The following is a 118,519-nucleotide window of genomic DNA, read 5'->3' on the forward strand; positions in this document are numbered from 1 at the left end:
GTTATAAAAAGCTAAACAATATTCATTATCTATTTGAGAAGACTAATCTGGTTAAGTTGTCAATCACCATTTATCATCATACATATTAATGTTCAACAATAAGATGTTTATTCTGTCTTATTGTTGAAATTAAGCTTACAGTAATGAGAGACTATAAACTTTTCCGAAGTTATTTATTCATTTGAAAGAATTGTAGTACAGGAGTAATGAAAAAACAATTTTAAAATTAAGACAACAGCATTTATTTGTGAAAGTTCAAAGATGATGTTACAAAGGCAATTTGCCAACCACATTTTAAAGTGTAGGAAGATATTTGGTTTCCTTGAATTTATGACATAATTTATGAACTTAACAGCTATGTAGTGGCTAAAGTAATTGGGCTGCAATTTGAAAAAACATAACCAATGATTGATCTTAAATAATCAAACTATAACTCCCCTAATTTAATACTAACACTAAGTAATTTGCTACTATTGTATTACTTAGTATTATTCATTAAATTAGCAGAGTTATAGTCCAATTATTTAAGACGATCATTTGGTTATGTTTCTATATACATATTGGGCTTTGTGATGTTTGATATACTTAATTTGAAAAAAATCATAGACCTATAAATTCCTACTGTTGTCCATCCAGCTGTCTTTCCTTAATCTTAGGAACAGAATTAGATAGATTAAATCTGACAAAATATGGAAACCTTAGGGAAAGGAGGCCCCGACTGACTATATATGAACTTCCATTTGCACCGGATATCACGTTATTTCAATTCAAGTTTTCTCCTGAAAGCAGTTAACAGATGATTGGCACAACTAACAATACAGTTGTGCCAATCAAGGAAAAGTATAATGAATAGGGGCAAGACACTACTAATTTGAGATGGAGAGCATATATTTTACATGAAATAAATTTAAAATATGATTAAAAATTTCAGCCCAGCATTGTGACTATTTCATAATAAATAATCGCTCATTTTTAATAAATCATTTATTGAAATAAGCAAAAATATTTGAAAAATTACACCTACTCAATAACCACAAAGCAGACCAATCACTATATCAATTTTATTAGTTGCTTAGATCATAAATGACATTATAAATGCAAGAATACAGAATACAATTCTTACCCCTGAAGTGACTAGCAAATCACCTTCATAATTTGACATTTGAACTCTCGTCACCCTTCTGTTCATAACAACAGTTTCATTTTTCTTTTTTGTTACTTCTGCTCAACACGTTTTTGATGGCTTAATAATTAATCAACCTTAATGTTTCCTCATAATTTTTATGTTCCATTTAATTAAAATATCCTATACAATCTGTTTGCTATTTAGAATTCATTTAAATTGTGATTTTTACAGCTGAAAAGATAAATAATATACTGTATATATATTTTAATTATCTATTTTACATATATTTTTTGGTATTTTCAAATTCCTAATGCAAATTTGATGTTTTCAAAGTCCATCATATTCTTCACTTTATAATAACCAGGTTAAAATACAATATTTTAACTTGGTTATTATAAAATACAGTACATCTGAATAGCAGACAGACTTCTTGGTCTCAACGATGACTGCTATTCAGAGGTTATACTGTATGTACAAAAACGGACAATATGGCTATCAACAGAATGTAAAACAGATAAAATTCCAGTCTGCCTTCATTGTTAGGACTGGGATTAAAATTTTCATTGAATAAAATGGTAGCACAAACATCAGTAGCAGTGATGACTGAAAGTGTCATTATTTTATGATGAGAAACCATAATTTGTACAGTACTATTTGAGTTATTTTTGACAATAAATAATTTTTTATTATAAAATTGCTGTTATAACCAATATAACAACTGTCAAAATAATGAGTGGAAAACAAATAATATCCAAGCATGTTTAATTATTATTAATTATTACATTAATAAATACAGTATTTTACCTTGATTTTTCAGCTGTAATACTTTATGACTAAGCCTACAACTACTTAATACTAATCTTAGCAATAAAACATTGTTTAACCAGTAAACAGTTTGTTTTTAATTAAATATAGCAACAATAAAATGTTATTCTTTTTCCACTCATCCATTCAATCTGTTATATGGAAAATATTATAAAATGTGCATTAATCTTCGTCAAATTAATAATATATGAAACAATATACAGTAAATCGTTATGAACTTAAATGAGAAATCTCAAATATACTTCATTAAATTATATGTTACTTTTATAATGTAACAGATATTTCTAATATAGTTAAACAGAAAAAATTCAACAAGAATGCTTAATTTCTGTTCCATGAAGAGTTCAACAATTGCAGATATTAGAAAAAGTAGACATATGATTTATAAAATTGAAGAAATAAAATACAGTATTCACATTTACAATAATAATAATAATAAAATATTTTGATTAATAAAGAGGTAAAAGTTGAAAAAATTTTCATTACAAGCAGACAACCTTCAGGAGGACAAAAATGTTCATCTAATTAAATTTTTTTTTGCTGGAAGTTATGAAGGTCATCTGCATGTCTACTAGAGGTAAAAGTTATGCTATTAAAAAATTTAGAATTTGTAAAAAGTAAAAAAAGAAATATCCATTTTATTTAAAACAATTAATAGCTTTTCAAAGCATTCAAATAACAGATGTAAGAATAAAACCGTCCACTTTTGTATCCTAATAATATGTCTGATATATATTTTATTTAAAAAGCTATTAGAAGCAAACCTATCAATTGACAATGTCTGAAAGAACTGCCTATAAGATGTAGGCTAATTTCTTTAAACATAAGAATAACTCATATTTAAAAAGAAACTTCTAGAATCTTAATTTCAGCTTTCTTTCCAAGAATCACATGCATGATGCATGAATTCAAGTTTAAAATCATTAATGCACCACAGATTGTATCTTAATAACAGTGCAGATATGTGGTTTAATATAAGACAACAGTTTTATAGCTTGGATGAAATATCTGATGAATTTCAGATTCTGATTTTATAAATCAATTATTCTCATCAGGCTTTACTCTAAGGTTTTTTTTTTTTTCCTACTGCACAAATATTAGTTTTGTTTTAACCGAACCAATAAATCCTAGCATTAATAAGCTGTTCTAAATGACAAATGAAAAATAAGGACAACAACACAAATCTTAGGTAAATGTCTATCCTTACTACATGGGGTGTTTTTTTCTAATTTTGCTCTTTTAAGACACCTCTCTAGTAGTCGTGTCCTAAACACAGAAATTTTTTTGGGGGCAAAGCGTGTATTAAGAGCTATAAGCAAAAACTCATCGGATTACTTACCGACTGTGCACGGTGGGAGCCGCCATTGCTTAACGTTGTTCGCATCACGGAGTAGCACGTTGGATGGCGGACACTTACAATTCGTGTCACATGACCTCGATTCACGTTATCCAGTCACATGACTAGCTCGCTCGACATCATCGGTCACATGACTACAGCTTCAGTCTGTCATTCGTTCCCAATGTTTACAAATGATCGCTATTAACGAACGCACTCTACAACATCTTTGCTCTATCACGTGATATAGCTGACCGGAAACGCATCGAAGCTGTAGTCATGTGACCGATGATGTCGAGCAAGCTAGTCACGTGACTGGATGACGTGAATTGAGGTCACGTGACACAAATTGTAAGCGTCCGCCATCCAACGTGCTACTCCGCGATGTGAACAACGTTAAGCAATGGCAGCTCCCACCGTGCACAGCCGGAAAGTAATCCGATGAGTTTTCACTTATAGCTCTTAATATACGCTTCGCCCCCAAAAATTTCTGTGTTTAGGACACGTCTGCTAGAGAGGTGTCTTAAAAGAGCAAAATTAGAAAAAAAAACGCCCCATAAGTAAGGATAGACATTTACCAAATCTTATATCTGTATAATTATTAATTTCCATCACCATTCAATCTTAATCATTAGACATGTGCAGTGTGCCTGCATGCAATATAATTTACTTTACGGTAACTGTGCCACAGTCATGGATTATAGTTAAAATGATAATGTTGTTGCAGCTGTATAAAAAGATATCTATTGTATATACTCAATACAAACAGTAAATCTTACCAATATTCCTTTCGTAGCTGTTTTTGGGCAAGATTCTAGGACCGAATGACGCAGTGGAGAGGGGGGGCAAATTGTCGACCCCCTGGGGGAGCAAAACAGTCAAAGGAACCATACCTGTATATGTGCGCGTTCGCGAGATATAGCCCTCGAAAGTTGCGCCTACGTTATGCGGGTTCGCGAGCAAAAAAGCCGGGTCACGTGACCCAATATTTTTTTACGATTTTACGGGAGTCCCGTCGCTTGCCGTTAAAATTGCCTTTAGTAGACGTTTTCCCCATTTTTTTTACTTTGTTCAAGAACTACCGTGAATCGATCACTAGTTTAGCACATGGCGGCGTGTGGTGGTGCCCATACGAAAGGTCAGTCGGGAGTCCCGGGAGTCCCGTCGCTTGCCGTTAAAATTGCCTTTAGTAGACGTTTCCCCCATTTTTTTTACTTCGTTCAAGAACTACCGTGAATTGATCACTAGTTTAGCACATGGCGGCGTGTGGTGGCGCCCGTACGAGAGGTCAGTCAGGCAGCCATGTTCGCTGCCATATAGTCATTTTGGGGGGCCTATATCTCGCGAAGGCGCGCTCGTACACCCATGGTTCATTAGACTTTTTTTGTTCCTACAGTATGTTCTACAGTTCTGTTAAAGTCCCAACCACGTCATTCGGACCTAGAATTGTGCCGTTTTCTGTGGCCGAATAAAATATACAGTAAACCCGCACACACTGGAATCACATGGTACCAAATATTTTTTCAGGTTTGGCAGATTTCCATTTTCCGAAAGACACTCCGTTCCGAATAACCGAATTTTTTCCATTTAGGCCAGTTTCCTTTCTATTCGGGTTCTGTTTTGCACAGTTTCACCATACAATGTGCAATTTAGATAAATATTCTGACTTTAACATAACCATGAGAAATAAAAACCAGAATTGGACAATTAATTACTGCACAAATACGGGCAGTAATTAGTTTAATATTTATTTTTGTAAAGGTCTGTAAGAATAGGGTGCAAGGTATGTAATTATATGGATCTTCCCATGATTATATACAAAGACCTATATATATAATTAAACCGCATAAATAATAATTACATTACATTCAAATCGATAGAACAAACAAAAAAAACTTTTAAATTGATAAAATAATAACAAAAAATTAATAAAATACTTACTTGATCAAACTCTTCGTTGTTAGCCATATTTCCAGTATTCAGCGCCCTCTGACGTATGGAGATACTTTTCTTTGATGAGGTACCAAGCTCTAAATCATAATTATATATTATTTCTACAGTTTAAAATATTTTTAATATAAAATTTAATATTTATCACGCGAAATAAATAGTAATTTCTGAATATAAAAACTGAAAATGCATAAACGGATTCAGAGAAATCCTATAAATTACAATTTTTCTTAATTAAATATTGTTTAATGTTTTATTAATATCGTGTACATTTTTTAAATGTTTATTATAGATATAATTTTATTATTTTCTTTTTCATAAATAATTTATTTCATTAAAATATTTGCTTTTTTTTTTACCCTTTCCTTCCTGTGGGACTTTTTCTAAGCCCGTTATGGGTTTTTATGGGTCCAAAATGGGGTATCCGGGCGGTGAGGGACGGATAGACTGTACACAAAACACTCCCGGAGGTTATTGACCACCCGGATTCGATTTCGGGTCATCCTTCATCGCCTGGGTCATCCGGCCGGCTATGTCATTTTCTTAAAGGTTTATTCGTAACTATTAAAAAATACTACATATTATTATTATTTTTATGATATACATATAATTATTCTGACTTATATAATTGATTTCTAATTTTTATTTACTATTTCTACCCGCAAAGAGCAATCGTGGTCGAAAGAAAACACGCAATGACTGAGGCGCCAATATTTAAATTGCACTGAAAACAAAAACATATAATTAATTCAGAAATACATCGTAAATTTATAGGAACAGCCGCGTTTCTTTTGACTGACAAAGACTAAGCAGATGAAAATATCGTCCAGAATATTTTATTACCAATCTTAATGTAAATGCATTTCGGGTTTCAGCACCTCTTCAGTACATACTTTACAACAAAAATAGTAAAATTTTTCATAAATAACATTTTTGTAACCAATACGAAGACTGCAAACGATAACCACTGAATTTGTTTTAAATACAGGGTTAGCAAGAAATAAGTTCCTCACTTCAGAGAGCTCTGGAGTGCGTTCTACTCCTCGAAATGAGACAAAATTTGGACTACAGGTAATTCAAATGGCGCGCTTAGCATTTCTTAAATAAAAAATAGTACAAAAATTCGTCGATAGGTGGCGCTGGAACACAGCTATAGGTACGTTCGTAAAGTCAAACGAGTTAAACGCGTTAGTAACGAATCGTTCGAAAAGTAGTAGTCTCGCTCAGTGCGCATGCTCTGCGGTGATGACGTTCCGAACGAAACTCTAACGAAGCTCACGAAGGAAAGAGTTAGTTTACTTCGTTAAGAAAATGGCGTTCGACGATATCGATGTTTCTTAATCTACTCGAGTGTTTAAATTGTGAATTAAAAGGTGAAATAACTGTCCACCCGAAGTAATCTAAGAAAAATATTTCGGATAAGGCTGCACTAGCAACGTTCATATCTTCGATTTTAGAAACAGCCATTTAGTTATAAACGAATCGTTCGAAAAGTCTAACGAAATAAAAATAACGATGACGTTATTTTCGTTTAACTCGTTCGACTTTACGAACGTACTCTATATTGAATATGCGTGCACATATAAGTGTTGAATATGTAGCACTAAAAGTGCTCAATATGTCTTCCTTCATTTTGAACAATGTGCTCTAATCGCAAAACCATATTTTCCACAGCTGAACGCAGTGAGTCTGCCGAAATATCCAGAACATGGCGCCGAATGCTGTCCTTCAGATCGGGAACAGATGCAAGTCTTCTACGTTAGACGTTGTCTTTCAGGAAATCCCATAAACAGAAGTCTTCAATACTGTATTTCTGTGTGCTCCAGCGCTACCTATCGACGGATTTTTGTACTATCTTTTTATTTAATCAAATACAATAGTACCTTAATACCGGACAGAACAATTACGGCCAAATTTTCGATTAATAAAAAGTATTTTTTTAATTTTATCATCACTAAAAAGTTTTCTGTGATAAAAATGAGTAACTAATCTTCGACATCTATAAATAAAAATATTTGTTTGTTTGTTTGTTCGCTACACACTCCTAGGCCGTTTGACAAATTGCTACGAAAGTCGAAGTTCCGTTAACATACTACTAACTTAAATAACGTCGTACGTAACATCCCAAAATATTTATTAGATTTCTATATATTAATTAATTTTTGTCTACATCGGATTTGCTGGATTTACGTGCCATTATTTGGCAAAGATTTTTAAAAATATTATACTAAATATAATTCATCAAAAATGAATATAATTTTTTAAAAAAACAAAACAAATATTATTTTCACTTAATTAGTGCGACAATGATATAGTACGAAGTAGACTCGCTATGTTATTACTTTTATGAGTAGCAGACAGCACTAATCTGCATGAAGTAGAAACTGTTATATTGGTAGTCTGTCGCGGGTTCGCGCATGGCCAACCGGTTAGCTACGTGGAGTTTTCCGGGTTTTCTTCAAGTTAATAACACTAAATAGGGGCCAGTTTTCTGTTAATGGAAAAACCCTCGGCAAATCGCGTAACTGTAACCAAATAAATCAAACTAATTTTAATAATTTTTCTATAAATTCGCTATCTAAGAGAAAAACTTCCTGCATAGTTATAGGTATTCTGATAATGTTCTTAAAATTGGTTTTACTACATATATTTTTGAAATTTATGATTAATTAATAACTCCGGGTGTAACAATTACTGCGAGCAGTACTTTATGAACTCGATCGAAGCCGGGCGTAATCAAGCTAGGTTAAAAATAAAATGAAACCTTAGAGCTCCTTTGGGGATTAAGAAAAGGGCAACCTGATGACAATGGGGTAGACGTGCCCCAATGTACCGGGTGTCCCTGATTCGTAACATCCCTATTATGCGACGTGTATGATCCAAACTGGAGAATGAATCTATTCTGATAACATAACATTTTGTTAATCTTGAAATTTGTTTTTCAAGGTAACTTTTACACAACTGCTTTTCCTCAGAATGAATTTAAAGCTCATTTTCAAAAAGTAATAATACATTATTAAAATGCAGAATAGTTTAAACTAATTAATCTATGCACTTTAACTTTGTTATTGGAACTTTTAAGTAACCTTCGCTTATTAAAAATTTTCGAGGTCGCACGACGGTTCTATTATATTCTCCATACATTCCTTCCTGTGTTAACAAAATTAATGTATCTTTAATATTTTTGGAATGAAAAGAGTGCAACGTAGTACTTTTGACTTACCCTATATATTAGCTATAACTTACGATATCGCATGAACATCGAAGGAAATCATGTACAGTAATTCAAAAGCGCTTATCTTTTCGATAAGCGCTAAAGATGGCATCGATGAGTAGAGTCTAGCGTCAAATCGTCATCACGAATAACAAAATACGAGAACATTTCACACTAAGAATTCGAATTCGTGGATATTTATGTAACACATAATTTCTTTTCTTCTTGTTCTTCTTTATATTGTGTCGCACATGTTTTTTTTTCTTTTTTTTTTTTTTTTTGTATTTAAAACGAATGTAGTATTGATAGAATGTGTGTGTGTAAATTACAGTGACCATATTGTTTATGACACAAATCGGGACAGTTTTTAAAGGAGCGTTAAAATTTGGTCTAAAAATGGCTAAACTTAAATTATTATTATTTCTTAATCTATTGACCTATCAAATGGTTCTATTTAAAATTTTATTTTAATTTTATTAAAAGCAGAAGAAATACCGGATTGTCCTGCACAAATTGGGATGTATGCATTTGCTATTAGGCTCTCTATGCCAGGACCTAAGGAAGCAAGAGTTTGGGAACACAAAGTTCAAAATAACAATATAAAATAAAGAAAAATTTTATGTAGAAACATACATAAGCTTTAAATTTTCATTAATTCTCGAACAGAGTGGTAATACTAATGACATGTTTTCAATAGCAGCACCTTTTGCCCTTTCGATGTTTAAAGATGCAATTATTGCAGAATTAAAATTATAAAATAAAATCATTCAATGCAAAATTGGCACTATTAGTTTGGAGGTGCGCCTGCATATTGTAGCCCAGGGGCGTCACTGGACATATGATCACCCTAGCCTAGCGTAGCGTTGATATAAAGAATTTTGAAAACAATAAAATAACTGAAATATGACGAAAATTTGTACAAAAAAGTTATAACCATCAAGGAATAAATATCTATAAGTTTAACAAATGGAAAGTTTTACATATGCTATTTGAATGGCGTTAAAGAGCATTCTGTATGATAAAAATGTATAAGTACAACTGTCTTATAAGTATATATATATATATATATATCTGTGTGTTAAGCTGTGCGGTATCTTGATATTAGACATTTTCGATATGTTCCATTGCGTAATCTCACTGTAGGTCTGACTGCCCATTAATGAGTATAATTAAGGGAAATTTGGCATTGGAAATGACACCAAAATGAGCATGAGAAATGGAAATGACACTAAAATGGATAAATATGATCTTTATTGGACTGCAATTTGAAAAAAAGCGTAGACTTATAGATTTCCACTGTCTTCCGTTCGTCTGTCTGTCTGTCTTTTCTAAATCTCGAGAACAGAGTTCGATAGATGGAAGACAAGACCATAGGAGCAGGAGGCTCCGATTAACTATTTAAGAACTTCCGATGTAAACCGGATGTTATATTGTTTCAATTCAAAAATTTTCTCTTGAAAAGTGTTAGATGACCGACACGACTCTATTGTTGAAGGAAAAGTATGATGTACAGGGACAAGCCACTACTAATTTGAAGTGGACAGAATATATTTTAAATTAATTAAAAATATGATTAATACTTGCAGCCCGGCATTGTGAGGATGTCACAATGCTCGTAATCATTATAAACTCTTATCTCGTACCTAGAATTAACAAAAAGTAAATATATTTACGGACAAATTATGCATATAAGCTATATTATACTTCATTTCATTTTTCTCTTTCCTTCGTGTGAATAGTAAGAGGGCCTTTTCGTGAATTCGGCCAGGTCTACAATGGCAGCTGGGTGATGAGATGATGAACCCGACGTATCCGAATTGACCACCCCAAAAATTTCTTGGGAGTGTTAGATTAGATTAGATCCGAATTAGATCCCAAGTACCAAAGAGCGGTAGGCCGCTACCTCAACCGTTCGTTCATTCGGTCGTTGTGTTAATAAAAGATACTTATTAATTATTGAAATATTTTTAATATTTGAGTTAGCCCCTTTTGAATACTTCTGACTAAAACTGTAACTGAACTGTACGTATGATGCGATATTGGAGACATTCGTAATATTCGAATTTATTTTTTATCAACGTAATATTCGAGATCTCGAATACTTTCTAGTAAAGCTTATTCGGGGAGAGTGTTCGCCCACCTCTAATTTCAACAGATATTTTAATTCTAATATTCGTGGTATTCGCATTAAAGTTTGTTAAATATTTCATTTCTTTTCATACTTTTGCAAAAAAAAAAAAAAAATCAATATAATTCGTTTAGAGAGAGGAAATTAAGATACTTCATAAGATGACAGTACATAAAATAAGACAGTATGAACTGTCATTTTACGTTATAGGCCCTAATGTCGTTAGATTCTCATTGGTATTTTTTATATATTAAATATTAGGCCTTATAATTGTATTTTTGTTTTGTTCGTAATTGCAAATGAAGTTTCTTTCATTTAAATTATTATTTATATTAAAAATTAGATCTTTAGCCTTGTTATATGACGTGTCTATTTTTTACGGATGATTTGCCGTTAGTATAAATCAAATTAATGTTACACAGAAAATAAGCTGAATAGCATTTTAAAATGAAATTAGTTTTAAGTTATTCAGAATTTGATTAAATTTTACGTCTGTAACCAATAATAGTATCAGTAAATTTTTTTAAATGTCTGTCTTAATTTAGTTCATTGTTAAACATCGTATAGAAACGGCGTCAGCCTACTGTTCTGGAGAATCCAGGATCGAATCTGGGCGAACAACTCTCCAGGAATTTTGGGGGGAGCGTGGTTTGTCCCGGATATGTCGCGCCCCGTTTTTTACCATCCGGCCTCTTTTTTCTGGGTCTGCGGTACACGTCGCGGACCCGAGAAAAAAGACCATCTTGTGTCTACAGTCTACAGAGCCGAAAGAGTAAAAAACATTTCCCCCTGACAAAATTTAAGAGAATATCATACTTTACATTTACTATTACTTATTAACATTATTTAGAATCACAGTAAATGTTAGTTAATATGGACAATTATATTATCAAGATGAAATATCAGGTGGGCCTTTTTAGACAGACGAATTGCTGAATCTCATAATGATTTACAAATAGATAAGTAAAATGTTCTAAACAACTTTTAATATTAAAAAACATTAGCATCGGTATTTGCCTGCTTGTAAAAACACGTATATTCAGCAGCGCCGCTAGCTGTTTGAGCGCCCGTGTGCAATACCGATTATGCCGCCCCTGTTTAACTACGACTACCTACGCCGAGCTTGCCAGCAATATCAATTTGCCGCCCCCTGGACGTGCCGCCCGCGTGCGGTGCACGCCTTGCACGCCCGCTTACGGCGGGCCTGCGTATATTATTGGATTGAATAAAAATACAGAAGTCTCAAAACTCAGTTAATTAACAGAAATACATTTCAAAACGGTTAAAACCAGTTTGTTGCTCTTCGTAATCCGATTGCAGCATTGGAAGAGATTGAAACATCAATTTTAATAGTCTTTAGAAGTGTTGAACACGAGATCGTGTTATTAACCAACCACATGGCTTCTTTTCCACCTTTATTTACAAAGGTGGAAAAGAAGCCATGTGGTTGGTCAATAACACGATCTCGTGTTCAACACTTCTAAAGAAAATACAGTAGAGAGTCGTTAATCGGAACACTGGTAATCGGAATCGCCAGTAATCGACACGATTTTCAGTCGGACTGTGTCGTGCTGAATCGAACGTTTTTGATACTAAATTTACTTCTAAAGTATAATTTTCATGTTTTTATATTCTTCAATATATTTATTTTGTTTGTACAAAATGAAGAAATAATTTTTAACGATACGATAGCCTCGATTATTATTATAAAAATTTTCGTTAGGCTTAAAATCGACGAAAATTCAACACGAAGCGACATGCAACGGAGAAAAATTTGAACATCGGACAGGTTAATGTATTTTTTCGTACATAATGGGTAATCGGAACAAATGACTAATCGGAACAACCCCAGTCCCCAATTGATTCCGATTTTCGACTCTCTACTGTATAGTATAACACGGTTTCACAACAAATGAACAATTATAATAGTCTTTAGAAAAATCTATGTCGGCTAACAGACTTTTGGGCATTATATTTGTGAAAATTTTAAATTTATTAGAATCCTGCTAAATTAATATTTTATCATTGACATTTTTATAAATGCCTATTAATATAAAATTTTATCCAAACATATATATATAGTGTCCCATAAATCTGGAATCATAAGAGACATGCTAATCTTTATTTATGCTAATCTTTTACAGGTAAAGCTTGGCGCGTAGAAAGGAGAACCAATTCAAGTTATTTTGATGATAGGGACCCGCAGTCAGCGCGAAGTCTCCAAAAAGTTTAACAGGCTGCATCCAGACTTCCCACTACCTACATACAGTCGTCTTACGTAGCCCATTTAAAACGGTACATTTAAAAATGGTAAAAATTATTTTAAATGTAGGAATGTCATTTGTTTAATATCATTTATTTAAGCCTAATAGTACAATCGAACTTCCAATAACAGCTATCTTCAACAACGACCTTCTTTAAATGTCATTGTTTCAGGGACTTTTCCTTTCTGAAATGCATGCAAAATAATTGGGCTGCAATTTGAAAAAATTCCCACTGTCGTCCGTCTGTCCGTCTTTCCTTAATGTCGAGAATGGTGTTAGATAAATGAAACTAAAGATAGATATGGAAAGCTTAGAGATAGGAAGCCCCGATTAATGGTATATGAACGTCTGAGACAATCCGAAAATCATGCTATTTCAATTCAAAATTTTTCCTCGAAAGGAGTTAGATAGATAACCGGCACAATTCTATTGCTAACGGAAAAGTATGATATACAGGAGCAAGCCAGTACTAATTTCAGGTGGAGAGCATATATTTTAAATTAAATAAATTAAAAATATGATTAAAAATTGTAACCCGGCATCGTGACCATGTCATAATAAATAATTGCTCGTCATTTTGTATGTTCCCGTCAATGGCCATTGTTTACAGATTTGACTGTAATTTAATACAATCGTACATCTGTAGTTGAAATATTCTTGAAATTTACTCATTTTATATTATTAAGTAATATTAAATAGGGAATTTAATATAGTTAATATTCAATTCGAATCGATGTATGATTCTTAACATTTATAGTGACGTCGCCAGGAACGAACTGATAGAAAATTACCAGTACATACATTACAGCTAGACATAGACGTGAAAAAAACGAAAAATTATTCCGAAGTTTTTCGTTCACAAGAACAATCTTCAGACTTTAGCTAGAAGAGTCGCGGAAACTCATAAGTTATCGTTCTTCACTCGATGATAACATAAATTTCACGTGTTTACGAAAAATATAACCCTTTTTTCCAAGATGTTACTACAAAACGACGTGAATGTCAAACTCGAAAGTAGTCACTAAATAGCCGATATTTTTAAAATTAAAATTTAACTACAAATAGAAATAGTCACTGTTGATGCGAAGTTAGTACGTATATGAATTTGCTTATATAATACTTTTACGAAAATTTGCTACTTAGGCCGCGACTCCACTAGCCGTAAAAGGGCCGTAAAACCCCTCACCGTAAAAGCTTTTAATCACGTGACTATGATATTTTACGCCTGAGCAGGTCGTAAAACCAACGTAAAAGCGAGTTGAGCAGTGTTCAACTCGCTTTTACGTTGGTTTTTACGACCTGCTCAGGGCCCGTAAAAGCTTTTACGGTGAGGGGTTTTACGGCCCTTTTACGGCTAGTGGAGTCGCGGCCTTAGACTAGCATCATCTCTATACCCGTAAAACTCGTCATTTTCTGTAACTCGTCACCTTTTCTGTCCACATTAAGTCGAGTTTGCGGGACTCTGTTGGATTCTGAATATCGACAGGAATATATGTGTACCTGTCTGAGATACAAAAAGAAAGACCGTATTTAGTATTTAGTGGATAAAACCACTTAATACTAGTAGATTGATCGTGGGTTCGTGCTTTGACAATGGCAGGCCACGTGGAGTTTTCCGTGTAGGGGTCAGTTTCCCTTAGAAAATCCTTCCGGGAGGCATTCCCTCTGTCAGATCTCCCACCGTCACGTTGCCGTATACAAATAAACCGTTTTAAACACTTCTGAGATCCCAGCCCAATCTCTTCAGTGACATTACATAGATACAAAAATAGAACAAAAATATTAAAATGAGCAGTAAGGTGAGGTCCCAAGAAGGCGAAGCTTCAGGCCATATCCGTATATGCCCATGAGTTAAAACGGTTCTGTCTGAAAGTTTGAGACCCTAGGCGAAAGCTTAGATTGGCTTTGCTTAAATCCGTCATTGCTTTCCCTTATCAATACAATGTACTGTTCTTACACCTACCGCCAGAGCAGGATTTACTATAAGTTAAACAAGCTACAATTTAGAGCCTCGTTCTATTCTCAAAGACAATTTATACTGTACATATTTCCAGTTTATCGACGAAGAAAGAAGGGTGTCGCGTATGTTGTAGTAGAGGGCCAATCTGTTGTTTTCATTTCTATAAAATCTTATGACCTTTTACGAAAATATTTTATTCTATTCATCTAATCAATAAAATAGAATGAATGGAGAAATAATTCCAAGATCGATGCCAATTCAAACAATAAATGATCATTAGTGTGAATTAATGAAAATCGAAAAATAAATTTACATAAATAAACATTAAAATTTTGTTTTTATAATTATAAAACCCACAATTATTATAAATACGGTAAATAATATTTTCTTCAATGTCTCTGTACATCCCTTAAATCCATTGAATTGTATAATTTCAATTGAAGCGAGAGTTAGGGAAAAAAATAAATAAATCAAACAAAAGAATACAATTGGCATCATTAGAAGCGTGTGAATCACTAAAAGGAATCAGTAAAAGAATGATGTATCTCTCTCTCTTTCTTTGTCTTTCTTTGTTATTTGCATTTCCGCCCTTTCTTGCCTTTAGCATAAACTGACAAATTTTTCTATGACTGTCAATTCATTCGCCTTTGAAAATTGTTAGCCTTCTCTACCGTTTATTTATCATTAGTGTTATAACAAATAAAATTGACATCGGTACGAGTTAAACTTTAAAAAATTCTAACAATTTTTAAATGTATTTTAAAAATATTGCTGTAAATTAATTATATAAGTATTTAAATTCTTGTTTGAATTAATTAATAGACAGGTTTTAGCGTTATTCTCTGTCATAAACGGTGATTCAGCAAAGATGCTGTTTATCACAATAGTTTTTCTTTGAAACTCGTTTGTTTTTTTAATATATTGTACTTGTTTTTCTCCAGAACTGGACAATTTAGTGTTGGTTAATATATGATTATATTTGATAAATAGGAAGGCTTCTGCGCTTGTCAAGTGCTTCATTATAAGTACGTTTGACTTCGTTTTCATGAAAATATAATTTTCTATGCGTTTTTCGACAAAGGTGTGTATCAAAATTTAATTTATAAATATATAAATTATTTCTGAGTGCGGTATGCTAAATATAGGCCTACACTCCCGCAGTATACCTACGTGATCTTATGAGATTTCCAAAATTGTAGGCTCAAGACAACGAAGTTTAATTATATATTTAAGCTAATTACATTTAAATTTAAGATGACAATTAACAGTTAACATAAAAAATCTTTATTATCAGCCATTAGTTAAAAGTTTGGATTATTCGTATAACATATTTTATCTCAATTATCAAGTGCATATTTTAGTTGGTAATGATTTTTTAATTTTTTAATTATTAAAAAAATAAAAGAGTGCTAATAAATTTTGTCTGCTAAATCCAATATCTAGAAGCATTATTTTGAAAATATCTTAACGTTTATTATTATTATTATTTTTTTAGCCATTTTTTTAATTCAAAGATGTATCACAGTTTTGCCCCGGAGCATTCTCCAGGGCTATTCCCTGACAGTTAGACAACCGGAAATTATAAGTAACAATTTTTAAACATGTAGAATTATAAAAAAATCTGGCTGGTCCACAATTAAAATAACAAACAAGTTGTTTATAAACGATTTTAAAGGCCAGAAGATGAACTGAGCGAATGAGAAATTCACGGATTTAACCTTTTTTTTATGTATGTAATTTAATTACATAGTTTATTTTTTGAACACATCTAATAAAATACAAATGCTTTACTAATCTAAAGAAAAGAAGTTATATGTTTTTAATGTAGAAAATAAATTTTATTTGAAAAATTATTGATATTTCAGATGTTGATCTTATTTGTAGGCCTAATGAAAATATCAGTGATTTCTGCTTAAGTAAACACATTCTAAATAATTTAATTTCAATAAATAAATAAATAAAAATAATTTTAAAATGGTTCTAAATCTTTTAAAATAATTTTTGAATTAAAAAACAAAACCTTTTTTTAGTAACACATTTTTTACACACAAAAATGCATACAAAATTACCTCCAAACAACACCCATTTTTTGTTTCCGTCAGAGGTTGGCTATAATTTTAATAGTCCTGAGTTTAGCCTTAATGTTTAGTCATTTTATTTTTATTTTGTAAAAGTAGGCCTATATATTTTTTCCCTCGCATAATTTAAAGATATTTTTGAGACGTTACGCTTATTTATCATTTGAAGTACTGAAGATTTACTGTGATATGTGGTGACAAAAACGAGGTAAATATATAACGGTTACACATTTACAATTAATTTTATTGTATCACATAGGGAGAAACCATTCTAATAATCTGTTTAATATGAAAACAGAAGCATTATCACGTAGAATCTCTTCGTAACGCGTAAGAAATCTAAAGTATGTAATTTATTACTTATGCAAACTGTTTAGCTAGTGTAGATTTCTTATAGCTAACAAAATGAAGTATGTATCGATCTGTATGGCAATTTACCTAGTAATCTGCATGTTAGAGAGTCCGAATTAGCACATCTGCAGTTAATGTGGACGTAGCCACAAGCGCTGTAATGTTTGTATATGTATGCGTATGGAAGCATTTGTCATATTAAAATCTTTTCATCTACTTATTTGATTTTTTTTCTTAATTTATTTATTTATGATACTATGGAGCTTAGGCTCCTGGGCTCCGTACTTTTATAAACAGGCCTATATATTCACAACTGTTAAGAAATAATTTTAATCGTTCGAGCTTTTATTTTATTTGTATAATTCCTAAAAAAGGAGGTTTTTGTGTTAGACGATAGCACATTATATTAACTTCCTTTAGTATAAAGCCCTATTTTTCTGTTCCTGTAGGCTTCAGCCTACAGAAACAGAAACTTACGATATTTTTCATGCATAAAAAACTGTAAATTAAGACGAAATGCACTTTAAAATGTTTAGGACAATAAACTTATTTATCGGAACTCATTTACAGAATATCGTTTTACTTCCAGATCGTTTCTACTAATTTGATCATTTCAAATATTTGTTTCGAAAGTATTAATTGCGATATTACCGGTAATTGATCTTACCAAACACGTGGCATTTATATATGTTTACTTATTTATTTATTCGGAGCCTTTTATACGACGAGAGAAGCCTAAGCCCACTTAACTTTTCTAAGGGCCCATCCAACAAACAAAAATCAATTAAAAATTATATAATAGTAATAAATGCCTTCCAGATCCTTTAAATGTGTGGCCCAGACCGAATGGTTCCTAGCGAGAGCGCCTTTATATTTAGAAAATTGACATGAAATTTAATACGAAGGCTTTCTAACAAATAATAACGTATTTTTCAGAACCATTTGTAGTGACAGAAGAACTTTTTACTATCTAAAATTACTGTTAGAAATAGAATTTACTATCTCTTAATGTAAATAAACAGAAAGTTTACGGCATACATTAGATTCCCACTTTTACGATTCGATCGATTTTTGGAAAGCGTATTAAACGAGTCGTGGTAAAACGAACACCGATTTTTCTTAAGTTTAGTGCTCGATTTACGACGACTAAACAGACCCTCCCGCTTTTAAAACTAGAAAATTTATCAGTCGTAAAAGCGAGATCTATTCTACTGTACTTATTGTAATTTCTAAGAATTTAATAGTTTAATTAACTAGACAATAGAGTAGTGTTTTATGGTGTATATCTTATAAGATAAAAGATAAAACTATAAAGGACAAGAGAAAGACACTTGATATTTGTTAATTTTTTTACGTCAAACAAGACTCAGAGATATATTAACGGGGAAGCAAAGATAAAGAATATAATATATTAATTGAAATTGTTTATCTGCATGTATTTTTGTTTTTAGCATTGTAAGCCCGAAGCTCCTTCTGACAACTAACGGGAGTAACATCGAACGACACTGTAATGAATAGCGTCGTGTTTGCAGAGCTTCTCCTGACAGAGAGACTTATAGGCAATTAATGGTCGTAAATTTCGCTTCTTTTGTCTCGGAATTTGGTTGTCAAGAGAAACGGTGGAGTGAATTTACTAAAGTTATTTTCACCAGTTTCCCTAAGGTGGAGTTTACCGATTATTTTCGGGAAGATCTTAATTGTTTACATCGCCATTTCTGAAGGAATCTTAATAATAATAATTGATAATTTGATTCGATTATAATCCGCTGTGAGAAACTATATTTATTCCACATAAAAGTAAAAGTAGCATTAGTGTTGTGAAAATGTAATTACGTGTTTAACGTTATTTTCGCCTTTAATTCGACTGGATTTGATTTTTTTCTCGTTTATCTTTCCTCCCGGTGTAAATGGAAGATACAAAATATCAGTACTTTCAACTTAGTATCTAAAAAAGAAGGAAAAACGAGTATCCCTGTTCAAAACACGAATCAATTTCGATTAAATTTGTGTCCTTTTTCGGTTCACTGAGGCTAATCTTTTATGGAAGAGCGGACAAGATAACGTATTAAAGGTCACATTTGAAAGACAAAAGGTTTTTTTTGTACAAAATGTAAGTTGAAATTAAAATATGAAGAGCGAGAATGATGAATTTTCGCTGTTTAAACTGAATATTCTAGGTTTGGTTTTTTCGTTTCTCTTTTATATTTTTTAAACATATATTCGACTAGTGAATGATTATTGTTAAAACATTTAAAAGAAATTAAATAATCGAGTTGGGTACCACCTGGCTCGGTGGTTCCTTAACACTTAACTATTTTCACCCCGTATCAAATTACCTAACATAGTTATTACAAAGAAATCTTGTCGTCACACCATTCGATTGTTTATTCAAACGTTATTTAGTAGTTTCCAAGTTGATGAATGCAGAGATTATTTAAGTGATGCCTCGATCGTGTTTTGTTGATGGACCGGCTAAGATGCGACCCGGGTCCTATTAATGATGGAGAATTGACAAGATTCGAGGCCATCGAGGGGATGATGCCGAGGCACGTGGCTGCAGGAGGCACTTCTAATTGGGAGATTGGGTGAACGCTTATATTTAGCTCTAGTTCGTCTCGACCAAAACAAAGAACACATCAAAGGCACCGACTTGACCTCCGACCGCAATTCCGGTCTATTTGACCTTGGTTTAAGCCAAAAGAATTTCCGCAAAACTTAAATAACGGTTAGAATTATACAATCGACGAGTTTTTAAAACATTTGGTATTATAATCGAAACGTGCTTCACAGTTGGTGCCAATGAAAAACCAAGAATATAAACCGCATAGCATATAAATTTCACTTAAAATGGATACTTTTGATTGGCCAGAAATATCATTTAAGCAGTAATTTAATAATCGAAAGTAACAAAGAAAAGAACTTTCATTATGATATTTTCCATACAATATCTTTTCATCCGACCATAACCAGACTATATCTCCACACGGCACTATATTTAGTGGTACTACAGTAGCCCAAGTTGAGTGTGGCGAGGGTTCGCCTCTACCATTATGTCAACAAGAGAGAGCTTTGATCTTTACCGGCCTTAGCTCATTCCTTTTCTCCAATGAGAGACGCCACATACTGACAAACCATTGCACGGAGAATGGTGCGGTCAACAGGACTTACTCCTTAGGTGAGCGTAATATTCTTATATAATGATTATTATCATTAATTTTAGATCATCGCGGCGTTGATTAATATTGTATATTGCTTATTATGTATAGTCGTAATTTCTTTTTTTGCAATTGTGCCTTACACTGTTTAAGCGGGAAGGATTTTTTGTTACTTTATCTACTTGATAATCTTTCTTTTATGCAAATAGATATAAGCTTTATTATAATTTATTTATATTGTTTACTCGCTATTATACCGTAAGTTACGAGAAACTTAATGTGGAAGTATGATAAAATATTAGTCTTCAGAGTAATAATTATACAGGAAATTTATGTAAAAATATATCTAATGAATTAAAATGTAGATATATATCAGTAAATAGAAAAAACATGCTTCGTAATTTATTAAAATTATGTTGGATATTATCAGAAAAAACAATGATTAAAAATAAAGTTGTAACATGGCATGGTTTCATAATAAATTAGCATAAGTAAACTATAGAACGAGTATTAAATTAGAAACTTTTCCTGGTTTGTCGGAACGGGAAAGATATTGAGAAGGATTTCGATAAAGGACACCGCCGCGCTTAAAAAAAATAAAAAAAAAGAAACTTTCGCATTCCAAGTATGTCTTTCTACTCTATAACTCGTAAAGCACAGCCCCCCTCTTTCCTTTTGTGGACATTTATTTCCGCCACTCCATCCTTTGAAAGCAAAGGCGCCGTCACGTCCACTGATATTGTACCACGACGGTCTTTGCACGTGTAGAGCTCAACCCTCACACCATTAATGCAGTAGTATAATAACCTTTAATGATATCATACCTTGAAAAACAATCTGACGGTTTCTCTTCTCTTGTAGTCGCCGATTTTCGGAATTTCATTAAGAAAAATTTTTTCCAATTTTTACTTTATTAGCTTTTTTTTCCTCATCTGCTCTCTTTTATATCGTCCACTCGAGATATATCTCGGTTATTTCCCCTCGCTCTCGAGAACACTTAAGAAAAATTCTTGCGATTCTTGTAAACACCGATCTCAGTGATCTCCTCAGAATAGAAATGTCAACGTTCATCTCCAGCTTTCGAAACAATCCTTTTCCGTAAGAAGTACCGATTTGAATTCCTGTAGTCATCTAGGCTATTCCTGCTTTGTTTAGTAAAGTGTCACAACTTAAAAGTAAAGAAAAAAATCGTTCAATTGTCTTTTAACCTCAAACAGCTGGTAGAAATAATGGCGTTTCATCCATCACCGAAACCATCTTTTGTCGGGTGAAAGTAATCCACAAGCTATTCTCTCTTTCTCTCTTATCGCTGCCGCAAAAATTTTTAAAAATAACATCTCTGAATTTCCCATACTTAAAATTTCCTTATAACTTTTTACAAGAAAATGTTAAAAAAAGAATAATAATGTTTCTACTTAATTTGCATAAGTCTTAGATAAGAAAAATGTCTTCCACTCCTTTAAATTTGTCACGTGAACGAAGCTGTGATCTTTCACAATGTGAAATGCCACGTTTAAATACCGTGCGTATTTAGTGCCAGAGATCGTTGCACAAATTAATACACAACGAGCTCTGGCAAGGGAAACAAACGGAAACAACGTTTATTTGTTTTCGTGCCAAATTAAAAATGGACCGAGATTCTTTCGGTTTCTTTTATCCGAAAGAACAATTCACATTATTTTTTTTTCTTTAAGAAAGTTGTAAACTATAATTTGCTATAAATTAGGAAACAGAGAATGGAAATTATCGTTTCGAATTGCGCTATAAACACTGTCAAACATTTCCCCCGTTTTCTTCCTACCGCCGAAGAAGTTTTTTTTTCTTTTTTTTATTTATAAAGAAACGTTAACGAAAAGAATATTCGTTCTTTTTCGTGTCTACGATGACAAGTTTAATTTCCGACGAATGTCATATCCCTGCTTTAGCAGTGAGGCTAACGCTCTTCGCCCTCACTTCAAAGAGTGCCGACAGCGATGATGTCATTACCACGCCTCGGGAGTTCACGGCCCTCGTCGGCCAAATAGTTTGTATATTTTTTTCCAACTTTCCTGTTATTTTTTTCCGGAAAAAAGCGGAATGTATACAATAATGTCTGCTTTGTGGATTAAATCGTAATCCCGACGAAATTCCTAGTGAAATCGAAATCGTGACTTCGTCAACTCTTCGAATCGGTCGTAAACACTATAAAAAACACCGAAACTCATTTGGTACTTAAGGAGATTTTTACTGGGAAACTCTCGAGTACTGGCACGTTAAACGATATAAAGTGTACGATGCCAAGGTACCCTAGTTACGTAGCCACGTGCCCGTCAAAGGAGCCGCCTTCTTTTTCTTTTCTCTCTTACCATTAAGGATTAACGCGATCTGCCTTTTCATACGTCTGTAGACGGCAGAGCACGTCGGTGCACTGGTTCGGTGCTCGGACGTGACGTCACGCACGTATACTCTGCCGACCTCGGGCTACGAAAGGTTGAGTGAACCGGCATGGGTGAGTCGCTCGTCGTTTGATGTTAGCGAAAATACGATGAAAAGACGTTTAAAAATATATCTAGCAGTTATATTAAGTTGATGATAATTGTCGAATCTATAACTACACCAACTTAATATAGGCCTAACGTTTTAGAAAGGGTGCAGCTTTTATAAGTTCGATAATTAATGTTCTTTGCTAAAGGGTTAGTTACATTTCTTGTTGTTGGATATATTTGACACAAGTTTTATTGTTACAATTGCTAAATGTAGCAAGAAATCTCTTCATAAAGTATTTTAGCAACAGAAGTTTCTTGATAAATTGTTAAATTATGAAATAACTTTATATTTTACACTACGAAGTTTAAGCGGACAAATACATCAAACTTAATTTACCGTCTTCTAAAGTTTAAGAATTTTTAACGTAACTTCCCTCCTATTTAATCGAATTTTTAGATTAAAAATGAAAAATCTTAGGAAAAAATCCTTGCTCTATTTTAATCTATATGCGAAATCGTAGCTCCAATACATTAATCTTTTAAATGGATCCTTCTTTTTCTATCCAATTAATTCCTGTTTTTCTGGGTTATACAAGTACTTCAAAGCATTTATCTTCTCTAATTAACTTTTTATGCTTAATAACAGTTATAAAGCGACTCTACTAGGAATATTATATTGTTAGGCAGCGAGGTAATCCTTGAAGAAGAGAAATGAGCAGAGAAAAAATAATATGGAGATACTCGTATCCATTTATATTAAATTAATCTTTCAACTGTAAAAACTATAAGAACCGAATATTTCATTGGAAAAAAAAGGAAGAAAATGAATAAAAAATAATTTATTTTTGAATATATACTTAAAAAAATAACAGCAAAAATTGTTCATTTTTTAGTATTTGTACTTTTTAAAGACGAAAAATAATGTTAGTTTAGGTTCGTGTTTTTCTGATAAGAGGTTTCAAACATTGTGTTCAGGAACAAATCTGCATTTCAGTCGCCTATTTATTTGTATTTCGTTACACCGGTGATACTTTCTAATAATTAAGATTGTATTTTCAATTAAGGATAAAAACAACTGAAAACAACAACAGAAAACGGAAAGTAAGAAAAAGAATCGAACGCAAGTTATTTTATAACAATATATAATGCTTTATAAAATAAATTTAACCATAGGAGTGTGTCCTATTACCTTTATGAAAATAGGCCTATACCGGATTAAGAGAGACAGTGTCTCTGTGCATGGAATTTAAAGTAGGCCCCGCCCATCCCCTTACAATTTTAAATTTTAAAAATAAAATATATCCCTCTTTCTTTGTTTATTTATTCGCTTCTCTCTTTTCCCTTTTTAGGGCTCGCCATTTTGTCCCCGATTACGCGCATTTTGATCCGTCCCCGGCCTAAATAATGTTTTTATAAAGACTTACAGTGACGCTTATTATAAACGTTGTAAAACGTACATACAACGAAACATTGTTTAATTCTCCGTATTAGAATGAAAATACAGTAACTTCGTATCATTAATTAATGGAATAAAATGAGCTATTTTGTTTCGCTTTATGTGTTAATTATAAAGTTAAAAGTATTGTAGGATTTTAAAATACATTCCTCACATTAAGTTGCAGTGGAAAGAAAGCGCTGATGGTGTATTGTTTGGCGAGTTGTTTTTACCGTTTTAGTTATAAATCAAAAGGATATCATTGTCTTTTGATATTTTTACTGCCAGTGATTTAGGAAATCTTCCGTTGTCGAGTGTCATCATGACTATTAGGCTAATAGCCCGGTCAGTACTACACACCGCCGCGTGAAAGACAGCTCGTTAGCAGTTACACGTGTGCCGACGGCTAATTTACTTCGAACCGAGAAAGACTTTCCCGGTAACATTAAGTTGTCCGACAACCCTATCGTTCGAACTACAACGAGTTTCTAACCTATTCCGACAGATAGTACTGTTTTGTTCTGGTCGTATCGATCTAGATTCGTATCGTAACTTCTAAACGTTCCGCTTATCGAACGTGCTGTGGATTTCAATCGAGTCACTTTGCATCCCGCCGAATAAACCGCGACACGAGTTTTAAATCTCTAATCGAATTTTTATAATGGTAAATTATCGGGTAAATATAGGTGGAGGCTCGAGCTTTCTAATTAGGTTGTCTCTCGTCAGAAATGGCTTGTGACGAGAGGCAGACTTTAAAAATGCCTTTAATTAAAGGACCGGTGTACCGCTTATCATTGACTGGTCGCGATCTCATTTGACCGGCCGCCAGTCCGACGTTTGGCGCTACGATCGCCACCAGACTGACTTTTCGCACGTGATTTACTACTACTACTGCGGTGAGGGAAAGCAAATGCAGGTGAGTAGCTAAACGGGTTCCATCGATTTTTATGAAAAATTGTTATCGTCGTCGTCGAAATTATTTTAAAAATTTTCTTAGATCATAAAAACATGGAAATTAATCTAATATATATATATTTTTTTATAGTTTAAAGAATGCCGTTGATCCCGTTCGTCTTTGCGGTGTTGTTCGGAGTGAGTCGAACATCCGTCATCCCTTCTCAATCCGGATCTAATTTGACTCCAGAAAATTTTAAAAGAATTTTGGGACCAGAAGTTCTGTCCAATCTTCAAAACTTAGCTAAATTGGGGAATCCGGAAAACACGTTGGAAGTGATCCATGTCTTGACACAAGCTCTACAAGAATGCGTTTCGCGCGAAACGCCGAGCATGCGTAGAATGTATTTTTCTAACCGGACTGTCGTCTGCAACGATGGATCACCTGCCGGGTGACACATTATTTTATTTTATTTTTTTATAATTAATTTTTAATAATAACTTTCTTTATTATAATTTTATTACTTTTTAATATAAAATATTAATTTTTAATCTATTCGTTTCGTTATATATAAAATATTTAGTTAAAACATCAAATTATAATATTTAGATGGAGCGGGGGTTTTTTTAAACGCAATATTACTCTTATTCTTTCTTCTAAAAAATAAATAACTAATGGTAATTTTTAGACCCACGAAATCTTCCTTTGTTAATGATACTTCCGCTAATAATTTAAGTTTTTCGTGATTTGTTTTAAACTCGTTAGTTTTGATTTTAAGACGCTAATTAGGTGGAAAAGAGTTGGTTTCCGGCGATAATCAGCCACTAATTGTCTATTTGAAGTTTTATCTAACAATGGTGAATGGGGAAAACGATTGTCTTCCAGTTTCCGTTAGAAGATATTTTCATTTGAATCTATCTCTCTCTTTCTCTCAGCAAATCTGTTTAACGCTACCATGTTTTTCAGCTTAGTTCGGTTTGCGCATGGGATGAGGGTCGGGCTGATGGATGCATTGTTCGGTGTCTTTTGTAACTGTCCTGCTTTACCTGTCTTCAATGAGGCAGCCAGGTGGGAAGAACACACAAAGCACCCCCTGGTCGCCATTAATCCATCAAAGAAACCGCTGAGTTTCCCCACAGAGATTTTGAACGCGTGCTTTGCCGCTTTTTCGAATTCGAAAACATAAATTTATACCTATATATTAAAATGCGTCTTTATTATAGATATTATATTCGAAAATCTCACGGAAGTAAAAGGTGGATAGTGTTTTTAGAAGGTAAAATTTCGGTTATTATTTATATAATTTATATATGCTTTTAAACTCGTTTTACATCTTTGGCAGGTGGTTGGTATTGTTTCGATTGGAAAAGTTGCGAGAATCGATGGCAACGAATGAGAAATTTAATGTCATCAAATACCTGGCCAGAAAATAGGAATGGTATATAATATACATAGATATATATGAGAAATATTTCTGCAATTTTTAATATTTAATCTTATTTAAAATTCTCAACTTATCTTTTATCACTTATGTTTATTTTTATAAATTAAAATTATTACTAATTTACATATTACCACAATTTCTAATCTGATTTTAAAAAATTATATAGTACAAATTAAACGTTAGAAAAATGAATTACCGTATTTACTCGATTAAACCCCGGGATTCAAATAAATCTCAGTGAATAAAAGTGCTGTTAAAAATAAACCTCGGGTTGGAAAGCATGGGCAACATGTTGAAGTGCTGCACTTTATATGGTAATGTAATTTAGTAACAGGTAAGGAGTTTAACTAAAGTCGACCTCTTCAAATTGTCTAGAGTCGGACAGCACTTTCTATTCTAAAGTAAACCTTCATTTCTACGAACCTTGCTTTAATTTATATATATTTTTTCATATTATATACTGTTTTCATGTTAATTTAAATGTATAGACCTATACAGCGGCCGTCAGTTAACAAAAATGACGAAAAATTAGCCATATCAATTAACTGAGTTTCGGGCCGATTTATAATTTTATTTTATTTATAATTTATTTAAATAAATAAATATACGTATATAAAATTATAAATATTGTCGAATGTTGAGCATAGGAAAGTCGCAATCGAGTTCATAGGTCGGGAGCTTATCAGCCGAAGAATAATTAAGAAAATTCTGGTTCAATCTTACCATCTCTTTCCAAAAGAGATGGTAAGATTGAACCAGAAAATGATAGTCAAGATCTTGATTCCTACAGCGACATCGAAACCGACACGAACAACAACGTAATAACCGACCCTGAATCGGGTTAACCGTGGAAACAGTAATTATCTCAAATATTATATTTGTAACCTCTAAATTAAGATAATTAAGGTATTTCTGTCAATTTTTATTCACTCGGCTCTTGTTGCAAGGTAATAAACTCGAGGGATACGTTATTTTAAAAATAAACATTTGGAGTTTAATCTTAGAAATACGGTAGTTGTGTGGTTGGTGACATCTTTGTGGAGCAAGGACCATTTTGACCAAGATGAACCATGTAACGAAATAAATTAGATGTTAGCATTATAAATCGAAAAAAGTTTTTTGCGTAATATTGAAGTAATAAGCAAATTAAAATTATATATAAGTTAAATTATAATATATATTAAAAATAACAATAATTTTAATATATATTTAGCTTTATTATATGTATTTATATTAATTACCTTTATTTTTTAGTTGGTGGTATTTTATCTGCCGATCCTGAAGAAAATCCTCATTGGTGGAATGCTAATCACGTGTAATTTTTAAAATTAAAATTATGTTCAAACTTTACGATATGTTTACGAATTTATTAGTTATTAGACTCTTTTTTTTTGTTTAGTTTCGTTCCATATTGCTCCAGTGATTCTTGGAGTGGAGCATCATCAGCCAAAGAAAAAGGTAAAAAAGACGTGATGTATTTTACTAATTAAAGTTAAGTGATAAGCATTAAGCATATATTTACTAATTCATTTTCATTTCATTAAATAGGCGAATTCTCCTTTCTTGGTTCTATAATTGTGGTCGAAGTCATAAAAGAGCTTGTTAAAATGGGATTGTATAATGCCGAACGTTTACTTCTAGCGGGAAGCAGGTGATTTACAAAAAAGTAAACTGTTTAGGTAATTACATAATTAAAACATGTTTAAAATGTGATAATTTTAGTGCTGGTGGTACGGGAGTTTTGGTTAATTTGGACCGCATAGCTGATTTCTTGAACGAACAGGGATCCAGAGTCAAAGTATATGGACTAGCAGATTCAGGATGGTTCCTTGATAATGATCCTTATGAATCTGTCGAGTGCGTTGAAGCTCATACCTGTGCTCCAGTCGAAGCTATTAAACAAGGCATTCGACTTTGGAATGGACAAGTACCGACAAGATGCAAAGCTTTGTATAATCCTACTGACGTCTGGCGTTGTTATTTCGGATATAGGATATATCCGACTCTTAAAGGTTTGTGTAATTAATATAGTTTTTTTTTAACTTTTTCTCCCCGTGGGCACTAAGAGGCCCTTTTTTCCCACCCATTGCCAGTTCGGCCGGACTCATATTGGGGCGACCGGATGGGGAGGGACGGGACCCGACATATCCGGAATGGACCGCCCATGAAAAATTCCTAGGGTTTTCAACTGCCCGTATTCGATCCCGGGTCCCACAAAATGGTAGGGTCACGTCTTAATTGTCTTGGTCATCCGGTCGTACCAATCAATATAGTTTTACAGTAATTTTATACTGTATACAGTAATTTTCGGTTCTTTAAAATTTCAGCTCCTTTATTTGTATTTCAATGGCTTTTTGATGAGGCTCAAATGACTGCCGATAACGTAGGTGCTCCCGTATCCAAAGCGCAATGGGACTACATTCATCATATGGGAAATGAGCTAAGGTCTTCTCTACAGAATGTCACGTAATTTCATATTTTATATTAATCAAAAACGTTTATTAATTCATGCATCAATAATATACATATTTCAATTTTTAGGGCTGTTTTCGCTCCTTCTTGTATATCACATATTGTATTAACAAAAAGGTAATGTTTCCTTAAAGTGTAGATTTATGTGCCCTAGAATTATTTTATAATGATTAACTCTTATAATTTTTATACATTTTAATGCAGAGATTGGCGTTATGTTAAAATAAATAAGAATACGTTACCAGAAGCTATACAATGTTGGGAAATTTTGGAAGAAGAACGAAGTAATAGAGAAAAGAATGAAGATGAAAAAGAAAATGGGTAAATACGTGAATGATGTAAATATTTATTACATTATTTTATGATAATTAAACGAATTTATTTGTTATAAAAATAATGTATCAACAAACATATACATCAATTAAACACACACATATATATATACACGTTTAATTGATTACAAAATGATATTTTAGATGGATATCAATAATAATGTGTGACATTTTCAGTACTTCACAGTTTACTGCGGCAATGCTAGCCGATATGCCTTATACTCAGACTTTACATGTAGAAACCACGTCTTCGACTGAAATAACATCAACTAATAATATAATCAGTCGAGAAGAAAGAAGGAAACTTCGAAGAAAAGAAAGAAAAAGACGAAGACAAAATAAAAACAAAAAAAGGAAAAATAAAAATAGACATTCAGGTATAAGAATATCCATTTTCAATTTATTTTCTTTTTATATAACTGTATTTATTTATATATTATTTTATGTAATTTAATTTTCTTTATATATATTTGAATATATAATACAACTAGTAAATTTATTTTAAAATCAGATTCTAAGAAACGTCAGAAAAGGACGGTTTCCTTCGAAAACAATCATTCAACATTGGCTCTTCATGGCAATCATGAAGCGTGCACTCAGTGGTTTATGGATGAATGTTCGTGGCCGCAATGCAACAGAGACTGTCCCCGTCTTCATAATCCTTTTACAGGAGAAGAAATGGATTTTATAGAATTATTAAAATCGTTTGGGTTAGATATGGGAAGCGTAGCGAATGCTCTTGGCATAGATCTCACCACGCTAAACGAGATGGATCACGATACTCTATTGCAATTATTAACGCAACAAACAAATTAATGACAGCACTTTTCCTATAATACGACAATCAGTTAACAGTTTTGAAAATTGAACTAAATGATATCATAGTTCGAGTTATTTAATTTCTATTTTCGTACCTGACTTGGTATATATGTTAAGCATGTTTATTTCAGGGAGAACTTGTAAATATAATTTGTATACATTAAAAAATCAAGCTAATATTTAAAACTAAAGTTCTTACTATGAGATTTTCAATCAAATTGCGCAACATCTAATCTGTTTTAAATAGTGTAAGACGTTCGACTTTTACTCAGTGAAAATCTAATAGTTTGCAACTATTTTAAGTAATTGTCCCCAACTTTAATGTATGTCTATCATTTATGGCTATCAGATCTAACTAAAAAATATCATGAATGGCTGAACGTAAGTTATAGGCTAAACGTTGCGGGATAATTTCTTCTGACGGACTAAATTTGTAGTTTATATGTATTTATAGGCATAATTTGAATGTATTCGAATTATTTGTAACATATTGCCTTTAATATGTTATTAAAAGTTATATTATTTGAACTATTTTTTTAAACAAAACAGACACTGCTAATCCATTATAACAAAACACTTTTTCTTTTGAAAACAATGGTTTTGTATTGTATTTTAACTGAAAAATTCAGGCTGGACAGCTGAGGCCGTTAAGACGTCGGTCTACCGCTCTGCAGTATCTTGGTACAAGTCCGGATGAAAGAAACATGAAAAAAAAGTTTCGGGGTTGGTATGTCCTAGATATATCTGGCCTCGTCTCTCAACGTGTATCTCAGTGCAACTTTTTATTTTGCCCATGCAAAGCTCTAAGTAAACATTGCAGTATGGCGTAAACTTAGTGCTTTTTATTTCTTTAAATATATGCAGTATTACATTAATCAATTTCATTTAAATTATTTATTAAGGAATTGAAAGATGTGATCGGATTCACGAAAGCGCCGTATCGCAACTTACGACAAAATTTAGTTTTCACAAAACTTGTCGTAACCGAAAATGTCGTAAATAGACGTCGTTATATACGACATAGAGTAAGTTGTCGTAAGTCAAGACAATTCAAGATGGATGATGATTATTTTGCTTTCTTGATCGTCGAATTATGTAGTTCATCGAAAATTTATAGTTTATCTCTTCTGTCGATCGAAGGCATTTTGTTAACGGAATTAAATTGATACAATCGAATGTCGAGAAAAACTATTTTTAATTTAGGAATTGAAACCTTCTTTGGAAAGGCGTACAGGTCATGTATAGCATACTATTCTCTTAATAATGTTAAAATTATAAGAAGCATTGTTACAGTATAATGAATTATATAGAAATTTCACTAGCGATTTTCTTTGAAACGCTTTTGTAATCTCTCCATTTATATCAGATTACATCTATGCTTCTATGCACGTTACTAACACTATCCACTTCTTCGCAAATTAATTTCCAACAATTACCTTTTCCGCAAGAAGTGATAATTAGATCTACCCTCCTTTCTATTATTATTTTTTTCGACTCCATCTATCAACACCCGTATTTCGGAAAAAGTAAAATGGCACCTTATTTTACTCTATTCCATTTTATACCTGCAACTTACGTCGGAGACAACTTGCGCCTCTGAAAGTTCCAAAATTACATTCCTATTAACAGTATACTCTCGGAATCAACTCACTGATATTTTGTGGTAAATAGCAAATAAAGTTACGATGAGCTTTGTGAACTGTAGATACGATACGTCGTAAATTTGTCGTATTTGACGTCGTAACAATACAACATTGTAATTAACGACATTTTCATGAATCCGGACCTAAGATTATTTCTCGAGTAAACAATACCACAGGGATGGGCAACCTTTTGGGGGTGTTGTGTCAAATGATTTTTACAAAAACCTGTACCGCGTGCCTACATGATTCTACGCAGGGGCGAATTCTCTGGGCTTGCTTAGCCTGCGCTGCAGGCTTAAGAAAAGTTTTGACTGTCAATATACTTTTTATATGCCAATAATAATTTATTCTAACGTGTAAACTCTTTTACCATTTGCGTTAGCTTTTACATTGGCAACTAGCGGCTAGCCGTTTTAAGTCAATGCGATGCTTGCAGGAACTTCAAAACCTTCACTCGATCACTTGCTCGTGCGGAGGTTTGCTGCGGCAAATAAGTGCGCGAACATGACGTCATTCGAAGCATTTAACACGGCCAGATTGTTTCGAAAGCTTTCGGTACCCAGTCAGTATACATGTATTGTGTACAGGGCGGATCTACATAGGGACTAATAGAGCTTATTCCCTGATCCCCTAGTGTCAAAGACCAACAAAAATTGAATTATTATCATAAATTTTTAAAAAACATAGGATTGTAATTATAAATTACATTTTGAATGTAATGAAACATTGTACATAGTTTGAATACAAACAAATTATCAAATATTCTATTATTAATCATTTTCTTTATTAATTAATGCTGTTAATCGATTAATGTGAGCCTTGTCCCTGTAGTTCTTTGCTCAGTGTCTCAATATCAGGTGTGTAATTTGTCACTTTTAGTTTCACGCAGGCTTCTGAATGTCCAAGTGTTAGACAACTTCTTTGTAAATTCAAAATACTTTTCATATATGAGAAAATTTATTCACAGAGGTAAGTTGAACCAAATGCTGAAAGTAGAGCACATGCGATTTTTTTCAAACAATTAAATTTTTCAGGCAAAAATATCCAACAATTGAAAATGACAGTGGGCTGCCCGGAAAATTGAACAATTGAAGAAGCCCGGAAAATGACTTTTCCGGGCAGCCACTTTCAAGAGTTTTCCGCAATTCAACAAATTTTGTTTTCCACAATTTTGATGATATTAATTCTATAAGTTCCATTTCAAAATTATCAGTGTCCATCCACTCAAAAAGAGATAAATCAAATGAAACCGTTTTAAATCAATTATGTCAGGTTTAATAAGGAAAGAAAATATAGGTGCATGAATTTCAGCCTCCACAACGTTTGGAAAATTCTTCTTTAAGGCCTTCAACATACATTTGTAGTTCATCTTTGTTAAAAGTAAATTTTCTTGCATAGACATTGACATTTGGAAAGTACTTTAAGTGTTAGTGGTAATATCACGCCAAAATATATCTAATTTTGATGAAAATCCTTTCCAGTGTTCAAAAAGTTCTAGTACTGTTTGACCCTGACCTTGTAAACGCAAATCCATTGAGGTGTGTTATATCAGTCAAAAACATCAATTTGCATAACCAGTCTTAATCATTCAATTCCGGAAAATTTTATTCTTTCTTTCATGAAGAAACAGCTTGATTTCTTCCAAACATTATAAAACATTTCTGTGTAGCGAAAGGTCCACATATTCACTCTTCATTTCTTCTAAAAAAGACTTAAATTACCTGTGTATCAATGAAGTACGTAAAACAATAAAATTAACTATTTTAACAACTGTGTCCATTACATAATTTAAACGCTGTAATGAGATTTTTGCAACTAGACTTTCTTGGTGTATAATACAATGGAAACTTAATATTTTATGTCCAATATGATTTTTAAGAAGTTTAACAAACTCTTTTTCTTTTCCGACCCTTGCGCGGGAGACATCAGTAATAACAGAAAATATTTTATTTATATTAATTTTCTGATTTTCAAAATAATTAAAAATTCTGTGGTAATGTCTTGTCTTGTAGTTGTACCAGTAAGAGGAATCAAACAACATAACTGTTCATAAATTTGATCCTTTCCACAATATCGAGCAACTATTGCTAGGCGCGCCACGTCGTTCACGTCAGTGCTTTCATCAAAAGCGACACTGAATACAGAGGCTTCTTGTAATCCAGTTTTCTGTTTAGTTGTTACATTGTTGGCTCATATCTGTTATTTGTCTCTCAATTGATCTCTCAGAAACAGGTATATCTCGAATTCGAGGCAGTATTGTCTGTTTATTCAATAAATCATTGAATAAAATATCAGCACTTTTCAAAAATATTTGTTTGGTGAATTCACAATCTGTGAAAGGTTTGCTTTTGAAAGCTATACATTGAGCAATTTTATAACTACATTCGGTGGATTTATTTTTAGTTCCTATTGTCTGACTGAAAAAAAAGTAGTTTTTTTTTTAAACCAGAAACAGCTCGTTTAATTGCTTCAATTTTCTCATCAACATTTTTAAACGTAGAACGATGTTTGCTTTGATAATATCTTTTGTACACTTGAAGTACGACACACGAGATTTTCGTAACATAAAGCACAAACAGCACGATCTTTTTGTTGTAGAAATCCATATTCTTCAGTCCAAACGTCTTGAAAAGACCGAACGTTAACTTTTTGTTTTTTATGAGCCATTCTAGGAGGCTTATTGCTTATTACTTAATAATTAATATTCTGATAATTTTAGAAATTATTCAATATACAGTACTGTACGTCAGTTTTGTATAAACTCAAACAAATAACTGAAATATTATTGGTACGTATATTCAAATATATAATTTTACAGATATTTTTGTGGTTCCAAAAATAACAGCAATTATCAATTATTTAATATGTTCAATTCATAAGACATTTATATATTGAGCAAAATATATTAGCTTACCTGTGAAATATATAGATTAGCTAAAGATTTTCTAAAGCATGCTGATTAATATAATAATTACATCTTAAATATAACCTATAAATATTGGTTAATCAAGAATAATATTTGATGGTCCAATCTGACCAATATAATTTATCCAATAAATAAAATCGTTGAAAATCTGACATACAAATATAAATTATATGTAGCTCAAATATTTACAAGTAATTTACATAAAATTCTGTGTTAATGAATGTTAAATAAACAAATAAAAAAATAAAACGTTAAAAAGGTACAAATAGAAAAAAAGGAAACAACTGAAGAGGTGAGACAAACTGGCCGCGAATACCGTAAATGTGATGTGAATAATTAACTGTACGACGATCAGATTCAGACGATCGATGTAAGAGAAAAAAGTAACATGCTTAAGTAAAGGCGTGAATCGCATTGGTCGTCCGATACTGCGATGTTTCCTGCTTTTCACGTGAATGTCGGAAATATGGAGACACGCGTTGTGTTTTTATTAACCGAAGGAGAAATCGAGATCAAATCAGTGGCGTATCGGGCTAACGCTTCTGACTTCGAATCAAAAGATTCCAGGTTCGAATCTTGGCTGGAGCGTTATTTTTGTTTCGGAATACTAGGATCTTATTTTCTCTAAGATCCCCGCGACACAAGACAGCTGCTGACTTAGCCGGTAGTCAAAAAATGTTACTGTTGACTGCCACGTAAGAGAAACGCGTTCGTCGAAGAAATTTATTTCTCGAGCCACTTCAACTCTCAAATATCAAAAAACTTCTTTCATCAAAACATCAGCTTCCGTTTCCTAAAACACATATTTTGCGATAGATAAACGTAGATTTAAAAATAAAACAAAAGACAGCAGCTTCCGGTGTTCCGAGGTCGTCTCCGTCCCGCGTACTAACCGGGCCCGACGTCGTTTCACTTCGGCGACTAAACGAAAACCGATGTTTTCGGCTTGATAATGGGTTTTTGATTTCGTTTGCCGACATCGCTACACGTGAAAGGATATGGCGCCATGTTTCCCTTACGCGAATAATACGTAAAAAGAACGTGGCGCCGAAAACATTAGTTTTTCGATCGGCGCAAAGTTAGCGAAAAATCTTGCTGTGTGGCCATGTTAACGACGGGCGTCGACATTTCATAAGACAACGCGAAATAAAAAAATACATATCCCGGATTATTATATTTTTGATGTTACCCACTGACTAATTTACCTGCGCTTTTCGTTGATAATCAGTATTCGGCTTGTCTTATAGTGTGTTTCGTTCGATAACCTGTTGCTATAATTTACGATATAATAGCTATCGGTTGTATGACTGCTGTTAAAATTGAGTTCAATAAGAGATTCGTGTGAGTATGATCCTGCGTTCTTATTTGGATTTTTCATATTTATTTTTATTTGTATTGCTTGCTATTTCGAGATGAAAAGTTATCTGTATTTCGGGATTTCGGGAAATTTCGGGATATAATCTTTAAACATATAAAATCAATCTCGTAATCGAATAATATAATTATTTTTTAAAAGTAATTTTTAGAATAATATTTTTAATAATTCTGTGTAAAATATGCATTAAAAATATCTTTTAATTGAGTTGAAAATTTAAATAAAAAAAATGAAATTCGATCAAACTTTTAACTTAGACGGTAATTTTCGTTATTCAGATAAACATAGTTCAAAATATTATTGTAAATATGTCTGATAAGTTTTCAATAACGATATTACCCATCATTGCTTTTTACTCTGATTACTTAATTTTGTTTTTCTCTTACAAGTTTTTTTTTTTTTTTTTTTTTTAATTCTTTCCGCCCAGTGGGCACTAAGAGGGCCTCTTATAGCAAGCCCATTATGGGTTCGGCCAGGCCCACAATGGGGCGGCCGGGTGGTGAGGGACGGGGACCGACATATCCTGACGGACCACCCCCCGAAAAATTCCTGGGGATTTTTTCGACCCGTCCGGATTCGATCCCGGGTCCCCCAGGGCGGCAGGCTGCTAACCTTGACCGCTCGGCCATCCGGCCGCTTCTCTTACAAGTAGTAATGACAAGTTTTGCTACCGCGAATGATCTTTTCGATTCAATGGATGTGGACGAAATCGTTTTTAATGAATCTAAGAATAAACAAATGTTACGTGTTTTTTCACCAGTAGTCTCAAAGATTTCTAGTTCGTTTTGGAAATGAGTTTCAGTAGTTTTTTTTTTCTTTGGCATTCTCGCTTTGTCTACCTCGGCTGCTTTAGTAGCGGCATTAAGCTGACAAGTAAAGAATTTTCAGCGTTCTGCCAGAAATACATATTGATTATTGACAATCTGACATGCCAAAACAAGCAAAAATTTAAAAACTAATAAGCAGGCTTAAAATTAATAAATACAAGTGTATTCTGAAAGTTTATGAGTTAATTATACTTTATATTTGCTTTTATACTTTCTAATCCTACTTTCTATGGAAAAAGTTTCTCAACCGTAACACAAAATAAGAAAAAAGTGAACTTTGAAGAAATTTGAGGAATTTCCCGGAATGAGAAGAATTTTTTGGGATATTTTCCGGGTTAAAAAACAGCTGGGGTTCCGTTAGAGAAATCCTAGTTTCTATATTAATGAAAAACCGTCAACAAGTAACTACAGTTCGTAGTCGTGGTGTGATTTTGCAGTGGTATGTCTGAATTTTTTAGGTTCTTTATGGGATGTCATTGTTTCCTTTATGGGATGTCCTACTGCTATAGTTTGTATCTCGTGTTAAGAAATCAGTTAATTAGAAAACTAAAATTTTCGTTATACCAGGGGTTCTTAATTTTTTTTTTGTTCCGTTGCCAGTCAGGTGAAGGCCACGGACTTCTCTGAAAAATGTTTTCAAATGCAAAACAAAATTTAAATAAATCTAGTTTCTTCGAAATATATCAACCAAAATTCAAAACACAATGATTCTTTTTTCGTTCATTAATTAAATAATAATAATACAATATACTGGTATTTAAAATATAGGAAAGCTAAAGTTAAATTATATTTTTTAAAGACATGTCAGTGTAAAGATTGTTGTTAATCACATTACCACACACAAAAGTACCATCGAACTGTGGTGTGGTATTTGAGAAAACAACAAGCATGTCATGCAGGCCCGCCGTAAGCGGGCGTGCAAGGCGTGCACCGCACGCGGGCGGGACGTCCAGGGGGCAGCAAATTGGTATTGCTGGCAAGCTCAGCGTAGGTAGTCGTAGTTAAACAGGGGCGGCATAATCGGTATTGCACACGGGCGCTCAAACAGCTAGCGGCGCTGCTGATGTCATGTTAGACATCTAATCGATTTCGACTCTTTTTTCATTGTTACAAGTGTTGAAAATCCCTATTCTCAAAGATATATTGCTGCAAATGGAAGCATAGCTTCCATAGCTCGTTTTACGAGGAATGGCTTTTCTCAATAAATACCAGAATTTTCCAAGGTTTTTTGAGTTAAATTTCAACTGTAGTAAGTTTTTCGTTCTAAGATCAACAAATTCATCTTTGGTTAAGTCAGCATATGCGATACAGTTTATACCAGAAAGAAAAGGATTACGGATTCAATTTTTATGCCAATTTTAAAGAAATACAACAACTGTAATATGATATAAATCTACCTGTTGTTTTATTTGTGACCACATATACAGCTAATACTACCGTCATTTATTTCATATGTTAGGCTCAAAGACAGAAAACGTTCATTGAGCGAAAAAACAACCACGTGTTGTGGCTAATTCAAAATGACCACAAAGCGAAATTCGCGTTGTGGCTTCTCATGATATTTGACCACTACGCGTTCCAGTGATTAAGAAAAGCCATAAAACGTTCTGAACGTTAGCTGGTGCAACCACGATACGATGCACAGTGGTTTGTATCTTTAAAATATGGGTTCTAGCCTCAAAACATTTTTGTTTACAAATTTTAGTGCTGAACAACATTGGTTCTGCAAGTTTTCCTAGAAATTTAATTTTCATACTTAAAGAAATTTCAAAGAAATAAAATGTATGGAGAAAAATACACATTTGTTTTTTTTTTGTTTTGTTATGCTTAAAAGTGCTAAAGGTCAAACTACATGTATTAGTAAGAGCTCGATGTACTCTACACAATGACATAAAAATCAGCTGCTAAAGTTAAAAACCATCGTGCGACGGATTTATTAAAGCCACCACAAGTTCTGGATGTTAACTAATAACGAGGTGATAAGAAAATAAAACTTTCTTTTTCATTATGATTTATGTATTTAAATTATCTTATATAAGTATATAACAAAATTATTCACCACGTACAGAAATGTAACTTAGTTACTTTTCAACAACATGTAATCATTCATGAAAATCTGTTGCGGTGCTCGAGATGTCAACATTTTCAGACAACTAATTTACTAAGAATAATTACTTTGTCAGGAACTTTTATTTATAAATCAGTCATTTTTATGAGAATCGAGAATGTTGCAGAGTGATTTATTTTTACAAAAACTATTACCGTGATATTTAGAGTTGCATTTTATGTTCTTTGAGCGACATTTGCATATTTTATCAATACAGTATCTTTTACAGTGACACATTATAAACCCTTGCTTACTTCCAGATGTTAACATGGATGCTGAGCGAAGTGCTAATGAAGTTGAGGGTACGTCCTGAATGTTAATAAAGTAACTGTCAGAAATTGTAAATTCATTACGAGCGTAAAGACGATCAAAAGAACCCTTGTTTCCTAACTGATAGAGACCTGATGGATTAATGCTCGTAACAACAGCTAAACGTTTCTGGGAGACGGCCGGATGGCCGAGCGGTCAAGGTGGCAGCCTACCGCTCTGGGGGACCTGGGATCGAATCCGAACGGGTTGAATAATCCCCAGGAATTTTTCAGGGGTGGTCCGTTCGGATATGTCGGGCCCCGTCCCTCACCACCCGGTCGCCCCATTGTAGGCCTGGCCGAACCCATAATGGGCCTACTAAATGAGGCCCTCGAGTTTAAGAAAAGTTTAAAAGAGTTAAAAAAAAAAAGTTTCTGGGAGCAGCACGTCCCTGATCAACATCAGGCACAACTAACTAAAACATTCGAACCAATTTAAACCTGTCCGTCGTATCGTGGTTGCATCAGCTAACGTTCGGAACGCGTTATGGCGTTTCTTACTCACCACCAACGCCGTAACTAGCCTTTTATGCGCCCGGTGCGAGCATCCGTAACTACGCTCCAAAACTATGACCCTGTAGCCGCCAGTGCCAGAGATCCCGACCACTGTCTGGCAACACTTGCCAACGAGAGTTGGCTGGCAACGTGAAAAAAAGAGCGAAAGTTCGGGGGATTTGCCCGGGTGTTGGCCGAGGATGTCGGCGACAGTTCTCACCTTTTTAATAAAGTTTTTTTGTTACTGTTTGTGTTTGACTGCTTAGCGTTAGTTCTAAAGATCAGTAGGATCGAATGACAAAACCCAAAACTTGGTCCAGGTCATTTCTGCGCCCCCAGGGTCTACGCAGCTGTGCCTGGGCACCACTGGCACCGCCCTAGTTACGGCACTGCTCACCACAACGCGTAGTGGTCAAGTATCATGAAAACCACGATGAGAATTTCGCTTTATGGTCGTTTTGAATTAGCCACAACGTGTTGCGGTCTTCTTTTTCGCTCAATGAGCGCTTTCGGTCTTTGAGCCTAACACATACACTCATAAGGGAAGGAAATGTTAAATTTCAGTAAGAGGTTAGGAAGAATAAAGATAATGCGTTAATTTTTTCAATCTACGCTCACGAATCCCCTAAAATGTTACCATGGACCCCTGCTTAAGAATCCCTGATTTTATACGATTTTTATTCATAAAATGTGAAAAAATGAACTGAATAATTTTATTCAAGTTCTATATCGTTTTATCATCAAATAACTCATTCCAAGATCTTGTATTTTTATTTTTATCTTTTCAATGTGTATTATTAAATTTAATTTCGAATTATTAATTATTATATTAATTTTAATTTGTAATAATTACCATTTACTAAATTAACATTGAAATATCAAGTTTAATAATATTTATGTTTAATAATTTTAATCGACAGAAGATGGCGTTCGAAAATAAATTTTATTTTAAAATATGTATGAAATTTCTGCATAACGATTGGTTAATTGTTTTTAATATTTGAAATCTAATACAGATTGACCAATCAGATTGTAATTTACAACGAACTATTCTCCAAATGTCTAGAAACGGTAATTACGCACGTGGCTAGTCCACGTGTACTAAGTCTTGGTTGGACGAAAGAAGAAAAAAAAAAAGGCGAAGGGTCTAAGTTTCTCGACTGCGTCGGCGATTAGAATCGAGGGTGGTCTGTTCGATGACGTGTCATTAACCCATTCCATCTAACTGGCCTCTAAATACTTTATAATCTATCAAAGGTAAGTTATATTTTAAATCTGTCAACTTAATCAGTCATAAGCACCTTCAATACCATTATAAATATGAAATTTTGATGTTATCATAGCGAGTAGATAAATACTTTTGATTGCTAACCGCAACATTGTCCAGAAATGTGATAGAATTTAGCCTTGTGTTTTTATATCGAAATGAATTAGCTGATTAAGAACATTTTATGCATTTTAAATATTTTAACTAATTATTTTTAACTGCGTTTTAACATAAATTATATATTTATTAGCATTCAAAAATAGTTTTTCTACTTTTAACTAGTGTTTTTACAAACTAGAATTGTTATTTAAATCAATTGTTTCAGAGTTATTTCTGAATCTACATTTACAGATCTTTTTCTCAGAATACAGAATTAATACTTTTGTTTAATTTCTATTGTATTATTAAGTAAAATATAATTAAATGGACTTAGAACAACAATAATAAATATTTAGTTACTGGAATGCGTGCTTCCAAGCTAATCACTGATCTAATAAATATAATTTAATGAAATTTTAAATTAATTCACCACTTTTTTAATATTAATTAATTATCTTCATTTTAATAAATTAAATATTTAAAAATTTTTGTTTTATAAACCTTATGCTGTAAGTTTTAATTCATTAATAACAAAACAACTATTCAAAAAAATTTTTGTATAATTTTCTTAAATGCTTTTAAAAATTGACATACATCACAGGACGTTTATTATCTAGCTCTTTCTTTAACTGGTTTTATATTCTATCTTGACCTTTAAAGATTATCCTGATTCCCGTCATGGTCGACAGTTTTGAATAGAATTATTTACACAGTCTGTTTTATTTATGCTTAAATTATTTTTTGTTTTTATGAATCTTTAAAATGTTAAAATAAAATTTTTTAATCTTATATATTACCTATCATTCGTCTTCATACAGAAATTGTAAAAGTTTGAAGTTCTAAAATAAAAAATCAAAGTTCACTTTGATAATTAATTGATAAAAATTTACATTTTTTAATTAAATTTAAATTTTTTTCACATTAATAAAAACATTAAAAAACATTTGCAGCATTCTGAAATATTGGCTTTGATACAGTTCCATTTAATTTTTCGTTTCACTTTTGTCTCGGTAATCGAAATAGAGAATTAATTTGAACGGTTTAGTATTTTCAAAACTGAATTTTTTATCTTCATTGAATAATAATAATTATTAAATACCAGAAATTCTTGTTAAACTCTGAGATCAGTAAAGAATCAATATGTAAAGAAAATACTTTAGTCTTTCAAGATATTTAATTTACAAAATTTGGATCTACTTTACATAATTTGTAATTCGTTATCTTCATAAAATTTATTTTTAGACTAGATAGTTATTTGTTCTTAGGAGTTTATTCTTAGCTTTAATAATATATTTTTATATTATTTTCTCCTAATAAGAAAGGTAATAACTTTTAAATCAAATTTTCTATATTTAGTTAATATAATTTTCTTACTATAAATACATCTGATGCTAATTTTAAATAAGACAACGTACTTCAATTTCATAATTGAAAATTTTTAGATTTCTAAACTTGATGATATTAAAGTACTGTAAAATTAAAAAGCATAATAATATTTTTATTCTAAGAGAATTGGTAGTTTAGTTTGAAATAAAACAGAATAATTTTATTTTTTTGTTTCATATTATTTTGAATTTTTCTCATCAACTTACAAACTACTTATGTTGTTTTTTCTCAATTAAAGTATTGTTGACTGTATGGAAGTAATCAATTTTCTTTTTTCTTCTAGTTTCTTGACTTTTCCAAGGCTAATTCATTTGTCTAATAATGTTTAATTTGAAAAGAAAAATTGTTTAATAATGATTAAATTAGCTTTATTTAAAAAAGTACCCAACTAATATAAAATTTTCTCATACTTTTTAAATTTTACTTTGTCTTATTGGGCTACAGTTTGAAAAAATTGTGGATCTATAAATTCCCAGTGTCATCCATCCATCCATCTATCTTTTCTTAATCTTGAGAACAGAATTAGAAAAATGAAATCTGAGACCAGATATAGAAACCTTAGGGGTGGGAGGCCCCAATTAACTACGTATGAACTTCTGGTTTGTACCAGAAGTCATGTTATTTCAATTCAAAACTTCCCCTGAAAGGTATTAGATGACCACCTAGACTCCTCTATTGTTAAAGGAAAAGTATGATGTATAGGGGCAAGTCACTACTTAATTTGAGATGGAGAGCATATATTTTAAATTAAATAAATTAAATGGTTTTAAATTTTGATATGATGATATTCTATTTTAGGTTAAAAGTTTTATATAAAATTTTTTTTATTTTATATATAAAACTTTTTATATCTTACTAAAAATATTTATTATACTGTATTTACAAATACTTTGAAATATTAAATGGATTTCCAGTTAGATATGCAAATACATAATGTAATATTAGATAAAAGTGTGATAAAAACTAGAATTTTAACTCTGGAATAACATTTCAAATAGAAGAGAATTCAAGTTTTTTTATAGGTTTGAATTAGTATCCATAAGATATGTCAACCGGATGCCAGTTGACTCATGCTATACCTCACCCCTGTGCATGATTAGTAAAGTAGTCTAATGCCTTAGGAGAGTGCCTTCTTGAGGTACTAGGTATTTTCTAGCAAAAATGAAACTGGGTTCTGTGGCATGGGTTTTTTTTTTGTTTCAACTTCACACAAAAATACAAATGTGGTGGCATACTTCTAACTTTCTATTTAAAGGAGTTTAAAACACAGGTTCTAAGGAGGACATGCATGTCTAATGTAATTACCAATAAAAAATCAAGGAATGTTTAAAACTCCCATATGTACAGCCAGTGGCCTATCAACTCCAGCAACTGATTAAAACTGACACATATGGCCACAGGTTGTGCATGTTAAACACCCATCATAGAGTTCAATGTAAATTGACAACAATCGAAAACTCAATTGACATGTAGCACATACCAACTTACAACTGGCAATCACCACTTTACGTGTCAAACTTTGATCTCAAACATCTCAGCCCATTCCAAATTCCAAAATTCTGGCTTTCTCACAACATTGGCCTTGCCAAGTTGTACATATTTGCAAAAGACCATGTTTAGTAATCATGCAATTACTTTAAACCTCACAGACAAACTGGATAAAACCACTAAATACTGATAGTTCAGGGTTTGCACCTGACTAAGAGGAGTTTCACACATTTTCTTCATGTTTGTAATATGCAAAACTGGCTCCTGTTTAGATAAGTATTCCCAGAAGGCATCCTCTGTCGACAGATTCCCCAGGTGTTGCATTGCCATAACCAAATAAACCAAACCAAACAACCAATCACAGATAAAGCACTTTCTGATTTATGTAAAGCTCAATAATTCTGTCACTTACCATTTCTGGTAAAAAATTTTAAGATGAGACCATCAGAAACCCTATATAATACAGACCAATCATACACTTTCCTGCACTATACAGAATACTGTACTCATTTCATGCATGACAAACAAAATGTACTATAACATAGAACAATACCTTCTCACAGAACAGTGAAAAAGGCTGTCGTAAAAACCTGCAATTAGACAAATACAAAGCATTTCACATTAAAAAAAGGAATCCTAAAAAAGATAATTTTGCACTTGGAAATGGGGAAATCATTGAATCCATGGATGAAAGCAAGATCTACAAATATTTAGAATTCCAACAAGCCAACATACACAGACTAAAAAAAGAACTCTATACTAATGAGCAATTATTTACTGTGACATTCTCACAATGCTGGCTGCAACTTTTAATCATACTTTTTAATTTATTTAATCTCAAATATATGCTTACCACCTCAAATTAGTAGTGTTTTGCTCCTGTATATCATACTTTTCCTGTTAGAGGATCGGCATGACAATTGCTATCTAACTCCTTTCATGGAAAAATTTTTGAATTGAAATAACATGACTTCCAGTTTGCACCGGAAGTTTGTTGTGTGTGTGTAGTTAATCAGGGCCTCCTGCCCCTATAATCTTTCCATATCTGGTTTTGGCCTACATCTACCTAATTCATTCTCAAGATTAAGATAAGGACAGATACAGATGGATGACAGTGGGAATTTATAGGTTTACAATTTTTTCCAATTTGCAGTCCAACAACACAGTTGAGTACAAAACACACATTAAAGCAGTTACACATAAGCAGCATCCATATGTTATCCCAGTACTTACATATTCATTTGGAGTTATACATGTAGTAGAACTCAAACAACATTAAGTGGTGTGTGTTAAGCTCTGTTAAAGTAATCCATAGAAAGGCTGACTCTTTCTCATAAAACCTCATAGATATATTCATTCCTCATTTTTGTCACCTATTTGGGACTATCAAACTTTGGTGACAAAATCGAATATCTTTGCACCAACACAAACACAAAGTATTTATAGTTTTATTTTTAAAATAAAACATCACAGCTTTACATCACAGTTACATGTGTTGTTCATATATCATAGAAAATGTAAATAATGTTTCTAAATTTTAAAATAAATTTTTAAAAAATCATTTCTGATGCATTACTGTATAAAACAGAAGCAAAATAGATATACAGTATTAAATACAATGGTTCCAAAAACATATTAATGATAAGACTACATCAAACATAAGAAAATCTGTATATATATTAAAAGCAAAATGTTCTGTCCCCATCGAAACTGAAACCAACACTTTACAAAGAAGCAGTATGTTAGTAGGTCACAATGAGTCTCAGGTGGAATTACATTCTATTCCTCAAAAGGATCACCTGTTAACTTCCTGTGTGGACTTGGCATGAATTGTGGAAAGGGTTAACAAAGGGGATGGAAGGTCTTTGTGTAGGGTTAAATTTCATTTTTGAATAATAATCTTTGGTTATGTATAGAATACAAATATACAGATTTAGTTTTTTACATCATTTTTAATAATTTTTATCTGTATATATACTAAAAGCAAAATGTTCTGTCACCACCACACAGAAAAAAGGTAAATTTAAAAATTGATTTACAATTTGAAAATTTCAAAACAACTTTTAAACAACTTTTAAAAACATTTTAATTGTCATTTGATTTGATTTTTATTTTCAATTTTGGTTTTGGTGTAAAGGCCAGAATTTTATTATTTTTGGCTTTAATTTTTAGGTATTATTTATTTATTATTTATTTTAATTTTGCCTGCTTTTTTTGAACCCTTAATTACAATTTTTTTTACTTAATTGCAACTATAGAAGTTGTTTTAGCATTGTTTTGCACAAAAGATAATCAAACTTAAATTTATTTTAATTTTTGTTTTATAAATTTGCCTGTCTTTTAAAAATTTTTTAAATTTTAAGTGAGTTAACATTATTTGAGCTATCAGGCTACCTAGTTAGACTAAAAAGAAAATATGTACAATGGAAAAATCTGTTTTTTTTTCCTGCTCTTGACCTTATGAAATTGTGAGCATTCTTGATTGGAGATTCAAACTAATATCATGTCTGAAAAGTTGGTGCCTCTTGCATGGAAAAAAGTTTCAACATTTTTTTAATTACAGCTTCTGTAGACATTAAAAGCATTATAACTATCTTTACATCTTCATTTATTTCACCATCATCTTCCTTATCTACTTATTGAAAGTCAAAAGTAGTATCAGAAATAGCTTCAATAATTTTATCATCATTTAAGGAGTTAGATATCAGATAGCTTGGTTGTAGGAAACACATATACTTGTAAGTACTGTACATTAGCATTGGTAATTTCTCTATATTTCTCTTACAGTTAAAAGGAACCAAAGCTCAAATGGATACTACTATGCAGGGAATTTTGTTAAATTGTGATCCTTCATTTAATTAACAAGTGCTTAATTTACTAATATAGTAACATATAATATTACTTACTTAATATAAAATAAAACAGGATTTTATTACTCCAATGATTTTTGACTGTTTTATGTTTAAGTGAGACAATTGAGGGCAGTGACAGAACTAAGAAAGTGGAATTTATTAGGGTGACAAAAATGACAGAAGAGTGTATACTAAATCTTCAGTACAAACAAATACAGGCATAAGAGTTTTTCTACAAGAAAAAAAATAACAAGAAAAATACAATTACACAAAGCTGTAACTCTTTCGGACAAAAACAATACATTAATACATTATTAAACATACCTAGATCTATCACAGAAGACACACTTAAATATGACAGATTTAGGAAATGCTGTCACATAGAAACTATACAACATATCACATTGATTCTGAGCATTTAACTCAAATTAATTACTTAAATAAACAAAACCAATAGCAACTATAATACATCAAAAGCTTGCATGTAAACACAAATCCAGCAACCACATTATAACTATAAACAAATGGTGATAGAAAACATATGGAAAATACCCTGTGACCAAACCACAATTGCAGACAAAACAATCTATCATAACAGACCAGACATTGCAATCATTAACAAACAAAACAAAATCACATACACCACAGACAATGTTATTCCAAACTTCTACTATAGAAAATATATGCACTGGAAAAATTTGTGGGTGAGTTTTGAATATCTGTGGAGAATGGATAAATACTTACTGTGCCAATAGTCCTTTCTTGCACAGGCATCTTGCCACATACACTACATAAAAGTATAGAAACATTACAGCTTCACAGCAGAACATATATCACATGCCACTGTCAGGAAATTCTTAAAAACAGATAAATACATGAAATACAGAAGAGCATAACAGTTCTTCATGTAACTTTTTTTTTTACTTTGATTTGGCATCAGTATTAACTGAATAGGATACATTTTATATAATAGCATAATAATAATAATAATCATCATCTAAAGTTATATATACTGCTGTTATGTTTGATTTTAGATGATTTTATTTTTTGTAGATGGCTGGACAAGTAATCAGGATTTGTGTAGCATTTTGTATTTTTAGTTTAATAGTAGCAATTCCTAAACCAGAAGAAGGAAAGAAAACTAGAGATGTGAGTTTGTTTTTAATTGATTTTACGTTTACTATTTTAATATAGTACTTAAATTTTTGATTGCTTTTTTTATTATAAACATTGTAACTTGAAAGGATTTTTATAACTTGTGAATTATTGAAATAAACTTGTGTTTTCATTGTTGTTGTATTTGATAAGATGTCATTTACATTTATTTTTATCTTATTAAGTATTAAATTAAATTACGATAATACAATGATATAAGACAATAACTATATTTTTCTTTTAGCCATTAAGCAATGAGAAACATTATGGAGACAATGATGAACACAATACTGTTTATGATCATGAAGCATTTTTGGGAGAAGACGAAGCTAAATCATTTGATAATTTAAGTCCTGAAGAAAGCAAAGAAAGATTGAGTAAAATTGTTGACCAAATTGATAAAGATAAGGTATGCTTATGTTTTGTTTTTTTTTAATTGCATGATTTTTGTCTTATAAATATAAACATAAATTTTTAGAGAGAGCAAAAGTATTGTTTTGAAATGAAATTTAATGTAACTTCAATAATGTCAGTTTATTTTTTAACCCATATTTATTATGAACATATTATTTAATTATCATATATTTATTTATTTTCAATTACAATAGGAAAATCATGCAACAATAGATTTCCTCTCCCTAATTAACAGTAAAACCCCAATTAAAATACATAAAATGTAACAAAGTACAACAAAACCAAATAAAACAAGTAAAAACTATACAATTGTAAAGACAAGAAAAAAAGTTAAGAATTATATAATATTCATTTGCAAGCCTTTTTGAAACAGCAATTGAAATATATGTTGATATTCAAGATGTAACTAAAAATTTAATTTAATTGTGTGTGCGCCAATGTGGCAACATGGTTTGAACAGTTGTGGGAGAAAGAACTTGAGAGGGTGCCAGGAGCGGGGAGATGAGTTGTTTAGTTTATGTTCAATAAAGAGATACAATCTGAACATCAATAATACATGGTGGCATCATAGAGGATAATGGATCAGATCCCAGTGCCAGAAGTGTTTAATTTTCATCCTGAAAATTGGAGAGCATGGATAGAGTATTTTGATTTTGAATAGCATCTAGTTGCCATAATAAAGAAGTTGACCAGGTAAATTCTTTAATATACTTAATGGGCCAGAAAGCCAAGAAATTTTGGCATCATTTAGTCTCCTTGACAAGGATAGAAATGACTTCTGAAGTTAAAGCAGCATATGAAAAATACTTTGTCCTAACTAAGAACATTATGTACAAAAGACATAAATTCTATTCTCAGTTTCAAGAAAGAGAAATGGAAAATTTTGTTACCTCATTATATAGTTTTGTTACATGCAATTTCCCTGCTTTGTTTCAAGATGAAATGATTAGGGACAGAATAGTTTGCAGCATCAGAGATAAAAATGTATCAGAACATTTGCAACTAGAAACAGAACTAACTGTTAAACAGGTTGAAACAGCGAAAAAGCAGCAGGAAGCCATTAAGAATTCTGGGAATAATATATATGCATTGAGCAATACTGGCTTTGAAAATACATTGCTCCTGAATGTATTTTCAAAGCTGGAAGCTATCAACAGTTCATTTACCAGAAACAAAACTTCAAATTCCTGTTATTGATTTAGAAAACCTATGAAACAAAATTATGTAGGCTAAAGCTAAATTGTCCTGCACATAAGACTGTATACAACAAATGCAAGAAAAGTAGATTCCTATTGGTAGCAAGAGGGGTCAGACATTCGGGTCTCCAATTCAAATGAAACTTGGTGAGCACATAGCCCTAAACACAGTTTGTTCAAATAATACTTCTGAAGTGTTTCCAAAAAATTGGGCCTTGGAAAATTTAGTGTTTAGCTTATAAGTCTTTGGAAGTTTCAAGTGAATAAGATGCTAAGCACTGGAGCTAGATGATGTAGGTTTGAACTTTTGGAGTTTTAGTTTAGTTTAATTAATTTTGTGTAACTTCATTATTTTACTGTATCAGATAGCATTATTATTATTACTGTCGCCCCTCGTTATATCACAGATTTGGATATATCGCGCTTGTTTTGGTCTCCAAATTTTAAAAGCACTCAAATCAATAAATTTTAAAATATCAGTTGCCATTGAATTTATTTTTTGCAACAAAATACTGTATTCATACCATTGTTCTTGAAACTACCACTCCAGGTGAAACAATAAATTCATCAAGATCTAAATAAGCAAAACAGGTGGACAGATCAATTATCAAATATGTTTCTTTTTGATATTAAAAGTTGTTTGTTTATTGTTTTGAGTACTTTCTCCTCATTTACAAGTTTTGGTGAATTTGAAATTTCACCAAAACTTGAATTGATGGTGTATTGGGTCAATTCACATAAATGTGAAATTTCCAATTGGAAGCTTTTCCAATTTCAAATTTATACTGGTCAATAGCCTGACGAAGACCGTGATAATGGTCGAAAATGTTAGTTTTGTCTAAATCTGTTTGTACTGGGATATAAAAATGGTTTTATTTTGTTGATTTCCAATTGGCTGTGTAATGTGTAAGGAAAATTATTATACAGTATTAACTTTATTTTCCTGTTTAGAGAATTTTTACTTTGTAATTTTATAAGTTTGATGTTGTATTATATGTTCAATATTTATTTTTTAAAATTTTTAATTACTATATTTATAATTTTTATTGAAAAATATAAATTATGCATTTTTAATAAGCAATTTATTATGAAATATAGTACTGTATAATAAAATTACAACTGATATTTTTGTTTTTATATCAACAGTATTTGTCTTTAAATGTCATTGTTAAAGAAATAATAATGTTAAATGGTCATTCATGGTATCAATGTTTACGTAAATGTCAATTGATATGATATAACCACAAATAAAATTCAGTATTGAAAAACTAAGCTTATTTTATATCAGAAACACATGCTGATGAAAGAATACAGGATAGAGATTCCATAACACGTATAATCTGTTTAATATAATCCCAGAATTTTTACTACTTGGTTATATTGTGTTTTTTCTTTCTCCCAACAAGTGCTACAGGGGCTACTGTATTATTATTCCTCACATTTAAACTTGTCACAATTTTTAATCTTTTGTTTTCATATCATTTCCTGTTTAGTGAAAACAAGCCTCAATAGATTTAACTCTTTATTTTGTTAAATAAAACTTTTATTTCTTCATTTATTTTCACATATTTTCACAAATTTTACATATTATGTCCTCGCAAGCGAATAAGCTTTAGACGTTACTGCACATGGATGAAAAAGATAAGTGATATGAAAATAGGGTAGGAAATTGCAGCATTTTATTTTTTTAATTGTTAATATTATGGGTATTAATTTCCTCATGCGCTCATGTTTGTTACACATCGAATGTCACAATACCATATCTTAGATTATTACATAGATTTTTAGAGTTAAATCTAGAGGCTCTTTTTCTGTAAACAGGAAATGATGTCATTTTTAATCAGTTTCATAAGCTTAAATGTGAGGAAGAATAATAATGTTACACATAAAATTAACTAAACCAAACTAAATCTCCAAACCTACATCATGTAGCCCCAGTGCTTAGCGTCTTATTCACTCATCCATTGCCTCTCTTGGTATGAACCCCTCGATGTGGGTTCCTGTCCGTGGTGAGGGGACCTCCCAGAGATGGTTTAGTAACTCCACTGCCCCCTTTGTTCCATAAAGTTATACCCAACGCCCCCCGTGTTAGAAAGGATTAGAAATATTCTTAGGAAAACTTTTCTATGAATCTCACACTTTGTGCCCTTACCGTACATCGTTCTCGACATCTGGAAACCATTAAATGCAATGTTTCCTTTTATCCGTTTGACAGAGAAAAGGGAACTTTTACCTTTGATCACCATTCAGTACCCTGCATCCAGCGCCCCTAGATTTACTCACCGCCCACAAGGGGGCGTTATCGCCCACTTTGAGAAACCCTGTTCTAAAGAGTCATAAGATAAATTTGGTAAAAATATATGGCCAGGATGAATTAATCATTACAAAAAATCTTTAAAAAAGATTCTTCTAAGACAATGCATACAATGCAATACAAATTTAAAAATATACATATGTATATTTTTAATTTTATATTTTATATTTTTTTTTAATTTACATTATTATAACTTTATTCAGAAGGAATAACTTCCTGGTTGTACACTATGTAGAGATATTACCCATTTTATTTGTGCAAAATGCTATAGGTAGGTATATTTGTATTTTTAGTTGTGGAATTGTATTTTTGCTTCATATTTTCAAATTTTACCAATATTATTTAATTTTTAATAAAAAACAAATAAATACTGAATATAGAGCAATAAACACTTATGCAGATGCTGGGGAGGCAACATTGCACGCGAACTCAGATTGGTGAGGCTTACTGTAGAAAACATTGGGACCACTGAGCTAAGAAACAAGAGATTCCACATCCAAAAAGGCATATATGTTATCATTAAAGCAGATCATTTCTTGTTGAGTTGTAAAGCAAGTGAACAGTTAAATCTTGTTAAGAGAATACATGAACAAAACTTTCAATCCATTTGAAGAATTTTTCCAATCTATTTCAGGGAATTGGGACAGTACAGAAACCATACCACATTAAACTTAAATAAGAAGCAAAGCTTTATGCCCTGGCAGTAGTTCCTCGAAAGGTACCATTGCCCTTAAGAGATAATTTCAAGTAAACTTCGGATGATATGGCGCATAAAGCAGTAATTGAGACAATAGATGAACCTAGAAAATGGTGGGTTCCAATGAATTTAGTTCTGAAGAAGTCAGGCCAAATAAGGATGCATCAATCTATCTAATTTGAATGAGAACATTGAAAGAGAATAATTTCCAATGGTGTCAGTTGACTACACACTCAGCCAATTTCATAATGCAAAAATTTGTAGCATTATTGATGCTAATGCAGGATTTTGGCAGATTGCATTGGATTCAGAATCATCTTACTTGACAACATTTATAACATCCTTTTGGGAAGTCTAGATTTAAATTGTTGCCATTTGAAATTAAGTCTGTGCCTGAAATATTTCAGAAAAGAATATGTGAAACAATACCAATGGGTCCTGAAATTGTAGGACTAATGGACAAACTCGTGATATTTTTTTTCATGGAAGAAGAACATGACAAATGTCTGCATGGAGTTCTCAGCAAACTCCAGTCTGTGCAATGGAAAGTTAATGCTGAAAAATGTCAGTTCAGAACAAAAGAAGTCAAGTTTCTTGGTCATGTAATCTTGAGTAAAGGTATAAAACCTGATCCATAGAAAACAGAAGCAATAGTGCAGCTCAGAAGACCTAGCTCTAAAAGATTTTTGGCATCAGAAGATTCTTAAATAAATTCAAATCAAGGATGACTCTCTACAAATTGTTAAACTACATAAAATGGGGGCCAGGGCAGAAAACTTCATTCCAAGAAATCAAGAATCAGCTATGTCAAACTCCAGGCTTATCAATGTATGATCTGAAGAAAGAAACATATGTTTCTTGTGACACATCATCTTATGGTCTTGGTGCTGTGTTGTATCAGGTCACATGTCTCGAATTTGCTACAACCTAGACATTGTCAGATACCAAGAAACAGTACATGGAAATTGAGAAGGAAGTCTTGGCAATTGTGTGGGCTTGCAAGAGATTCCATGACTACATAATGGGCAAAATCATGTATATTGAAATAGACCAAAAACCACTGATACCAATTTTCATATTGAAGGCTTTGGACAATCTTATCCTTGACTGTAGCAAATGATGCTACAAATGATGAGATAGATATGAGTATGTCATCGTGTACACTGGGAAAGCAGCATTATCCCATAGCCCCATACCTGAACAGGGAAATGAAGAACTGACCGAGGAGATTGAGGCTTATGTTCAAAACATTATCAACACCTTTCCTCAGCGCCGGATAAAGGGGCGGGCAAGCCGGGCGACTGCCCGGGGCGCCAAATTTTGAGGGGCGCCGATATAAAAATAAAATATTTTTTTACATTCATTATTTTTTTTAGATTTTATAAATTAAAATTGATCATTTTTCATGAGACATCGATTTTTTTAGCAAGCAATAAATTGTTTTTTCTTTAATAATATCAAATAAAGGTCACAACGCTAATTATTTTATTATTGTCAACAGATATAAATAATATTACAATTATTCAAAGAAAACTATTTGTATAGTCAGAATTCATAATAACTCAAAAAAAAGATTAATAGACAAAAACAAAAATTTACTAATTAAAATAATGAAACCTAAGAATTTTTATGGCTTTTATCACACAACATTGATGCAGACAAATGCTTTTTAATCTCTAAAAAGTTTATTTTTATTTATTTTGAAAAGATAATTTGTAATCAGTATCACGTATCACAACAATCTACTCAAAAAATGGACGAGATCAAATTTATAAATTACAAATATCAATAAAATTATGAATAGTCAAAATGATACTGGCGCCTGTCATACGCCTTAATGGTTAAATAACTTTGTCTTTCTGTAAACTTTGCATTAACAACACTTGCCGTGCTTTAAATAAATAAATTTTTTACACAGTTCTTTATTGTGTAATTTTGATTTTTTGCCTTTTTTTACTTTTTTTTTAATTTGCAGTAAATTTGTGTATTCTTGTATGAAAGGGCGCCAAATTTTGTTTTGCCCGGGGCACTCAAAACCCTAGAACCAGCCCTGCCTTTCCTGCATCCAATAAATGGTTAGCAGAAATCATGTATTTACAAGAGAGATCCAATTTGCAAAATGTTCCAAACTGTTCCAAAAATTTTTTTTTCAATTTTCTGTTTTATTCAGGTTCCATTTTTTGACAGGTTTTACTGTATTACATATTAATTTTATAAATTCTCCTTATTTTTAAAAAACAAGTAATTGTAAGTTTTTTTTTTGCTGGAAAACAAACAAAATTGGTTTGGATTAAATGGAGTTTGGAAGTAAGAGTACACTTGTTTATATTAAAAAATTAAACACATGAATTAATATATGTTGCTTGCCAAGATATCTTTTTTATAGACTTTTAATTTTTTTTTTCTCTCCACCTTGTGGACTAAGAAGGCCTTTTCTGTTCCATTTGCAGATTCAACCAGGCCCACAATGGAGCAGCCAGGTGGTGGTGGCCCAGCCTATCAGACTTACTACTCATGAAAAATTCCAGAGTGTAGGCTGATGCCTTTAGCCACCTTGACATCAGGTCATATTTGTTATACAGAGATTGGGCTGCAATTTGAAAAAGTTATAAACCTATAAATTTCCGCTGTCTATTTATCTGTCTTTCCTTAATCTTGAGAATGGAGTTAGATAGATGAAAATTGCAACCAGATATGAAAAGTTTAGCTGCAGGAGGCCCTGGTTAACTATACATGAACTTCTGCACCTGAAGTAATGTAAATCGTGATTATTTCAATTCAAAACTTCCCCTAAAAGGAGTTAGATGACCAGCATGACTATTGCTAACAGGAAAAATATGATGTACAGGGGCAAGACATTACTAATTTAAGGTGGAGACCATATATTTTAAATTAAATAAATTAAAAATGTGATTGTCACAATACAGGGCTGCAATTTTTAATGTCATAATAAAATAATTGCTCATTATTAATAAAATTGTTAACATTAAGTTGCATTAAACTATTTTATTTCTGAATCAGATTTAAATATGTATGCTATTTAAATTTAATTCAGAAACAAAATTATAATAGTTTAATGCATATATTTGAATCCCGATCTTTTATTTTTTGCATATATTGAAATGTCTTGTTTATCATCAAATTATGAAAGCTCATATTGAAATAACAGTATTTTAAATATGTATCCAAGGACTTACATAAGTTAGTTTTACTGTTATTTTTTGTATATTGGTAAATTCTGAATTTAAATGCCCAATTTATTATTTGCCAATTCAGATATATGCCATAATGAAAGCATTGTTTAGTGTGAATAGTTGTGGATATCACAGTGACAAATTACAAAGTAAAATTTTTTAATAGTATCCTATCTAAATTTATTCTCTCATTCTTAAATAATAATTTTTTCTGTCATTCTCAGTTGCATATCATGAAAAGAAAGATTAGAAATACTAATGTAAAAAATGGATACATTTTTATTTAAAATTGATTTTTCAACAGTTTTTAATTGTTTTTGGAAACTTTAGGACCAGTTTGTTACACAGAAAGAGTTGGATGAATGGATTCAGTATACTCAAAAGCGTTATATAAGGAATGATGTCGAGAGACAGTGGAAAGCTCACAACCCTGATGATAAGCAAATGTTGACTTGGGAAGATTATAAAAATATCACTTATGGTAACTTAGATGGTAAGAATTCATTTTAATATATAATTTTTAAGAAATTAACTTTGTTTTAATAACTATGAAGTAATTTCACAGAATTGTACTTTATATTAAACTTTTTCATTTTTACTGACTTAGGGTATTTTTGTAAAACTTTAAGCATGTTTCTAGCCCATGAGTACTTATTTATTAGTATATTAAATTTTGTCTAAATTATATAATTCATTTATTTTGGCTTTTTAAAATCATCATCCTCTCTACCATTCCACTACATAATCATTCTCCTCTTATTCCAACTAAATGAGGTCCAATGCTATTGTTCTAGCCTTCCAATTTGTCCCACTATTAGTTAGTTAATCCTAATAACTGTAAAGGATTCTTGGAAACCATTGAGTCTATGTTTATTATTCTTAAAACCTACAGCAGATGTAAATTCCTAATTCTCTTTATTAATTTTGTATCTTCTTACAATATGACTTATACTGAGAGATAAAAAACACACCTTTAACAATCCAGCAAATAAAATTTATTAAAATAAAAACATTTTTGATCGTTTTTAACTAATCTTCCTCAGTTACCATAAAATAGAATATGAAAATAAAATATAAATTTAAACGATAATGAGAGTTCCAAAATAAATATATAAATAAAATGAATAACTAAAAATGTAGTTGTGGACAATAAAATAAATTACAAATAAATGTTTACTTTTATTATGAGATATTTTTATTAAGAATCTTCATAAAAAGATTGCAATGTTGGTAGCCAAATGTGTCTGCGTCCCTATGGTTGATGCAACCAGTCGTTTTGTGCGCTTTAAAAATCTCATTGTGTGTATGTTTGTTGTTGGTTTGATAATTGATGCTTGCTCCCATCAGACATGAATTTTTAATTTTCTTAACACATTATTTTTTATGTGTTTGTATATCTAATATATGTATAACTAGCTGTACCTGAAGCTTTGCCTGTGCAGATTTTGCAATTTGATAGAAATAACCCTCCCTTGGTACTTCACTAAGATTCTCAATCATTAGTTGTTAGGAATATGGTAAAATTACTGATGTTTGTTTGTTTCAAACTATAGCACGCTTTAGAAATACTATGGTGTTATCTATTGGTTACTTGATGAAACTGTCTTTACATGTTGCATACAATATTATCTGTACATAAATATGTATATTTTTTATATATTAATACACCCAAGTACTCAAAAAATACAAAGTTATAAAAAATAAATGAAGATTAAACTGAAAAATTTTGAACTTCCATATAACATCAATTAAGTAATATAATTTTAAAGATAATGAAATTATAGACAAAAACTTTTAAAAAATAACAAATTTATTCCATCAGCACAACAAAGCTCCAAAATTCGATCAAAAAATAATTTCGTATATATAGATTGGGTGTCAATGGAAAAACATTTTTCTAAAGGAGGTCAAATATGCAAAAAGGGTTGAAGGCCTAGCTATTATTTTATATTTCAAAAATTTTCTGGTGCTGGTCCCCCAAATCCTCTTTCTCTTGGGTACTCTGTAACCTCCAGACTCCTAGTAAGACTTTCCCACAATTTCCCTGAGCCATCCCTACCGTAGCTACAGCTTCAAGTTAAATATTTATAAGGATATTCAGAAATAATAAAAACAAAGAATTATTGTAAATTAATCATGTTGATTGGCTATACTTGTAGTTATTTAGGATTAAAAAAAACTATAAAATGTAAAAATTTTAATTATAAAATTATTTAAGATAATTAGAAGTGTACTGTAACGAAACTGGATACACCTGCTATTGTTATCTTCTGGAATAGGAATCATTTTTGCCTAAAACAACTATAAACATGAAAGTAATTAAAATACAGTATTTAATAAATATGTAACTATTCTCAAAATTGTGCAAATTATAAAGAACTTTCAACTAAAAATCCTTAATTAAATCTTTGAAGCAAGAGTTGCTGGAGTGCAATGTTAGACTTGTTTGATTGATGGAATATAGATTACATGTTATAGATAAAACTAATTCTGATGGCTATGTATGAAGTTTTTGCAACTTATTTACATGTACTGTACCATATGTAGATTTCCATTTATCCTATTTTTAGTTTTCTATTATGGATCTATGTTCACTTTATTTCTTCAACACAATTTATGAATGCTAAAGTTTGTTTCAAACAACTACTTTTAATCTTTTTTACCTGTTTTTTGTAACATCCTGTTCTGTCTTAATATTTATTACTGCATCCCTATACATTATTAAAGTATGATAAAGAGGAGTATTTAGTTTTTCCTGAGACCACCTACATTAATTCCTTAACAATTGTAAAACTTTTTCCAGATCAACAAATACCATAAACAAATTGTTTTATTAGGCAGGTATAAATAGTAGTGCCACTGTTGATCTGGCATCAAACCAAACTGATTAATCTCAGCCAGTCCTGTTCAACATAGCTTCTAAACTGCTTAAACTTAAAATAGTAATAAAGTTGTATTTTTTTTTTTTTCCCCTCTCCTCTAGTTTCATCATTATTTTGATAAATTCTTGCTATTTCAGCATAGTTTGAGTCATATATTCAATTAAACCATTGTACTGTCTTATAGATTCATTTATAACTATATGGCAAAATCTAAATCCAAAATATATTGTTAAAAATCCTGATATTCTATAGATTTTTAAATCTTATTCTTTATTATTGTTACCCTAAATGCCTTAATTGCAAGACTTGTTCAATTAATTTTTCTTTTATTTGGATTGTGTATTGATGAACAAATTTGATATCAAAATATAAATTATCATCTTACTGCAATTTTTGATTGATTAAATAGCTTTTTTTAAATCAAAAACAATTCCAATATCAATTTAATTATTAAACTTTGATGGAAAGACAAATAAGTGTGTGAGATAATTATGTACAATTAATGAAATAATGATGATAAAATTTTGTTCAGAAACGGATGATGATCCACAAGATGAAAATGCAATATCGTACAAAGAAATGATAAAGAGAGACAAAAGGCGATGGAAACTTGCTGACAAAAATGGAGATGAAGCGTTGGATAAAGAAGAATTTGGAGATTTCTTACATCCGGAGGAAGCACCACACATGCATGATGTAGTTTTAACTGAAACATTAGAAGATATTGATAAAGATAAAGATGGAAAAATTTCCTTAGAAGAATATATAGGTAGGTATTGCTTCTTATTAATATAAATAATTACAGTTGAATCTCCAACAGCAGCCATTTTTCAGAAGTTTTTTCTTTTTTGAAATGCATACAAAATTACCTCAACAATGGCCCTTTGTTCATAAAAAGCAAAGGACCATTGACAAGAACAGAGTTCCTAATGTACAAGTCTTATTCAATCCATTTATCACATCAATTTCATGTAAATTCAAATTACTGTTTACAGAACATTGTCTAAAATATTAATAATGTGCTAGTGTAAAATAGTTGAAATTCTAATAACACAAGAACAATCTAGTCAAAGAGAAATGTCAAAATATTATTTTAATGTTACAAAATTAAAAATGCTTATCACAATTTATGGCATGTTTCCTAGTAAAGCTGCTTTAAGACAGTTAAGCTATTTGTAACATTAGTGCAGTGAGGTTCAGAAGAGCTGAAGACAGAAGTTAAGATGGCTGTAACAAAATTAGTAAAATTTGTGAGGCCAGATGTGGATGCTGACATCATCTTAAGTCAAGAAGAATGTAACAGAGTTGAAGGTATGTATCTGTCTAAATTTAATCTATCTAAGTATTATTTTAACATTGTGTTTAATATAGAGTATATACATATAATTACATACATTACTGTTAATTAGTTATTAATTAATTTTTTATGTAAATATGAATTTTAGCGAGAAAGATAAATATCAGTATTTTAATATTTTCAGACAAATCGTTACAATTGTGATGTGTCAAATGAAGTTGACCAAGAAAAGAACCCATTAATTCTACATAAAATTACTATGAAAATAAAATCTGGAATAATTTTTATTCCTTTTTTCATTTAAGGAGAATACAAAGATTTATAAATTTATGAAGATTAAATTTGCAATTCATATAAGTAAAACAAGTATAAAACTTAGTTTTTGATATAAGTTTATTTAATTTTATTGTAAATTAAAAATAAAATGGATAAATGAATATAAATCTTACCAAACTAAAAATACTTAATTTTTTCTGCCAGAGTGTTTGTTCTTACTAGTGTATAAATCATGCTAGATTTTTACATAGTTCATTTATAGTAAATTATTTTAAATTGTTCAATATAATTTAGAAATTCATTATATTTGATTAAAAATAAAATTTGAAATTAAAATTTTTGGAATATTTTCGTATATGTATATAGTTTCTATTAGTTTTACCTGGAATAGAAATTCATGTAATAATAATAATAATAATGAAAAAGACTTTGCTTTATATTTTTCTTATTTTTTTTAATCATAAATAGCATTGGATATCATTTCACACCTGACAATTTTGATAAAGAGAGGAATTTATTACAAAAAGATAAGACAATAACAAGAAATTGGGTAGAAGTACAAAAAAATGGAATATTTTCAAGAAATTTAAGAAAAGATTCCATTATTGAACCACCTTCTATTATTTGTTGGCAGTAGAGAAATTTCTAAAAATATAGAAATTACTTCAAATCAAGGAGAAATAGAAAAAAACAAAATCAATTAGTCATGTTCAAATCAGATAGAAAAGGAGGATATTTTCTTCTATAAAAGCTAGAAAAAGAAAACAAATCAGTTGAAATGAAGAAAATTTATTTTATTTCCTCCAAAAATATTAGATTATCAAAATGAAATCAATGCATGAAAAGCAAATTAAATTGCACGAGAAAGAAATTAGGTGTTGAAAAATTTATATAATATTTTAGTTTGCTCAATTTACTTACAAAAAACACATTAAATTTTTTAAAAATAAAATCAGTTTCTATAACTTCCACTGATTCTTATTTGCTTACAGTCAAAATTCAGTTTGTTATTTAAATTTTGATTAAATAAATTATTTCAAATTGACACTCATAATTCAAATTATTATTGCTGAATGAAATTATTTTAAACTTATTTGTTTGTTTCAATACAAATGCCTCACATATTAATCAAATAATAATATTTGGTGGTTTAAGGTCTTCCCACCCTGTCAATCTTAAACCACCAAAATTTAATGGCATGAATCTTTCTTATACATGAACCTTCCTGCAAAATTCAGAAATTTTCAAAAGCACTGGTTATTAAGCTTCAAACAGGGTAAACAAAATTGTGCCATACACAAACATGCATTAATATCCATACATACAGGAAAAAAACCAAATGTTGTTTTTGTATTTCTTGACATTTCAAGGTTCCTTAAGTCCAAAAATGTAAAAGTTTTGAGGGGATCATTTTTCTGACTGATTGCCATACTTTCCCTATTATCTATAACAGAGTCAGGAAAGTAAAAATGTGTTCATGACTTCGTTTTCAATATTGTCACTGTAATATCTTTATATGTCTTTTTTTTCTCAGGTGCACTCGTTGCACAAAATGTAATTTAAGTCTAGGGGTCAAAAATAAAAACAGTATTATATGCGCCTAATGAAAAATAGGCTCAAAAAATGAACAAAACACAAAAACAAAGCAATCGCTATCAATTGCTTTGTTCTTGGATAATCTCTGTACCTGGCCAGTGCAAGGCTCGTGTCTCCTGTGGCTTGCAGGTACAGTACAAGGTACGAGGATAGACTCTTGTGGTGGCAAGTACAAAGTTCACTTGCCTGCTTCTGTCAAGTACTGTACAAGGATCAGCTCTTCTGTGCCTAATAGGTGTAGGGAGCTCTTCCTTCATTTTTGGCTCTGCCTCAATTCTATTGCAGTATGACAAAGTTGTGTGATTTTATAGTCTTGCCAACAAGTCTAATCATTTCTACTAAACATTTGTATTCACACAAAATACAGTAGAACCTTGCTTAATGAGCATAATTTGTTCCAGAACCTTACTAGTAATGTGAAACAATTTTCCCCATAGAAATTAATGTAAAATACTATAATGCGTTCCATACCGAAAAAAATACTCAAATACCGTATTTACTTGTGTATAAGATGAGGTTTTTATTTTTTTTTCACTGCTTCAAAAACCTAGGTCGTCCTATACGCACGAGCGAAGGATCCTTTGCGTTTTTGCAATTATTTTTGTGAACCGTGTAGTTCATGCTACCATTATAACAGTGCTATTGAGGTCAAGGTGAATGTCACTTTTAAAGAGATGATCCAAAAATAGCTGGTCACTTAGCAATGATTATAAATGTAGTTATTTCATATTTGTACATTCTGAATCATTAAAAATAAACTTTTTCCTGTCAAGTGCATTATAATCTTTTGGTTTTGCTACATGGGTATCAGGTGCATGGAAAAACATTCTTCAAAAGCTGATAGCAGTCATCCAGGAAATATTGCATTTTAAATTTACTTGACAGATCAGAGGGCAATGCTGTGTGGAGTAAGAGTGTAAAAGAATTGTAACAAAGCTTTGGAGGGGCAAGTCTGAGTAGACAAAAGGTGATAGCGTGAAGAAAACATGGTTGTTTGCCTTAATATGTGCATTTGATAATTTATTTGTGATTAAATGAAATAAAATAATTGTATTAATAAATCTAATTTTCTTTATTTTGATCTTAAGTCACACCTCGTCCTATATGCGAGATCGTCTTCTACATGAGATACATAAAATACTGTATTTAAACGTTTATTCAAAGAAAATTATACAATATACATTGTTAAGGAGTGTGAATCATCATCATCTTTTCTTCTAGCATTGAATTCACATTCCAGGTTAGTTCATTCCATTTGCAGAAAACAAAAAACATCACAGATAATAGCATGATGGAGCATGCACACAATCCAGTTACTTCCCCTCCTCGTCACTCATTATGCAAAATGCTGCTTGTTAGGTGAGTCATTTTTTTAAAAATTTGATTTGCTCATTATGCAAGGTTCCACTGTATATATACAAAGAACTAAGCAGCAATGCCGAGCAGCTGAGATAAAAGTGGTTCCTACAAACATGGAAATTACTTGAAGTGCCCTCCAGCAGCTTTACTAGAGAAAACAATCTTAATATCCATCCAGTGGCATAGCTAGGGTTCTCCAGGCCCAGTGCAGAACCAGGTTTGTGGGCTCCCAAAAAAAAAATTTTGGCATGGCTGTCCTTTTTCCATAATGGTAATTAGGAACGTCCAAACAAAAACAAGTATTTTTTTTTTCTGTAAATTTCGGCTTTTGAATTTATTTATTCCGTTAAAAACTGTATTTAGACATTCAATTTCTTTCGTTTGACAAATGATGCGTTAGGTATTTTTTTGTTTATGTAAACGAATTAAAATATTTTTGTGTAGTGGTTTTCCTGTGTAATAGGGGCCCCAGCAGCTCGAGCAGCCGAATGCCAAATTTTGCTTTGTTCTGATTGCCATGAAAAATTTTTCGGGTTTTTTTTCCCTGTGATTTTGGGGCCCCCGTGGGCCTATCGCTTTCCAGGGGCCCACACCTACTGCAGCCCCTAGCTACGCCACTGTATCCATCAGATATATTGTTTTATATCAATTGAAGTGATGTGTTATATTTTGGATCTGTAACATTGTTATGTAACCATTTTGTGAAACTGGATATCATTAAAAAAAAACATTCAGTCAGGTTTACCAATTAACATTTCCAAATATCATTTAATAAAAAGTTTTATTAGATACTTACCTTTAGCTTCATTTGATTATGAACAAAAAAAATCAAAATTTAAGGATTCTCCCCAGAACATTTTGAATAGATATGCCATCCAGCTGTTCTTACTAATTGTCCAGTTAATTAATCTAGTGAATTAACACAGCAAAGTAATAAGGAATGAAAGTACTTGAAAATTGTGAATTCCTGTTTCCACTTGCAGAAAAGTAATACCAAAATTAAAAAATTGTCTTTCTGCACTATGGAAAGTCCAGTTAATCAAAGGTTAACTTTTCCATTATTAAATGCAGGAACAAAATGAGAATGGTTGTAATATCATTGGAACAACATGGCAGACAATGAAATATAAGCATGCCACTATATTAGAAATCTGAGATAAATGCATATTTGACTTTTAGATATCCAACAAGAAAGAAGAAATCAAGATATAATTGGTGAATAATTTGCTATTGATCATCTTAGAATTTAAAATCTATTATTGGTACCATTAGAATGATGTCATCCATTCCTTTTGCAGATAAAGGAAATTTATTCTACTTTTTCAGAAATCAACTGATTTATAAATAGAATTTTTTTGCACTGGGAAACATAGAAAGCAATTCTAATTTATGGAAAACTGTTTTTCTTCGAAATTTCTCTGCTTAAGACAAGCAAAACCCTTCCTGATTAAGGTTCTGTATTAGCTTTTTTCATGTAGGAACTAGGCTTTACTGTCAGTGCATAGCATTGGTGATTTTCTGCACTGAATATATTATTAATACATAAAATATAATAATAGTGTTGACACTTAATAAAATACTAAATCCAGAACCTGTTACCAGTGTAAATCATGTGAAAAAACATTCTTCACAAACATTTTCAAACTTTTTAAAATAGTTCTTCCTCAGGTAAAAAATCTGATGGAATGCTTCAAAAATAGAATGTAAAGATTTAAAACAAAATTGAATACTTGCTGTGATGAGCATGTGCACTTGTGCATGGATGGTGATATTTAAAGGCCACCATCTATAAGGGCCTGTCATGCTACAGATAAAGTTCATCTTTCCGGTTGATACAGGTGGTCATGTGGCCCTGTAGCCCATGTAGGCCTGTAAATGGATATGGCTTCTAGTCATTTTAGATTTTCTAGGTTGAGTGTAGTGACTATGACATCAGCCTTGTCAAATTCTGCTTCGATGCTGAGATCAGACACATAGGTGGCCAGGGCAGTGGTGTGTTGCCCGTGTCGAAGGTCTGCTTGGTGCTCACACATTCTGGTATTTAAAGAGTGCTTGGTGGAAGAATCTATATATATATATATATATATATATATATATAAGGCTCTTGTCCCATCTTTGAGTGGGATGGAGTACACACCAGGAAGTCTGTTACGATCCAGAGGGTCCTTTCCATTTCTGAGGATGTCAAAGATTGTGGAACATCTATGCACTATTTGCATTTGATGCTTGCTTGGCAATCTCCGCATACACTGCTTTAACCCATATGTTACCTGAGGAAAAACTATTTTAAAAAGCAATGTTTGTGAAGAAAGGTTTTTTTTCCACATGATTTACACCAGTAACAGGTTTTGGATTTAGTGTTGATTTCACCCCTGGTGTTAATAAATAAGAAACTCAACACCACCTTAAGTGTAATTTAAAGTTAAAAAATGAGAATTAACATCCTTTATTCATAATCTTTCTTAAAATAAGTTTTGTTTAAATTGAAGGTGATATGTTTGGTGGAGCAGAAAATCCAGACGATGAGCCCGACTGGGTAAAAAATGAACGCGAGCAGTTCACCAATTACAGGGATAAAGACAAGGATGGATACTTAGACAGGGAAGAAATAAGACAGTGGATACTTCCACCTGATTATAATCATAGTGAAGCAGAAGCGAGGCATCTAATATATGAATCTGACATAAATAAAGTAAGTAGATCAGTTAAAATAAATGGAATGTTCAAAAAATTGTTTAAATGTCTGAATTTTTCAGGACGGAAAACTTACAAAGGAGGAGATCTTGGAGAAATATGATGTCTTCGTAGGAAGTCAGGCCACAGATTTTGGTGAAGCTTTAACTGCCACTCATGACGAGTTTTAATTTATAAAATTTATTATTTTTTTTTAAAAATAAGCTTCCCATTATTACATATACTATTTTTTATACTATTAATAGTTAACTGTAATAGTGACAATTATATGTTGTGTTACCTAATTTTATCTCATTTTTAAAGTATATTAAATTTATACTAATTTATGATATTAATGACTATTTCTCGAACAACAAACATCAGAAAATTTATCTTTTATTAATTCAATAGATAATCTGAACTAATTAATACAGTGGGATGAAAATATTTTGAAGTTATCTAAGAAAAATTTGAATCAAATATATGCAAGAATGGATAAAATTTGAATTATCTGTCAACACTTTTGACACAACAGTATTTTGAATTTGTATCCACCATTAAAAAGGAAAAACAGCAACCAACAAAAATCTGAATTAACATAGAACATCTCATATTGCATAAGGCACAAATACCTCTTATGATTCCTAAATATATATATATAATATATATATATATAACATAGTAACTTTGGAGGAATTGTAGGAAGATTTCTACATCTAGCTCCATAAAAAATTAGCAATCACTTCAGCGAAATCATAAATATTTCTTCTTACTCATAACTGCACTTCAGTTAACATTTCTCACAAAATACATTATACATTTGAAGACCAAAGTTTAATTTTTGACTCATCCTCAAACAGTTAATTAGGCATATGTACTGCACGTTGCACTCTCTGACACTTTTTCACACCATTTATTTGAGCAATTCTTTGATTTCCTGTTTTTCGGCTGCTTCGATGTAAGTCATTCCGTCCGGTGTTGTTCCCTTTTTGCTTGCTCCCTAACAGGAAAAAGTTTGTTTTTATTAAGATTAGGTTTAATATTAAAAACGATTTGAACCTAGACTTACTTTTTCTAGCATAAAACGAACACATTCAGTATGACCTTCCCAAATAGCAGCCAATAGAGCACTGATGCCATGTTTATCTTTTGCCTGAAAAAGTCATATATATACTCATCACTAATATTGAAAATATGAATTATAAGAAATATATCTGCATTACTTTGAAAAGTATTAGACTTTAATATAAAAATTTAAGACTCAAACTTGCAATTTTTTCTTCATTATTTGTCCTAGATCTAATCTGTCATATATTGTCAAAATTTTACTAATTTCATATTCTATTTTTCTTCTGGTTAGTAAACATTATTCACATATGAAGCCAGAGCATATAGCCTAAGATACACACTTATATTAAAATGTAGGGTGATAGTTTCTTGAAGTTGTAATCTGACTCACATACATGACAAAGTGCATCATAAGATCATCACTTATGATTCATCAGTAAGCCACAGTTAAGGCTTGTGCATACAAAATTTATGTTGATTAATATTGCTGCCACCAGAAAAATCTTATCATAAAATGCATACAAGACATAAGTCTGGAAAATGCATTATTATGTCTATGTCAAAACACACAAAATAAATGGTGTATATTTATGTAACAAAGAAACAAGATACAGTGAAACCTTCAATAGCAGACACCTCTATCTTATGGACATTTTTACAATTCCCAGACCCTTCAAATAGTGGACGCCATCGTCCATGACCCACCTTCAATATTCTGAAATAATTATGTACAAAATATTTTAAAACAAACAAAGAATCAATTCAAATACTCTTTCAGAAGATGAATTTTGACCATAGGCATCAAATAAAGACTGGCTTGAAATAGGGGAGGACAGGTTGTAAAAAACCAGAAAATATCTGTATGACAACTTAACCAGATCTAATAATGTTATTAAAGTACAGAAGAATCACCACACATTAAACTTCTGCGTTATTGTTGGAATTAAGCTTATGGTACCAAGAAACCATAAACTTTTCGAAAGTTATTCATTCATTCAACAAGAACCATAGTACATTAGTAATGAAAAAGAAACAGTTTTAAGGTTAAGATGACAACAATCTTTGTAACACAATTAGCCAACCACTTTAAAGTGTAGGAAGATACAGTGGAACCTTGCTTAACGAGCAAAACAAATTGTAAGAATTTGCCTTGATTAATGAACGACGAGGAGAGTGAAAGTCCCAAATTGTGTGCAAGCGGCATGCTCCATCAGTCTGTGTTTAGCACTCGTTCCACTAGCATCTTAGTGTTGCTTGTGATCACACATATTACTTATAAACATCAACAACCATAGCCCGTTATATAATAAACATGCCAAACGATATGCCAAATTCTTAAGTCATTAAATTTAATGACCGATTCCAAATTAAATTTTAGTTAATTTTTGATTCAGACATATCTATTTATAATTATTAAATTTAATACGAGATGGAAACATAACTGCCCACCTCTAATCAAATTAATTAATTTCTAATATTTAATTATAGCCTTTACGTAACCCAAGAATTTGGCATATCGTTTTGTGTGTTTATCAAACATATTAGCTGTGATTTTTTTTTTTTTTGTTTCTGCAAATTGAATTCTCATTCCAGGATGGTTCATCTTTTCTTCTCGTGCAGAATGATGATGATTCATGCTCCTGTACATTATGTGTAACGTTTATTCAAAAAAAATTGTACAAAGCATTTGAGCACTTTTTCAGCATGGAACACATTATCGTATTTTATGTTAATTTCTATGGGAAAAATTGTTTCGCTTAACGAGTAAAACTCTGGAACAAATTATGCTTATTAAGTGAGGTTCCACTGTATTCAATTCTCTTGCATTTATGGCATAATTTATGATCTTAACAGCTTTGTGGTGGCTAAAGTAATTTTTAATAAATCATTTATTGAAAAAAAAGCAAAACTGTTCAAAAAATTACACCTACTTGATAAAATCAATATAGCAATTTGTCACTTAGATCATAAATGACATAAGAAATGTATTCAGTATTCTTGCATTTATAACCTCTTGATGTAGCTAGCAAATTGCCTTTGTAACTCACCATTTGAACTCTCGTTGCTTAAACCAACCTTTGTCCACCCTTCTGTTCCTAATAATAGTTTCATTTTTCTTTTTCATTACTTCCACTCAGGTTGTTTTTGATTAATTAATACAGGTAACCCCCGCATAACAGGAGTTACGTTCCAAAAAATTGCAGTGTTATGCGAAACAAAGAACTAGTACGAAAAGGGGGGTTAGGTTCCAAAAATTAAAAAACATGCTATCATATTTTCATAATTAAGATAAAATATCTTATTAAAATTTTCTTAAGTGATACATATTAATATAAATTAAACAATGTTTTCTTCGTCATCACTAAGCACTTTTAACCGAGAGCGTTTTCTTTTTGGCAAGTCATCTCTTATCCTCTGAGCATTTTTCTGCATTATCTTCAGATCCATGCTTTACCTTTTGCAAAAAGTATGTAATTTTAGATTGCTTGCTTTTAGTTAAAAATTCTTTATAAATTTCCTTATATGGTGCTAAGCACTTATGAAGAATAAAGCAAGTATGGAATAAGGAAAAAACATCTGGCAACATCAAAACCAGAAGCGTCGAGATCTGGCAACATTGAAACAAGTTTCGAGAAGGACCATGTGTATCGACAGAAGGCGGGAAAAGAAAATCTACATACTTAATAATTTTTGCGAACTATTAGTACTTAAGTTTGTAAAAATTTATTACATTTCATGTTGTACGAGGGTTTTACCCAATTCTCGAACCGTGTCAGAATGAATCCGTGCTATACAAGTGCTGTGTTATACAGGGGTTACCTGTACTTAAAAATTATCACATTCAAAGTATGACAAAATGTAAATGTTGATTATGTTCCATTTAATTAATCTATTTGCTATTTAGAATTCAATTAAAATGTGATTTTTACAGCTGAAAAGATAGATATATATACACAGTATATAATTTATTATATCAAGCTCTATGCCCCTCTTCAGTCATTATTTATTATGTATGTCGGTAAAAACCAAAAATAATTATAGTGACAGCTGGAATAACTAATTATTAAAACCATGGGGTAAAATAATTAAAACTGTAGAAATAAAAATATTTTGGTTAAAACATATAAAAAAATTTGACTAATAAAGGTAGTAAAAACAAAATCCTTAAAACCAATAAAAACTGGTTAAAAACAAGGTGTAAAAGCTTTCACTGTATGTTTACTGGGAAGTCAGATACTTTGTACGATACATGAATTAAAAGCAAAAGAAGCCTGAAGAGGGGCATAGAGCCCGAAATGCACATCCATTCTAATTTATAGAATACTCCTTTTGCATGGAAAAAGTAAGTTATATTCCTGTATGATTTATTCCCAATAGCAACTTTATGCTAAGTTCTGAAGGACACATAATACTCATATATATTGAATAATTAAGTTACTACTTACATTTACATCTGCTCCCTTTTCAGCTAGATATCGAACTACCTCTGTCTGCCCATAATCAGCAGCATAATGAATAGGTGGTCTTCCATCAATACAATCATTTACATTAATTTTCTATAAATAATAAATAATTAATTTAGAATCATTCATAAATCAGTGTGATCCATATGCCTTTGATAATATTGATAGACTAAATGCTTAAAATGACATTTTATTACAAATATTATTATTGGCACCCTGTATAATTACAGTGTCAAGTTTTTAACTTAGTGTATTTTGGCAGGAATTTGAAAAGCACCTTTTTTGGCAGGCCTTATTGCAAAAATAAAGCAGACTTTGAAAAACTTATTTAATGTTGTTATTAATGAAAAATAATACTGTTTTCTTTATACACGGTGTTAATTAACTCAGTGCTAATATTTTAGGGATAGATTCTTAGTTCATTTACATTGTGTATAAAGAAAGCATTGCCAATAAATTATACTGTATTCTATGCATATCAAAATATTAAATAATATTACAGAAAATTTTTATGATAATTTAATATTTCCATTAATTCAATTCTTGATTAGAAACTGCATTATTTCAAAACTATGGTTTGAAAAAGTGCAGTTGACAAGGGATTCTGTATTTGAGCTACAAAAATTTGATAGAATAAGCTGTTTTCCTTAATCTCCTTCCCATTTATGATATTAAATATTCAGTATAACAAGAGAATTGACTGAATAGAATGTCAACTGGTATTTATTAGAACAAGCGGAAATTTCAATCTTGTTCTGATTAGATTGTTTAGAGTCTAGTCACCATTTTCTTTATTTCATTTATTTTGTATCTTTGTTCATATGTGCATCACTTGTTGCTAAGACTCTGTAACTGATTCACTTTCCCAAACAATGATCTTTTCTTTCCTACTGGTGACTACAATTTAGTTAATAAGTAAGTGGTAAAACAAGTCATTATCTTAACTATCTATTATTTTCTTATCAGTAAATAAAGAAATGACTGATAACTTGTATATTTGCTTCTCACATTTCATATTAGCTCCTTTTACTTCAGTAAAAAATAAACTGAAAGTGTTGATTAGATTAAAATTTACTTCATTTAGAATTATTCATAAATCAGAGTCTCACTGAAATTTCGAAAAATCAATGTAAACACACAATCCATAATAGAGTTTTAATACAACAATATTGCAATGCAGAAATCTGTTGTATTATTTTTATAATTGATATAAATTCTTTATGCAACTGTAGTTCATTTTGTTTCTCCTGAGGATGGTCAGTAAAATATGGCCAAAAACCTAGAAATTAAAGTGGTTAATGCAATTTTTAAGGTTTTTTTTGACTGTTTTAGTATTCAGCATTGCATTTCTGAATAATTGATATTATGTATAAAGAATTTACATCTTGGTGCAGCACTTTACTGATTTCAATCTACTATATAAAACCGAAACTGGACAGCCTCCGTCACTGGTATGCCAAAAACGGCCACTAGGGGTGCCCCTAGCTACTATTTAATATACTGAATTCATTGTTCATTTATTAATAGATCCAGTTTTTTGCATTTTTGACTGCGTTTTACGTAGGGTACGAGAAATTCAGTATATTTTTATTCGTAATAGGAATTTATTATTCATATGAAATTATTATTTATACCATGGAATGACACTGCTGCTGCTAGAACACCCACTAGGGGGCATCCTGGGCTACTGATATTATATAGTCATCAGCAGCCAAGCAATCAAGGTTGGCAGCCTGTTGTCCTGGGGACCTGAGATCGAATCCGGATGGGTCGAAAAATCCCCAGGAATTTTTCAGGGGGTGGTCCATCTGGATATGTCAGGCACCATACTTCACCACCAGGCCTCCCCATTGTGGGCAATAAGAGGCCCTCTTAGTGCCACAGGGCAGAAAGAATTTAAAAAAAAAAAAAAATATATATATATATATACATATATACAAATTAAGTCCTAAAAGTAAGGATCAACACTATAAAGTTTTATCAAAATTATACTGTAATTTTATACCAAAAAAATGGAAAGTATTTAACATAAAAATAAACAAATATTTACACCATTTAATAAATATATAAAAACATTACTAGAACTAAATTATTCTCCTTATAACTTCTATAGATAGATAAAACTTTTTCATAATTTTTCACTATTTTCATAAGAAAGCATATTTTATACATACAAATAATCTGTAGGAGTCAACAAGGTCATACATACAAAAAACATTTTTTTCTTGTGAAATATTCAGACATTAATTACCTTGAACCAGTTAAACTTAGTCATTCTGAAAAGATTTTTGATCAGCCTTCTGAAAATCACCAAACATAGGATTCTAATATATGAACTAAAAATAATTTAATAATGCCAACTCAATATGTCTATTGTTCAAAATGATTTTGAAATTTAATCTTAAACTTTAAATGACACTTTATATTAATTCATTTTTTTTATTTTAATAATAATATAGAGGAAAATAAAATTATCTAAATATCATAAAGTTTCATGTAGTTGACATTAAATCAATAAAGGAGTTTCAATGACAGCAATTTATGTCGAGCTTACCATAATAGCAAATAAAATAATTCAAAATTTTCTGGTGTTACATATTTTTTATATGGTATGAACTTTGTTGAACCAAATACTTTCATTGCATTTATTTGAAATGTCTAAAAAAAATAAATCTTTTAAAAATTATTTAAAATTTAAAAAAGAAAATTTTTAAAATTTAATTTATTACACTGTTACATTTTGTTTGAACATGACTTTAAAATCATCTAGGGATGAATCACACAAAAAAGTAATAATTTTCAATATAATTATCCTAAATTATAGCTGAATTAAATCAATGCATCTTTAACAGTAAGTGTAGTTTAAAAAACACAATATTTTTGGCTTAGTTAACGGTTCATCTTAAGACCCGGACTGTTGGAAATGGAGTAATTTTACTTTCATGATGCATTGATTAATTCAGCTGAGTAACCAGCTAGTTCCTCCTTGATCTAAATTATAATTATTTTAACAATTAAGATCCCAGACATTCTATAATGTTCAAATGTTTTGTAAATTATAAAAGAGAAATTTATTCCAGAATATAAGACTGATTTAATATCAAAATGACCTTTTTTCAACTGCTATATGATTTAACTAAATTTACAATGTTGAAAGCTAAATAAAAAAAATAAGAAAATTTTTGAAGTCCTTGGCACATTGACTACAATCAGTACACAATTAACAATAACAGAGTCAATCTTAGAGGTTCTTTTTTGCCTGTAGCTATGCAAATCATCTAAAATTTCTTCTGGTGTCAGATATTTATTAAAATATCTTAGTTAAATAAAAATAAATAATAATTTATTTCATTTTGTAATAAATTAAAATAGAAAACAATACATCTAGGAATTTTAATTTTATTAACTGTACAAATATTTTTTAAATAACTACCTTTAATGATGATTACACTTTGTGATGTTCGCTACTTTAATTCCTTTTATTAGAATAATAAACACTGTTTATATCATAAACCCTTTCCTTATTATTTTTTGCATTTAGTAACAGTAATATTTTTCTAATTGCTAAGGTCAAACAACTCCAGCAAAAACAAGAGGAAGAAATAAAATGAAAATTTTGACATTTTCCTAATATTTTTGATGTTACAGGTCACAAACTCCTGTAACGACTTCAGAATTTATTTAAGAATTTCAGGAAATAAAACATTTTATACAATAAGTAAGTCTACATTTTGATAGAACTACCAATTTATCTTCTATTTAAAAACAGAAAAAATATTTTTATTTTCTTTTCCTACAATTTAAAATAAAAAACCAAAATTCTCTTTTTCAGATATCAGAAAATTTATGAATTATATTTAACAAACAAATTAATAAAATGTTAAAAACTCATTATCTTAAATAATGTCAATATAAAATGATAATATTAGTTCTGTCCTTGTAAATTCAAACTATGAGTTTGACTTGCAGAATCACTATTGATTTACTAATAAACAGCTGAAAATATTTAAAAATTGATGATAGTATAACACGAAGTGAAAAAAAATTGAAAGTACAGTATTAAAGTTTTAGTATATATTCTTTAAACTATTTCAATAATTTTTCTATTTAAAACAGAATAATCATTTTTCTATTATAACCATTGATGATAATTTAACTGAAGTAATTTCATAGTAATCAAAATGATATCATCTAATTATCTACACACATTTAGATAATACTTGTTCCAGAGTATGCCGACTCCACGAGAACGATCAGGAATATAGAAACTTCTTGTCATTTCAATAATTCTGAATGTCCTTAATTTTTTTGTTTTACTAAAAACTTGACATTCTGCATCTTTGTTTAATTAAATGTTATCCCTTCAAATTTAAAGCATATCAAATATACTCTATCTTGGTTTTTAATGAGTAATCTTCCACAAAAGTTATACTCATTTTATGTGATGTAGACCTACTTCAAAATCATTTACTCTATTCAAAGAAATTTGTACATTGCATTTTTAACTTTTCCATTATGGTAATACATAAATAAAGTGAAGTGTAACACGTGTACATGACTTCATCCAAGAACTCTAAGACAGGAAAAATTATTTGATTGTCAAGTGTTTACTTAAATAATTTATTGCCTGAAAGCGATCCAAATTCTAGATAATCACGGTGTCTTACTAATTGCTCAATAGCGATTAAAATCACAGATTCTATCATTAGTAAGTCATCAGAATTTCTTTATCACTTTCAAACAATTAAAAAAGTAAATAAGCTATGAAAACTGGCAGCCATCTTGGCAACTTTTGATCACCAGAGATGAATTTCAATTGCTTCTTTTACAGGGTAGCATAAAAAAATTTCTCTCTGTTCAATTTTTTTCTTAAAATTTAGAGACCCCTTGAAAGCTGAGGCCCCAAGCTTTAGTTTATTTAGAATAATGGTAGATCTGGCATAGTATAATATGAATGTACTTGTCAAAATATATGTACATTTTTAAACAAATTGGCATGTATTATTTTGATCTCTCACCAATTTGACGATAACACATCATAAAAAATGACAATATACATGTAAAATTTAAAATATATTGCTATATGTTAAAGCATATAAATTAAATATCATTTTTTCTGTACTTAGAAGAAGAAAAAAACAAATATAAATTATAAATGTTATGAAAAATTGATAACATTTATTCTGTAATCTAAAGAAACTAAAAAACAGCTAATTTTGTAAAAATGTTTCTGAATTTAAGTTTCATAAGTATAGACTATTTTATATTAATGTTAATTCTTTAATTTTTTAGAGGTGATCCCTTTTCATGATAAATTCTTGTGCCCCGCCACTTTATAAAAACATACTGGCCACTCGGTATCTTAGTTTTATAACAATAAGGAAAATCTTAGGATATATTTTATAGTATTTTAAAAGTACACAACTTTATTTTAAAATAAAAATAAAATACCCCAAGGTTATTTTTACCACTACATGAAATCAAATTTTTGGTGATGCAATGAATACATTGTAGTCCTAATTACAATGATAACTTACAATGTTATAATGTTCAATGAAATAAATGCAGAAATTTCAAATGTTTTGATACTATATTACAACAAAATTAATGAATAAAATATTGAGTACTACCAGAAGTTGTACACGAAAATGTACAATTGTGGCATTTCTTTGAACCCTTAGAAAGGGTCTCATTCTCCAGTTTGAGAAACATTAAAATCAACTGTCTTATTTTTTTTATATTTTTTCAACTTTTACTTGTTACATTCAATATATTCCTATGTGAAACATGCATTTGATTTACTAAACAAGAAAATTCACAGATTAAACTTTTATTTAAACAGATGTTATGGTAATTACTTTCAAAACAGAACGAATTAAATTTTTAGTATACTCATTCTACCTTAAAAAAAAAAAAAATTCAATTTTTATGTGGTTGAAAATACTAAGAATTATATATTAAATATTATGAAGTTTGGATTTATTTATTAAATATTGTCAAGAACATTTCAGAAATAATTTAATGACAATGCAATTTAGAACTGACATTCAGAATTACACTGTCATTAACTTATAAATAATACTAATCTTTTGTGTTATTTGTTATATTACATCATGTATCAGCTTTACAGAAAATCTAAATATTATTATAAACTTAAATTCTGCTATGCATAAATTATTTGTTCTTATGATATGCATTACATGCAAAACTTAGAACTGGAATCCAAATGTAATTTACATTTGACATTAAGTTAAAACAAACAATGCAATCCATTTATTATTATTATTATAGATTTTGTTATCAGTTATCATTGCTTCAAAACATGCAAATTAAAATATACTTACAAAACTTTACTTATTGTAATCACAGTTTTGGTTATAATCATTATCTTCAGGTAAACAGACATTTTTAACTTGTCATCCTCAATATGTCACTGATAACATGCAATTGCAGGCTAATTATGATAATGATAACTAACAACACTTTAAAATGTTAAACATTTAACCATTATTTGCTTACAACACAATAGTTTAAATGGCTGGCATTTCTTACTTCAATTATACATAAACTGTCATAGATGGTACTGCAAAACGAATAGGCAAATAACATTGAATGAATTTTCATTTATTACTTATAATAATAATTATAAATTAATCTTCAAGTTATGCCTTTTTTTAATTGCCTTAACATGTTTTTTTAATGTCAGTCAATAAAAACCAGAATTTCCACTAATTAAAAGAAGTTTTTTTTACATACACTGCTTAATGTTATCAGTCAGTTGTCGTCATCAATTTAAATGAGTTCCCAAAAGCGATTACGATAAGCAGATTCTATTGTATCGCACAAAAGACAAAAATACAAAATAAGTTCTGTAGCTTTTTCTTTATTTTTATGTTCAATTCTAAAACATTGTTAAGTTTGAAAGGAGTAGTGTTTTTATTTATTTTTATATTAGCTTAACTATTTTATTAGTATAAAAAAATAGAATTGACATAAAAATCCTAACTGTTTTTGGGCCTATAGTTTCAAAAATGTTTATGATTTTTGATATTAATCAGCATTAACAAAATACTACTTAAAGTCGTCAACTAAGCTAAACACAAAATTAACTTTTAGTGTGTAGCAGTGCAATTTCCTGATTGTTAAAAATACTATTATTTATTTTTGGTAATTGTACATGTTATTAAATAATCATTCTTTTACATTTTTATGTTTTCTCATTATTTTTCAGCTATTTATACTTTTTTTATTTTTTCTGTAAAACGTTTACAATCAAAACAATAATATCTGAAACTTTGCAAAAAAAATTTTAATCAGTAATTTTTATGTATCCAAAAATAATAATAATTATTTTATAATGTACTTACTAGAAAAATATATACTTTAGGAATTTTAATCTATATTTAACCCATAACAATAAATTTAAAAGCTGTACTTAGTGATAATTCATGTTTGGAACTTTTAAGTCGATGAACTTTAGAACATACCAAATAACTGAAATTTAAATTTTCTTTTTCCATAAATATAGTTTATTAAATTTATTAAGATTATTATTTTGTCCAAAAACATAAAAATCATTTAATGAAATACTTAATATTAAATAATTTATAAGTTATTTTATTAAAAGATGCAAAGTTTCAGAAATACAAAAAATGGAATTTGGGAGAATTTTCAATTAATAAGAAGCTTATATCCAAAGCACTGGTAAATGCTGCTTGTATCTGTAATAAAATATGTTGTCAAGTCTTTAAAAGTTATTGGTACTTCATATATTAAAACAATTTAATTCCATTTATCAACAATTAATTAATTAACAGCATTTGTTGCAAAAGTTATTTCTATTGAATAATTGCTAAATTGCTTTGATGTAATTTGTTGAAGTTATTTCCTCACTACCAATCCAACACAAAAAAAAAAAAATTTAACTGTTATAAAAGGAATAAACGTTAACTGAGTGAACTAAATGTATAAAAAATTAGCATAGAAACAATGTTTTTTCTTACTAAAATAAACCATAAATATATGACAAAAATTGTTTTCGCTTCTTATATTTCAGGAAAACTTTTCTCGAAGGGAAAAAAACTGTAGAGAATGCAATCTAGAATAAAGTTACTATTAGTCTTTAGATATTTATAAATAATGGAAAAATATTTGTATACTGAAAAAGTAGATGATAAAAAATTTATCTTTAAATTACAGATTTCTTGGATTATTGCAAAAATAGATTTTTTTAAATCTATCCTTAACAACATTTTCTGCAAAATTTATAAAAATTCATATCTTATTGTTTTGAATTACAAAGAACAAAACAGATTAAATCTAAATAAGTATGAAAATAACTAAAATATTTTTTTAAATTTAAGGGATGGAAAATTTTATAATACATAAATAAATATATATAATATATATATATATATATATATATAAGACTAGCATGGTAAAAATTTAATTATTTAGTGACAGATTTCTCATTTTATGATGTCATATCATAAAATGAGATAGCTTGGCTTATCAGGCTTATTTATAAATGACATTAATTAAATCTTATAACATTAAGGATTGCTTATGTAAGATGAATAATCCAATAACTGAACAATTTTTAAAAATGCTTAATAAGCAAGTATATTATATCATCATTTATTGATTATTTTTATAATAATTATTAATAGAAAAAATTTTAAAACATTATAATGAATTTTTTTTACTAGTAAACAAATAATTATTCTACATGTTCAACTTTTAGATGATGTAATGGTTAGTTTGTTTTGTAACATTCAGAACCAAACACAAAGATTATACAATCAACTTCAACTTGAACAATTTGTAGCTGATTTGGAATGGGACTGGCTAATTAGCATATGTAAAGGACAGGAAGTGGTATCTAATCCTGATAATCCAAGCTATCTAACGTTTCAAAGTTTCTAAAGTTTCAGTATCTAATAGCCACGAGAGGCTTACATTGCATATTAAAGACACTCCACACAAATATATTGAATATTAGCCTCTTAAGCATTTACATGTGGCTTGATGTTCAAATAAGCAACAAAAGCTTTCTATTGCTATTAGAAACTGAAACTTTGATATTATTAATAGTAGTTAAGTCTAAGCTCCCTGATCTCTCACACAAATTTCTTCTTATAGCCATGTGGCTAGCATTTTATTTTTAGTGTTTCCAAATAGTATATATTCTGATTCTGTTTCACAATTCCTAAAACATTAAAAGTTATTATGTTTAGAAAATAAGATTAATTTTCAGTAAATTGTATATTAATTTAAATCAGTAATCATCAATAATTACTATTTAGAAGAAATTTGTGTCAATAATTGGCTAAAATAGTCAAACTTTGGTTGGGAGTTTCAAAAATTTAAATATTTGCAATTACAGTAATCATTTGTAATAAATTTCTACACTTCGTTTTTACATAAAAATAAGTGTATTCAGTAATTATTACACTAACTAAAAGTTGTAAATTTAATAATAAATTTTCAATAAAATTGTTTAAAATTACATTTTATAAGTAATTTTGTTTGTATGCTTTTTAATTCTGTGACAAAAATTTAAATAAAAAAATTTTTAAACATTCTGAACATTAAAATTCATCATTAATTAATGTAAGAGAAGAAATGGAACATTAAAACAGTTAATGCATAGTTCATACAAATCAGTTTAATCATTATTAACAACAACTGTTACTGTAAATACACGATACATAAGCAATATTGTATATTGTCAATGTTTCATGTATATGCAATTTTATTTTATTATATAAATTATTAATACATACTGTCAACATATTGCATACTTTTTCAGTCAAGTATTAAGTTTGTATGGGTAATACGTAATTCTTATAAACAAAAATCTGCAAATTATAAATTTATATCATCACTATGTTAAAACATTTTATCTTAATTAATGCAATAACAGCATGATTATATGGAATATTGCATTTGTTACTAGAAGGTTCAGTAAAAAGAAAAATAATTTTGATGAAAATCTCACTAAATTATCATTTATAAGCTGACTCATTTTATATTTGTTAAATTTCCACGAGATTGCATAAACATTTATAGATAAACTAAACTAATTTGAAAATAACGAATATAAAAATATATGTCCTACCATTTTGTAATTTATCCTATATGGCTTATGCATATCATAATAAAGGATAGACATGGAGGGAAAGAGAGTTTAATTTCCTTTTGATCTACGCATCTCATTGTTTGGGTGTAACAAGTCAGATATTAAGTGGTGGCCATAATACATATAAAGTATTTTTGATACACTCAAATTTAATTGTTGTGAAATTTAAAAAAAATCTAAAAACCATAAATTTTTTATTGTATTCAAAATTTATATTTCAAGAATATAATTCCTACCTTAATTTTATATAAAATTACCCGAACAGGCTTGAAAAATCTGTAAAATTAATTTATTTGAAGCTGTGTCAAATACTTACTTTATACAAAAGAACGACTTATTTAATACAAAAATAACTTTACTTTGTGAATATAGAATATTAATGAAGAAGCATTTTAAATTATAATTTTAGAAACTTCTATGAATCAAAGAAGTATGTTTACACATCACACACATTTCGATTCCCCTATGACTCACGACACCGAGGGAAGGATATCACTCCGATTACTCAATTATGATTAATGCAAACTAAGAATAATTAAAGATCACCAATTATATTGGTACAATACACATTGAAGTACAAATTACTACACTTAATCATCTGGGAATAATTAGTAATTATCATCTGTATCAGATTATGCTTAATGTTCAAAATATAAAATACTTTTCTTTCTTTTTAGTTTATGTTAAATAATTCAGTTGCTACTGATATAAAGCATTGATTTTTTGCCAAAATGTGTTTCATAAGTGGTTCTCAGACAGGTGATCCCCAAGCATTTCTGTATATATACAGAAAAGCTTCTAAAAATACATCATAACGGTTTTAAATTATTGAAAAAAAAAATTATGAAATTCTTCGTTTACGTTTTTTATGGTGGATTTCAGTAGCTGAAATAAATCATCTCTGTCACACAAAAAGATATAATTTATCTTGAACAAATCTGAAAGTATTATTAGCAATATGAATCACATCCTTCCAGTTAATTTACAGAAGAAAAATGCAAGTAAAATCAGTTATTAAAAGAAAAGCTCCTTACATTTTTCTCAACTTGTTCTCTGACTTGATCGAGATCGCCGTTTTTCAAACTCCATAAAAAGTCGCTCATTTTTTACCTTTGGCGTCAATGAACGAAACACGAGACTTTCTGTTGACTAATTATTTACCGCAATTGCTTCAATTATTGAAGTTTTAACAGGAAAGACATACAATTGCAAAACTTTTCACTAGTTACACACAGCTAATAACCTACCCATACGCCCCCTGTTCGTTACAGAAAAAACAAGTAGATATAATTATAAAATTTTTAGTTTGATTTTTATAATATTATCATTAAAATTTTAATTCGGTGAATATTTTTAATATTTTTTTCCGATTAGAAATAATAATAATATTTTCAAAATCGAATTTATTACTGCTTAATAAACGAATAAGTTTTCAGATTTTTCATCCCCGACGTATTCAGTTTGAAGTTTATTAGGCAAAAATTTGCCGATCGCTGCGGAGCGAATTTAATCTTAACCTTATAATTTTATTGGTATTCTTTACTCTAGAAAGATCTTTCTGCTTGACCACCGAGAGGACCTTTTTTTTTAGCAAGCCCATTATGGGTTCGGATAGGACACAATGGGACGGGGTTTGACGTATCCAGAACAGTCTTTCCCCTGAAAAACTCCTAAGAAGTTATATGTCCGAATTCAATCCCGGACCCCCTAAGCTAAGGTGACCAGACGTCTCGCTTTTGGCGAGACAGTCCGAGTTTTAAAAACACTGTCACCGCAGGACTGTGTTCCCCCGGGACAGTGTCCTGCGTCCTGCGGCGTTTTAAAGAAGTCCCGAGTTTTGGAAAGATTAAGTTTTTGTCAATTATGTCATAAACTTATGTCTTATGTTTAAGATTCGTAAAGATCATTTTATATCACATTTATCAGTACCAAGGTGTTCGTGAGCATCGGAAATAAAGAATGCTGCGCAGACAAAACCCTTCGTGTTCGTGGCAAAGACCGACAGAAAATGGTCTGGGAAACGCAGCCGCAGCAACGGAGCAGCGCGTTCACAGGCTGGCGAAACGAGCGAACATTTTGTTCTTTGCATGTTACATGGCGCAGAATATAAAAATTGTGGAATACGCGCTGTCCTTACCAGGAACTAATGCCGCGACTACTTTTAGATTTTACTTTTACCAGATATCCACACTACTTTCGGTAGAAAAGTAGTGTGGATATAGTGTAAATCACAATTAAGTGTTCAGACTTTGAAAGCCATATTATGTGTGAAATATAATTTAACAAATTCTTGCGAAAAATTTCATGACATTTTGAACAACGACAGCAATCTACTAAAAAAAATTCACTTAATAGAAAACTGTACGAAATTGTCAATACGTAATTGAATGGGCCATTCAATTGGTTCACATAGTTTCAAAGTTCATTGTGTTGTGCCATAATTTCTTTTAATTCTGTTTCCAAATTCGGATGATTCCTTTTTAGTAGTTGCAGATATTCCGATAACTTCTGGAAAATCATCAGTAATATAATCATAAACAAGAAGAGAAAAAAAAAACATAGATACAGTATCAGCGCCGGATAAAGGGGCGGGCAAGCCGGGCGACTGCCCGGGGCGCCAAATTTTGAGGGGCGCCGATATAAAAATAAAATATTTTTTTACATTCATTATTTTTTTAGATTTTATAAATTAAAATTGATCATTTTTCATGAGACATCGATTTTTTTAGCAAGCAATAAATTGTTTTTTCTTTAATAATACCAAATAAAGGTCACAACGCTAATTATTTTATTATTGTCAACAGATATAAATAATATTACAATTATTCAAAGAAAACTATTTGTATAGTCAGAATTCATAATAACTCAAAAAAAGATTAATAGACAAAAACAAAAATTTACTAATTAAAATAATGAAACCTAAGAATTTTTATGGCTTTTATCACACAACATTGATGCAGACAAATGCTTTTTAATCTCTAAAAAGTTTATTTTTATTTATTTTGAAAAGATAATTTGTAATCAGTATCACGTATCACAACAATCTACTCAAAAAATGGACGAGATCAAATTTATAAATTACAAATATCAACAAAATTATGAATAGTCAAAGTGATACTGGCGCCTGTCATACGCCTTAATGGTTAAATAACTTTGTCTTTCTGTAAACTTTGCATTAACAACACTTGCCGTGCTTTAAATAAATAAATTTTTTACACAGTTCTTTATTGTGTAATTTTGATTTTTTGCCTTTTTTTACTTTTTTTTTAATTTGCAGTAAATTTGTATATTCTTGTATGAAAGGGCGCCAAATTTTGTTTTGCCCGGGGCGCTCAAAACCCTAGAACCGGCCCTGTACAGTATTTCACCCATGATTAAATTAATATAAACGCCAACTTCTATGCTGCAAAAAAATACTTCGTATTCGTACGACTTTCCTTTCTCTACAGCAGGATAAAATGAAAAACGTTCATTGCTTGGCCAGAAATAAACATATAACAATAACAAAAGCGATAATTGTTGTGTAGGACTATATCACCCGTAGACTTTTTTCCGACAGAAATATTTTGGTTTCGTCAATTTAATATTCGGGGTTAATTTTATTCTCTTAATAATACTGAAAATAAGTGCGAAAATTAAAACCGTAATAGCAACATTCATTTTGATGAAGATGACGTCGTTCTCGATAAGTACAGTGGACCTTCGTTATAGCGCTGCTTACTATACCGCGCACTCGGTTATAGAGCGGGCGATGTTTGCGATGCGATAAGCTCAAACACGTTTACACAGGTCCGTGCACCCTTTTTTTTTTTAACTCTTTCCACCCTGTGGGCACTAAGAGGGCCTCTTTTAGTAGGCCCATTATGGGTTCGGCCAGGCCCACAATGGGGCGACCGGGTGGTGAGGGACGGGGCCCGACATATCCAAACGGACCACCCCCCGAAAAATTCCTGGGGATTATTCGACCCGTTCGGATTCGATCCTGGGTCCCCCAGAGCGGTAGGCTGCCACCTTTACCGCTCGGCCATCCGGCCGTCCACAGGTCGTTGCGGCGTTAGTGAAGTAACGCATTTTATTATTACTGCGTATTGAGTAATTGTGTATGTATTGAGTTCCTACTTAATACATGTAGGAACTCAATACATACACAATTATTGTATGCATGATGAGTAAAAGAAAAGCTTGACATTATTGCTAAAGAGGGTGAACCACGTTACACCGCGCCGCTCGGTATAACGCGGTTCACCTTATAACGCAGGTGTTGTTTTCCCGTCTGACAAGCGCGTTATATCGGGGGTCCACTGTACCACGATTGACAAGGAATCATCTCTGCACAAAACCTGTATTGTCATGGAAGACATCAAACAGAAATGTATCCAGTAGAAATATTCGATGAAGAACGAATGAAGTTTTGTTATAACTGGGTGAACATGAACATCATTTCGGTTGTGGCAGGAACAAAAAACGAAAAAAGTGTATCCGTAAACTCTTGCCATAGACGTAAACGAAGATAAAACGCAGTTCAAACATATCTGTGCTTCTGTGTTCATGTTTTTTCTTCTACACTTATCTTTGGCTTCAATCCATGCCAAAAAAATTTTCCATTATTTCGTAACACTTGCGTAATATAAAAAAACTGTAATTAGGAATTTGAATTATACGTCCTTTAAATTATATAAATAAAACGTAAAAGTGTTACGTGTGTCTGTAAAATAAAAGTTTTCATGAACTACGCGCAGATAAAAATGCGATATACTCGGGTTACGATCAATTGAACAATTGTGGATTTCGAACCTGAATTTCAATATGTCCTTCTCCGTAAATTACAGTTTACAGAATCCAAGGTTAATGTAATAAATGTATAGTTTATTGTGTTTCCACACAGAATGTAAAGAATGTAAATATTAAAAATTATAGGATAGTAAAGTAATATAGAGGGGGTGCAGTCATGTGATATAACGTCATCGCTCCGCCCACAAAACAATCGTCCGCCATATGCTGATTTCACGTTACTCTGCTTGATCACCTTATTACGACAAAGTGGAAGAAAGGAATTTTACTGGCTTTGCAGCCGATTTAAAAGGTAATGATTTGATAAAATATAAAGAGAAAACTTCTTTTATAGAATTGGATCCATAAGAAATGAAACAAACGGATTTTTCAACCAATGATTTCACCAGGTGGCAAACTATAGAACATGGAGACACAGCAGCGCCGGATTATGCCTCTAGCGGGCTCTAGACAAAATTTAAATAAGTTTGGGGCCCCATTTAAATAAGTTGCTTCTAAACAAATCTTATATAATGTGATATTAGCGTAGGTAGCATGGATGACACCCGGTGCGGATATCGTGGTGTCACCCCAAGTCACACCGTGGTGTCATCCTTTTTAACTCTTTTATAAAACACTATTGAATTGTAATATCTTCGCACTCGAGCAACTTGAACGCTATATCGAATATGCGATGTTGCGACGTATAAGTTTAGATTTAGAAAATAAATCATACCCATCCATACATCAGTACTACCACGAGAGGCGGCCCTAGGAAGATTTCTAGATGATGCGAGAGATTTTTTTTTTTTTTTAGGCAATGGCTAGTCGACCGCAGCTTACTAACCATTGTTAAATACAGCCTTTTCTGTCCTATCGAATTTCTTAAATAATTTTTAACTCGTTTTGAAACACAGAAATCTTCTGCACTGAAGCCGGGCCTTTCCGAATTACGGGCCCTAGACATTTGTCTACTTTGCTTATTCGATAATCCGGCCCTGAGACACAGCAAATTATTTGGAAACTCCTTTACACAAAAACTCCTGATCAGCCAATTCCAGGATGTATTAGTCTGGAATTGCTATTTATGTTAAGATGGTCTTGCTAGATATTTGTGTTTATACTGTATAGGTGTATGTAGGCTGATGACTTTTTGTGCTCGAAATGCATTCTACTAAATATTTGATTGTGGTTAATTAAAGGCTAATTTTTGTAAAAATGTAGTCTGTTTTGCTCCAGTCAGTCCCTGATGTGATAAGCCCTTCCAATTTATTATAGCAGTGGCGTAGCGTGGGTGTCAGCCGCCCGGGGCGGAGGAAAATTTCGCCTCCCCCTTATTTAGGTATCTCAATTTAAAAGACAAATATACAGTAATTCTAAAGAACTTTTCGGCAATAACAATCATTATTATTGTGTATTGTACAGGTTTATTGTATTATCATTATTTATTGTAAAATTTTGCCGCCCGGGGCGGGCCGCCCTTGCCGCTCCCACTACGCTACGCCACTGATTATAGCCATATTTATTAGGCCAATTAATTTAATCTTAATAATAGAGACTTGCCCAACACAAAACCACAGTGACAAAAGAAAAAAATTTAATGGTAATTATAAATACAACTTAACTTAAAATGTGACTATATAAAATTACAGTCAAACCTGTTTTTATGCGGTGGATAGGGACCGCATTAAAAAATCGCACGAAACTTCACGAGTGGCTATAAAAAATAGTTTTCGCAACACAATTAAAATAATATTTTTTTTATGCGGTCAATAGGGACCGCATAAAAAAAGTCTCACATAGAAAATAACTCAAAACCGTACGAAATAGAATTTATTGACAAGATTGACGATGCAGTCAGCACTTGACTGCATCGGCTCATCGATCGTCTGTTTTACATATTTTTGTCCAGGTTGTGTTTTGTTGACTTAAAAAATAAATTATTTCATTTTTCGCGTATTCATGCAATAATATTACTATAATAAGTTTATTTAGCTATAATAAGTCAACGTGAGACATGACAAATCGCACAAGACTAGTCGCCGACTATACCGCACAAATAAAAATCGCACAAAAAAAGACCGCATAAAAACAGGTTTGTACATTCATCTTTATATTAACGCAGTTATGTTATGAGTAATGGAAAGTCTCACATAAAGATACGAACCTCTCCTACAAGCAAAATTAAATCATTAAGAATAAAATATCACGATGAATAAATCCGCTTGTCAAATAATTATGAGCATCGAGTGATTTGTATGCCTTCATCTGATCCAGTGTGACAGCGTTAGTTGTTAAAACCAAATAATTTACTGCCTCCATGTTCTATAGTTGGCCACGTGGTTAAATCGTTAGATGAAAAATCCGTTTGTTTCATTTCTTATGGATCCAATTCAATAAAAGAAGTTTTCTCTTTATATTTTATCAAATCATTACCTTTTAAATCGGCTGCAAAGCCAGTAAAATTCCTTTCTTCCACGTTGACGTAATAAAGTGATCAAGCAGGGTAACGTGAAATCAGCAACCAATATGGCGCCTGTATATGTGAGCGGAGTTATATGACGTCACGTGCACCCCCTCTATTTATATTTTACCACAACAACTGATGCTATATTATGATGAAATTTTAATTTGTAATTGATAATTATATAATCATATCCCATTGATCAGTTTTTTGCTTTTCTGTTTTAAATATTTTTTAATAACAACCGTCTTAGTTTTCAAACTTATTACTTCGGTATCAAAAATTGATTAGCGAAGAATATATGAGGGCGATCTTTCAGTCAAAATTATTAATTAGTCAGAAATATATCGGCAGGCCAACTTACAGGGGCCGCGTAGGTCTGCCGGCGAAACCGATACCTGCACTCTATCTATATATATAATCGAGACGAGTTGATAATAATAATCAGCGCAGAGCCCAAACAGTTAGGAGTTGAAAGTTGGAATTTGGTACACAGTTAGGGTACGTCACGAGAACGCACACTAAGAAGGGATTTTTCGAAATTCCTTCCCACGGGGGAGAGGGACAGGAATAAGGCTTAAAACTTCCATCAACAATGGAAGTGTTACGTAACAATGGAATTGTTAAGAGAAAGCGACGTGCAAGACGCAGCAGTTTTTTTCGTTTTTTGCGGAAAATCGAACATATTTTTAGACCCATCTAAAAATTCTGTAATTAGTCTGGAAACCGGGGATCCCAATTCTTGCATTCTGTGTGTTAAATTTATCACAGTTGCAAGTTATGTGTTCGCAGATAGTGAGCAGGATACCTTACAAATAAGTTTAAAAAATCGTACACGACTACGTTGGTCCGTTGCAAAGTTATACCAAACCGAACAGTGGCGGGCTCGCTAGAGGCGCCACCTCATGGCCGTTTATTTATATAAGAAAAATAATACAAAGGTTACATAATACAAATCATTGCTACACGCACAGGTAATGACAGGAAAGAAATTTAACACTCCCCCTCAATGATTTGTCCCATTTTGCTTACAGTCATCGAGTCCAAGTTGTCTAGCACATTTAACGTGTTTTCCAGTACACACTGGTTTTGTTAAAATGTCTGCTACCATTTCCTTGGTAGGGCAGTACATAATACATACATTCCCATTCTTCACTTCATTTCTTACAAAATGATATTTGACATCAATATGCTTCGTACGTTGACTCACACGACAGTGGCGTGCCGTGACATTTGATGATAGGGAAGCTGTGTTTCTGTAAGAAGCCGACTTTCAGGGGCAATCAGTTAATTGCGCGTCAGTGATGGTCTAGGGTCCATTCGTACGTGCGAATGACAAAAATAAACAATTTATGTACTTTAATTCTAAAATACAAATAATACATACATAATACAATTATAGAAAAACTTGTTTCTTTTTTTTATTTTCTATAAATTAACTCTATTCGGCGATGTTTTCCCGCAAAGTCGTTAATTACTTTATCATAAAAGTCACTCGTCGTTGATTCCATCAACGTATTTAAAAGTTCTTTTTCTATAGAAAGCAACGCTAGCGACGACAATCTTTCCTCCGACTGAGTGTTCCTGGCGAATGTATGAATTTGCTTCATTGTTGAAAAACTACGCTCAACAGACGCACTGGTAGATGGTATTGTAAAAATTAATGATATTAAACCATATAATTCTATTAGTACGTCTTTGTTTAGGTCATCATTAATTATAATATTTTTTATGTCTAAGAGTGACTTGCCAATATAGTCCGGACACGAATATAAATATTGCAATTCACTACGTAATTTACATAAATTAAAAAATTCTCCATAAAATTTACGTAAAGCATTAAAACTCTCTTCGGGAAATTGTTTTTCATAATATTTAAAATTATTAAAATCTAAAAGTGATAAAAATTCTAGAGATTTTATGTCGGCAAATCTGTCAATACAATTTTGTATCAATGTATCCATTATTTCATAAAACAGACGTCTATATAAATCCTTTTTAGACTCAATATCAGTATGTCTCATTCCTCTTTTTGGTTGAATTTCTAAAAAAGTTTCATCTTTTTTCAAAGCGTCCCAAATCAAATCAAAATCATTTCTTTTCTGTCGTAAAAAATCAATAAAGTGATTTATTCTAGTAATACAATATGCTATATTAAAATTTTTTTTGTAATATATCAAAAAGGATATCTGAATGTGCAAATATTTGATGAAAAACTAGTAATAAAAAGTGAAAATCAAAATCTATTAAATAATGGTATAATCCTCTTGCGGCAATTGTAGTATCAGAATCCCATTGTTCTGGACTTTCAACCATATTCAACAACAAAAGTTTTAATTCTTCTTTATACTCCATAACGCAGTTTACAATCCTGCTATTGTAATTCCATCTAATAGGTGTGGCTGAAGGAAAACGCTTATTGACTTCTAGGTCTAAGGCGTGAGATCTTTTAGAAGATTTAGAAAAAAATGAAGAAAATCCTGTCATAGTTTGAAAAAATATTTTACATTCTTTTATATATCCAACAGATTGAGAGAAAACTAGGTTCAATCTGTGAGCATAACAGTGTACGAAAATAGCATGTTTGGATATTTCTTTAATTTTAGCTCGGACACCATTATGTTGTCCGGCCATTACGGCAGCACCGTCGTATGTTTGTGCCACTAATTTTTTAGTGCATTGAAATTCGTCTAAGTAACTCTTAATGTGAGTGAATAACGAATTTGCGTCTCTGTTCTCACTCGCATCAGTAAAGCCCACAAATCTTTCTTCGACGTTACCGTTTTCTTTCACGTAACGAAATACAGTCGACATCTGGGCTCTGTGGCTAATGTCCGTTGTTTCATCTACAATTATAGCAACAAATTTTGCGTTTTCAATTTCTTTTTTAATTTCTTGCAATAAAACGTTTCCTAACGAATTAACGAGCTCATTTTGAATTTTGTTCGATAAGCCAGTAAAAACTGTAGACTTCTCTAAATGCATTTTTAATTGATTATCTGACGTACTTAATAAAGAAACGAGTTCAATATAATTACCTCTGTTATTAGATTCAATACATTCCCTATGCCCTCTAAATGCCAATTCTTGCTTTGCTAAAAAGCATGTAATATCTATTAATTTAGATACAATATATCTATTAGCCGTAACTATCTTGTTATAATTTTCAATATTAATTTTATATTGTTTACTAATGTTAAATTCTATTCTATTTTGATTTCCAAATTGCTTCAATTTTACGAAAGAATCGATGTGACATTTACGATTTTCGTGTCTTTTTCTAGCTTTACTCAAATTATTTAAATCGTCAAAGCCATTCTTATTCCACACACTAATTTCATTTGAAAATAATAGGCAAGGCCAACAAAACAATTTTTGCATTTTTATGCATCCACAAAGCCATTTTACGTCTTGATAAATTTTATCGTGAAAATGTCGAACAAATTTTTTTGTCGAAGTACTTATATTTAATTTAGGCGTTGGTCTTTCTCTTTTAATAATGGCTTCTTTTTCATTATATTGTCTTGAGCCAAAACTTTTTTTAAGTAAATTTTCAATATCACAATTACAGTTTAAATCGCTAGCCATGATATAAGGGCTAAAATTAAAAATAAAATTATTAAAACTTACTTAGTAAAATAAAATTTGTGATGGATATACAATTATACATACCTGGTACAAAATATTCAATTGTATGAATATACTTTTGCGAAGAAACGTATATAAAAATAACATAAAATATTGTTTATTTTTAAATATTTAAACAATCCACTGAGTTAAAATTGCTCCCTGCGAGTGGCTCACGAATGGAAACAGAGACGATTTTGGTAGGTGTACAGTGAATGCATGCATGACAAATCCCGAGGGTGCCGATACCGGTCAATGTCAAATGCCTCTTTTGTCGCATCACTAGTATATCTCAAAGGACGCGACAGGGCCGTTGTAAATTTTAAACGTTTCTCACCATAGATGTAAATATGTTAAACTTAATAGTCATTTGTTTTCTAACTATTGCAATTCGTTTTAGTACCAGGTGTACACGGAAATCAGTTCCCCACTGTACTGAGCTAGTAATTGCTTCGGTTAAGCTTTTGTTTAAGTCAGCAGGGTTTTACTTATTGTCACCATTCCCTAATCTCTTAATTATTTAACTACTTCTTAGTAGAAATAACTCGAAACCAGTTACTTTGTACTCGAATATCTGTAGTCTTGGGAAAAAAGTGGAAAGAAATTTTTATGACAACCGATACTTAGATCGTACATTTAAGGAAAATAAATTCTAGAGCTTTTTTTGTACCATTGTACGTCTCATTCATTAAATTTGGTTGTAAATAATGATGCCAAAGTAACAGTTAATTTTTTAACATTATACAAGAATTGTACACGTTTTTTCTGCATTCCCTTACAGATGGGACATACTATAATCGTAATATCACCGGTTTAACATTGAAACCCGTAAGTAATATAAGATGGGAGAGCGGAATAAATATATCAAATATTTTAATGGATTTTTTTAAACTCCCGTCAACTATACAGAACTATCATAAAAACATGCCAGTAAACTCCTATCGGTTGGGTTAAGTTATAAATCTAGTCTAGGGTGGGCAACCTTTTTTATAACACGGGCCAGAATAAATTTTACGTTTTTCCGCGGGCCGTAGTAGTTAATTGACGCCTTTTTGTGACTCGTAATTTTTTTAGTCTGCAAATATGAAATAAATAAATAAAAAGTTTATACTACATTTATTTCTCTTATCGTTTTCGAAAATTACAAAGAATTGGAAAATTAACTATTAATTTGTTATTTTTCCAATTTAATAATCTATTAAAGATCTCGCGGGCCGGATAGAAACTTTTCGCCAGCCGTAGCTGGCCCGCGGGCCGGGGTTGCCCGCCGTTGATCTAGTCTACTCGTGATTCACGTAATCGGGCGAGAGCGGCCGAATATCTAGCAGGCAGGCGGCTAAACAGCCCACAACCGGTCCGGGATATAAAGTTAGAAGCTTTATGTGTGAAGCATCCACCAGCTAAACCGGGTGACGTTGGTGCTCTGTAAAGCGCATGCGCCAATGCCTATAATCTGGCTGCTTGGAAGTTGACAGGCAGGTGGCTAACAGCCCACAACCGCTCCGGGATATAAAGCTGTACTCTTTACGAGTGTATCGCTTACCCGGTTTAGCCGGGTGAGCTAAACCGGGTGAGGTTGGTGCACTGTAAACCGCATGTGCTAATGCCTATATAATCTGGCTGATTGGAGACTGACCCGGTTTCGACATTCCTTCCGCCACCGAATTATTCGAATATACAATAGCAATCTTATCGTTTTTTTTTCACATGTAGTATAGAAATTTGTAAAAGATACATAATGCAGTTATAATAAAATGTTAATTTTAATTAATGCAAAGTACGTTAAAATATGAAAATGTATATTTTATAAAATACAAGGGAAGGTCATTGGAAGGTGGAATCGGCGCTTCCATCGCTTCCAATGACGGCACGCCACTGAGATATAAACATATATGTACAGATTATAACAGTTTAAATCATAAATGCACTTCGTCGATGTATCCATGTCAATACCTAAAATAAAAGAATTACGAAGTACAATGCTTTTGGTCTGAGGGGTGACAAATACAATTTTTTCGCTGAAATTCTATTGTGAAGTCCCAAAAAACGGGTTGACATTAATCAATTATATTAGAAAATTTGTCAAAACGAATGTAGAAAATCGTCCATTGTTACAGGGGACAAAAACCGATCAAAGATCGGATTAGACGCGTTAGTCATTTGAAACCGCGACGCATGAAAAAAAAGGAGAAAGATGTCGGAAGGCAAAAAGGGCCTAATGTAAAATAAAACGCAATAATTGTAATAATTAATAATTGTAGACGAACGTCCTCCAGCAGAGATGGACCTTTGATAAGTCGCTCGTGTACGAAATTTAGATCATCAAAATTTTGAAAAAGGGAGAGGTTTTCAATAAAAAGAAACATCATATCAAAGCATTAAGTTTCAAAAATCTCTCAGACTAGACAACAATGGGGAAAATATGAGCGCAAGTTTCAAAGTTCCATCAATTCTTTCCATCCTGAGTGAACGGAGGGTGTCAAGTTGATTCGTTGAGGCGGCTCTTTCTCGTGACTCGAACAAGGGTCGTTTTTCGCTTGGAGACAAGCGAGGGACCAATCGAGAAGCGAGAAAGGAGGGACGTAGAGTCAATCAACATGAACAATACGAAAAAGGGAGATCGAGATAATAGCCGAGCGAGGGGGACGAGAGGTCTTTTTCCTTCCACGCGTGGATAGGCCGGACAAATAACTGTGAATCCGCTCACGGCTAATACGCGCACAAAGACAATTTATTTTTCATGTATCGTGCCGATCTGCTACTTGGTGCCACTAAGGACAGACCACCAGTGACCAGAGGCGAACATCTCCACCTGTTGCTGCCCCGGGGCCTACAGTAGAAGACGTCAGGAAAACGCCGGCGTGAGTGAGACTTTTCGAAAATTTTTATCGTTCGAGAAGTCTGTACTAGGTGTAAGTTCCTTTACGTCTAAATAAACGACTTTTTGTGAGACACTTGTTATCTGTGTCACCTCCCTCACACCCACACGCGAACGACCCTAGACCATTCTGTCGCGGGATTAACGATCCCCCCCTAAAGGTCGGCGAACTTACACTATACACAATTACCATGTAAACATATTTGTATATATAGAAACAGCTATCACTTACGTGCTTACGATTCACGGATTTTTGTTAAAAAATTGTTTTTTTTTTCACGTGTAGTTAGGCATGGAGCCGAGGTTGTCTCAAAAAAGTTGGTTGTCAGCCTCTGCAACACGTCAAATCAAGAGGATCCAAACAGGCATAAAGCGATAAAGCAATGTCCAGCCTATAAGGGATGAAATCTTGCAGAACTACATTGCGCCAAGCATTCTGTAGCTAAACACAAGTGCACGAGCGTAAACATAGTAAAAAGTGACCTATTCGAAAGACTAATTGCCATCCATTGATCCTACTCAACTGTTTCATGAGGCCAAATGCTCTGAATTTTAAAACCGTGTATATTTGAATGCAAAATACCAAGAAATAATTTAGATTATTTGAAACTATATAACGCTTCCATACTCTGATTCGTGTACACGGTTATCTTGAGCGCTGTTTGCTCTTTTCACAAATCTCATATAATAATGTAAGCGAAGAAATTACTAAAGTAAAAGAACTTTTCTTTTTAATATATTTATACACATAAAGATATAAAATATCGAATTTTTAAACTTTTCCTCGGATAAACTTGAAAATCCTTACTTAAGAAGCAATTATGAAATGGATTAATCTGTTCCCCTCTCCAAAAATGAACTTTTTTTACGTTTTTACCTGTATTTTATACTTACAAATGCAATATAATACGAGCAATTATTTATCGTGATATCGTTACAATGCCGGACTGCAATTTTTAATCATATTTTTAACTTTATTTAATTTAAAATATAAAGCTCTGCACTTCAAATCACCAGTGGCTTCACCCTGTACATCATGCCTTTAACAATAGAGTCGTGCCGGTTACATATCTTATTCCTTACAGCGGAAAATATTTGAATATAAATAACGTGATTTCCGGTTTGCATCAGAAGTTCGTATATAGTTAATCGGCGCCTTCTGCCCCTAAAATTTCTAAATCTGGTCTCGTCTTCCATCTAACTTCGGTCTCGAAATTAAGGAAATACAGTGGGACGGACGGAAGGACAGCGACACAGGGAATGTATCAAGTTTTTCGGTAATCCTGTCGTTGATTGGCCGAGCCGTCGCCATTCTTTAACACAGAAAGTGTAGGAAGTTGAGCAACCGGACAAAATTCAGTTAAAAGTTTTATTCGTAAACCGAATTGTTCGAAATCCAAGGTTTGACTGTACTTGAAAGTAGCTCTTAATTCGTTAGACAGTGTTTCGTCTGTAATTCGAAGTTTAAAGGAACCACACGACTACTAAACATGCCTATGTACTGTACTTCTGATTCTTTCTAAGTTAAATTAACATATTATATAGGTTTAAATATTATTTTACAAATAAATTTATACAATTTTGGACCTTCTATGTTTAAAATTAGCGGTTTACTGTTAAAAGCGGGCAAATCGAAAGTATTTTCTCTACTTCTTTATCAGATCGTTGTCAACGAAGTTCCTTCTAACTCCTGACTTTTTCTGGTGCAATAAAAACATATAAGAAATTGAATTTAAAATTAATTCAAATAAAATATTTTATATTTCTTCCAATCCCCTTTTATATTAAAGGGGGAAGCCCCCTACGATCTCACATTAGCAACTATGCATGTGTCCAAAAATTATGGACGAACACAATGCTATCTATGATAGTTATAGAACGTCACCGAATTATTTGGTGAAGATCCTGCCACGACTTTGCCAGTGCTGCATGGCAGTTCGATATGGACATTTTATATATAGGCAAGTCTCTCTGCCTGGTTATTGATAAACACTTTCTATCTATTCTCCATCTATGTACAACTGCTGTTTATATCTTTTTCGCCAAAGACTTACTTTTATTGCTTCGATTTGTAAAATTCTACATGTTATTGTGTGTATTACCCTGTGTTAGACGTCGAGCAATACAATTCTGGCCGTATTTGTATGCATTCAACTACAGTTCTTTCTATTCATGTACAAATGTTGTCTGTCCTTAAGTTCTGGAAATGTATATACGACTGATGATACGGGTGGTGTAAATGCTAGTTGTATTGGTATAAGTGATACCAACTGGTGCTTGTGACATTGTAAATGTAATAATATACATGAATTTTTCAAATTTTTGAACGCAATATTTCATTTCACATAACTTATTTTTTGAGTGTATCAAAAATGGTTTGGTTACAAATCCTGAGTCCATACGTATCTTGAGTGACTTCAATAATGTTAAGAACGTACTCCAAATAGAATTCAGCAACTATTAAAATAAATTTGTTAATTAGAATTGATTTTAATTTTTATAAACTATATATTTTTATTATCATTATACTTTAATAACAATTAAGATGTTCCAATAGAATTTCAGACTGAAGATGGTTTATTGGACTAAGTGGAAAACGTTTGCTAAATAAAAGCGAATTCCAGCATCCAAAAAGATGTTTTATGAATTTACATTCCATGCCCAATACAACGTGTGGCGATGTAAAAAAGTACGGAAGCTATTCAGATTCTATTTTTTACCGAGGAAATTTAAGCAAAAGTAGTCGCGGGGTTAATTATGAATAATAAATAAATTTTCGTATAAAATAGTTTTCGCAAGGTGTCCAGCATTTATCTAATCGCGTGGCGCGCGGTTTTCCTTTGATATATTAACCACTGTAACCAGTGGTGATATTCGAAATAATTAACAAAGGGTTCGCTAGCAGAAAATTTTTCCCTGACAATCACCGACAAACGAAATGGAAGGTTTGGCTAGAAATAAGTACAATACCTTTTCTTGCGATATATCTAATAATCACTGGCGTATCTGGAACGTAACGAGCCCTGGGCGAAGACCAGGTAACAATAGTATATTAGTGCTGTCGACCTTTTTTTTAGGCAGAGAAATTTTTCACCCCGAATGGCACTGCTGATAATAGACAGATGTCATCATCTCTCGAAATACAATATCCTTTTTATTTCGCTGTCCATAGCCCGACACGCGTTCCACAGCCATCTTGTATTATCTCGCGCGCGTGAGATTGTGGGATCTCTCTTATGACTGGATCTAGTTTCAAGAACTCTCTTGAATCGATCGCGATTAAACCTCGTTTCGGTCGAGATTGAAACGGTCGAGAGAGATCGCACCAAGACATAGTCCCCGACCTTGCTCACAATCTAGATCAGTGGTTCCCAACCTTTTCTAGGATGCGGAACACTTTTGTGAGCAATTTTCTTTAGCGGAACACTTACTTAAGTTAATATCAAATACATAAGCTTGTCATCAGTTATTTTATTAGAATTGAGCAGTTATAATTCAAAATCTCTACTCATATTATTGACGCCAATTCTAAGACAGGAAAAAATATACCTAAATAACTTTCATGGGAAACTTGTGCCTGATGTTTTTTAAATATTTTATTCAGTTTTTATCATTGCCTTTATCTTATTCGAAACAGTAGTACACTCCATAAGTACGAGTCGTACATACCGTATTTTACGGACTATAAGACGCACTTTTTTCTTCGAAAAATTGCCTCCAAAATTCAGGTGCGTCTTATAGTCCATAGCGTTTTATAGTCCGTAAAATACGGTATATATTTAAGTTTATGAAAATTTTATGATTTTAATTTTTTGATATTCGGCGGCTCGAATACGATTGTACACTTTCCGATTTGCGACTAAATCTGCGGAACACTTCGGAGATGCTTACGGAACACCAGTGTTCCGCGGAACACCGGTTGGGAACCACTGATCTAGATTGAAATGCTCGGTGCGAACAGGGTATAAGGCTCTAGTTTAGTAGTGTTACAGAGTATAATATGTATATTTCAATATATTTTTTAAAAGAAACAAAACCACTGAGAAATGTTCCGTGTGTTTAACAAGGTTCGAGAAACTGAAAATTTTACCAACGGGTTCGGGCGAACTCGTGCGAACCCGCTGAATATCACCACTGACTGTAACACTACGTTACAGGTTCTCGAACGAAACTAGACACATCGTAAACAAAACAACGTTTATTTAAATTGAAAATACTATACAGTCAGATAAGAGCACAGTACGAGTCGACAGAGACCTTCCGCCATTAAACCCGAAAACGTCACCTCCTATCCTCCCCGCTACGGGCATTCTAACCAAAATGCCAGTTTCTATTTTCCCCGCTAGGAGAGCCCTAATATTCACAATATCTCTTAACAATACAATTTTGAGAATTGTTGAAACCAGTTGATTATTCGCAGCTATAATTGTTAAAAGCAAGTTTTTGGAAAGCGAATGAATTTTGACATGATGAGTTCTAGAAGTAAGTTAAATTGTCTTATTTCGTGTTTAATTACATTAGTTGTTTTATGGCAAGTCCTTAATTGAAAACTAGTGATGTAACGAATAGTATATTCGGCCAGGAGTGTGGCCGAATACCGAATATTCGGCCAGGAGTGTTGCCGAATGGCCGAATATTCGGCCAAACTATTCGGCTTGATTAACGCACGTACGAAAATTGGCGCGCAAACCGCATTATGGCAAAGATCGCGCACCGTGCTCTATTGGCCCGCTGTCACTACGATTTTTTCTTCCATTAGGTCTAAATTATTTAAATTAATTAATTAAATTATAATTATTAAACTTAATATGAGATGGAGCCTAACGTCTACCTCTAGTGCCTAATTGGTTTATAATTTATGTAATAGCCGTAAATAGCCCGATATGATTCGGCAGTTGTTGGTATTTAGATGTAAGTTATAACTTATAAGTTATTTTATTTGCAATCGATTTTTTTAACTCTTTAATTAAACACTAAAATTTCGTTTTTACTATATATTTGTAGACTGAATAGTACCCTAAGGATATACTTTAGTGGTGACATAATATGGTCTAGTTTCTCCCCATTTGTGGAACAGTTCAAATATATTATTGGGGAGTTTCTATTTGTGAAGTTTTGTGATATTTTGTTGCTGTTGTTTTTGTCAATATTTTTAAAATTAACATGATTTCAAATGTTATCTTTTGTATATAATGAAGAATGCTCATTGTTTGCTTTTTATATAAAATAAATTATATATTAGTTACTCATCTTCTAGAAATAGATAAATAATTCTTTCATTAAATACGATAAGTTTCAATAAAACGTTTCGTAACTCATTTTAAAATATCGTATAAATATTAAAATATACGCGAATACGAATATAACATAATTAACTAAACAATAACATTAATGCCCGATACATTCTAACCTACACGCCAGCGGCCGGATGGCCGAGCGGTCAAGGTTAGCAGCCTGCCGCCCTGGGGGACCCGGGATCGAATCCGGACGGGTCGAAAAATCCCCAGGAATTTTTCGGGGGGTGGTCCGTCAGGATATGTCGGTCCCCGTCCCTCACCACCCGGCCGCCCCATTGTGGGCCTGGCCGAACCCATAATGGGCTTGCTATAAGAGGCCCTCTTAGTGCCCACTGGGCAGAAAGAGTTTAAAAAAAAAAAAAAAAAAAAAAAAAAAACCTACACGCCATCAATGCCATAAGATAAAGAGGCTAGATAAAGACTATATTATTATTCAATTACGAAATAATTTAATACTAGAGTTAGATGCTATTTCTTATTAACTTTAATAATTACAATTTAATGTTCAGCATTAATAAAAGTTATCAAAATGATTAATTTACCGTGTTTTTGTTATTTCTTACTCCTGTTTTCAGGTATTCGGTATTCGGCCGAATAGTGATTTAAATATTCGGTATTCGGCCGAATAGCGAAAAATAGGCCGAATAGGCCGAATACCGGGTAGTAACCGAATATTCGTTACATCACTATTGAAAACAAAACAATGTTTCAATGCTGATTTTTGTGGCATAATTTAAGAGATTTCAGGCTGCCTTTCGTGACGCTTATTTGTAAAAATGACTCTACTAAACAAATCTCCGATGGCCTTCAATCGATAACGACACATTAATTTTAATTGCTATAATTATTTGACGTATTAAGCATTAACTTTGTAATGTATTTCGTAGACACTTGGTAATTTTCATCTTTATCAGTTGCCAATTGTCTACGAAATACATTACAAAATTAATGCTTAATACGTCAAATACGGAGGAAAAAGGGCACGGTTTCATAAAATACAAGTGCTATAATTATTTTTAATTTTCCGTTGTTATAAATAACAGAGGTAAAGTACGGTGATCGATTTCCCCAACATTTTTACAGTTTTGAAATCGTAGGGACTGTGAAACGTCGAAAAATGCAAATAAATAAATAAATAAATAAATAAAATTGGGTGGTGTTTTCTGTATGCCTGTAAGATAGTGTATGCGTATGGAGTACGATTTGATTCACTCAGTTCTCAGCATAATAACTCCTGTGCATTTTGTCGAAAATTTCTCAATGCTTTCAGAGAGGTTTGTATACTACACGAATTGAAGCTATTATATTTTAATGGATAGAGGTCTAGGAGGTGAGAGATAGAAAGGTTCGTGTGTCGTATGTCTTGAGCGATTGAACCTAAGGAAGATTTTGCTACTCTCAAAATTAGGGTTTCTCATTTCCCGGTCTTTTGCTTGTCCCGGGATCCCGGGAAACAGTTCACTTTTATCTCGGAATCCCGGGACAAAATTAATTATTTTTAAGATATATCATTTGATTTCATGATAATTTGAATGATTATTTTTCGTCTTTTAAAGTAATTTAATACGTTCCGCAACCTCCAGAATCATATTAATAACGCTGTGTAAGATATATATTAAAAATTTCCTTTGAATTACATAGAAATTTTCACAAATAGAAAAAATTTATTAAAGTTTGCTGGAAACTGCATACAACAACAACAACAAAATGCTTTGAATTGAGTTAAAAATTAAAAAAAAAGAACTTAGATCAAACTTTTAACTTAGAAAGTAATTTTCGTTTTTTAAATAAAATATAATACAAAATATTGTAAATTTTTATCAAATTTTAAAATGCGAAGATGGTCAATACACCGATCACTCGATCTAATTCTTATTTTAGTAATGAAAAGTCTCGCTACCGAGAATGCCTTTTCCGATTCAACTGATGTGATTGAAATCGTGTTTAATGCATTTAAGAGAAGGCAAATATTATGTGTTTTTCACCTGTATCCTGAAAGATTTCTAGTTCGTTTTCGAGATTGTAGTAGGCTACTTCTTTTCTCTAGTATTCTTGATTTGTCTACCTCGACTGCTTTAATAGAAACATCATAGCCCAATAATTCGGCAGTTCGTTTGTCTTTAATAATCAGGTTTATGAAGAAAAACTTCATATTTGCAGACTTCGTACTCGTTTGTGTCCTGGCCCAATTTGCACAACTTGGCGTTACGCAGTTATTGAAGCTACTGGGCATGGTTAAAAATTAAAACAACATAAGCACAATTATTACAGATATTACAGGTAAAGAATTTTGAGAGTCATGCCACAAATAAGCTACGTATTGATTATTGACCATTTGTGACGTGCCATAACGAGTAAAAATTTAAAAAAAACTAATAAGTAGGTTTAAAAATAATAAATACAAATTACTCTGACAGTTTATGAGTTAATTATACTTTCTATTTGCGAAATTTTCTCAACTAAACACAAAATAAGAAAAAAAGTGAATTTTTAAGAAATTTGCGGGATTTCCCGGGTTAAAAAAAACAAACGGGATCCCTGAATCCCATTTGAGAAACCCTACTCAAAATTAAGCTTTTGCCATTTCATAGTGATTAATAATATAAAACGATTTTTTAAAAAATGTCGTAACAGACGGCGACAGACAGTTTTAAAAGTTGTTGCCAGTAAAAATTATTCATAGTTTACTGTACCATTAACACTACAGATGTGTTACAAAAATACATAAGTATTTATTGTGAAATGTTCGTTCACAGGTTTCCAAGCACAATCTTTTCGAGGACATTTGCCATTTGCTGATAACTCAAATTTTGTGAATTATAATCAAGTGAGTGTATCAGAAAATTATAAATTATATCCTTTTAATTTCATAAAAAAGTAAACTCAAATAGCATGTTAAGAAAATTTCGTGTTAACTGAAAATTACGAACACAAAGAAAACATTGCTTTTTTATAAACTTTTCTATAAATTCTTTTACATTTCTTTATTTCTCAATTATTTGAAAAAGAAAAATCATCATTTTTTGCACTACATTTTCGGTTGAAAAATATTTTATTAACTTAAAATAATTGTTGTCAGTTTAAGATTAAATTAAAATTCTTAACAATATTGAAGTCTAAGAGAACATTTTTAAAATTAAAGTTTAAAGTTATATTTAAAACAGCTTTTATTAATTTTGTGCTTGATATTTCAGTATGGGTCACCTCCCGGAAGCATCGAAAATCAATTTTCTTTTGAAGCAATTAGATACGGTGCATCTTACGGAGTAGTAGTTCATGGGCCACCTTCCGAAATAACTGGAAATGTGCTGCCCCCTGAGGTGATTTATTACATTTCTCCTCACGAACTGATTGCGTACAGACCACCACCTGGAATGGTGGGAAGAGCGCCTCCGCTCCATCAAATTAATTATACAGCTCCTTATGGCTTAATCGTTTATAGGCCACCACCAGGATTATTGAGAAGCGTGCCATCTCCAAATCTGCTGTATTACGTTTCGCTGAATGGAATGATTACCTACGAGCCGCCTGCTGGGATGATAGGAAGTAAGCCTTGTCATGTAATCGGTTATGGGCCGTCATCCAATATGGCTGTGGTTGACCAAGACTTGGAACAAGAGCATCCTACTGGTAAATATTTTGCATATTGGAATAGAAATAGTTCGATATGAATCTCAAACAAGTATATTAGTATTCACATATCTGCATAAACAGTCACGTAACTTCCAACAAGATCATTGACACAGAGGATAGATACACTGTGTATTCTTGAAACCTATGCTCGGGCCTTTATCACTGCAGAGCCAGAATCTGTGTAATAAAATTGTTTCCACTGTCTCTCTGATAAAGTCTAGAAAAATCTATCAAAATAATAAAAAGTTAATTTTAAAAAACATAGTAAATCAAAGCATTGTTTCAGAATTGTAGGATTTTCGATCAATCTTCCTGTCTTCGGGTGCTAATATATCTATCATTGACCTTGCAGTCAGGTCTTTCATTTCGTTTCTTATTTAATTAAAAAGCTAAAATATTGTTACGATCTGTGGGGCTCGGGATATAAATTGACAGTCCAGTTTCCGAAATTTACACTTCTTAGATACACGTTCTTTTTTTTCCTCTTTTTTCGAATCGTTCTTCTGCCATCTTTTAAAAAAACGTTTTATCTTCTTTTTTTCAAAAATCGTTCTTTTTTCTTTTTTTACTCTCCCCACCATGGCGTTCGTCTTTTTTTTGGAGCCGGCGCGACACTGCCCTCCTCCTAAGGCATGCTCGTCCCGAGCATCGTTAGACCCATAGTACCGCGCCAAACGGTCCACATGAACAATCTTGGGAGCGGTTCTCGACCCCTTCTGTATTCGGTAGGTGACATCGTTGATTCTAGTCACGACACGATATGGCCCGTCCCACTTCGGCTGTAATTTAGGGGACTTCCCATTGCTGCGCACAGGGTTATGTAACCACACTGGGGAACCCTCCTCGAAGCCTCGATTGTTCGCCTTCCGGTCATATCGGGTCTTCATATTTTCAGACATTTGTTGGCCTGACTGTCGGATGTGGTCATATACGTCATTCATCTTATGACGTAATTCGTCCGCATAGTCGGTCATGCTAGGTGGACTATCAAGTGGGGTACAGGTGATTAAATCTGCAGGTGGCCCCTTTCTCTACAGTAGTAACACTGGGGGCCTGTCGTTACAACCTCCCTAACACGATGGGAACGATCATCGCGTCTTACTGCCTCCACTTCCAAAGCATGAGCCAAAGCATCCTTCAGAGTTTCATGATGTCCCAATCTAACAGCGGCTCGAACTTCTAGATCGCGTATTCCATCTATGAACGCTTGTACAAGTAGTCCTTCAACCAATGCAGGTGAAGACTGATATGCTGTTCGGACCAGTTTCTCAACTTCCAGTGCCCAGCACTGTAGAGTCTCGGCACTACATTGTGCACGGTCCTTAAGCTGGGCCCGATACACGTGCTCAAGATGCTTGTCTCCATATCTGGACTCCAATGCTTCCACCAGTTGGTCGTAGGTGACGTCCTTACCGAGGGCTTCTAGTACAGTCAGAGCCTGATCGCGAAGGGCCGACGTGAGTGCTGTCATGGCCTGTGTATTAGTCCATCCATTCATTCTCACCACGGCATCAAACTGAATTTTATAAGCCGACCATGAAGATGTCCCGTCGAAAGGCGGTACTTTAAATCCACGTACTGCCGATGTCGCTATAATGGGAGTGGCATTCCCAATCTCAGATGTGAGCTCAACCAAAGCTTTTTCAACGTCCATGATCTTCACTTCAGCTTTGGCAATTCGATCCTCATGCCGTTGGACCTGCTCTTTGATTTCCTTTAAATCGTTGCTAATCGTGGCGTGCAGTACCTTCAGTTGACGTGCCTGCTCTTCTTGGCCTCTCTGGAGCTCTTCTCTCATTTGACATGCCTGACCTTCCTGCATGTTTTTCAACTGACTGGTCTGCTCTTGTAACGCCGCCAACAATACGGATAGGTCCAGCATAGCTGGTGCTGGAGTAGCACCAGAGGTGCTGGCAACAGAGTCAGTTGTTTGCTGACCATCTAATGTCCGATCAAAAGATTCACTAAGCCACTGATCCATCGCCTGCTGTCGCTGTTGGCTTCGTGTACGAATCCTTTCAGTCTCCTTTCGGCATAACCGGCTTGATTCATATCTTCACTCCTGACACCAATTTGTTACGAGCTGTGGGGCTCGGGATATAAATTGACAGCCCAGTTTCCGAAATTTACACTTCTTAGATACACGTTCTTTTTTTCTCCTTTCTTTTTTTCGAATCGTTCTTCTCCCATCTTTCAAAAAAACGTTCTATCTTCTTTTTTTTTCAAAAATCGTTCTTTTTTCTTTTTTTACTCTCCACACCATGGCGCTCGTCTTTTTTTGGAGCTGGCGCGACAATATCAAAGAATTAATCTTTCAATTCGACCATCAAGAGACTATTTATAGTCGAAAATTTTTAATTTTTTTCAATATTTTAACATTAGTAGTCAGTGACCAATGTGATATTGTAACTCTTGACACCTAACAACATTTACCGTGATGGTTATACATAGTTATGCACAATGCATAATTATATAGAAATAATAAAACGGTATACATAAGGTAATGAATGGCTTAACAGTTGCAAATTTTTTCAAATATTTGACGATGGTTTATTTTTAAGCAAATAACGTTGCATGTCTGTTGTTAAATTTAGAGGCCATAACGAAATGTCCAAATTGTCAAAAATTCAAATATCATTAACGATATTGGATACACCATCTATATTTTGTATTTCTACTTCATTAATTGAATTTTCGTTTTTCTTCTCAATCTCTGGTATGCCTTTGGCTTCTATATTTTTTATTTCTACTACTTCAATTGTATTTTCATTGTTTTCTTTCTTTTTTTACTTGTACTTCTTGATTTTCACTGTTTCCAGAATATTGACCAACGTCCTTTTCGTTAATCTTTTCTTCAGGCTCAACTTCCACGTTGATATTGTCTATTTTTGTGTAAATAACATATTTTAGCAGAGGGTTTCTATTATATTTATATCTTATAAACTATCTTATTTACAAATCTTTTCGAAATAGACAGTTTGACCGGGCCCTTCTAAAATCCGGGCCCCAGACATTTGTCTCATTTGTCTATGCGATGGTACGGCCCTGTATATGTTACATTTGTTTAATAATTTATATCAATTAGCAAATATCCCATTGGATTGTCGTATATTCCAATATAGGATCATTCCTATATTTAGGAAGGAGCTTAGAGATTTACCTGATAACTATAGAGCAGTTTCGTTACAACCGACAATTTTTGTTTTTTTGTAAAAATCTTATGTACGCGACTGTAACTTGGTTGAATAAATACGAGGTACTTTCGGATTTCCAGGTTGTTTCCGGTCTAGTTTCTCAACACTGGATAATATTTTTGTTGTATATACTTTAATTCAAAAGTCTTTAAAGATGAAACGAGGTAGACTGTACGCTTTTTTCGTTGCCTTTACTCTAAACAGCACTTAGCTCTTACTTGTACAATTATGGGCTAAGTGCTGTTCAGAGTAAAGCCAAGAAATTTTAACTGTAAATGAGTAATTTAAAGGAAGACGTATACCACTTATCACATTATTACAAGATATCACAACAGAAATGCCGACAGAAGAAGGGCTTATGCTCGAAACGCTTCTCGACCAACAAGATATTATCAAATAAAGATTGATGACAGAAATGCTCAGAGTCTGTCTATGCACCTAGTTGTGTCGGTAAACACAAATGTTTTTTCCTGTTGTAATATGCCCGTACACACATGGTTTCCCTTGTACTATTAAATAAATAAATACCTGAAATTATTTTCCTTTCTAGTCTACAAGAATGAACTTCATTTGTTGCTTTCTCCAGTCTTTGTACCAAAACATGTCTTCTGCTTCCGCATTACACAGGTTTTATATACAGTAAAATTTAGCATACAGAATCGCCCGTACCGAAAATGTTTTACTTTACGCGGATTTCCGCTTTATACAGGTTTCGTTTCACTTCGGCTTCCAATTCTGTTGCTCTTCCTTCTGTTCTTAACGCTTTCTCCGGGTGAAGTCGTGTTCTGTCTTTCCGCCATCTTGCATTAAAAAGTTCACAATAAAGTACAAATTCATACACAAAATCTGAACTGTTAAAGATTTCCGACGTTTCGCGTAGTAAAAATTGGCCAACTGGAAAAACGAAACTTGCACTAGAAAATGGAATTCCCCGGACTGCAGAGTAGGTTGTAAGTCCTAGCGATAATTGAGAGAGGACTGGCTGAACACTGTTGTATTTATTTGGCACTTTAAGGGTGAATTGGCCTACCGAAACTTTTTATATTTGGAGTGAACATGAAGTGGTTTATATTCTTCCTCGTAAACATTCATTTATAAACTTTTCGATTTTAAACAATAAAAAACAAAATGGCGGTTTCTTAACTGTGGCGTTACGTCACAGATACCGAACGAAGCCGTTGCGAGTGATGTACTGTACCTTTGGCTTTCATTATTCTTTCGTCAGTCTTTCGTTCGAATCGGGTGTCGTAACGTACGGAGAACGACGTAATTCGACACGTTGTGTTTCGGATAATGACGTAATTCTATGTTATCGATGCAAATTTTCTCGTTGTCTAACAATACTTACGTCTCGCCTTTGATGACGTACAGTACACATTCTCAAAAGACACTTCTACGTAATAAAGACAATCACTACTTATCGAAGATCATGAGTAATGTGTACGAAGAATTAACATCCCGGAGGAGGGGGTTAATTTAAATTCAGAAGGAGTTAATTTCTTTTGTTTAATTAATCTAGTCCATGTTGAAATTTCTCTCCGTTGCGTGTCGCTTTGCGTTGAATTTTTGTCAATGTTAAGACTAACGAAAGTTTTTTAAAAATTATTTCTTTATTTTTCACAAACAAAATAAATATATTGAAAAATATAAAAACAAAAAACATTATATTTAGGAAGTTAATCTAGCCTCAAAACGTTCCGATTCAGCACAACACAGTCCTCAGAAAAACAAGCAAAACTCACCACTCACGATGGGAAAAAGTCTCGTTCAAATACTGGCGCGTCTTTAAGTATTCTCTCATTGTCGCGCCAGTGTTGCCAGCTAAAAACGCATATCAACTAAAATAATATCGGAGTAACCCAAGACATAGCCAAATATTGCAGCGCCACAGCGCTAGCGGAAATTCGAATTTGCCGACTGAAACGCTTTCGGTTGATCGGTTTTCGGATACGACACTCTACTGTATTTCTAACTCAACTTGCCTACAGACACAACGCTGCTAGCGAACACCGTTCCAAATGACAACGCTGTTCTATCATAGTTTAGGCGGAGAGCGGAACTCGGGGGATTCTCCAATAGCGCACAAATTTATGAATATTATATTTAGGCTCGTATTTAAATATTTATATTGTTTTTATTTATATGTGCAATTTATTTAAGTAAAAATTATTTTATATATTTTTTATTTCTATTATTTCTAAACATGAATCCATAGTAAATTTATAAAATATTTGAAAAAATTGATCTGGCATCACTTTTTCAGCGACTCCCCAAATATTTTTTACGACCCCCACTTTGAGAATCACTGACGTACAGTACACATTCCAAAAAACAGTTCTACGTAATAAAGACAATCACTACTTATTGAAGGATCAGTCGTAATGTGACGAATTAGCTATTTATTTTTTTTAAATGCAAACGATAGAAAAAGTGATTATCGATAGAAAGTAAAGTAAAAATTTAAATCTGTAAATGGCCGCATTTACTGCAATTATTTCCTCGTGTTTTAAACTATTAACTTTCGGTTTAAAGTTTATTTTTCCGGATTTTCCTTGATTAAAATTCAATATCCTTCCTGATAATTTCTAGTTTAAACTTAATTATTTTTGGCCGCAATCTGTCACATTTAATTTAAGTTTTTTACTCGAAGATTAAATTTATTTTTATTTTCTAAATATTAATAAATTATTTGCCAGAGTTTCGCATTTATCTTTTACTTTTATTTACTTCATTAAATGCTTTAAATATTGCAAATGGTTGGAGTTTCTTTTACACAGGAAATCATTTTTCTTTTTTTTTAATTAATTGTTTGCTGTCTTGTTTCCGTATGAAAAGGGGGAATATTTATTTTCCATTAAGTTTGGGAAAATATAATCAATAACACAAGAAATATTTTACATTTCGTTACAATATGATTAGAATTTAAATTCGTTATTCGAACGAATATAAAACGAGTACATTTTATATTAATTTCATATTCAGTGATGACATTTTTATTATGATAATTTAACAGGAGTCAGACAAAAAAATTCTTTCGTGTCACAAAACACCATTGACTAACTCTATTAAGATACGTCTTAGAGAATGTAAATATAATATTTTCTATATCAATTTTCTATATCAATTTGTCTAAACGATCAATTCTCGTGTAATAAATGTGCAAAACCAATTTTTTAAATATTCGTAAAACATTCAGTCAACGTTAATCTCATATTGTTCCTATTACTATAACGGAAATAAACGAAGAAATTAAAAAGTGTATACGTCATATTTCTATTTGAAATGACCACTCAATGTCACTGACGTCATAAGTTACCGTGTTGTGAACGTAGCAACAGTAGAGATATCGATTATTATCAGTTCAGAATTGTGTTTTATTGTTAATTCGTTTCTGAGGATCGTACTTCTAAAATTCATCTGTCCATGTAATTACAAGACTCATTAAACAACATGAGGTTGATTGTCTTTTTGCAGTTCCTATTTCTAGTGGTAAATTCCTGTTTTTGCAACGTTGGAGGAATTTTTCTTGCACGTCATCGGCAAACAGTTGCTACGAATGAAAGAACTTTTCCTTAGTTGAAATATTCAACCAGTCTTTATCCATCAAGTGCGGCGAGGAAACAATTGACTTTCGGTTGATGCGATGTTTAGACGTTAGAAATGTACAAGAGATAAAATAGCCGAACTTGCCAGGCGTGTCTTACAGCTGCCCGACATTAATAATAAAACCCTGAGCCAGGCGCGCAGGGGTTCTCTCGCGTTGTCGGGCGCCTGCGAGACTCCCGTATGCCATTTTCAAAAATCTATTTTGTAAAAATCATAGATTCTTTCGTGGTTTTATGATGTCTGTGGAATCATGTTTTTGGAAGTACTATTCAACAAAACTATTCAAAATATATTATTTTTTGTTTATTTATAACGAAAACAAAAAATAAAGGGAAGGAAAAAATCGTCAACTTTAGAAGCGTATTTTACAAACTATAAACAAGTCTGTTGCTATCTAAGCTCCGATTCGCTTTACTGTATGTGTTTTTTAACTATTGCAACCAGTAAATGCTTTGTCACAAACCCCGGGCCAAAAATATTTTAGTCTTTCCAAAAAATACACCTTCTAAAATTCTACAGCAACTAGAGGTAAAAAGGCAAATTATTGGCAGTTAATATCGACAGTAAACCTCTTTTACACTGTAATTGGTTAATTTCTTTGTCTGTTATCAGATACACCAGTAAAAACAAGTGCCGGAAAAATTCCCGCGAAATGTTTCAAACGGTCAATTTTTAAAATTTTTTCCTACCCGGGGAGGGGAGCCCCTACCCGTACCCCACCCCGGCGGAGCGTTGCCCCGCCAACTCCTTTTCCCACATAATTCACTTCCCCCATTCGTCTTTTAACAAACTTCTCTTCTTATAATATCATAAAATACATTAAATCCATTTCATTTACAAAGTACAAAAAACGCATTTTTATTTCAACGACACACGAAGATTTATCGCGATTCCGAAGTTTGCCGATTTTTTTTTTTTTTTTTTTTTTTTTTTTTAAGTTAAAATTTATAATTCATCGCTGGCGATAGTATTTATCTTTCGAAGTAGTTTATTTCTTAACATATAAAACATTATCCCCTAAGTTTCATAGCGATATATGTAGTTAAAATGACACGAATTCGTAGGCAGTTCTCGGTAGTGGACTCCCCCTTGCGGAACTTCTCGGAATGTTTTTATTATTTAAAATTAAAAATTATAAATATCGACAACGATTGAACCGTGCTCTTACTTCTCGGTCTTTAAAATTATCTTCTCGGATTACGTTACGAACCCGACGGAACGTTCTTTACTATCCCGACCGAGCCCGCTGCAGCCAGGATTTCCCGTTTCGTTACTATCGACCTCGCGACGGAAAATCGAACTAGTAGTCGAACCCCTTGGCATAGCGAACCGACCTACCGTACTTTTGGTTCTCGGTCTCCGAATTTATACGTTTATCTCAACGAAAGTGAAGTCGTGATTATATTTAGCAATTAAATTCGAGTTTTTTTTACCGCCAGTTACGATTTTAAATATTTATTTTTAGAAATAAAATAAATAATTATCCCATTCGTGGCTAAGATCGCTGTTTTATACTCGTACTAGCGGAAAATGAATGATTTCGATTCTAATAAGAATAATTTATATTTATTAGATAAAAGTTTATTTTACTTATTTATTTTTTAATTAACAAGAAATAAAGAACTTGGGAAATTCCGACAACACGTTTCTTTCCAATAAAAGCCGACGCATTCCAGTCTTTATTACTATATTTATCGCTAAGAATTTGAGCGGAATATGTTTTAATTTATATTTAACAAACCTATCGGACTTTCACTACTCCGCTAGTAACGATTTAAGTAATTAACTATTAAGATATAATCATAATAATATTTCGTACATTATCGATTTAATCCTCCGGAAGCGGCTTAAAACATCTTACAGGAAATATTTTTTATTTCAATTGATATCGATGATGACAGTAATATTAATATTGATAAAATTATTGTTATTTGTTTAAAATATTAATAATATTTCGAGAAATCGTTCCATTCGGAAAACGGCGGGCCGACGTTTTACAGTCGTTCTCAGTACAATTTTCGAGTCGAAATCGAACGGAAACTGTTTTGCGTTTTAACTGATACACTACACCGACTTTCTTATCACCACTCGTAACGAATTGTAATCATTAACCATTAAAATAAAAATTTAATAATTCAGGAACGAAGCCTCAATAAGCGGCAATGTCGGATTAAAACACACGACGGGAAAGATTTTTAAGTATAAGTCTCATAATAATGGCGTTATATGAATATCAGTATTTCTGAAATAATTCTTATTTTATTTAATTTATTTAAAATATTCTAAGAAATCCGTGAAGGCGGCGTCCGATCGTACAGTACGTTTCGAATGACAGACGATTTAGAATCTTTATGAATATAAACATCCGAACCGAAAATGTTTTAAATTTTAAATAATTGACTATTCCCAGTTATTTTTATCTACATTAACCAATGTTAATATTTAACTGTTACAGAAAAATAAATTAATTAGAAAATATCAAAATCCAGTATAGGAAAGTAGCGATCGCTGTATTAAACTCGCGACGCTAATAATGACAAAATTGTTCCAGTTTATACTCAATAGTTAATTTTAATTAACTTTATTGAAAAAGAAAGGAAATTCGAAATTTCCAGCTAACCAAAGTCTCGGATAACACCTGACGATTTCCAGTCTTTACAACTATATTTATTTGAAGGGAAAAAGTTTTAAATTATAAGTAATAAACTTATCCGACTATCTATTCACCGGTAGTAACGAATTTAAATAATTCACTTTAAAAATAATAATAATAATAATAAACCGTCAAATATCGAATTAATCCTACAAAAATCGATACTAATGTTTTCCTTTATATGGATGAGAAATATTCTTATTCATAATTAACTTATTATAACTATTTATTCGTATTATTTTTCTTATTTTATTGACAGACGATCACGCATTTTAAATTCAATCCTTTCTGATCCTTTAATTTAAGTAAATACTCGTGTAAATTATAATTACATATTTTTTGATTGTGATTTCATGTTCGATGCGTTGTATTTAAGTGATTTGTTTCAGGGATATGGTATTCCTCCCCGCATCAAATAATACTTATTTAAAATATTAAAACACGTGACAGGGAAAAATTTTAATTTTTTAATATTAAACTATTATTTATTGTAATAAAGATAATGACATTAATATTACTAGAATTATTATTATTTCATTTTAAGTAATATTAATTTTTCGCTAAAAATTTGAACTGTAAACGGTTTAAGTTATGAGTAATAAACCTATCGTACTTTCTCTCAACCCCTACTGATAAATTCAGATTGTTAACTAAAAAAAAGTTTAACAACTGTTAGGGAAATGTCGAATTAATCCTCCGAAACGTAAAACACTATAATTGGATTATTTTTTATATTAATTAAGCCGATAATATTGATTTTCTTTATATTAATTATTTAAAATATTAACAATATTCCAAGAAAGTCGGCGTTAGATCGTTGAATTCGTATAACGTTCAAATCCCCTTTCATAGTCCATTAACAAAACAATATTTATTAAAATCGAAACGAATAAAACTACACTTCTACTCTCATATACGCGAAAAGGGGTATTGAGAGAGAGAGAGAGTGTTTACAAATATCTGTTCATACCTCTTGGCAAAATTCCGTAAGAGACGGATCCCAGTAAATTTCCTAGGTTGGAATGGTCACTCGAAAGGGGCAATAGGTCACAATATATCTTCCGGATGGCGGAAGCGAGGCGGAGCGTTAATTATCCGAAGATGGCACTTAGAAACACAGGATTTCGGACGTCGGAGCCGTGAACTTAGTTAAGAAATAAAAATAATTTAAAATATTACATGTTTTCCATTATTTAAAAGCATTATTTCAGTAAATAAATTCATTTCTCATTGTTTAATTATTTACCATTAATATTGAAGTAAATGTGTTTTTTTCTCTCTGTTACTTTAAATTTTTTGCTAATTTTTGTTATATTACAAAGTTATATAGTTCATTACATATTTCTATTATACTTTTCATGTTTTCTGATGATTGTTTTTTTTTTTACGCCAGTTTAAACTCTTCCCGGAACATTTCTGTGCCGGCCCATTTATGCGCCGGGGTTTTAAATTTTATTTTTCTTGAGAAATATATAAGCAGAACACGCCCTCGTCTTCTTCTGTTATTATTTTACATAATTATTTGTTATTCGTCTTCGATTTTCAAATAAATTCGTCATTTTTGATTTTTTAAATAAACATAATACTTGGATAGAATGGGTCATGTTTAGATTACAATGTAAATTTAAATTACAGTGTAATTGTTGTATTGTACTTGGGGAAATGTTTCTAAGACTTAACAATGTGTTTTGTCAGATTACGTAATTAAAAAAAATATTACAATTAATTAAATTTATTTACTCTGATAAATGTAAATTATTTATATAATTTTTTTAGTTTTTGTACTAATTTACGCTCTAATATATTTGTTATTCATCGCTTTCTGTAATTTATTACATTTTTATTCAATTTTGTTAATTAATTTACCAAATATAATAGCAAGAAATGTTGTAAACAAAAACACGTGTTTGTGACAGGTCACGTGACCGCAGAAAACCCTGCGGCAGGTCAGGTGACGCCATTCTATTTCCTGTCACCTTCCCATGACGTAGAAGCTATTTAAGGAGACGATCAGAGACTGCCCGAGAGGGGGAACAGGGCCGGATCATCGCATAGACAAATGAGACAAATGTCTAGGGCCCGGATTTTTAAAGGGCCCGGTCAAACTGTCTATTTTGAAAAGATTTGTAAATAAGATAGTTTACTTTTTTGTTGGACAACTGTATATAATAAACAAGTAAACAAAAATATATTGCTTTTTATATAGTTATTGTGAATTCTAAAATCTAAAGAAAATGTGTTCTTATGTTTTTTCTTGTGGGAGAGGGAGGGGGCCTGGTAAGAAGAAAATGTCTAGGGCCCCAAAGTGGGTTAATCCGGCCCTGGAGGGAAGCATCTTTTATAGCTTTTCGATGCGAAAATCGGCCACGTGATCGATAGCAGATTGCGATTAGGGTTATGGGTGTTTCCGGAATTCAAAACAAAATGACGAATTCGCATGCTAACTATAAATTATCGTGCAAGTTGAGCTACATGCTGCGAGGGAACAATGGCTTGTTGACGGTTAGTAGAAGATTGTTGATGGTCAAAGGTTTCCTTTTTTTTAGTTAAGGAATTTTGTCGTCTAAGCTTTTATATAACAAAAGTGGAAATAATTTAGAATTTTGGGTTATTAACTTCCCGATATCACACAATAAAAATTTAGGAATCCAGTTTCACTTAAAAAAGTAAGGAGAGAAAGTCTGTATAGTGCAAACATTTTTTTTGCAAACCTTGTATACTTTGTTTTAATTCAAACATGTCGTACATTTTATTAAAAAATTGATATGATAGGCTACCCTTTACCAAAAAGTTTTGGCCCTGAAAAGGGCCGTTTAATATTCTGAAGTTTACTTTGAACTGGTGTACTTTGTTACACCTTTAGTACCCTCCGTAACGGCGTTTTTGGCCAATTCTCCGGGCAACAAAAGAAGAATGGCAGTTTGGATTTCTTTCTTCGTCCTGTCGGGCTGACTCAGATCTTCCTACTTCGTCCCTACAGGCAGACTCAAATCTTCCTTCTTCGCCCTGTCGCGCGGACTATCGATCTTCCTTCTTCACCCCTACGGGCTGACTCGGATCTTCCTTCTTCGCCCTGTCGTGCGGACTATCGATCTTCCTTCTTAGCCTTGTCAAGCAGAGTATCGATCTTCCTTCTTCGCCCCTACGGGCTGACTCGGATCTTCCTTCTTCCCCCTGTCGCGCGGACTATCGATCTTCCTTCTTCACTCCTACCTACTGACTCGGATCTTCCTTCTTCGCCTAGTCGGACGGACTATCGATCTTCCTTCTTCACCCCTACGGGCTGACTCGGATTTTCCTTCTTCGCCCTGTCGCGCAAACTATCGATCTTCCTTCTTAGCCCTGTCGGGCAAAGTATCGATCTTCCTTCTTCGCCCCTACGGGCTGACTCGGATCTTCTTTCTTCGCTCTGTCAAGCAAACTATCGATCTTCCTTCTTCGCCCCTACGGGCTGACTCGGATCTTCTTTCTTCGCCCTGTCAAGCGGACTATCGATCTTCCTTCTTCGCCCCTACGGGCTGACTCGGATCTTCCTTCTTTGCCCTGTCGGGTAGACTATCGATCTTTTTTCTTCGCCCCTACGGGCTGACTCGGATCTTCCTTCTTCATCCCTACGGGCTGACTCGGATCTTTCTTTTTCGCCCTGTCGCGCGGACTATCGATCTTTCTTCTTAGCCCTGTCGGGCGGAGTATCGATCTTCCTTCTTCGCCCCTACGGTCTGACTCGGATCTTCCTTCTTAGCCCTGTCAAGCGGACTATCGATCTTCTTCACCCCTACGGGCTGACTCAGATCTTCCTTCTTCGCCCTGTCGGGCGGACTATCGATCTTCCTTCTTCGCCCCTACGGGCTGACTCGGATCTTCCTTCTTCCCCCTGTCGCGCGGACTATCGATCTTCCTTCTTCACTCCTACCTACTGACTCGGATCTTCCTTCTTCGCCCAGTCGGACGGACTATCGATCTTCCTTCTTCACCCCTACGGGCTGACTCGGATTTTCCTTCTTCGCCCTGTCGCGCAAACTATCGATCTTCCTTCTTAGCCCTGTCGGGCAAAGTATCGATCTTCCTTCTTCGCCCCTACGGGCTGACTCGGATCTTCTTTCTTCGCTCTGTCAAGCAAACTATCGATCTTCCTTCTTCGCCCCTACGGGCTGACTCGGATCTTCTTTCTTCGCCCTGTCAAGCGGACTATCGATCTTCCTTCTTCGCCCCTACGGGCTGACTCGGATCTTCCTTCTTCGCCCTGTCGGGCTGACTATCGATCTTCCTTCTTCGCCCTGTCAAGCAGAGCTATCGATCTTCCTTCTTCGCCCCTACGGGCTGACTCGGATCTTCTTTCTTCGCCCTGTCAAGCGGACTATCGATCTTCCTTCTTCGCCCCTACGGGCTGACTCGGATCTTCCTTCTTTGCCCTGTCGGGTAGACTATCGATCTTTTTTCTTCGCCCCTACGGGCTGACTCGGATCTTCTTTCTTCATCCCTACGGGCTGACTCGGATCTTTCTTTTTCGCCCTGTCGCGCGGACTATCGATCTTTCTTCTTAGCCCTGTCGGGCGGAGTATCGATCTTCCTTCTTCGCCCCTACGGTCTGACTCGGATCTTCCTTCTTAGCCCTGTCAAGCGGACTATCGATCTTCTTCACCCCTACGGGCTGACTCAGATCTTCCTTCTTTGCCCTGTCGGGTGGACTATCGATCTTTTTTCTTTGCCCCTACGGGCTGACTCGGATCTTCCTTCTTTGCCCTGTCGGGTGGACTATCGATCTTTTTTCTTTGCCCCTACGGGCTGACTCGGATCTTCCTTCTTCGCCCCTACGGGCTGACTCGGATTTTCCTTCTTCGCCCTGTCCGGCGGACTATCGATCTTCCTTCTTAACCCCTACAGGCTGACTCGGATCTTCCTTCTTAGCCCTGTCCGGCGGAGTATCGATCTTCCTTCTTCGCCCCTGTGGGCTGACTCGGATTTTCCTTCTTCGCCCTGTTGGACGGACTACCGATCTTCCTTCTTCGCCCCTACGGGCTGACTCGGATCTTCTTTCTTCGCTCCTACGGGCTGACTCGGATCTTTCTTCTTCACCTCTACGGGCTGACTCGGATCTTCCTTCTTAGCCCTGTCGGGCGGACTATCGAACTTCTTTCTTCGCCCCTACGGGCTGACTCGGATTAGGAGTAATTCTATTTTTGATTTCCTATAAATGAAAAATAACAACCTACTTACTAAAGTTTATTTTTAATGAAAAATATTTTGGAAAATGTCATAAAAAAAGAAAAACCAGAAAATTTCCTCTTAATGCAAGTTAAATGTTTTGCAGTGTTATTGCAGAGGTATTTGCATACTTTGCGAAGCATGGAGTAAGTATACACTATATTTATCCCATGATGCGAAGGTGATACGTTGCAAAATGCGTATGAGTAACAGTTACATGGGGTTTCTTTCAATAAAAGTAGTTTTGGTCTGTCTGTTATTTCTGTTAAAAAATGATTGGGCCTTAATGGTGAATGTCACAAATTGTAACTTGCGCTTTTTTATTGAGAAAATGAAATTACTTTTTAGCTAATTTTGAGGTAATATTTTGTTGTTGTTTTTTGTAATTATTACCCATGCAGTTCGGTTTACAGTTTGATTTATTTTGTATTTAGGTTTCTTGGT

General features: G+C 32.3%; 5 protein-coding genes across 6 annotated transcripts in view; 2 read left to right on the plus strand and 3 right to left on the minus strand.

Moving 5' to 3' along the window:
- The window catches only part of Taf13 (TATA-box binding protein associated factor 13), a 16,850-nt gene extending 11,581 nt beyond the window's left edge, over positions 1 to 5,269 (minus strand). Inside the window, exon 1 of the mRNA XM_067275890.1 lies at positions 5,229 to 5,269. Within this exon, the coding sequence (XP_067131991.1) occupies positions 5,229 to 5,255 (27 nt within the window). The 5' untranslated portion in view covers positions 5,256 to 5,269. The remainder of the gene's footprint in view (positions 1 to 5,228) is intronic.
- Positions 5,270 to 20,332: 15,063 nt separating this feature from the next.
- Notum (palmitoleoyl-protein carboxylesterase notum) lies at positions 20,333 to 30,777 on the plus strand. 2 transcript variants are annotated; one of them, XM_067275891.1, is made up of 13 exons: positions 20,333 to 20,413; positions 25,340 to 25,633; positions 26,406 to 26,458; positions 26,525 to 26,620; positions 27,881 to 27,941; positions 28,026 to 28,084; positions 28,175 to 28,277; positions 28,349 to 28,638; positions 28,954 to 29,092; positions 29,168 to 29,215; positions 29,303 to 29,419; positions 29,608 to 29,807; positions 29,942 to 30,777. In XM_067275891.1, exons 2-13 carry the CDS (start codon positions 25,341 to 25,343, stop codon positions 30,244 to 30,246), a joined length of 1,764 nt encoding a protein of 587 aa, XP_067131992.1. In that variant the 5' UTR covers positions 20,333 to 20,413; position 25,340; the 3' UTR covers positions 30,247 to 30,777. The 2 variants fall into 2 exon arrangements, with proteins under 2 accessions (XP_067131992.1, XP_067131993.1); XM_067275892.1 differs by lacking the exon at positions 20,333 to 20,413 and adding an exon at positions 25,193 to 25,203 and having other exon boundaries at positions 25,333 to 25,633.
- Positions 30,778 to 40,909: 10,132 nt separating this feature from the next.
- Positions 40,910 to 66,425, plus strand: LOC136979925 (calumenin-A-like). The gene is made up of 7 exons (XM_067275973.1): positions 40,910 to 41,187; positions 48,076 to 48,171; positions 48,422 to 48,586; positions 56,323 to 56,485; positions 59,407 to 59,643; positions 65,892 to 66,094; positions 66,159 to 66,425. The coding sequence occupies exons 2-7, from the start codon at positions 48,076 to 48,078 to the stop codon at positions 66,264 to 66,266; spliced, it is 972 nt and encodes a 323-aa protein (XP_067132074.1). The 5' UTR covers positions 40,910 to 41,187; the 3' UTR covers positions 66,267 to 66,425.
- Positions 66,426 to 66,455: 30 nt separating this feature from the next.
- LOC136979933 (myotrophin) lies at positions 66,456 to 82,007 on the minus strand. The gene is made up of 4 exons (XM_067275981.1): positions 81,783 to 82,007; positions 70,590 to 70,700; positions 67,145 to 67,228; positions 66,456 to 67,075 (listed from the first exon to the last, which is right to left on the minus strand). Exons 1-4 carry the CDS (start codon positions 81,849 to 81,851, stop codon positions 66,989 to 66,991), a joined length of 351 nt encoding a protein of 116 aa, XP_067132082.1. The 5' UTR covers positions 81,852 to 82,007; the 3' UTR covers positions 66,456 to 66,988.
- A 1,156-nt stretch (positions 82,008 to 83,163) lies between these two features.
- LOC136979860 (zinc finger MYM-type protein 1-like) lies at positions 83,164 to 90,967 on the minus strand. The gene is made up of 2 exons (XM_067275881.1): positions 90,254 to 90,967; positions 83,164 to 83,256 (listed from the first exon to the last, which is right to left on the minus strand). The coding sequence occupies exons 1-2, from the start codon at positions 90,965 to 90,967 to the stop codon at positions 83,164 to 83,166; spliced, it is 807 nt and encodes a 268-aa protein (XP_067131982.1).
- Positions 90,968 to 118,519: the final 27,552 nt, after the last annotated feature.

The sequence above is a fragment of the Centruroides vittatus genome, unplaced genomic scaffold, assembly GCF_030686945.1.
Source record: "Centruroides vittatus isolate TY-2023 unplaced genomic scaffold, ASM3068694v2 contig_651, whole genome shotgun sequence".
NCBI classification, from domain to species: domain Eukaryota; kingdom Metazoa; phylum Arthropoda; class Arachnida; order Scorpiones; family Buthidae; genus Centruroides; species Centruroides vittatus.

Coding starts and splice junctions, on each gene's coding strand:
- LOC136979933 (XM_067275981.1), bottom strand. CDS start 81,851: ATGAGCGACTTTTTATGGAGTTTGAAAAACGGCGATCTCGATCAAGTC. Junction 70,701..81,782: donor GAGAACAAGTTGAGAAAAAT/GTAAGGAGCTTT, acceptor TATTATTTATAG/AAAATTAATGTAAATGATTG. Junction 67,076..67,144: donor TTCGTTTTATGCTAGAAAAA/GTAAGTCTAGGT, acceptor TTTTCCTGTTAG/GGAGCAAGCAAAAAGGGAAC.
- LOC136979925 (XM_067275973.1), top strand. CDS start 48,076: ATGGCTGGACAAGTAATCAGGATTTGTGTAGCATTTTGTATTTTTAGT. Junction 48,587..56,322: donor ACCAAATTGATAAAGATAAG/GTATGCTTATGT, acceptor TGGAAACTTTAG/GACCAGTTTGTTACACAGAA. Junction 66,095..66,158: donor ATGAATCTGACATAAATAAA/GTAAGTAGATCA, acceptor TGAATTTTTCAG/GACGGAAAACTTACAAAGGA.
- Notum (XM_067275891.1), top strand. CDS start 25,341: ATGCCGTTGATCCCGTTCGTCTTTGCGGTGTTGTTCGGAGTGAGTCGA. Junction 26,459..26,524: donor GTGGATAGTGTTTTTAGAAG/GTAAAATTTCGG, acceptor CATCTTTGGCAG/GTGGTTGGTATTGTTTCGAT. Junction 29,808..29,941: donor AAATAAAAATAGACATTCAG/GTATAAGAATAT, acceptor TTTTAAAATCAG/ATTCTAAGAAACGTCAGAAA.
- LOC136979860 (XM_067275881.1), bottom strand. CDS start 90,967: ATGCATTTAGAGAAGTCTACAGTTTTTACTGGCTTATCGAACAAAATT. Junction 83,257..90,253: donor ATTCTGATACTACAATTGCC/GCAAGAGGATTA, acceptor ATGATTTTCCAG/AAGTTATCGGAATATCTGCA.